Source organism: Lottia gigantea (genome assembly GCF_000327385.1).
Source record: "Lottia gigantea unplaced genomic scaffold LOTGIsca_175, whole genome shotgun sequence".
Classification (NCBI taxonomy): Eukaryota; Metazoa; Mollusca; class Gastropoda; family Lottiidae; genus Lottia; species Lottia gigantea.
Window position 1 is genome coordinate 175,896 of NW_008708227.1, and position 131,308 is coordinate 307,203.

Sequence of the window (131,308 nt, forward strand, 5' to 3'; positions counted from 1 at the left end):
ACCCCCCCCCCCCCCCCCCCCCCCCCCCCCCACCACTATGAATAATACTAAATAATCTAAATGAATAGGAAGCGTTTTCGTTTGGTGGCTCCAATCAATCAAAGGTACAGGTTCAGAGATGAATATCACAATCTAGTGAATTTCTATGAAATGCGAATCAAAATTCAATAGTAAAGAACAATTCGCACCTTCCTTACTAATATTCGTATTATTATATTATTATATTTCGAGCATCGTTAATTTCAATTAATTTCCATGATATCTATTAGTAGATTTTAAATGAACTTGCTACGAGTTAAAGTAGACCCTTTCTACATGATTATAGTGCGCAAAAAGGATCGGCAGAATTAAACCAATCGGAAACCAGAATAAGTTTAAAAAGAATACAATTCCATTATCAATCTAATTTATCAATAAATACAGATATTTCAGCAACTTATGAAAATTGTAAATTGTACCTAAAATACAATAATATAACGATATAGCACAGTACAATGACTGCTCCCTTTCTATACAGTGTTCTATTAGTTATAGTGTATATAATATATACTTACAGAATAGACCGGCTATAAACATTAAGAGAATTAACATTAAACATCGTCTGTTGATACCTCCAATCATGATTATACCACGTTGATATCACAAATAACATTGTCAAAGTTAGAAAATACAGTTCATAACCACCACAATTCGTGATTTACAGACCGACTTCCTTTCATTTCGTTGATAATCCACTTAAAACATACAAACACGTGTGTATTTTACTTTGTTACAGACGACATCTATTTTCGCGGTTTTTAGATGTCGTCTGCTACAAAATAATGTGAAAAAAGTTAGATATCTGCTTAATTTCTCAGCATATCTTCGAAAATTCCAATTACCCCCGGCTCAATGATGCCATGCCATTCAACGACCTTGCTCTTAATGTAGCCAATTCTTTCGCACCGACGTTCAGTCACGTACTGCAAGGGAGAAATCATTTGGTACGAAGTAACAACCAATGGGTATGAGTAAAAAACAGATGTTATATTTTCATTAGATATTTAGTGGCATAATATAGGACGTTGTTGCATTCAAAATTTCGTTAGTTTGCAATTTTGCATTATAATAGCTAGTACATATTTTTGTTATTCAACTCCTTATTCATATCGACAGCTGTAGTTTTCACAAGCTATGAGCCAAAATATGATTCAAAAAACAAAAACCTGAATCTAAATGATAAGATAAAATAAATGCATAAATGATTACGGCTTTTGGTATTTTTAGAGAATTACAAATCCCCTCGCTGAAGAGATAAAAGGAATGACTGAATGAATGAATAAATGGGAAAATGAATAATTTAAACATTAATTGTAAGAAAAATAGAAATGGAATGTTGAATTTATCAACAAATAATAGTAGGAATAACAGACGATAATTACCATCCGTGGTCGACCCCTAAAAGTTGCCAAAAGGTTTGATTAAAAGTCAGTCGCTTTTTAAACCTATTCCGGAGTTAAATGGAGTTAAAGAAGATTAAGGGTTTTCCTCTTAGCCGATATTTATTTCATATATACATCGGATAATTCTTAACCGAGTCGTTTCAAATACCTTAATCTACCTCCACACTATAAAAAGTTTTTCTTTTTTTAAATTTATGCTGTGTAATACTCTTTACTCTAGTGTATTCAAACCGGTTTTTCTCTTCACTTAACTCGGCTACGGTATAGGCCTTAGAGAATAGATTTCCATCAAATTTATGTAACAAAAAGACTGCGCCACTAACATTAGGAATTGTTTCAAATCGCTTATTGCATAGCAATGCAGTTATTATCATTGCAAGTGTGGTAATTAATGAGCTCAAGATCTTCCACTTTGATTGAAGAAGTGTTATCATATACAAGTCTAATTATTATTTTCATTTGGATGTAAAAAAAACCATTGATTAACTAAACCGCACATATTATGGTTGTATAATAATATGTTTCACAAAATAATAGCAATTTAAAGGTATTCTACACATTAAGATAACTACATTATTTAATGTCCATAATCTTTGTTCATCGGTGAACCTATCTGGTGACAATGTATATGACACAATAACTCTGTAATGGAAAAAATTCATAAAACTAAATAAAATTTATTTAGATTTATGAATTTTTTCGAAATTTACTTTACAAGAAAAAGGCAAAATCTCACACTAGAAAAGTCTTATCTACAATATAGGCCCTCTGTTGTCAATGAATAGATGAACATATAACATTTTATATTTGTTATATTTATAAATGTATTAAAGGTACAGAGTTCAAATTGACTGTACACATGCACACAATAGCTAACTCTATATTGAAAAAACGGTTTTTAGACATAACTAGGACTTATGACCTTATAGTTCATCCAATTATTCATTAAACTAAGTAATTTTGAAGCATGTTTCAATGATTATTTAATACAATGGATATATCGTTTTGTATAAAGCTTTTATTCTTTAGTCATTGCACCTTGCAAGTCTAATTGATGAATACACAGTCTTATTGACCAAATTTGAGACTTTAAATTCGTATTTCCATTCTAAGAGGTAGTATTCCTTTTATTGTGGATATTGGATAGTAAAATTAATTGAATTTCAAAAACAGGAGATCGCAATTATTCTTTCGGAAAGATAAAAATCTACGAAAGCATGAACTAATAGTTTGTCCACTCTGCAACATTTTACACGTCTGTAATCCCATAATTGCATAATGATAACCCTTATTCTCACAGAGATATCATTTCCGTTTAAAAACACAAGCTGATAATTATTAGGCTGGGTGAATTGATAAGAGGAAACAAACCTTAAAACACGTTTAAATCAAATAATTAAAATATAGGGAAATAAATTTTACATTTTATTGTGATAATTTTCTATCACGTTTAATATCTGTTAATAAATTAGCATGAAAAGTTTATATTTCTTATCTAGGTCTTGTGACACCATATCCTATCCATTCCAGAATAGCCTAGATAAGCGCTTGATTGAACTACGAATTAAGCCACCACATCAACTGCCAATTGAAAGGAAAACTGGTACAGTAATCCAGTGAAGGGACAATATATAGATTTGAAGAGTACGATACATACACAGGAATAGGAATTGAATACAATAAAAATGGAATAAAGTACAAACTATATCGATATTGATGCAATTCTGGATCATTTGATGTCATTCGAAGCCTTCTTAAAACAGTCGGCCCCGTATGTTTAAATTATTCATATAAGTTGACAATGTTTTGTTCTTGAATATTGAAACTGTCTCGACTCTAAACTCGAGATATCATAATATCCTGATTAGTTATCTGTCAAATTATAAATAAGATGAATTCAATTTCTTTACTGTTAATTATTCTTTTATTATTTAATTTTTTGGTATAATAATGGTTCAATTGAATGTTATGCACCAGCATGTTTTTCATATGAGCATGTTTCTCTTAGGAGCAAACTCCTGATTCCCAACATTCTTAAAGAATGTCAAGCTGGTGTCGATAAAATATAGTGGTCTACTTTCAGTTTGGCTTGCTCAAGGTTTTCATGGTCATGATATATTTAATTTTGTCCAGAAACTACGTATTGGCCAGGCTATCATGTGACATATTGGATAGATTTCTTGAAAAGTTATAGAAGGTTGAATTTCGTGAATTAACGTGTAAACAGGCGGCAAATGAATTATCTTAGATATTAGACCATAATTTTAACAGTTCAGGGGAGGGAACTCATACAAATATTTCAATAAAATTTTAACAGTTCAAGGGAGAGAACTGATCACAGTAATTTTTTAATAGGATTAGAAAAAATCTTACAAACATCAATGAGGAAGCATTTGGTAATGAAAATTTTCACCAAAATGATCAGGGATAAGAATACCCTGCATTGAACCACACCTGTCATTACCACACAATACTACTAATATATAGGGAGACAAAAATGAGAAAAACCCTAGTGATATGTAAAATTATAGGAACTTCCAGGATTTATTGGTCGAACCCAATCGTACCCATATTGTAGCTTGGCCGTGTGCTTGTGAATATAAACCTACTCAGCAAATTTAAAAAAAAATGATGAAACTGCGACTCTATTTAGTTCACAAGCTACTTCCACGTATTTCGGTATATCAAGGGCTGTAAGTAGAAAAATATTTGCCGAAACGTATCGAAATTGTAACTTGGTCGTTATCTTGTGGATATAAATAGACTTTCTCGCTAATTAGTTGCAATCTGACGAAACTGTAACTGTTATCGAATTCACTTGCCACTTCAACGTATTTTCGGTATATCAAGGGCTGTAACTCGGGAAATATTTTCTGAATTATACCTAAATTCGAATTTGTACAAAATTAGTCCGTGATATTGTGGATAAGAAATAACTTTTATAAAATTTTAAAGTTGCCTTTATTGCTTCCATAGGCCAGCACTTGCAACGACTGGTCAGTAATTTTTAGGGCTAAAACTCAAGTATTTGTGGAAAAGCGCTTGAATTCAAAATCTTCCACTAACTTGTGGATATTGAGATATACATTAAATATAATGTAAATCTGGCACCAACTTCAGCCTCTTTCGCGTTCACAAGCAAGCATCCAATAGCGCATTTTCAGTATATAAAGGGCTGTAACACAAGATTTTATAAAATTCGGACAATATTGTGACTTTTATCGCGTTCACAAGCCACTTTTACTATATGTTAGGGGAAATATAAGTCCCAAGTTATTGTGGATATAATCCTGCTTACAAAATGTTATATAATTTGTGGCCTCCATCGTGTTCACAATCCAATTGTGGGCGAACGGCAATATACAGAACAACTCTCTAATTTCCCCGATAAAAACATCACTTTTGGTCAATATATTTATAAATAGGCCACCAAAAACATGAATTGAACATTTTTATTGCATATATAATAATCGATTTAATAAAAAATTAGGACAATAAGATATAAGTATTGAAATTTATTGATAAACAATATGGTAATAATAAGAAGGCGATAACAACACCATGTGACAACAAAAGCTTAGTCAACCGTCAATTCAAAATAAAATGGTAGCCATATGAATAAATTACGGTAAGTGAACGCATTCTATTCTGTGCCAGACGTATTGTATATCAAATTTTTCTTGCAGATGTTGTATATGGATGTTCTACTTAAACAAAAATTGAACATTGAACCCTTTTCCTTTGACAAAGTTTCATTATCTCAAAACAAATATATATATATATATATCTTTGTTCACAGTCGTTCATGAGTCAAGTAACTGTTTTCTTTTTTGTACGTTTCTTATTTGTCATGTTTGTTAAGCAGCTATGATGGATGTGGCGCCAGGCAGGGTATGTGTACTCTTCTCATTATGAAATACTTACTCACTTATGATTGATATCACTTCTTCTTGTGAAAAGTTCATAAGCTGCTACTGATGTTTCGCAAAAATGTTATTTTGTATCTCGGGTTTCGTTTTGCGATTCGAATCGTTAGTACTTGGTTTGTTTATTGTTTATGGGAAATGATGGGATGCATTACTTTTGAAACAGAATTGTATCATTTGGCCATATTTAGAATTATGATAATCTACATTTACATTAAATCACATTGAAGATAATTTTAATTATGAATTATTGTATTAACATATTATGCTGGTGACTGAGTATAAATATGTTACCATATTAGATCATTCTCTGATAATATGTTTCCACTTACATCAACATATGTCTACGATCACATTATAATATCTGATACAATTGTATATTTATTCGTTTGCTGCTTTTTATTCATTTATATGTATTGTTCATTGATAACAAATGGGGATTTTCCGCACCTACCAGGTGTTTGTTTTTAACTTATTTATCTAAATCGGATCTGCTCAAAAATTTTACGAAAGTCATGCTTAACATTTATTTTCAAACATACAAAGTTTAAGCTATTGTTAATTTACTTTAGTTGGTGACTGAAGATAAACTTTACTGAATGTATACACGAATTGGAGAATTATTGAAATAAATTAAGCCGTTTAATAGATTTTCACCAACAAGCAGATAGAATTGTTAAAGATTTGAATTGGAGAAGTATTGAAATAAATTACGCCGTTTAATTGACTTTTACCAACACACAGTTATTCAAAGAACTGTTAAATATTGCTCTAATTCATTGGAAAGTTTATTGTGATACAAAATAAAGTATGGATAGGTATTGATTTAAAGGACAGGTGTAGTGATCATGATACACCAACACTGCGATAAAACTATTCATACTCCACTTTTTATAACGACGATGGTATGCATATTTCAGTCATTTCAGTTATTTCAGTTAAGGAAACTAATGAGCATTTAAATCCGTCTACTGTCAGCCTAATTGTGAAAAATATATCAATGGCAATAACTAACCTCAGATCCGATGTTACGACACAGAATTGAGTGACTGGCAATCATTTCGCTCAAATACGATCAAAATCTTACAGATGTGTGCCCCCTTAGCTTGAACACCAAAGTTGTCTAAAAGGTTAACGTAAACCATTTACATTCCCGCGTTTGGTTGGTGTTGGAAGTAAAATTCGCAGAGAAATATTTCGACTGCTTTTTTTTTTATACAACTAGTTTTCACTTGTAATTTACATCGTTTTAAAAATGAATATTTTAATATTTTACATTGTTTTTTTCTAAGACAATCCCAAATACTTTGTATACAGCAATGGCCGTGTTTGCTGCTATGTGATTCTCCGTTCTGAATTGCCCCCGGAATTCGAAAAGGGTGTTAAAGGATATGCCCGGCAAGGGTAACCGGCGTCTCCCAGTATATAGCCACCAGCTTGCCGTTCTTCAAATTTTTATGCAAATGGCACTGTTGTCAAATACTCGATATCACGAATTGTCAGATTGTGGTTACGTTACATAAATCGAATGCCATCCTTTGTGGTTTCTGAATAGGACATTGAATTGGGATGTGGGTACAATCTATGGTTCCTTTTACTCCTGGAGAATTAGACAAATAGTAGAATCCACACTGAATTACGTCATTTCATTCTAAGTTAGAAATGTTATAGCTCCGGACCTGTGGCTGGATATTGCAGATGATATATTTTTGACAGTATTGCTGACCCATTACACCCCCCTACATTAAATTTGAATGACCGAGGTGCATACCAGCGTAGAGTTATCAAAAGTTATCAAAAGGTGGAATATGAATAAGTTGATTGCCGCTTTGGTGATTATTAAACACTATGTCCATAATTTCCAAAACACATGCCTTTGAACATCTATACCTATCCATGAATTTGGTATCATCTAAATCTCGAAATGAATCAAAGCAATCTTCAGCAATTCAGTCAGTAACTCCATGGTAGTGAAAGTTTAGCTTAAGTCACCAACTGAGGTAACTTTACCGCAGGTTTCATTTTATATGTTTGAAAGTAAATATCAAGCATGACTTTCGTAAAGTTTCAGCGGTGCATACTTAAAGTTCAAACTTTAGTCAAAGTTTCAGTTAAATTTCATTTCCCTCGTTCGACATGGGAATTAAAGAGAAACTTATTTGTTATCGTTGCAGCTAAGAGTTTCCATACTTTTTATTGTTGATATTGACTACCGTGTCAATACGCCTGTGTTGAATATGTTTACGTGTCACTTCAGGCAATACTCCCAAGCTGTAGAGTAGCTCTTTATTTTTGCTAAAGTATTTTTCTGTATTTATGCAATTTTGTTTTTTATTTGTATGATAAAATATGGTCGACAGTGGGTCACTCTAATGCCAATAATGTGTTTTGATATGTTTTGTATTGGTTGGGTTGATTGTTTTGTGGGAAGCGCTTTTATGCAGAAGAAGTACGAGCGCTGCATATGACCCAAAGAGTTGATTGTCTAAAGAGTGAAGTTGCATGAATAGTTTAAAAAAAATAAAAAAATAAAAAAAAAATAAAATAAAAAAATATCCATCAATATTGATTTCTGTCAGTGCCTGCGATAACTTTCTGATTTACTTGTGTTTTACAACATGATATAAATCATTGAACAGGTGCAATGTTTCTTACATTCACAGGTATCCGATATATCAATAAATATCTAACTTATTATGTGTACTGTCAAAGAATTATCCTGGGCATTGAATTCTATCTTAAAGGAATTGTAAAGAGTTTTTTTTTTAATAAAAATGTGTATCGGGGACACAATAGTATCAATTTGTACATTTCCAATTTTCAATCAGACGTCTCTGGTTCCTGCAATGTCACTAAATCTAAGCGTTTATGACGTCATTAATCGCAAAATATGCTTTATCACATAAGGTCTACGTGGTAAGTCACGTCATGAAACACTTAGTTTAAACTACAGGAAACACAGACGTCTGATTGAAAATTGGAATGGCGCAAATAGATGCTATCAGTGTCTGCGATACACATACAAAGTTAAGAGAACCGTCTTAATCTCCCTTTAAAACTTAAAGCACTAACTTTTACATTATTTAAAACGATATCATATCAATCTGCTATGAGTAGGAATGATACTATATAATGTGAAAGTATAAAAAGCAGTGAATTTCTATATATTCAACATTTTAGTGTATCAGGTAAAGTTAAATATAAATACATCGGCCATTACGTATTCTACAAAAGTTCAATTTCGCATTTCCAAATTACAAATCAGTTTACTTCTAGTAAACATGTTGATCATTTCAAATTACATGAACTATTAAAACGAATAATTAAAATTATGATTTAACTCTTTGTTTTCATTTAAGCATGGTTCCTACTGTTCTGATGTTGTCAGAACAATCAAACTGACTATTCGTAGCTGGTTATGTACCTTTGTTCCGGTTATAACAGTTTTTATCTTATGAAACTACGTCTGGTTCTTATAACATACATGAACGTAGTTTACAACCATTTTAAATCACCTCTTCGACTAAATAAGTTTGATAAAGGTTATGATATTTCAAATCACATTTAAAGGTTTAGAAATAGCTTTTAAAGCCAATTAATTAAAGGTAAATGTTTTAAACACTTGCCAACTTGAATACACGTTCGAGTTAAGTGAACAGATAACAAGGTTGCTCAACGCTTTTACATGCCAGACCACCTCAATAAAAGCACGGATATTATACTGGCGATAGAGAACTTCTCACCCCCAAAATGAAATGTTATTAAAAGTACTCAAAATATATAAAGATAGTGAACGATGAGGTATAAACCGAAATATCTATTAAACGGCTAACATAGTATGTTTTGAAAGTAAGAAAAAAAATTAGGATAAAGAAAAATCTATGGTCTTGTGAAATGGTATAATCTGTATTTTTCAGACCAATAATGTATGTTTCATTTCCAGTTGTTTAATATTATATCCTTCATTTCCAGTTGTTAGATATTATATCTTTTACTTCCTGTTGTTAAATATTATATCTTACATTTCCAGTTGTTAAATATTATATCCTTCATTTCCATTGTTTAATATTATATCTTTCGTTTCCAGTTGTTAGATATTATATCTTTAATTTCATTTCCAGTTGTTTAATATTATATCTTTAACTTCATTTCCAGTTGTTTAATATTATATCTTTCATTTCCAGTTGTTTGATATTATATCTTTCATTTCCAGTTGTTAAATATTATATCCTTCATTTCCAGTTGTTTAATATTATATCTTTCGTTTCCAGTTGTTAGATATTATATCTTTTACTTCCTGTTGTTAAATATTATATCTTACATTTCCAGTTGTTAAATATTATATCCTTCATTTCCAGTTGTTTAATATTATATCTTTCTTTTCCAGTTGTTAGATATTATATCTTTAATTTCATTTCCAGTTGTTTAATATTATATCTTTAACTTCATTTCCAGTTGTTTAATATTATATCTTTCATTTCCAGTTGTTTGATATTATATCTTTCGTTTCCAGTTGTTTAATATTATATCTTTCGTTTCATTTCCAGTTGTTAGATATTATATTTTTAATTTCCCGTTGTTTAACATTATATCTTTACTTTCCAGTTGTTACATATTATATCTTTAATTTCATTTCCAGTTGTTAAATATTATATCTTTCGTTTCCAGTTGTTAGATATTATATCTTTAATTTCCAGTTGTTTTCCAGTTGTTTAATATTATATCTTTAATTTCCAGTTGTTTAATATTATATCTTTCATTTCCAGTTGTTTAATATTATATCTTTCATTTCCAGTTGTTTAATATTATATCTTTCGTTTCCAGTTGTTTAATATTATATCTTTCGTTTCCAGTTGTTTAATATTATATCTTTCGTTTCCAGTTGTGTCATATAATATTATATCAGGTTTGCCATTGGGGCTGGGTGTTGGGTTAGTCTTGATTATATGTAAATAGTCTTCAGAAGTACTAGAAATATACGAAATTTCATTTCCTATTTCTATAGATGTTTTTTTTCTATATAATTGGCAGTGCCCCAAAAAGATGACTCGTCTTTTAAACTTTCCGGCTCGAATAGTTCTGGACATACAAGGATTTGAAGGCTCAAATTTCGATTGTGAACTGTTAGTACTATTACTGATTGGCTTAGCTGAAAAAACAATTCCCGTTTCTGAGACTAAAGTATGATTGGTCAAAACAATGGCGCATCTTTCCTCAAAGAGTTTTATCTGTTATGTCTAGCTGTTAGTAATATATGTTTCATTTTCAGTTCTTTAGTATTATAGCTTATATTTTCTTTTATTTGCCAATATTCAGTATCATATTAATCGAATGTTCCAGATACTAAATATTATCAATTTATTTAATATTGTTTTATACAGCAATTTCGTTCTAAATTCCAAGTGGTTCTCGTCAGTTCCACAGGTATGTTTTTGTCTCATTGTAGACGAACATCGTGTGGTATCCATTACAATAGGGAAACTTTCCACATTTTTCATTATATTTTATAATGAACCTGAGCGGGAGTTGAATGGATGACAACAATAATAATCAATATATGCTGTCTGGGTAACAGATTTTATAAAGAAATTGTTTTGATTTCAGATCGATACTGTTTGTGAAGAAATGATGACTCCTAAGTTGGTAGAAATGTGGCAATAATGGATGTGAGCATTCCAAGTGAATTTGGATCTAAAGAAGGGAAGCCCTTACTGAAAGATGCGGGACCTTCGTATCAAAGTATTGATAATCCACCAACAGATGACGTTCACGGTGACCGGAGAGAATCCGATCAGTGTGAGTGCTTTGGTTTTTTGTTTATTTGGGTAAAGGCACTTTAAAAATCTGTTTTGCTGCGCTATAGAGCTGATATTTGGGCTCAACTATCAGTAGCTCTCAAAATGACAATTTGAGAACAGAAGGTTGGTTGTTAGATCACAAGTCAACGTTCGCAAACTAGGTAGAAGTTGGATTGATTCAATTAGGGGTTTTTAAACTTCTGGTCGGGTCGAATGACACAATGAAACTTGGCCCTGGATGGTGTGGGGTATTCATTCTGCGAAATTTGTTGGGATCGTGGTGATTCTTGATGATTGATAGTCGTTGGTTTGATTTGGTTAGATTATCCGTTAACTGTTGAAAAGCTGGAAGATCCGAAAGAAATAATGTAAAAAAAAAAGGAGGGAAAGCTTTCTACAAATTAAGGGAGGGAAGATTACTGCAGGAAAACTTAGTGAGATATAAATAAAGTAAAAAAGTTTAAAAACTTTAGAAATAGAAAATGAGAATAGGACAGCCCGAACCGCTTAAGTAGCACCTCCTTCTAAAGGGTCATTAAGCACTTCAAAAGGTATCAAATGAATACAAGTTTTAGTTTTTAATTTTGATATCCTGTGATTCTATTTTGTAGTTTCGATAGTTTCATCGTATGAATATACAGCAGAAGCCATTATTTATTGTTTGAAAAATGCTCATTTACGTGGAGAGTAAGTAACGTTTGATATATTCTCTATTATAAACGTCAATTCCATCAGAGAAGTAGTTCATTACATGGCACAATTTCGACATGATAATACTATGGGAATTACTCATTTTTCATTTCGATGGAAATGTTCTCTTTCGCTTTCTAACTAAGGGATCTTTTACTTGTAGTTGGCTTCCACATAACAGATACTGTAGGTGGGATGTGGCTTACAGTATATAGGATATAATACAAAATGTTTTTCTCATGATTTCAGTACTGACTGGATTGGGTGTATTGAAAATGTATCTGGTACAGAAGAGGATAAATGGGCTCTCCAAATTAAAATACGAGATACTCTTCCGGGATATCCACTTACAATGTGCGAGAAAAGACAATTAGCCCAGTAAGTCGATATATTAATTCACATAAAACTACATTATATCATTGTTTGTAATAATATGCTGTATATCTGATAGCTGTGAGTGTAATTTATTTCAAAATGGATTAGCATTACCAGGAAGGAATACTTGCAGCAAATAACTCTTTCCTTTGTAATCTGCAGTATCAGCAATAAGAGCAATAAGAGTGGTTTTGACTTTTATCAGTAATTTTAACCAAAGTTGATGTAATGTTTAAATTTGGACTGAATTATATCAAATTATCAACTATTGTTATCAATATAAAACATTAAATACAGATCTTATATTTCAACTTTTATATTAGATACTTTAAGTCTCACAAAATTCTGAAGAAGATAAAAAGAACGAAAGAGAAAATCAGACAACGTAAGAAGGTACATATACTCTGTTCATGCTATAAGTAATGTCTGTATTCTATTTTCATTTCTTCAGCATATCACAAATTAACAATTTGTAGTTACAATTTCCGTAGGTATGTTCGCATTCAACTTGTACGCACTGTACACATTCTTGTTTTGTTTTTGTGCGTTTGTACCAACAATGTATATATAAAGTCTTTTAATTCTGAATTTCCGTGTTTTTAACATATAAAACCATATATATTTGTCATCTGCAGAAGGTAGCATCATTTCTTCGAGGATTTGAGATTGAATTATGGGAGAGTAAAATTAAACGTGTTGCAGGTGAGATAACTTATCTGTTAAAATGTCATTTAGCTAACGATAATGGATGTCTCTTTGTATGACCTTTAAGATTTGAGATTTATTGTGCTACCTTGCCAAAGAACTGATACTTTTAGTTAAAATAATTCATTTATCTCCCATTTTCCTATTTTGCATCTGTGTTGCATGCAGTAAAAGATACACATACTTTATCAACCAAAAAAATCGACAATCTTTGGTAGTAATTTTTGACGCTTTTTAACTCTCATGTTACATGTTATATTAGTATGTCTATTTTGATTTTGCAGCTTACTTTGGAAGTAGTGTTGCATCGTATTTTGTGTTCCTACGTTTTTTGTTTTACTTGAATTGCTTTGTCTCTATATTGATGTTGGTTTTTGTCTCTTTGCCACAGGTAAGAATAAAAGGGGCAGTATGCAAAGTTTTCGTTATCAAAACAACTATATATTTAATGAACAACCCACCCTAAAGGTCATATAAATATGGATAAGTAGCACATATCTCTTGATTTTCGCCTGTAAGTTTCGTTTGAACACCCTAAAAGTTTCAACGAAAAATCAGACTGTCCTTTTAAGTTGTCAATTGTTTCTGACGAATTATGAAAATATTGCTTAGTCATCTTGCTTAGTCTGCTTACCAGCGATAACATGATACCAACAAGGATGATTTATTTGGTTTTTGTACGTAATACATTCATCACTTACATCTGTAGGATCCCCTTTTATTCCGATGATTTATATGTTTAGATGTTCAATTTGTTCATTTCGTGTACTAAATTTATAATTTGATGGAAATCTCCTGCCTGAGCAACCGAAATTATTGTAAGGATGCAAAACAGACATGTCTTTAATATTAAACTATATTTTACTGTAGATAATTCCAGGAGACTATTCTTTATCGTCTGAAATAACTGGTTATTTTGTAAGTATCTTTACTTGAGCGACTAAGGCGCACTTTATAGTTTTATACAATATATAGATTTGTTTTGAACTAAAAGGGAATTGTCTCTGATGACTTTCTCAAATATCAATTAACTGCTGAAATGTTTAGTGTTAAAATGAGTTACAGAATACATAATAAAGATATACATTTTGCATTGATATAAGAGAAAATATCACTTCAATCTGTCAATCTTGCAGGGTTCTCTATCAACCAGTGTATTGTTTTATGGTGCCTATAATGATAAGAATATTGGTTGGTATAACAGACCACTAGCCTATTTCTTAACATGGATCTTTGTCAATCTTGTTTCATTTATAGTTATTGTTATAAGGTAAGTTTTTGTTTTGATATATTCGGGTTGATGACCGATGCCAAGAGGCCAAAAACAATTTTCACAGACACCCCCCCCCCCCCTCCCTTTTCATGTGTTTTTTAAGGCCTTGTTAATTTATCTTTTGAGTTCAGAAGCTACAAATGTGGCAAATTGAGTGACGTTGTTTCATATACAGAGGATGGTTGCTGCTGACATGGTTTTGAAACTTCTTGCATTAATCAGTATGATCGACTACAGTATGAGCTCACTGGGGTTGACAGCTTATGGGTATTACGAACATACAATATGATCTGAAGGATTATACACCAACTTGCATCTAAATTACCATCAAATTATTGTTTCTCCATTAAGCGGCGTCCCTGGTAGCCTAATACATATGTATATCAATTATTAATAACGCATACTATATGTTTTTAGGATGTTTGTTGGTTATTATATCAGTAAAAGAGTAGATCAGGGTAATGAGGACATGTTTTCATACAGATTATTTACCTCCTGGGATCATTCTATTACCAGTCATGAAGGTGTGTATGATAGACAAACTGCTATTAAAACAGAGATCAAGGTATGTGGGATCGGTATATTATTTAACGTGATTGGGAATTCATTATAAATTGTTTATTTTAACGCTTAAATTGGTCGTATTGGATCCTGGAACGAGGGGTATGAATAGGCTTAGGGAGAATTAATTGGGGTCTGTCGGGGTAAAGATTCCAAAGAGAGTCTCCTCAATGAAAAATAGAATTGATTTGATGATTTTTCTAGGTACTGTAACTAGCGCCTTCATTGACTATTCTTCATCCAGACTTCCTCATTAATTCTTGATAATGAAGTTTTCGTTAATTAACAGGAATTGATGCGAGAAGTAAAGTCTAATGAAGAGAGATTTAGTATCCATCTGTATGTATCATTTTAGTAATATGTCACTTTTTTTACAATTACAAAGCGAATTCGATTAGAGTTGACAACGAAGTGCATAATAACATTTGATTTTGTACTGACCCAATACCTTGATTTAACTATTAGAAGAAGTAGACGGAAACAACTATATTTTACCAGGATAACAGCTTCACAAAAGATTCTTTCTACCAGTTTGTACTCGGCCAAACCTCTTGGCATTGATCTTTCACGGATTATCCCTACCCATGTATATCTGGGTCAACTGGAAATATGAGTGCAGATGCCTTGATGTAATGTAGGGAACCAATACCCTAACCGACAGTGCTATAGAATTCCTGAAAGATGAGAAGGAGTAATAATCACCAAAAGTCTGTTTTATACATGTAATTCTATTTCATCATTATTTTTCAGTATTTGGGTTTATATGATAAGATTTCTAGTCAATATTCTAGTTATTTGTATCCTGGCTGGTAGTGGCTATTTGATTTACCTTGTAGCTTATGAAACTGTTTTAACTACAGAAAGTGTCCCAAACTTCATTCTGGATCTAGTTGATAAATACGAGGTAAGGGTTAATAAAGCTTACGGGTAAGATTATTCTTTGGATTCGACGTAAGGTAGACATGCGATGTATATTCATCTTCTCATTTTAACTCAACGGAAAATATTTACATTTAGTTGAAATGGTTATAATGATTGAGATGTATTTAGGCGATCTGATGAATCTAGAAGTACCGTATTCAGATAGAAAGGAGTCTCTTGTGATAACAAAGGATCCTTCTAGTTCTTTGAACTTGATATTTGATAAGATTAAATACCGTTTCAGCTCCCAGTAGCCGTTTCTACTCTAAAAGTTTCCATCCCGCCCATATTAGCTTGGTTGGTAACACTAGAGAAATATCATCCTCGAACAGAAATCAAGCTTAATATAATCAGGTAAATACATAAAATTATATACACAATTATATTAAACGTTTTGTTTCACAAATTATTAAATTCAAATTCTTTATTGTCAAATTCTTGCAAGTTTTCTTTCTGTCTGGTTAATTAATTATCCATATGAGGAAAGGGTTATCTAATTATTTCAGTGTGATTACTCCATAATTGTATGCTCATTAACTTATGTTATGAACGTCAATTGGGCTAGAGACGATATCTTTTTTTTCAGGACGGCCCTGTTTTATATTGGTAGTTTAGTATCATTGGTATCTTCCCTGTACACTGTTAGTAATGAATGTATGGATTCGACCCAAAATAAAACCTTAATTGCGGTAATCAATATTCTATATTTACCATTCCTTTGAATCTCTTTAATATTTCTTGTGGATTCTCAAGAGCTTGTCTATAGTGTGAGACATAATCTTCTTAATAAATATTGGTAGGTTTTTCATTGTTAAACAAGCTGAGCGTCTGTTCGTCTGGAAGGGACTAGATGCAGAGACCACTTCTTCTACAAACTATGCACTTAAGACAGATGGAAATTGGAAAAAAGTAGGCTAATGCTGCTGTACTGTGGAAATTGTCTTTATTGCACTCTGGTTGGTCTTGCACATCTTCAAAAACATAACCAGCTACAGAAAAGTAGGACGTAAATTTTTTTCTTTTAATTTTCATAGAATGTTAGTAATTTTTGTTGTTGGGAGAATGCGGTTGGAGAAGAGATATTTAAAGTGGTATTATTAGATCTGTTGATATTCCTGGTTGGTGTCGCTATATTTGATGGTTTAAGAGCTATACTGGTCAAATGTCATGTTTGGAAAAAGGTAAGTGACATGCCAAGATACTCCTGTGTTATATACTGATGGAATATTCAGAACCCTTATTGTTTTATTAACTCCGATTAAGGCATAGCTTCTTGCTTGACTACCAGTTCCCAACTGCATTGTGAACTGCTCTGATTGGCTATATTAACCAACGTTCAATCAATCAAATCCCTACATTTACAAGTGCCTGATGATGTCAATGTATTAGAGTATTAATGTGATATAACTATTCCTAGATAAATAGTATAAATCATATAAACCAAGTTATGATTTGACAATGACAGTTGAAATCATGTCATTTGTCCTTGCTATATCATTCCAGTGCTATATCTCAATATACACTGATGTAACTTCTCGAAACGAGCTCTGTTGAATCAGTCAGGTAACATTTCTTATTTTATTTCAGTTGAATTTCCGTAATTTTGATGTAACCAGTTGTTTGTTGGATCTAATATATGGACAGGCTTTAATCTGGCTCGGCTTATACTTCTCTCCATTTCTCGCATTGGTGGCTGTGATAAAACTTTACATAACTTTCTACTGTCGTTACATAGCAGTGAAATTTTTTAACAATCCACCAAAGAAAGTCTTCCGTGTATCTCGATCTATAACATTTTATATCTTTGTACTTCTGATAAACCTGTTCATATCAATGTTTCCAATGATTTATGCTGTTATTACGTAAGTAGTCTGCTGATTTTATAGCTTTTTTCACGTTTTAAGCAAACATTATCACAAAGCAACACATGAATATGTCATCTGGTGCTTTATTTAGAAAACCGACAACGGAAAGTTTACAGAGAATGTACAGAGTGAAGATCAAAATATTATTCGTGGTTCTAAGGAGGAATGCATTTGATCAATACTTGTGGTCATTGCGAAACGCTTGAACATTTGTATTAAAGGAGAGTAAAGGTCGAGAACCACTTCTTCATGTGTGCATAATCACTGAACACTAAATCATGACCTTATCTTATGAGGTCGATTTGTCGTATAAAATAGTTGTATATTACAATGCTACTATTATCCACTTAACCAGCTTGGTGCCTTCATTCGACTGTGGTCCATACCGGATGGAACAACATGTGTATGAAATTCTAACATCGAAGATTGGTAATTTACCCAACTGGATAGAAGATATTATAACGTTTATGAGTACCAGTACAATTATCATTCCTTTGATTATATTTCTCGGGTATGTACTTGTGGCTACCCTAATCATTTTACCTCCATCTAATTCCTGGTGCCAATATGATTCATGTATATATAAAATGTGAACAGAACCATATAATGGTGTTTTAATCAGTGTTCATATCATGGTGCCATAACGTTATGATGTAAGACTGAAACCAGTATAATGGCTTCGCAGCGTCTTGATGTATTCAATTCATGACACCGTGTCGTATCCTAATGATGCACTACATTAATAAGTGATTTAGTGAATATCAATCCATATCAAACCTCAATATATGCTGAATTCGTGACAGGATGCCGTAACCCTCTTAAGTGCTGTATTCCTTGTAAAGTGTCGTTTCATCACATTTGCTGGTATAAAAGGAAGAAAGTATCAGATAAAGTATCGAATTTCTAGGTTTCAAATTAAAATATTCAATTTTTATACTTATTCAGGTTATTGGCACTGTTCTATAAAGCCAAAACAATGCTACATTCTAGTATTATCAAGGAACTTAGAAGTCAACTAAAACACGTAAGTAATATGAAATTTAACTTGACGGAGGTCAATATAATTATCAATGACTACAAGTTAACAAGTATCCATGACACATTTCCGGTAATATCTTTAGTTTTGATGTTGTCCCTGAATATTTGAATAATTGCAATATTTTTTTTCAGGAACGAGTTGTCCAAAAGAGGACACTTTTCAAGAATGTGAGAGTTTCTAAAGGTAATCCTGCAATTCTACCCTTATCATCAATTAAAGGCAGAACCCCTTTTCGCTGAAATGATGGAGCGACTGACATGATATGACAATTTAGTTAATCTATTAAATAAGCGTACTATACCTAAACATAATCTTGGTTATCTCTTCAAAGTGCATTATAATAATATGTTATTTACCAGAATTGGTAAATGGTAAGTAAAAAACTAAACTGGTCAAGAACCATTTCACTACAACACTCTTCTTTTCAGGTGTTTCAATGGCTTCAGCATCAGAAATCGGATGACCGGAGTCCAATTTTGGTGTAAAAATGATGTCTTTCAGAATCTTCCAAAGTGCTATATGTTTTCTCAGTTAAAAAAAATAAAATATTTTTCTCTATGACTATACTAAATATACTGGTCTTTTTGTTGAATAATTAACATGAGATGGGTAACTTGGGTTGGTGTCGAAAATAGTTATGAAGATAAAAAAAAAGTTATGTTAAAAGTAGGCATTGCACTTTTTGTTTGTCTGGGTCACCATTTACTGGAAGCGTTGAGATGCAAATCGAAACCAGTATCCGTAGCGAATTTACTTCGAGGGTCGAGGGGTATTACAGAGCATATAAAACGATATCTGTTTTGATTTCAAAACCGTGAGATATGTTTTTATATGGGACGGATATGAATAGCGAAGGGATAATTTTGTACCCAATTAGATACTTTTGTTTGCTACAATTTTCGAGCTGCGCGATCTTTTAAAACATGGGATTTATGGAGAAGTAAATATAAGCCTACATCTCTACTTTATTCTAGAAAATCTTTGTTGATTAGTTACAGCTTTTATTAAGATTATCATTCTGTCTCCTTGTATCTAATTGATAATGGTAATAACTACCAGTTGTATCAACATTATATCCCATTAATCAATCTTTTCCTTTCTTCTCTTCATTTTCCAAACTTTTAATTCATATTTATAGAACGTCTTCACCTGCTTATTTCTCATACACATATAATCTGAAGATATCACGCGAGTTAACATCGCTATCAGGATTTATCAGAGCCAGCGAGACATTGGTAGCAAGGATTACAAGATCTGAATGCTACACAAGTGATAAAAACAATTCACGGATTAACTCTTGCATTACGGATGTACTTCTTTAAGTACTCACTAACATTAGGGTATTGACCTATTGATTTGCCAAGAATATTTCTTGTGGCCCGATGGAAGAATGCAGTGATGGAAGTTGTTTTTCAAATGATGAGGATATCAGGTGTCCAGGACCTTTATTCAGGTAAGGTTACTGACATGATAGACTCAGTAACATATTAATAACTTGGACTGCGGCGGGCTTTACCGATGTCTACCCCTTTGAGAAACAAACATATACAAGCTTCTATGGTTATAGTTAGTTTGAGATCATCATCACACTGACTATGATAACATGGTAAGGAGAGCTGACATTGAGCTTAATCAGCCGGTAAAACAAATGTTTAGATATATGCCTTTAAGCGGCTCTGTTCTTTAACATTACGTAAATAAAATAAAGTATATTCAGACTCGATTGTGACCAACACATGAGTAAAATCCTACTGCAATGTGATCTAAATTAAATGTTAAAAAGAAGTAAACAGAAAGTTTTCTCATTACAGGACAAAGCTCTATGTATTTGGTGAAAAAGATGACGATAAAATCAAGTTGATTCACAGTTTAATTGGAACTAGAACCAATCTGGAGGAAGATGATGGTAAAGAAGATGTTCATATTGAACTGTGGTACCCCTTCAAAACATCTGATGCTGGTATTTAAAACGTTATTTCTTTGTTAGCACGGTACTAGACCGTTCACAAAACGATACTTTGGTAATAGCTGAAATGTTACTGTATGTTCAAATGTAAATGTGTGTTCAAATACCTGAAATAATCTGATATAAAATCAAAATTCTTTACAAATATAATCAGATATAAGCGTTCCGGGTGCGTTTCAATCACCTTATTTTTTTTAGCTAGCCTTCTAGATCGTCCAATTACTGGCGTTGAACATCATCTTACTTTTGAAATATGGCAGTTATCTGGCAGAAAGGTATTTATCATTATCATAAACAATATCCCATTACATGCAGGCTGCTTTTGTCTACTGTATTAAATGACAATATAAATCACAATCCTCTTTGGCATCTCACTACAACGGTTGCAGAAAGAAAGCTTCTCAGAAACGATACGCCAGGGTAATCAAACAAACAGACAGCGCGCATCGACCTGTCACCAGCGGACCATCCACTGAATACTGTTATTTTTATACATATTTTTTGGGGAAATCTTGAATTTTCCCTAATGTTAAGTAACGTTGTTTTATAAATATATATGTATATACTAAAAGGTTTTATGTGTCAGATATGTCAAACAGTTCTGGAGAATTTCTTAACACCAGAGGCAATGTATATTATTGTTTATGATACAAGTAAAGAGTCCTTTAAAGAATTCGTCACCTCCACCTATATGAAAATTATTCAACGAGTATGTATAATGGAATATTTGATTTTTGAAGTAAATCGTAGCTATCATACAGAGTTTTATCTAAATGAAACATTAAATAAGTATATTTTACACACGAGAGCCAAATTAAATTTAGAGGGGTATTAGTGGAGATTCTTCTGACAAATCCAATTAATATTATTAAAGTTTACATGTTTATCAGTTTCCAGATAGTCCTGTATATTTTGTATCTGTAAATGGAACTAACTGTGGAGTTCGTGATCAACTGCTATTAGACAGGTTACAATCTATACTTCAAGAATATAAACTATCGGTTCAACATCATATTTCTGATTTGAAGTAAGTTTTCGTCTTTGTTCGCATTAACATTTATAATCCATAATTCATTATACGTTCGTCTTTTTGCGATTGTTTGATACAGTAAAGTATTTTTTGACTTGCAGTACGCTTTCAAATATATATTTGAACTATTCCAGTACCCTTTCAAATAGTTTTGATAAAAACAAAAAGCATCATTCCTTTCAAAATGGTTTGAAGAATCATCCAGTTCCCTACTCCAGTGTTTTACAAGAAAAGTTGCGTATGGAAAATTTGTTAAATCGATTGCCGTATTACCCAGAAACTATTTATAATATTCAGCTAACTTGTAATTCCGTAAGTCTTTTATTACAAGTCCATATTGGTGTCAGCATACCAACAAAGTAATTTCAACATTTAATAGGCAAAATACACGAGAAAAAAGACCAAACAATCGGAATATACCCGTAAACATGAGAAAAAGGACCAAATTGATCAGCCCATAATCTAAATTCCATAAAAAATTACTACAGTTAACTCTCGTGGATATATCCCTTATGGGTGATGCTCTCAGTTAAGGAAAGAATTGGCTCCTTTAGGCTAGAAAGCATATTGATGGAGAATGCCCCCTCCCAAGCAGCCCTGAATCGTACGCCTATGTGTGATCACTGTGGTTTCTGTTCTAATCCATTCCTATACCATGCCTGCACCGAGTATACGATTAATCTTATCCTTTATTTCAATGTAGGGTGTTCGAGAATTAAAGACTGTCATATTGAAATCTGCACTTGATAGACGTCTATATCCTCATTTAGACTTAATTATCAAGTCTTGTACTATAAACCTCTATGATGAAATATTGAAACTACGAGAAGGAGACGTGGTCATCCAGACATGTAGTCAATTTAAAGAAACTGTGTCTCGATTCCCAGATTTTCACGTGGAAGATCACCTAGAATTTTTAGAGAAAGTGGTAAAGTTATCTTTCCTTAGTACATTGTCGTTTAAACCACGTACTCAAAAAAACTTTTTTCGACTTATAAAACTGTCGGCTCGCTTAGTACGATTAAGTGTATTACTTTTTGCCAAGATAATTGTTTGCTGAAAATTCCTTTAAAAACCAATGTTCTGTTCACATATGCTAAAAATATAAGTTTTTTAGCCTTTCTCGCAATCACGATTTGAAAATAACGGAATAAATCGAATATTCATTCGTTCCCTAATGCAAAGTGTGCCTGCTACATACAATGAAAGTCAAAGGTCGGTGAAATGCAATATATTGAAAGACGGAAACAAATCAGCGCGACATGCTGAAATATCAATAGATTGAATTTCCCATTACCAACAGTCACTAAGTAATCTTATTTTATTTTTATGATGCTTATGATTTATTTTTCCACAGGGAGGTGTTTTGAACCTTCAGCCGTATTTTCAAGGGAAGGCTGAAAATGAAAAGCTGATTTGTGTCTTCCCAAGTGCTCTTGTTAATATTATCTGTAGCCTGCTTGTGGGTGACGAAAAAAGAGATTTTAAATTGAAAAGCCAACAATTTTGGCCTCACGATTCCGGATTTAAACCACCTGAAGCGAAGATTTTATCTAAAGTTTTAGATTCTATTCCAAACGAAGGTTTAGTGAGAGAGGCAGTTCTACCTTTGCTATGGCAGGTAATTGTCTTGTTGGATAGGTGATTTTAACTTATCATATACTCAATGCATTACCTGCAAAATAAAGAAGAATTCCAGAGCATGATTAAAACGTCGTGCTTTGCTAAAAGTAATGTTTGTGAACTTAGTAAAGACTACAGCTGATAATATTTTGATACGCTAATGCTCAATAAGTAATATATATCCCTAAGATGGTGAAATTATTCATTCGCAATTGGCATTACACTTTCAAATCCTTGGTTATCCAATGCAGTTGCCGAGCAGGGGCCACAAAACTTCCTAAGGGGGCGGGGGGGGGGGGGGGGGCATAGACCATTCTTTCACTATGTAAAATGAAAAAAAAAATTGAAAGTGGAGAGGGGGCAAAGATGGACCAGTATCTCTTCTCGCCATTATCCCCCTCGTAGAAACGCCACTGATCCACTGTTTCTTCTGATTATTAGTTGTAGTTGATGATTGCTAATTACTTCTGAAATTCCAAATCTATCCTGTCTATTTTTGTAGAAATATCATCTACCGGAGGAACAGGTTGTGTTACTGATAAAAATGATCAATCTAATGGGAGTTGTTATACCATATAAATACTCTAAACAGAACTGTGAAGGTTTAGCTATGCCTGACTATCCTAAATTATCAGTACAGAAATCATACACGTTGACGTTCTTGAATAAGTTACCAAATACGATGCCGGTAGGTTTTGTTACATTCAACCACCAAACATTTCTATAGCAAAGATACACTAAAAGAGCTTCCCAAAAAGTTCCCTAAAATCATTGAGATATCTGCATGGAACATCATTTCTGTACTCTTTGCAATTCACCAATAGATCACACCATGTACCCTGTATATGTTTACTGCATAATGACTCCTAAATGCATCATCTACGTGTATATAGAGTTGTATATTTCCCGATAGAGCTGTATAGAGCTTTCTATGTCTACGTATAGAACATCATACACGTCATAGATAAGCTACAAACAAAAATACATTTCTTTTTATGGCAGAATTTGTAAACCTAGTATTTCCATTCTACGAGCCTCCCATTCTATAATAGTATTGAATCATTCAAATACCTTCACACAAATTTCAGCAATTAAACTGGACTACAAAACCACTAAAAGGTGATATACAGATGACGTGGAGGTATGAGTTGAACGTTGAATATTTACCAGGATTGAAACAACAGATAATAGGTATCTGCCAAACCACTAAACCACCTTGCTGCTCTTATCAATATCTGTGGAAAACGGGTATTCTGTTTAAAATTAAAGAGGTAGGCACAGTCTCCACGAACAAGTTTGCTTTGAAGGTGAGAGAATGACTATGCGGACGGGTAAATTTCGTCTTGAAACATGGCTGAAAGCAGCTGGGGAGCTCAATGTTGGCCAGCTAAATAAATAATACTTGCTAGTGTGGATAGTCAGCAGGTGTTTTGCTTTCTTTTTATTTGACCAATTACCACAAAGTGATCAATTTTGCTCAAAACGCAAGTATGTACTACGTGGAATTATTCTGGATATGAAAATGACCGCAAATTAAGCCAATTATTTTCTATTGATCATCATCACTGCCAAGACAACGGGTTCCACAGCGAGAAGACATCGGTGGTGCGTCCGCACCTTGCTTAGTCAGTAAAGTAAGTCCCAACTTCCTAGTTCAAGAAAAAAATCTAAAATATACGTGATGTTATCAATTGAAAAGGACCCAACTTTGGCCATTATCCCTCAGTAAATTTACACTTTGCTACAAAATTTATAAGCTTAAAATATTTTTTCTAGGTTTGTGTTTGTATAGAAGATGTGGAAACTGGTCTAGACATCAGTTGTAGAACCAATGCTGATGATATTGAAGAAGAGACCGGTTGTATTAAGATGGTTTGGTTTTGTTTGACGTGGTTCCTTGCCATCATTAATAATGTTTTATATGAACGGCCATACTTGTTCTATAAGGTATTCGGCTTTATGATCTTTTTTTAACCTGTTACATCTTGCTGTATTGTAATTTTTCAGTACAGAAAGGCATCGACAGCCAAATTTCATAGCTAGTTTGGTCACGGTCATGTTGCAAACTACCAAATCGTTTCAGTTTTACACTGAAACAATTTAACAAGTGTTATTGTTAGGGAAATAACAATGCTAGTAGTTCTTTTAACTTGTATTTTAGACCAAGATCAAGTGTGATGGGCAGCAATTTTACTCCGACATTAAAGTAAACACAGAATCTATGGTAGATGTATCATATTGTTTATCATGCTGGAGATCACAACAACCCCTTAAACTACAATCTGGTGACAGCCATGTTGAATTAGATTTAGAGGCTGTCTTCCCTTTCAAAGGTAACAATATTATTTCTTTAGCTGTCCGTAACTTTGTAAGAAATCCGAATTTTCAGTCCAATTAATTACCAGTTCATACCTGATTACATCTGGAATTCGATAAACTTCTGTTACATTACTCCATTTCAGACAATCTCTCTGATAGAGTTATCGGTCCCTGCAGTTCCTAGCAATGTATAAGAGATTTCCTATGATTTTTTGATTGAGTTTTTTTTATTTTGAAATTATTATCAATTGTTTGAAAGTTGCCTCCCTTGAAGATGATGTGAAATTCACAATTTGACAAATACCATACTTAAAGGTACATTACCTCTTAGGATGATCAAAAAATTAAATTTTAAATCTTGGCCAAAATACGACTTTGTTTATCAGTGGACTCACCGGGTGTCATAACGACACGACAGAATTCTTCTATAATCCCTCTTATATTTAGTCATTGCACCTGGTTAGTCCAACTGATGAATATTTACTATTATTGACTAAGCTTGAGACTTTAGATTTTTAATGTCCATTCTTAGAGGCAGTTTTCCTTTTCCTTTAAATCAAACAACCATGAACCACAAATATATCATAAGCACTCGAAAAAGAATAGATGAGTGAACAGTGATGACAAAATTGATCTGTAACGTGGCTTCTGCGTTAGTGCAGAAAACTTTTAATCATTGGGTCAAACATTTTTAATTTAAATCTTTGAAATATTAGGACTGAACACTGTATATAGGCCTATACTCATGAGTGCCAGTTCATTAGTAATTATATCTTTTATCATTATAGACATCAGAAGACATTGTTTATTACCAACAATTTCAATCAATACCAGTAATTATAATAATATACTTGATTGTAACATTGTATGAAGCTCTCCGGGTAGAATACTAATCATTTAATACGCTCATACACATTTTACTGTAATAGTCCGAGAAACAATGAACTTTGATACTCTCAAAGATGTTAATACAGCTATAAAATATCAATTCATAGACGGCATCATTGTAAATCAGCACAGTGTACACGAAAAATAAAGAAAAAAATTGTGATATGACCAAATGAAAGCTTTTAAAAATATGTGTTTTTAGATGTAAAATGTTTTGATTCCCGAATTTGTGCACGACCTTTGGCGCAATTTTAGTTTCGATTTTTTTGTCTTTTCTGATCCAATTTACACCCACCGATTTTAATGTAATGTAAGTGCAACCAGCATGTTACGCTAGAAAGTAGCTAATAGAGTTGACTTATCTTTATCAACATTGAAACGGGGATGTCCTTATTTACAGCGAAATTAACATTTGTCCGAATTTGCGAAACTGCTTTAAGCAATGTATTGATGTCAAAGCATTATTTATTTATTTCTCGGATTACAGTTTGAAATAGTCATATTTTATTTACCAGGTAATATCATCATTAATGATATTACTAGTTGGTTGGAGTATATACAGAGTCAATCCGGATATGGTGTATTGTGTGTTCCATTGGAAACAAACAAGAATAACAAGTTGTCAGTACGTCTGAGCAGAAAAAAGCGATCGTTTCAAGTTAGAAAGACGGTGAGTTAGATTTGAGTTTTCATTTTACCATGTTCTGCGTTGTAATATGGCTTATGGCTTTACACTTAAAATAGTGCTATTTTGATCTTTGTGTAAGGGGAGCTGACATGGAAAAATTGTCTAGTCGTTCGAATGAGACAATAAACCGAGGCCCCGAAAAAGAGCAGGCTAATATGCCACAGTCCTGGCAAAATGTCCCTCATTGCACTCTACATATGGCGTTTCCCGTCTTCATTAGCCAACATGGTGCAGAAAAGTAGGACGAAAATCTCCATTCATTTAATTTCAATTTAGTTTTGTGTGGTTTCTCTATTAGTTATGTATTTATTCGTTTCAAAATTTCTTTGTTCTTTGTAATTATTTTAATTTCATTGTTATTTTTTTCTATACTACTATTATCTAGCTCATTTACCGTAAAATTCAAACTTGTTCCAGTCATTTGTAAAAAGCAACGAGAATATAGCACGAAAAGCTATTGAATTTGATTTCATGGTAGATTTTTGTTAGTATGAATAGTGAATTGGATACTAAAGCAATCAATATAGTTATCACACATTAGTAATAATTAAAATATTCAAGCTGTTACAGTCAAATCAAACCATATTTGTTAGTCTCAAATTTGGCTGTCACATTTAGGTAGGTTTTTTTATGTTATATATACATAGTGATTTATTAAGAAATTTGTCGTGTTCAGACCTGGGTAGTAAATAATTAGTGTATCCTTCAAAGTGACCAGGGCAAAACTAGACGTTAAGTGACCTCAAGTGATCATAATCATAGTCTGTATACGGCAGTGGATAAATAGGGGATATCCTATGGCTACGAGTGGATATGGTTTTTATGCCATGAGTGCTTGTGATATTTTCCACGACTGAAAATATCACAAGCAGGAGTAGCATTAAGACCATATTCACAAGTTTGCCATTGGAAAACCTATTTATCCGGTCAACTAAGTTGAATAGTGAAACAATTAGGGAATGACCCGAACATTTTTTCAGCTTATCGATGTATAAACAGGAAAAAACCTGTGTACACTTGTAGGTTTTTCAAATTGCGTGATACCGTGTAAACGGAATCGTGATTTAATTATATAACTTTATTAACAACTACAAATATAAGTAAATAAAGAGTAACATTTTATTAACAAAAAATATATGTAAAATGAGTAACATTTTATAACAAATATAAGTAAATAATTATTAATTATTTCTTCAACGTCGATAGAGGCAAACCTCGCAGTTGCTATCTTCAGTGTTATTGACGTAAAATGCGCATGCGTTAAATGTCAGCTTTTGGCCTCGCACATCGAATACCGCCCTTTGAATACCATATTTATTCCACGGACTAATTTCCACTGGATACAAGAGTCTCATTTTTATCCGAACTAAACAAATGTAAAAAAAAAATTGTTGATCTAGAATTCATCACAGACGTAGTACATAAGAAAATAACTCGTTTAAAACAAATTTAAAAATTTGGTATAGGATAAATACTCTTATTGGCCAAGTTTAAAATTCTTAAATTTCATTAATTCTAAGACGTAATATTACTTTAACATATCGTTATGAAGCCCAGTAGTAACATTTTGCTTTCAGAATCACCCTTCATCCTAAATAAAGGAAGCAGATGGAACGGGTTCTTTATGTGCTCTGAGAAAATACCACAATATTTGGCTATTAATATACGAGTGGTATGTTTAAACGGTTTGACTGGTGTGTTTTACTTTTGTAACATCTAAACACAGCAAAACGGACATGGTTATTCAATTCTACATGGATATAGTCCTAAAATCTAAAACCAAAATGTATTTTTGAATTGTATACAGTGTTGGTCATGTTAAATACCGGTAGTCAACACAGGTACATTGACAAAGATTGATGTGTATATCTAATTTCTGTGTTTTTTAGTAAGTATAATATACCTTTAGGCCAAGTAGAAAAATGCTAATTATTCAGTTGGGAATAAGTTGTATTGTGTTTCATTATGTCGGATAAAAATGTTACTCTTATCAATTGGAAACAGGTAATGTTATCAATTTACTATATCTTATTAATGAGTGATGTGGAAATGCGTTATCTTAAAGATACCTTAAAATACCAATCGTTACGATTCAAAGTAGGGTTGAATGGTGCTCAATCTTTCTATTAGTGACCACTACGTAATTATGTTGCAGATTAATTTCAAGGCGATCTATAAAATTTTATTGTAGCCACTGTGGTTTAACGCTTTTTCTTTAGCCTGAGGGGTTAGGGCTCAATCCAGGCATAGGTCGCGATAATATCCTTGTCAGTGATGCAGGTGGTAGGGGCTGATAAGCGACAATAAACAGAGGCCCCATATGCATGTTGGAAATCCAAAAAATGTAGGCTAATGCCGCTTTCCCTCATTGCACATTGCAAGGAGTTGCCTTTCTTTATTAGCCCAGAAGACGTAGAAGAGAAGTATGTAAAACTCCGTTTCATTTCAATAATAAAATCTTATTGCTTATGGTCTAAATAAGTCTAATTTAGCGAATGGTCAATAAATTCATTAAAGTTATATGTATTGAAACATTACCATACGACAGGTGTCCTTAACGGCTTGATAATATTATATAAATTGATTAAATAGTATTTACTGTGTGGACTGCCAGTACCATTTCAAACATTCTGTTTCGGGCAAGCTGACCATCTTTTATCTATAATCCAGCAAAGTAAAAAAAGTTTGCATTTAATTTCATTTTTACATGTATTCCATATGACGTAATCAATACGGAAAATAGTCATCTAATTTTAGCCTTACCAGCTGATAAAAGTGAATTTCAGCTATTCATTTTTTTTTCAGAATTAAGATCTCAATCTCCCTTAATTATGCCAAAATTTTGCAACAGAAGTTATTTACATTCTCACAAATGTTATGACCAAGTATATGTAGGTCGTAATATTGATTGAAATGCACTAGAGAATAGTCAAAAGGTTCTGGGAGTTAAGCTTTGTTGAATTGCAACAGAACCAAACATAGGATTTTAATTCCGAAAAGAGATACAAATCGCTGAAATTGGGTTCAAAGTTATAGTTTGATTTGCTATTTTTCAGAAGGCTGAAATAAAATGGAGGTTAGATGAAGAGAGAAGGTCACTTTCGCATCCATCAAAATTAGAAAATATTATGAATGATCAAGACGATTCGGCAACTGGTAACACGAATGAACCGGAGATCGCCAAGGATTCTACATGCAATAGTATTACGCCAACTCCCGTTTCTGTATCATCTACTGAAAAAAGTACCGATAGTAGGCCTGGCTTCTTGAGTGACTCTGCTTCAGGTTTGGTGGTGTCTGAAGAGGAATATACAAGGGAGATAAACAGGATTACTTCCTGTTTTGTTGCATCGATATTGGCTAGTTCGTTTGCTCAAGTGATAGAAGAAGAATATTTAGATGGAAATCTTGCGTCTTTAACATCGTCCCAGGTATTTGTTATTTTCTTAAATGATATTATTATATACATCAGGGGTTTCAACCCATTTCTTTCTTTTATTCCTTTCAGGATCCTTGATCGTATGTATCACGCCCCTTCCCCTTTTGAATCGTCAGGCCTACCATTTCCGGAGTTTCTATTAGGTTTTCCTGCAATCATTTTCATGTCGGAAAATGAATTATAATTGTCCAAAAATTGTATACAAGGTCACAAATTCAGATCCAGTCCAGTTCAAGCAACAGATCAGCCCCAATTGTATTTCTACATAAAGGAGATGTAACATGCCATTATCGGGAAATAAGATTTTTTTCGAATCCAAATTTTGTTAAATTTTCTTAAATTGTTACGGGCTATACTTTTTAAACCTTTTCCCCTTTAACATTGCAATGTATAGTATCAAAAAGAACAAAATCCATTTCATTTGTTGCAGGTAAAAGCAGCCAAAATAACAGCTGATGCTACGCGAGCTACGCAGTCGGGTGATATTGAGGGCGCTACCAAAGCTGTGATGCAGGCAGTAAAATTAGGTCAACCACAAACAGACGAATTTGTTTTATCAACTTTGAATTACAAAAAGGCCTCTAAGAGTAAAACATGTTGTGTTTTATGATGTTGAAGTTGCGCTTGTTATTAGCAAATGTGAACAGATTTCACAATACACCAAATATGATATTTTACGTACCCTGAAGATGTCGGTAAAGTAGAAGATTCCACAGAGTACCAAATACTGGTCAGGACCAACAGCTGTTCGTGGAAAATTATACTTCCATCGTCTAGTAAGCGGTGACTTTCACTTGTTATTTAAGGGAAATAACTCCAGTGTGTCAACACGTATGGAATTAACTAACTTATTTTCTTTTTATTATGCATGCAATAAACGTTTTACAAAACATCGTCTAATATTCTTATGGAACGACAAATATCGCTGTTTGTTTGATCATAATCTGGTGAGTTTTTGCCGGAGTCACAAGATCGGCAGACAGACAATGAAATGTTGCAATGCTGTAGGTGTACATGTTTAAAGTCTAAACTCCTTATCAGGTAACTTGGAGTGATAAATGTAGACATTAATATGTGACTTCAAAGTATGAAAACTATAAGAGTTGCAAATAAAGATCTGAATACATCGATTAAAGGTTTTATTAATTAATATAGAATAATGGTAAATGTAAATATGCAGGGCTTTGAAGCTGTGCACTCTGTGGAGTCCCACTCGTCTGTTGGTGCGATGCCTATACTTGAGACTACTTAACCTGTTTTAGAACCAAGAATTGCCACGAATGTTTCATACACTATCGGATTTTTCTCTTTGGAGACACCATATCCTAATTCTTCACTTCGCTTCAATGCCCATTTCAAATCTTTACCATGCTGTTCTGCTGCAGCTAAAATCGTTAGAAAACCTACAAAGCAGAGAAAGATACCAATAACGATTCTATTTGAAATGAATGTTTTTATCGTTGCGTAGAGTAATCGAGATTAAATCCGATACAGACAAGTCTTTGAAGCTTGTCATTTTTAATCGGAGATGATCTGTCCGAAAATCTTTAAATAACTTAAACCAAATTAAAACAAAATCACCATAGTGTTTTTCGTAATACATTTATGAGATGGATAATATTTATATATAACTCACTCGCTCTTCTTGCCTTGGCACAATGTACCAACACTGGTCCCTTTTTACCAACTTCTAACAGCTTATCACGGTATTTATGATACACTTCTTTTGTAAATGGTGCAGCTGATACTAATAAAAAAGTTTTGGGTTTGATTAAAATAATTTTTATGGAACTTATTACTCTGGTATTCTGGGTCCCATCCAACAAACTACATCGAGATGTCAACTACAAAGAGTTTTGACCCTCAGTGTGTATCAAAAGATAAAGTGGCCTGTTTTCATTAATATTAAGCTCTCCGATCCACTTATGTAACGAATTTCCGAATAAATTAAATAATATGCTTACCTACAGGAAGTGTGACGTATTCTATATTAGGATAGTGTTTAAAATATTCAGTTTCTAGATCCCTGTTGTATCCTATATCATCACCAAAATCATCTTCATTTCGACCCTCATAATTCGTCATGGAATTATTACATATGTATTGGTTTGATTTATCTCGATCGATTCTTGTTGATTCCAGTCTTTCTGGACATTGACGTAGAAGAGTCACACCATCTTTGCCATATGTTCCTGTGTTTTCGTTTATGTTCAATAGCGTCACCTCTTCTTGATTTGGTTGGTCATTATATGTTAAACCAGATCGAATGTTTACAACTGAACGAAATCCAGCAGACTCGACAGCTGGGAACTGGGGTTTCGGTATTTGTCCAGCGGTAAACCAATTTCGATGAACAGGATGAGCCTGCCAGTAGCGCAACCATTCCACAGGTTCTGTGTTCGGAATTGGTGGAGATTCCACAACTGGTTCACCAGTTATTTTACCAACCAATTCTTTGTATATTCCCGAGGTAAAATCCAGGCCCATCGCAGCGGTTATCCCATAGAAACGTTTGCTATCAATTTTAGGTTCAAAGTTAGAATTGCTTCTTGATTCCTTGACAAGATACATTAACACAGCAAATGTAGCTTCTAATCCAGTATTCGAAAAGATCAACGTTGGCTTTTTAATGTTGGGAAGAATTTGGCCTAATTTATCAATTGTTTCTTCTCTGATCCAATTTTCTTCCGAATCCATTATAGCAACAAACTGTAAGTTTGATACGCATCCAATCAATTCATTGACGTCTGCTGTATTTGACAGTACATCCTCGCCATAACGCCCCTCCGTCTTGTACGTAAACAATGAAACGAGACTTCTAAATCCGCCGTCTTCAGCGTATTTCATCTGTCGATTCGTGAGTCGACCACTCACATGAATATCCGATGTGATCTCTTTGGCCCACCATAGTTTATTTGGTGATTTTAACCCTGGTCCTTTTTGTCTGCCTGGAAATAACGCTTGGTTTGTCATTGGGAACTCAGTATACAGTAAGTTGAATATTAATATTTACACTACAACACACATTAATGTCACAACAAAAACGGTTATATTTATGCAGACGGCTTGATTGTAGAGTACCCACCGTTATATTAGAAGTTATATATTATACTATGTAAACACTGGGTCACTTTGAACCGTTATATTTTAACCCTGGTCCTTTTTGTCTGCCTGGAAATAACGCTTGGTTTGTCATTGGGAACTCAGTATACAGTAAGTTGAATATTAATATTTACACTACAACACACATTAATGTCACAACAAAAACGGTTATATTTATGCAGACGGCTTGATTGTAGAGTACCCACCGTTATATTAGAAGTTATATATTATACTATGTAAACACTGGGTCACTTTGAACCGTTATATCAAAAACACTATCACTAAAAATACGATAGCTATTGCATAGATAACGACACAATCATACAGATATTCTGTTTGCGAGTTATTCGACATCCTGATGTTAAACATGGCTAGTGTTCGGTTCACTACCGATTGTCTTCGGCAAAGGGAAACTGGAATGGTAGAAAGGGGTCTTAAAACAATTCTTAGTCTTTTATCTACTCTTTAAAGCTTTCAATCCACACAATTTGTCCAACGCCTGTTGATGCGGTTGAAGGAATTACGAATTTCGTATGAAAAGACGATATCTATGTAATCCCGTTGACCAAATGATATATTTTTCCTTATTACAGAAAGTATCTACACATGCCATACAAATTAATCAATTTCATTTATAAAGAAGCCAGTATCGAACTGTACTTAATATTAATGATGGTTTCTAATTATATATTAAATTTAATGTATACGAAGAAATGTTCTTACCGTGTTATTCAAATTAATACTACTAATGTTCATATAGGTTTATTTCTCTATGTTAAAAGTATAAAAAATTCATATGAATATATATAAGATATAAAAATAGGTCATTCTAAACTAAAACTAGCGGAATTTCGCACAGCTGGCTTGACAATTCATGTGCAACTTACAGATGAATTGAAAGAGAACGAGGAAAGATATCGATTACAAAGACAATTAAAGGCAGAATTTGATTAAATGTATAAGTGTAAGTTTATTAAAAATAGGTTACAATGAGAAAGAAAATTTAGTTATTAAATTAACATAATGTTCAACTTCAGTAATATTGAACGTTTTCGAGTGTGAACAAAGATAAAATGCATAATATTGTATATTTTTCATTGTAAATAAATCTTATTGAAAGACTCCCACGATGATCAGAATAATTTGTTTGTTTGCAAATATATCATAAATAAATATTGCATATCTTATCACGATATCCACATAACCTAATTACCAACATAATGATTGCGTACGTGACATTTGATAGGTGTCCTTATAGGAAGGGACATAACTCTAATTATGGAATGGCATGTTTCAACTATCCGTATTTTCGTTTAACCCATGATTTTATCGGGAACGGGAATGTGCCATAATTTCGCGGTACTGTGTCCAGATTACCGAGTGATTACATGCTTCTGGTGTATAAGTTTGAGAATAGCTTATAAAATGCTATAAATAGCAATGTCAGTTGACCTGGTTCTCTGCACAAAGTGGGTGTCAAGAGAAGACAACTAATGCAAAATTTATGTGCTTCCTGTTAGATCAAGGAGTCACGTTTTCCTTTGAAATGATTTGAAATGAAGTTCTGCTTTAGGAAAAAATTCTTTCATGGTAAGCATTTTAATTTTGCTTAGAACTGAAATTACTTTTGAAATGATTTTAAATTATTATTCTTCTTTTTATTTTGTTCAAAAATATGATACATATTTTGATGAGATTTTTTCTTTTCTTTAGGAATGAGATATGGCAATCTTATTTTCTCACTGGTGATATTTGATATAGACTATAGGTAAACATGATTCAGTAGGGGAGGTAATAAAAAGGGCAACACTTTTTAATTTGATATATCTAAGGACTTGTAAGCTTGAATTTATATTCACAATTTTTTTTTTCTGCAGTAGAAATTTATCAACTGACATTGCTACTATAAAGCTCGAAATATTACTTTCACTCCTCAAATACTTGTAAAATACCGGATGTAAACAATCTCACCCTTGATGACACAATGAAATCTACCCTTCATTAAAGATACAGATTCAGCTTTACGGAAACTGCAGAGGATTACCGAAAGCTTCTCCCATTGACCACCCCATATTGAAGAAATAAATCAACATTCTGTGTAATTAACTATAAAAGCAATATTAATTGTTTTCAATACAAAGTAAACAATTCTATCAAAAAATAATTCAGTGGATGGATAATTTAAAAAAAAAATGTAAACCAACATAAAAATAAATGTTAAAATGATACAAAAGATAAGATCGATATGATATGCATGAGATTTTGAACAACAGGACAGGAACCACAGATCACATTCTGTTCCAAATAAAGATACCAGTGTTCCCCGATACACGTCATACAAAGTCTTAAAACTATTTTTGTGCCTTGTGAATCGACATTGCTTTTAGATATAATATCGACCAATCAGATGTATTTTATTACAGATCGTGAAAATGTGTCTCCTAGATATGTTCTAAAAGTATCAGTGTCCCCCAATTTACGTTAGTACCTCTGTTATCCTGTTAAAGAAGGTGATTAGCTTTTTTATAAACGCAATGAAGCAATTTTACTTGATATTTCTCAGTGCTTCGCAACAGTCTTTTTTAATAAAAATGATGATGATTTACTTAAAGCTTATCTAACTTATACATGTATATGCAATGAGTGTTTGTTTTAAACAATATTATTATAAAATGGCATAAGGTAAAACGGTTAAACAAAGAAATAACATAAATATGAAAATAAAAATGCTGAATTTGATATGCTTCAAAATCAGGAGTAATAGCTTGTCAGGCAATGTTTAACGTCCACGCAGCCGGGACGAGATACGTCCATCGTTTTATATCGGCGAATAAAAACTAGTAGGCTTACAACAAAATTTTTAACACTTTGAGCTTTGAAAAATAAGCATATAAAAATATAATAATCTATTGATAAAATTGTTAATTGAAAAATATTAACATTATACAATAGTGTAAGTAAAAAATAGAGCAATAAAAACTTTTAAAAACAATATTATTTTCACGCGTAATGAAAGACAAGCTATTCAAAATATCTATGTATATAAAAAAAAAGAAAAAATATATATATATCTATCTGAAAATGATAATAACTCAACTTTTGCCCAGTTTTCAAGGGACGGGTTCGCCATTGGTTTCACCAGGCCTACCTTTGTCTCATTTTTTTTTAGATAAGCTTATCAGTAATAATGTAGACCTACACAACTCACCGTTGAAATTTGAGCCTTCAAATCCATGTCCATAATTATCCGCGTTTGAAAGTTGATACTCTCCATATATAAAGTAGACATATGGAAATATAAACTATGAAGGAATTATGCGATATATATATTCAAGACCCACATCAAGCCCAGAAAATAAGAAATAACGAACCTGTCGAAGATACACTAACCTTTAAGTCGTAAACTATTTACCGATTTATGACAGCATTGGTCCAAAAAGTGTTAATATTTACCTGAATCCTAAAATATCTAATCACTTAAGGCAGGGTAGGCCTTCTACCTTTAACTGTTACAGAGACATGCGGATTGTATTCTAGATTGATTTTTTTTAACCATGTCGGATGTTTTTTGGCAGAGGCTCACCAAACATAACTGGTTGAACCAAGTCCACGGCTGCTAACCCAGAAAAGCGATACAAAATTTTAAAAAGACATTAACTAGCATTAAATTGTCTTACAAGGGGGTCTCAGAAGGCAGGAAAGTATGTGTTTTAAAACAAATTCGGGGGAGGTGCTCAAGGCCAGTTAAGTCTATGGGCTCCCACTCATTTAGTTGAGCCACTGTATTTTGTTTAAAGCATTTCGCTAACAGAAGCATGATTCCCAGCCCACACCGAACCGTTGGAAATTTCCAACTGTTGTATGGTTTCGTAAGTTGGTAACTCATCGTTGGAAGAAAGTATATCAGGAGATAGTCGTTGAAGCGGTAAATGAATTTCAGTGTCCATTGACCTTTTAGTAATTTCAAACTGCCGTGAGTTTTCGTAACTTGGTAATCCATCGTTAGAAGAGGTTATCTCGTGGGAAGTAGGACCACGAGAAGAATGCTCTACAGTTCTCGACCTTACTACTTCTGAATAAGATGGTGGTGGTGATAAGATATCTGAAATACATATTATATAATTTATATAATTACTAATGTTTTCCGATAAACATGGCTAAATCTTCCAGGGCTTCAATGATCTGGAGGTTGACTCTGTCAAAAGGTTTGCTTAAGTCACACATCACCGTCTTTGTATATTAGGAAAATAATTCAAAAACTGTGCCAAGAAGACACATAAGTAACGTACAGACGGGCGTAACGAAGGACATCATGACAATCATACATTGTGGCTTTAGTTTATATTGTCCTGTTGTCCTGTTGTCCTGACATCTTAACAAGACTCAGACTACCTTTTCTTTTTATTCAAATAAATTTGCAAAAGACAGGCACTCAACGCTAAATTTAAAATAATGATTAAGAAAGTGGTTATTAAAATTGCTCAAATTTAATTGGAGACAGTATTCAGAGGTTTTACCCGACGTACTTACCATTATTTCTTGTATTCAAGATAAAATTTGTGTTACGAGAGGAATTTGAATTGTTTTCTGGAGGTGTGCGTCTGTTCCTTCTGCTGTGATTATTGTTTTTTCTCCGTTTACAGACAATACAAATAACGACAATACATGCCACTAAAATAACTGCTACTGAAATCAAACTTCCTACTACTATAGGCCCTGTAGATTCTGCATCTAAAGATAAAATTTATCAATACTATTCATAATAATAACAATAATGACAATAAGAACAGTAATGACATTAATAATCATGACAATATTCATTGATCACGGTGAGAAATTAATTTTGTCCATCACATAGTGAATCAGCAAACAAAAATACAGTAATATATGAACGATCGGCTAATAAAAATGTACGCTAACACAATAGCAAATTTCAAGGCAGTATAGTCTATTTCGGAAAAGCATCGATTTACCTTTTAAACTCATTAATGTACAAAAGCATACAGATTTTCATACAATCACGTAAATGGAGCGATTTTAACATAGAAATATATATGGGCAATATAAAACAAACCATAACCATTAATCAAAAAATCATGAGAGCAAAAATAATCACAGAGCAACCAATGTAAGTACGGTTCAAAAGCAAATTTCAGATATGCCAAGGGCAATAATTGAAAACGTTTATCAAGAAATGGCGATCAACGTTTTACCAATATAGTATATCTATATATTTCTATTTCTTTTTTATTTCTATATTTCTATAATGTTTCTCTGAGGCTTGGTCCGAAGCTCTGAGGCTCTAATGGTCCGTACCCTAAATAGGAATATGCTCGTCTGCACCTGTATACTAAATCATCTCAACAAATATTTATTATGAAGACTGTAAGTATACAGACAATATACATACCTGTATTTATAGATGAAGGTTTCCTGGTATATTTAATCAAAGCACCACCAGATTCTGATAGGGGTGAATAAGATAGAAACTCAACGCTGAGAAAATTACTGGTACTGGTATGATCACGTACACCATATCCTTCTAGATTTATTGTAAAAATCATGTCATCTGAAAAGTGCCAATACTTAAAGCCTTTCTATGGAATGGTATCGAATATGAATGTATAGTTCATATTTTACAAAACAGACCATAAAAATAGATGTTATTATAATAAAATTCAACAATATATTGTCTGTTTACACATTTACACAAGAAATATAAATCTGAAATACATAATCCTATTTGTATATATCAATTAATATTCATTGATGCTATTGACCCCCTCCTCCTAATGCTTTATAGAAAAACCACTGACAAAGTACTCCATCTTTTTACAGTTAGATAGCCATCCAAATTGTAGTGTCCAACCCTTTTCACTCAATGAAAGTATATTAAATCTTATCGATCATATAATATTTGAGCTTTAGAGAAGCTTTGTTTCACCCGAGGACCATAATGATTTTTTCGTAGGTCTAAAAAATTCTCTGTTCTAATTTATGAAAACTATATACCGAAATCTAGAGAAACGTGTCCCTTAAACGTATATGAGCGTGTTAGCTAAAAAATCCTGCCGTTGATTTTTTTTAAAACCAAAACTATCTCAAAGGTGTACGTAAACTTTTTAATTTCTTTATTGTTTTTTGGTTAGTGTTAGCAAAATAAAAAGCCTAATTGTAGAGAAATATGTCCCTCTAAAGGTTTAAACTAACAGCATCCAGTCATTATGAGCCCCATCACCAAAACTAGTTTAAGCTGCTTACTAAACAGTTAGTACTGTCTTTTTTTTTTTGCCAATTCATGTGAAATACTTACCCTCGTATATATTGATATGATCGGCATCATCGCTTGTGCCTAAATCAGAATAAGTAATTTCTAAAGATACGTTATAACCACGACCAGCATAAATCTTCCATGCACAGTGTCTAAAAATAAAATTCAATTGAATCTTGAAATGGCTTCATATTTTTATATCATAGCTTGATAAAATTGAGAGAAAATCGAAAATATTACTATTCTGTTAGTAGCCGTATTTAATCGTTTTGTCTCAATGGTTCGCTTGCATTAATGTCAATAGATGCAATAATGCTTGTGATATGGGGAACGGTCTTGCAACCTGAGGTTGCTAATTTCTAACTTAGTTATGAGAGTTTTGCAAACTCTTCGAGAGAAACACTATTGTTATTGGCAGAGTATTTTCTTTCCAGAACACATGATACTACCCCCCTTAGGAGATCCACAAGTATTCGGTTTAATTTACGGGATGGGCTATCAATTTAAAAAAATACAGTTATAGTATAGGATATTCGGGCAAAGATATGATTTCATTTTTAAATTCCAAAAAAATAAAAAATAAAATCGGGCCGTTCAAAAAAAAATTTTTTTTAATGCCTTTCCCAAAAAACTTGCCTTCGGGGCTGCGAGGGTGGCGGCTGCCCCCCTGCCCCCCTGTGGCTCCGCCACTGGACTTACCTGCCATTATGCCCAGGCATATTTGGTGTTGCAACTTCTTGATAATGATCTGTAGAATAAAGTTCCCCACTTGATCCACATTCACCTATAAAAAAAGTACAGTACAAAAACAAAAACAGTACAAATGTAAAGACAAAGATGGCTTGTTAATTATTGACTTTTTAGATTTATTTTTTATTAATGCCGAAACATAATGTTTTATTTTTTTAAATAGTGTAAAAAGTTTTGATATAAGTACCATTTCAGATTATTATAGCACTCGTAACTAGCTATTTTCAACCATCATAGTCTCTATAAATCCGACGTATATATTACGTTGAATGACGTCACAGAGTTTTATCAATCTTATAAAACCTACCAATTTCTTCTAACATATATTCCACTTTAATCCTAGAAGCTTTAGTCCTATGTGTATCCATGGTAATATTATCGTAAGCACTATATAGGGCAATAGTTTTATACCTTACATAATATATCTGATAGTATTTACCATCCACTATTACTGAAATAAACAATAAAAAAATGATTCATATTTTGGTATTATCTTCCCTCATTTATCACTGAACAAAAAACCAATCAATTAATTAGTTCATATTATTTCTAATAGTTTCTTCCCCCCTTTAAAACTGAAATAAACCATAAATTAATTAGTTTATATTATTTCTAATAGTTTCTTCCCCCCCCCCTTTAAAACTGAAATAAACCATAAATTAATTAGTTCATATTATTTCTAATAGTTTCTACCCCCCTTTAACACTGAAATAAACCATAAATTAATTAGTTTATATTATTTCTAATAGTTTCTACCCCCCTTTAACACTGAAATAAACCATAAATTAATTAGTTTATATTATTTCTAATAGTTTCTACCCCCCTTTAACACTGAAATAAACCATAAATTAATTAGTTTATATTATTTCTAATAGTTTCTACCCCCCTTTAAAACTGAAATAAACCATAAATTAATTAGTTTATATTATTTCTAATAGTTTCTTCCCCCATTTAACACTGAAATAAACCATAAATTAATTAGTTCATATTATTTCTAATAGTTTCTTCCCCCCTTTAACACTGAAATAAACCATAAATTAATTAGTTTATATTATTTCTAATAGTTTCTTCCCCCCTTGAACACTGAAATAAACCATAAATTAATTAGTTTATATTATTTCTAATAGTTTCTACCCCCCTTTAACACTGAAATAAACCATAAATTAATTAGTTTATATTATTTCTAATAGTTTCTACCCCCCTTTAACACTGAAATAAACCATAAATTAATTAGTTTATATTATTTCTAATAGTTTCTACCCCCCTTTAAAACTGAAATAAACCATAAATTAATTAGTTTATATTATTTCTAATAGTTTCTACCCCCCTTTAACACTGAAATAAACCATAAATTAATTAGTTTATATTATTTCTAATAGTTTCTACCCCCCTTTAAAACTGAAATAAACCATAAATTAATTAGTTTATATCATTTCTAATAGTTTCTACCCCCCTTTAAAACTGAAATAAACCATAAATTAATTAGTTTATATTATTTCTAATAGTTTCTACCCCCCCCCCCCCCCCCTTTAACACTGAAATAAACCATAAATTAATTAGTTTATATTATTTCTAAAAGTTTCTACCCCCCTTTAAAACTGAAATAAACCATAAATTAATTAGTTTATATTATTTCTAATAGTTTCTACCCCCCTTTAAAACTGAAATAAACCATAAATTAATTAGTTTACATTATTTCTAATAGTTTCTACCCCCCTTTAACACTGAAATAAACCATAAATTAATTAGTTTATATTATTTCTAATAGTTTCTACCCTTCTTTAACACTGATATAAACAATCAATCAAATAGTTTAAATTTTAATATTATCTTTCATCAACTAACACTGAATAAACAATCAATCACATATTTTTTTATATGACTGTATCTTCCCTCATTTATCAATGAATTAAACAATCAGTCTAATGATATATGTTTCTGATAGTTACCATCTTTTTATCACTGAAATAAACAATCAATCAAAAAATTTATATTTCTGATAGTTTCTACCGTCCTTTCTCACTGAAATTAACAATCAATCAAAATATTTACATTTATGATAGTTTTTTCACTGAAATTTACAATCAAATGGTGTATAAATCTAATAATGTCTACAACCCACTATCACTGAAATAAACAATCAAAGAGTTCATCTCTCTGATAGTAACTTCCCTCCACTAACACCGAAATGAACAATTAGTTAATATTTCTGATAGTATTTACCCCTTTTTTTCTAAATAAACGGTTAATCAAACAGTTTCTATTTCTGATCCGGTAACTCTTTTCTATCAATCTAATTATAATTAGATTACAATTTCGTTTCTTTTTCCTTTTCTCAATGGTAATCTAACAAGTTTTCTACCAAAGGTAATATTTTCAACAAATCAAAGCCTGTCATTTAGATCAAGTTTTACATTACATGTTTTGATTGGTTAAAATCTTTTGGATGGGCTTTGGTGGAAAATGGGGTAAAGTCGGGCCAGTATCGTTTCTCAGTATCGTTTCTGTACGGGTCATGCCCCAGGCCCGCCACTCTATTGTAGAAACTCCACTCTATTGTGAACCCCTTTTTCATAAAACCAAACTTACCATTGGTAAATATTATAAAGCCAATGTCAGGGTCATACTGATCTTCTTCAGATTGGATCTTTACAACAATTCTATATTTCGAGTATATTTCTTCTTTGGTAAAATGGTATAACGATCTTTCCCAACTAAAAATAACAAACATACCCTAAAAACTAAAATATATAAACTATAAATAGGCTACATCTATATCTACATCTAATACTCGATCCATTTGATGAATCTCTTTACGGAATCGGAATTCAATTTGTAAACCTTTAACATTGAGGACTATATTTATCCCAGGTTTTTACCGTGTTACAGCGCCATGAATTCAACATAATGTTGAAAGACCAAAGCGATAACGCTCTTCACATGGTCACAAACTTTAAAAATGGCATCAAATACTGTCAGCGACAATGAAACGCATGAGGTTCACGCGTTTGACATATATTCAACTTTCAGTTATCCCCAAGGAAGGATTACAGGATTCCTATAGGGATCGAAAATTATTTTCAGGAAAAAAAGTACACTGACCTGGAAAAAGTTTTTGTTTGCTGGTTTTCCAAAACATTGAACGTTGAACTGTATTCTAGTAAATTATTAATAAATGAATAAGAATGGATTGAAATTGCTTTCAACATGCATCAACTCAAGGTTTTTCTTTCTATTACCCCTGTCACGATCCTTGATTATATTACATTAACCCTTTCACAATAAATCCTTACGATTTCGTTTCTCTTAGCTTCATCGCAATCTGGAATATAGCATGACTGGTAGCTTCCTTATAGGAATTAGGGGATGAAAGCCGACACCGGGCCGACTCTCATGACCAGAAAATTGAAAATTTTAAACTTGGCCAAAATTAGTCTTTGTTCATCTGTGGACTTACCTGGTGTCAAAACTAAGCGATAGAATCCGTGTATAATCCAATAAATCCATGAGAATTAGAAGCGTGTTTCAATAATTATATAGTTTAATGGAGACAAAAAATACAGATTTTATTATTTAGTCGTGACACCTGGTAAGTCTAACTGATGGATATATACTTATTTGAGACCAGTTTGAGACTTTAATGTTTATGTCCATTCTGAGAGATGGTATTTATTTAATAAGCATGGATAGAACTGAACGGAAGTGACAGATTCTTGGTATTTAGGTTATTAATAAAACCACATGGAAGCTCTCAACGGAGACGTCGTGAAATCGATTTCATTTGAATTAGAAGATTTTAATAATGGTTTGGAAACTTGAAATTCATAATTCACATCTGTTGATTCCTTTTACTTAAATAGGACCGAACATGATTTAAAATACTAGCGAGAGGTGAAACAACGCTCTGCCAGCTAACTAATCTGCAACATATTTATACAATCTCAATGAATCAACGACAACGCAATAAACTGCGAAAAACACACCTAAATAACCAAATAGTTGTGATTCAAGGGATAGATCTAATGTAAGAACTATAGGAGCCAGATAGACAATTGACAGTGTTCCAAACTTACTTGCTACGTATTTTATATAAACATCGACGATACGATTTATATCATATGATAAAACATGTAATAGGAGAACACCATCATTGCTTGTATATATTTTACCAAAATCTATCTTAGATTTGTCACTGTAGTACAACATTTCTTTTTCCATTTCATAATATTCACCTATAACATACAAAAGTATACATGTGTTTCAGTTGCTAGTGTGGTCAAAATTTAAAAAAAACAAGTGTCTTGCATTTATTATAAAATTGGAAGGAAACCACTTCAGAGAGACTACATTTCGATATCATTCAATGCAATCCGTAGCACTCTGATACCATTCTATATTGAAAAACAAAACGTTCCCTGTTGCATGATATTCACAGATTATAAAACGTCAAAAAGAGATCATCCACCCTTTTGATTGCTAATTTTCAGTCATGTTACTACTCTACCATGACTTACCGTTGTAAAGTTCCAATGAAGAAATACTCTTAAAAGAATCTATTTCAATATGTTGTAGTGTAAATTGTATCTCGTAATTTGTAGGGGCTATGAACAACCATGAACAGTCGAAATTCCTAGAAAACATAAACAGATCTAAAAGATACCCAAACATTTATCAATATTAACGGTACAGATTCGATATTTCGGTGGTTGATTTGAGTCTTGATAAAATAGTCTTCACAAGTAGTAGAAATGTTCGGAAATCTTTCAAAAATATCTCAAACTAGAAATTTCATTTTAAAGTGACGGATTCGCCATCCGTTTGACCTATTGTATTTTAATCTCAGAAACGGGAATCCTTTTTAGCAAAACTTATCAGCAATAGTGACCACATCTCACCGTCGAAGTTTTAGCCTTCAAGTACAGAATTATCCGCGTTTGAATTTTAAAATGCCGACTCGTCATTTCTTGAGATTGTCATATGAAGAAAATACTCATAATCTATAGAAATAGAAAGAAAAAAAAATCATAGTTTGAGGTATTTTTGAAGGGATTATGAATATTTGAAGACTTTTTACATATTTTCAAGACCCAATTCAACCCCCAAAATAGCGAATCTTTAACTGAGATAAATCTCTGACACATAATATATTGATACAACTATCAAAATAGATAGATCTTAAAAAAAAAACAGGGATGAATGCAATTTTTACCAAGAGACTTACGCTGAATAGTTTCTTATGTGGAGATAATTATTTTCTTCTATTGCAGGGTGGATTTTTTGAGTTTCATTACATTGATAACTTGACCGGCGGTTATATTCTAAAATAAGAAATTCTAAATCAAAATACTTCCAAACATGATATTATCTCATATTCTCGTAACCAATTGCGATTGTGCCAGACTAGGTCTACTAGGGAGAGGTAGAAAATTTTGTTCTAGTAACGGCTTTCATTTACTTCTGTTGAAAAGAGTGTAGCTATCTATACGGTTAAGTTAAGTTTTAGGGTTCGGAACAGTTCTTTACAAAACTCATAACCTGGTAGAATTGATTTGACTAAATAAATATAGATAGAGATCTGTAATCAAATGAAACACGTTTGCTAGTAAACTTAATTTCGTATCCTTTACCTTGAATTTCTATCACCGTCACTTCATAACTGACATTAGATTTCTCATCAAAATAGAAAGTAAATCCTATTTTATTGAATGATGTCCTCTTTGAAAAGTGCCCAAGTATACACCATGTATAAAATGTTTCATTGTCTGAAAAAAGTCAGAGAAACTAATGATTAACGACTAACATCATTGACCAAAATATACACGTTTGGAAATAGTTACGAGTGGTAGCAAGAGTAGTTTTGTATCATCGCCTATGTGGGCTACAAGGATCCATTTTATCAATTGCCCGAGAACGCGATAGACTTTAGTTGAGTTTTCAAGTATATTTATTATCTTGAACAATTTCTCTTTAGTGCTGAAATACCTACCATAAGGTTACCGCCGAAATTTTCGGCGCTTAGATTCCTGGTAGTTTGTTCACTGCTGCGACAAAAGAAGGTCTGGAACATTATCCCGGTTGATTTTTAATTGATCGTGTCAAACTACCGTGACACAAGAATAATTGCTATTGCAGTCAAGTTATTAGACGAAGTAATACTAGCTTGGCATTGTGAAGATGTGGTTTAGGATGATCGAGACTTTCGCGACTTTTCGAAAGCTTTGATAATTTGATAATTAGACTATTTTAGTTCAATGTTACGAGTACAATAGAGATAATCCAGCCTATTTCGTAATCTGGTAATCTTATGCATTTCAGAAAAAAATAAAAGATGCCATTTCTAAAGATTAAAGCTAGAATATTCTGTTGTTCTAGTTAATACCATTTTGAGCGGCCTCTTGCTAAATTAATTTTACTATTGGTTTTCGAAACAGTAACCTGTGATATGATTATTTTATAAAGTTTATTTTTACTTACAGTTATAAAACTCTACTTTACTTTTACAGAATCCATCACTAACACTAACAACACCTCGTATATAGAGAACAGAATCAGGTCGAGAAGCTGATACCTCATAATCATACACTGCATTTCTAGAAACAAACTTATTTATTCAGTACATAATTATAATAATAATAATAATATTCAGACTTCTTTTATTAGAAAGCAAAATTTTGGAAAGATTAACTTAAAATTTCTAAATTCAACTTTATACAATATGGTTTTTACATTTAGATGAACCTGACGTTGTTCTTGTAACTTTTAGTTTGGTCAGATGAATAGAAACACAGCTCGTCGTATACACTCCAAGTGCTACTTGATGCAAATTGATCTCGAGTCCAGTTCAATCCAAAATTGTCATTGTACATTCAGGTTCGTCTCGTGAGAAGGTATCTCTCCTAAGCTAGGCCAAAGCTCTTTAAGGCCAGGAGTCTGTGGGCTGCCAGAGGTCCTGGGAGCATTTTGAGGGCCTAATTTTCACATCAAAATAAGACTTTTCACAGGTTTTAGGTGGAAGCCATGGCCTTATGGCCCTCCCCTTAAATACGCTTCTATGTACATTTGGCCTTAAAATATTACAGTGAAATTGTTCCTCCCAAACCTACAATTATTGACACCGATACTGATTAAACTATGATAGCAGATCTTACCGTGAACTGATGTTTGGACTCTTGATAGTAATAAAAGATTGATTTTTTGGAACCTCTAACTTCTTAACAAAACTTTCACATTGATCTATATCAAAAGACATAAATTTATAATGCAGCATAATCACTTCAATGGGCTAAGTTTTAAGCACTTGAGAGTTTTATAGCATGAGTTCGCTCTCCGAGATTAACTCGGGAGTGGAAGGTATTTTGCGAGAAACTGTTGGACAGTCGCGATTTCTCTCATGTGGAAGGGGGTCTCCTATAAAATGTCAGGCATCCGAACCCAGCTGTCGATAGAACTGCAGCAAGTGATTTTCTGTCAAGTGGAAGGGGGTCTGCTACAAACTGTCGAATACAGATTTCTGTTTAAGAGTACTCTCAAAGAATTCTATTTCTGCGAGAACTGTCAGCTTTTTTATTAACAGGCCTATCATATTTTTCACAACATCTGGAGTCTGAAATATGTCGAAACGCGTGAAGAGATTGAGTGCCTCATCACATAATATGAAACTCGTCCTGTGCTTTGGGATGTTCAATCGACTGAGTTTCAAGACAAGCAGAAAAAAAACGATGCCGAATCGGTACAAAAAGACACTCTTTTTCTCTGTTTTGTCTTTCCATCGATTATAATCATAGCCGCAGCAATTCGTTTTTTCTTGAACAACAACATTTTCCAATCGGCAGTTGTAAATCAAACTGGCAAGATGTTGTGCAACTCGCACCCCCTACCACGAGCAGCTCGCGAATGTAATTTGTTTCTCTAGTGGAAGGACACTTGAAAGTTTCTCGCGTTAGTTGATAGCACAAACTCTCTGATAGTTACTCGCAATAAAATTTACTCTCAATTGCTCTCAAATGGAAGGAGCACGAACAGTTCTCTCGCGAGTGACTCGCGAAGACTCGCAGGTAATACTCTCTAGTGGACGCCAGACTTTCACCAAATTTTTAAAAATCAATATCAATAACCCAAATACATCAAATTATCGCATCAATATACATGACCACACCAAATTTCATTAAAATCAATTGAAAACTATAGTCTCCATTATGTTCTTAAACAAATTTTGACGCGTTTTTCCTAAGTCAAGAGCAATAACTCAAAGACCATGTGGGCGTATAGAAATTGGAAGAAATTTTCAATCAAATTTTGAACAAGTTGAACATCAAATTTATCAGCAGCACTGTTCAACATGAAAATGAAATCATCCCGATATCACGTTAAAAGTTCTGAAAGAAGCATAACTGAATAGAAAAACCTGGATCTAAATCTGTATAGTTGCGTAGGTTAGAAAATAAAATAGATATTTTGCGTATATTTTTTACAATTTTGTGACAACAGAGCTACAAATTGAACTAAATTATTGGAATAGGAATCGCGATAATATAATTCTCGAGGTGTTATTACCACCTTGTTATGCAGTCATTCAATCTTGTTATTTGACGCTTAAAGGGCATTATGTTTTTTTTGTAGGTCGAGTCTTTTTTGGCTCAAATTCATGAAACCTATATACACCAAAATCTAGAGAAATGTGTCCCTTAAAGTAACTGAAAGCTTTTACTTAAAGAATTCAGCCGTTGATTTTTTAACGCCTAAACTATTCATAAACCTTTTTTAAAATTAGTGTTTGTTTTTGGTAGTTGTAAGAAAATTAATGTACAAATTTAAGCAAAATAAACGCCTAATTGTAGAGATATATGTCTCCTTCTGAAGGTGTCAACTAATAATATTGAGCCACTATAAAGCCAAAGCTTAAATTTAGTTTGATCAAGTAGATCCATAGATATTAAAGTGATACTACGTCTTAGAATGAACATAAAATTTAAGATCTCGAAATGGTCAGTATGAGTATATATTCATCAGTTAGCTTACCTGGTGTCATAAAATTACAACAGAATCCCTATAAAATCTAGAAAATTGGAAAATTCATAAAACTAAGTAATTATTGAAAAACGTTTTTCAATAGTTAATTGCATATGGATAATTACTAAGTTTTTTGGATTTATCGGATTATATAAGGCTCCTGTTATGTTATTTATAACACCAAGTATATCTACTGGCTCTTATTCGCCAAGTTTAAAATTCTTGAATTTTATGTTAATTCTAAGACGTAGTATCACTTTAAGTATAATATTATTTTAGAAACATTTTCTAGGATAATTTACGACATTTTTTGTAATAGACATTTTGCTTACTGCCCCTTTAAGCATTGAATATTGGTGGTTTCAGCAATAATAATTGAATTGATCAATTACATAGAGAAATTCGTTGTCTTTATAAATACATTCTGTCAATTTCTTTTTTTAAGGGAAAGCTGCACGATTGGGGGAGGGGGTTTGATTTGAGCATTGAATATATGTAAAGTACTAGAAATGTACGAAAATCGCACATTCCTTTAAAAATACTTCAAACCAGGAATATTCAATATTTCAAGAAATGTATTTTCTATATGTCACGAGTCGTCATTCTAACCTTCAAACGCGGACAATTCTGGACACACATGGAGTTAAAGGCTCGGATTTCGACGGTGCACTGTGAACACTAATACTGGTTGGCCTATTATTATTTAAAATTCCCCTTTTCTGAGACTAAACTATGATAAGTCTTAATTATATTATAAAACAGTGTATTACCTGTAGCTGTCATTCTTAGTACAACAGTACCATGGCTTTTTGAAAACAAGACGAAGTGATTGTAGGTTGGTAGAATGAGTTTAATAAACATAAATTGTTTTGAACCAATAAGTCTCGGACCTCCATGAATTTCATCATTTGTCCAATCATTATCAATCTCCTTCGTCAAAGATCTAGCTCCACTGGATTCACCTTAAAAATAAATCCATACATCTATAAAATGCCCGTCTACGACCAATGCCTTGTTCATCCTCTATTTCCATCCAGGATCAACAAAAATACGTGTCAGTTTTCTGTGATTACCAATATATCCCGGACGGTAATTAACAATCTGTTAGTCTTTTAGGGAAATTATCCATGTATTGATGCACTGAGCACTATTTTAACGGTGAATTATTTTGTTATTGTATTATTGTAAAAATATGAATTTCTTTTACAACTTTTCGATAGGAATCATCTTGGCTGAAAATTGAGAATTTAATTATGTTTCTTCAAAATCAGATTTAGACTATCATATCATAATTATCAGCGACAGCAATACAGCTCCCTTTATAATGCGGACGTATAAAACAAACGACGATAAGTATAAAGGTATCAATAACATTCGTAATGCACAGTTAATTAAGACCTACGAAAAAATTAATATATTTTTGATATTAAATGATTATAATACCATCATAAACTTTGAAATATTTCCCTAATGCGTTTGAATAATCTGTTGACATCCAATCAATACCAATACAACCAGACTCAGCCTTTAACAGGATATCATCATAACTGAAATATAAACTAGCATCAGACGATGCACAATTGACTAGAAATGAGGGTAGCCCAGTTTTAAAATTATAAATATATTGATTATTGGATGTCTACAGTAAAAGTGGTGACTGTTTTCCTCATAAAAAGACGATAGTTACGGCCCTGACTGATTACATCGTTTGATTTGTGTAGGCTTTAGCTATGCTAGCAATTGGTCAGGACATGTTAAAAATATACATCATTAGACATTTAATATCATTTAACATCTGAGGTGTATATTATTAAGTATTAATATTATAATACCGAACCATACCTCATATCTAGTGGAGTGAAGGAGATGTAAGATGGTCTAAGTCCTATAGACAAGGCACCGTTTGTATTCAATTCACCTGTAACAATTCAAATGTCTTTCATTAATAAATCAAATCAATTAAACTGATTGATAATAATAATAATAAACTTATATAAACTTCTATGTTATACCGCAGGTAAAATGTTAACCATGATAGTGATCAAAATGCATTTATCTTGTTAACTTGAATGTCGTAACACGCCCAGCATCAGTACTGTTAAGGGAACAGTTCTTGTATCTTTTTGTAAATGAAATTTGCTCACCTAATGGAATACTATGGTAACTTAAGTTCATGTTTATTGTAACACCATGGACATCAAGTAAATAAACAGAAATTGCCGAATGTTTAGAATGGTAATACCGCAAAAATGTATCACTGCAATCGACAGCAAAATGCACGTTTGCTGAAAAAAGAAATTTCTATTTAATGACGCCATCTGCAGGTTTTCTCTTTTATAACAACTGTTTATCTGCACCAACCTGACTCCTGAACTATTTGCACAACAACCAAACGAATGCCCGATAAAACTTCAGGACGATAGTGCAGAAATTTAAATATGATGAAAACTTTGAAAACTTTGAAAATACATTGTATATGCTACCAAAAATACAACATGAAGAATTAATTCAATGAATCATCAATGAAAACAGTTTTTGAGAAATTCTAAGGGTGAAAATGTGTGAAATTTGATATTTTATTTAAGTATTAATGTACTATAAAACCTCCGTACTTTTATACCTTGATTGCATTAGCCTCTTTCTAAAATCACGGAATGCAACGATTTGATTGGATTGCACACCAACGAAAACATCTGTGATACAAGAAAGTTGACCATTGCAGTCAAGGTATAAGGCGATATTCGTCCGTGTACTTTCGGAAAGCTAGAAAGCAGACATTAGGCACAAATAACACTTACTTTGAAATGAAGTTTGTGTAACATTTGTATCAATTTCGGCTGTATCTTTTACAAATAATCCCACATCACAATTCTTTTCTTGGTAGGGTAATATAGAATACCATTTAACTTCAAATACTATCACATGTTTAGAAGTGGCTGCTTTTATTGTCCAAGTACAAAGTTTATCACTAAAATAGACATTATAAATATAATCAAAATACAAACATTAACACTAAAATAGACAATATTATGGAAGGCGGAATGGCTTTTTATTCGATGTTCTTAATTGCTATTTCTTAATGCTTAATTCTAAATTCTTACATTATCACTAGAATGAATATTATAAATATGTTTAAATCATCACTAAAATAGACATTATAAATACAATTCAAGTACAAACATTTGACAAATCAAATACAAACATTATAACTACATTATTTAAAATAGACAATATTAATATAACAGAGTAAGAATATGTCAAAAGAATTGTCAACGTAAAACTAACCACGACCACCGCAGCTTTGGGAATACAGTCCTAAATGTTTAAAAAATATTTCGATTAAAATTTTTCATATAATATATAATATTATTAATATCACATATTATGTAGAATTCATTGTGTAGATTTTTGTCGATTTAACTTCATGAATATTTTTGAATATCAAGAAGAAAATGAATCTATTTACTAATGATAGAATGTGGGACTTTGGACGTCAAGATCCTTCTGATATAAATTTTATCAATGTCAAGTGTAAGCTTACCTAGGTTTCTTCGTGACTACAAATTGTGTTGACGTGAAAGGCAGAGCTGTAAGTGTTAATCCTTCTCTATCACAACTTTTTCTATTTTCTTATATTCAAAATACATAATATATGTCATAAATAGGAACATTTGAATACGCTTTTATAATAACTCATTTGTCAAAACGTTTTAATTGTTCAGAACAATCGAAACCAGATGAAGTAAGAACACAATACAGATGGAGACTGAGAATTGTTTGGAAGGAAATAAACTGGAAACTCACCAGGATAAGGTTCTGTATAATATCTGAACACAAAACCATCATTTTCTTCAAAACTATTCGTTTTAAATGTTACATTAACTCTTGAATCATTTAATGCAACCACATGTTTTGATTTATGACCACATGTTAGGAGATTTGTATTAACTAAAATGGAATTTTTTATCCATAGTTTTATAATATCAGTCTAAGAATTTATTTCATCGTCGAAATCCGTGAAGAAAAGACCATTCGTATCTTAAAGTGGGTGCAAAAGAAATATTTAGAAGAGCTTACAGCTTACAAATGGCTGGTTGACGCAAACCTGCAAGAAAATACTGAACAGAGTGGTGGTTTTCCTAGTCCAGTATAACACATAGAAACATCATCGAAGTATCTGTCTGTTTCAGAAATAAGTTTTCACCGACTGGTCCCATTTCTCTGTAAGTCTGCTGTATTTGCTCAGATAGCAAAGGTTACTTACAGGATATAGAGCAAACGCTTTTTTGGTTTTTTTTCACCTTAAAAACTGATGCTGCATCCCTTGTCAATATCAACTTACCTCCTTTCACTTGTACAAAATCATTTTGACATTGCATATTATTTTCTATATCCAGGAATAGAAATTCTAACATAATCCTTTTTTTAAGGTCATTTGCAGTTAAAATCCATTCAATGGCTAAATTCCTATAATAGAAATAACATTTAGTTTTTTTTTAAATGACCCTTCGTACGACTGCCTGTCATTAAATAAAATGTTTCATAACAATTTCAAGATATTTATCTATGAAATAAAGCATGATCTAATCCAGCCTATCCTATGGCCATTATAAAAAACACCAACACTTGGTCGAATTGCGTGATTAACAATTAGTCCGTTTTTAATTAACCCTTATAAAACAAATCGAGTTTGATCAAGTAGAAACATAGTTGTAAACTGCATATCTTAGAAATATATTCAGATATAATTTACACGCTTTTGATAACGAAAATGTTGCATAATGCCCCATTCCTTTCAGACATGGACTTACTTGTAATATTTATCAGGATAACCGGGAGAATATACATACATTGGTGTTGCGCTTACATCTAGTTCACGTATTTTTGGAAAGTGTACGTCACCTATGGGTATGAAATAATTATACAGAGGTTACGATTTTCCATTACTGCTGAAATTATGATTTCAATTATTTACAGTTTAAATAGTATTACAAATAGCTATAACCGTATTGAAAGTTCTATTTACATAAATACTTTTATTGCAGACAAGTTACATTACATCATCCCAGATGACGTTACTGTTCTAAACATCTTTTACGAATATAGCTACCCGATACAATAGGTACCAAAACATCGAAAAGGATATGATCACAAACAATTACTTAAGTAAAAGATATTGTATTACAGTAAGCTACATTATAAACCTATGGCGGCAAATTTCCTTGTTGTTGCAGGTTGATTATAAGTCAGTAATAACCTCCCAACTCTTGGTAGTTTCTTTATTCCGAGGTACAAGTTTTACGCAGGTTCCTTATCGGATGGCTTTAAGAACGACTGTCTTGTAATATTTTTTAAGTGTTGTTACTGACAATTAGTTTGTAAGGTTCAAAGTCAAGATGCGCCAAACGTTTTCTAAACTTTGTAAAAACTCGCCCTCGGTTAGTATCCATACATAAGACGTGTTATCACGGTTATTACAGTAAAAATACTGACCGAGGGCGAGTTTTTACAGCTTCTTTTTTTTCAATATTATTTTATTTTACACATACATATTAAACATTTTACATTATCATACAGAACATATTAAAAGGTAGGGTTTCAATCCTACATCCAACAAATTTAACTATATCACAGTTAGTTACAGTAAGAGATATGTGATCACAGTAAGTTACAATAAGCTATATGTGATGACAGTTAGTTACAATAAGCTATATGTGATTACAGTTAGTTACAGTAAGAGATATGTGATGACAGTAAGTTACAGTAAGAGATATGTGATTACAGTTAGTTACAATAAGAGATATGTGATCACAGTTAGTTACAGTAAGAGATATGTGATGACAGTAAGTTACAATAAGCTATATGTGATTACAGTTAGTTACAGTAAGAGATATGTGATGACAGTAAGTTACAGTAAGAGATATGTGATTACAGTTAGTTACAATAAGAGATATGTGATCACAGTTAGTTACAGTAAGAGATATGTGATGACAGTAAGTTACAATAAGCTATATGTGATTACAGTTAGTTACAATAAGAGATATGTGATCACAGTTAGTTACAGTAAGAGATATGTGATGACAGTTAGTTACAGTAAGAGATATGTGATGACAGTTAGTTACAATAAGATATATTTCATCAAAGTCAGAAACAATTATCACAGTTAGTTACATTTCGGGGAAGGGAGGGTTTGATTCTCCCAAATGTACAGGCCTAGGGTGGAGCAGACACTTTATTTAGAATCTAGGATTAAGGGTCTTGATATTGGGTTTTTTCTGTTCTTATTCTGATCTGAAATTAGAAAAAATAACTTGCCCGATGGGCGAGAAGTATAGTATCTGTTATGTACTAATCGTTTTTAGTTTACTATGAACAATATTATCATTTAAGTTCTTATTTTTTGAATATGCAACTATCATTTTCTGCTTATAGACATGGGGGAATTTCTCTTGAAGGCTTTTATTGTGGGCATGAACTATCTTGCTTGCTCGATTGCTGGTTGTATTGAACGGGACAACAAAGGGTGCTATGCCTACATTATGATGAATATTTAGTCCGATAGGTCTTGCTGTATTCAATGTCTCAATCCAATGGGCTTCCCTAGATTGGCGGAATTTGGTAGTTTCATCTTCGGGCAAGTCAATATCTATACGCTCAATCGGGATTAGGGTGAGATCGTCTATTGAATGGTCGTCGAGGTTGAAATGATTAGAAACAGGCTTGTCTTTCTTTAATTTGATGTCCGACCTATGAGCATTAAAACGAGTTCGTAAATTATTCTTAGTTTCTCCTACATATTGTTTGGGATATTTCTTGCATGAAATTACATTCGAATGTTCACATGTTAGATGTTCCTGGATCGGGTACCTTTTATTCGTAGAGTTGCTTACAAAATAATGAGTTTATGATATAAAGGGACATGTTTTGCATCTACTGGACAAACATGGAGCACTTCTTAAACCTGGAGGTACTTCGGCATCAAGTCTGTTTTAAGCTGCTATCTATGCTAAGGTGGAATTTTTTATGTTTCGTAAAAATCGTTCAGAGTACGCACGCTCTTTCAGTTTTGAGAAAACAATCGTACAGGCTTGGTTGAAATCAGACGATCTTGTACAAATTCGATGAAATCGTAAAACTTGTGACTTAATTATACCAGAAAAGGTATGTTTTGGGTGAAAGGAGCTCTTGTGCAAGAGTTGATGAGTATCACTTTCTTTGAAATACACTTTAATATCCAGTTTATTTGTTTCTGCTATGGAATCTCCCTTAAAGACAGTGGTATCGAGAAAGTTTATGCTTTTGTCACTCACGTTTGCGGTTAGTTTGGTAGAAGGATGGTGGTTGTTGAGAATTTCAGAGAATTCCCAAAACTGTTCGATAGAATAAGTCCAAACCATAAAAATGTCATCCAAAAAGCGTCCGTAAAAAATTTGGTCAAATCGACAGAGGGGCAACACCTCACGTTCCCACTCTGCCATGAAAAGGTTTGCGTACGAAGGTGCGAATCGTTTGCCCATTGCTGTCCCTGAAGTTTGTAAATATGTTTTACCATTAAGTGAAATCGTTTTGACTAAGACAAATTTCTAAAAGCTGTAGAATTGCTTCGTCGGGTCTGTTTGGATCTGGGTTTCTATAAAAAGCTTTACGAACTGCCGTTAAACCAGTAGTGTTATCGATATTGGTATACATAGAAGAAACGTTGATAGAAATTAAAATAGCATTAGAGGGAACTCGAATATTTTATGTATTTTATTGACAAAATCGGTTGTGTCTTTATTTATGTTGACACGCTAGAGGTAGTTAGAAATGATCAATGTATTCTGACACTGCATATGACTCACTACAACAGTCAGATACATGTGAGATATGTAATGACAGTTAGTTACAGTAAGAGGTATATGATCACGGTTATTTACAGTAAGAGATATGTGATCAAAGTTAGTTACAGTACGACATAATGTATTATGACCGTTAGTTACAGTTAGATGTTTATGTTATCAAATTAAGAAACAATAAGAAATATTTAAACACAGTTAGTTATAGTGAAATATATTTTATCGTAGTAAGTTACAATAAGATATATTTTACCACAGTTATAACAGTAATAACAATTATGTTATCACATTTAGCTACAATGAGAAACATGTTATCACAATTAAGGTGCGGGCACACGAGCGGTCTTGGTTGGAGTTTGTCGCCAAATTAGATTCTGGAGTAAAATATCCCGTCTACCCATCCTTCCGCGACAAGATTATCGCGTCACCGACAGGATTTATAATATCAAGTTTGATAAATGTCTCCGGTAGTTTTATCGTCTGCAAGACAGACCGTCATCATCCAATAAAAATTATTTTCCTTGCAATTGCAGGCCACACACGTGATTATCGACATGGTAGAAAACGACCCACTGGAGATTTTTGTCTCCTCGTGTGCCCGTGCCAGTCGGTGAAACTCTTAACAAGCCTAGACAGCGACCAAGACCGCTCGTGTGCCCGCATCAACAAGAGATATGTTACCACAGTTAACACAGTAAGAGATAAAATATCGGTTAGTTACAGTATGATATATAAGAATGTAATTAGTTTGATATGCTTAGTAAAGTACAAGATCACAATTACAGTAACAGATATGTTATCATTGTAAGCTATATTAAATGATGTGATATGGCAGTTAGTTCTACATCATTAGTTGACCACAATTTGTTACAATATGGACTTACTTTTTCTAATGATAATTCTTACAGGTTTCTTGCTAGGTTTCAGCCAAGAGTACACAATATTGAAGTAATCTGTTTTAGTATAGTGCAATTGTAACTCTTTAGGATAAGACGTTCCACAGAACGTCATAGATTTATTTTGGTCATCCCCTGAAACACAGTTAATATAAAATTATCCATTGTGCAGATGCCGCTCATTCGGGCCTTGGACACAACTCATTTCATAAAGCATGTGGTATATTTTAACGATGGTTTTTCCACTTTTGCCAGTTAAATCTTAGTTTAATGATTTGTTTTTTGACTCGTGTATTGATTTTACCAACTATTCTTTAAAATGAAATGTTCAGATTTCATTTGCAATTTCCTCATTGTGGATGCGAGATATTGTGTTATGCATGGAGAATAAGGACTTTTTTAATAAACAAGTAAATAAAGTAAAGTTTTACCTGGAAACTCGATCTTTAAAGACTCTAAGTTACAATTTACAGAGTCAAAAAATTTAAAATCTTCAAAAATAATACGAAATGAACCATTACCAATTCGCCAATAACAATGACGCACCCTGAAAAGACAACAGTAAAAAGATACACATTCACAATTGTTCTGACTGAGCTGTATTTTGATTCATACAAAAGGGGTAAAGGGAAATTTTGAAATTGGAAAATAGATCTACCAAAAAAAACCCAGAAAGCTAGAACTGCGTAACTTAGATCCGAGCGTTGCATAAAACCTTACTTTTTGAACTTCAATCGAGCGAGGCTACCATTAAAACTAGTGTGTGTTGGACAGTGAATAATATGAGAAATATATACAGTACAACTCATCATGAATCCAGAAATTACAAAATATAATTACAATATATATAAATATATTGCTAAAAAGAGAATATAGAGTTCATTCTGATTACGAAAACCACATTGATTTGGAATAAATACATTATAAGTTAGAAATTAAAGATTTAAAATTCTAAAGATTATATTCATGCATTATTGCCATGCTTCATAGAAAAAGAACCACACGGTCATTAAAGATCTTAAAAAAAATTGTTTATATTAATTAGGTCCAGGGCATTCTAAATACAAAAATTTTCAAGAAAATTCAAAAACGAAAAATAATTAAATTCGGAATTCATAATTCTGTTCCCAACAAGTTTTAGATAAATTGCAGGTTTTTGATAAAAACCAAAATAATACATAAATTAGATATTTCATATAAACTGTATGTATTTTGTCGACATTTTATTTTCACCGAAGCGGGATCACCCAAACATATTCCATAGAACCGAAAGCTCTCGAGTCCAAACCGGAATTGATTTTCAGGTCAATCCGATAATTTGCCGTCGAGTTGAAAAATTCTAAATTTTGGGTTATTTCCTTAACAAAAAAAGAAAAAGGATTTTTCTTTTCTCCAATTTTACGGGAAAAAGTTTATTCCAAAATAATATTTTAGACAATACGAGGAAAATCGGTCCAACAATAAGCTCTAAAAGACCAGAATTATAAAGGAAAAAATTAATACAAAATCAAAGCGTGACAAGCGATAAATCGATTTGCCTCAGTCAAATTAACGGATTATTTTCTAATCGGTTTAATCAATATCGCGTTGGACAATAGATTTCACCTCTTAATCCAGCTGGTATACAACGATAGCTAACAACAACCAAATAACATGACAACAGGGCTCTTATTTTAGATATAAATAGAAATCTACACCGACCACAACACATTCAGTTGCAACATCTTGCCTTGGTTAGCTTTAAATTTTCCTAGAAGTTTCTCGTTTTCGCCCTCGTCGCTTTTAAACAATTCTTCAAAATGGTAAGTAGCGATTTTTATCTTTGGTAATTTAGATCTGCCATAGTCCCTATTAAAAGACTTGATTTATAACGAGTAGCAATATTGAATTATATTATCTAGGGTTTTTATTTTATAAGGTGGTCGAATGTTGTACAACTATTAGTGAGTTCGAGTTTAAAGGCAAACAAAAGTAAATTCAAATTCAAATTCAGCCATTAAACCTACTCCGAAACCTCAACCTTTCCCTTTTTTTATTCGGCTTCTAAATTAGAATTATACACATTCTTCTCCTAAATTACACGCTTCTTTTCATATTACCGGGTCGGTACCTTCTTACTTTGTCTAATTCCGTCTAGTTACCTATTAATTCCTGTCTTTTCAGCGTGAGTGTATCTCTATCCATGTTGGTCAAGCTGGTGTCCAGATGGGCAATGCCTGTTGGGAGTTATACTGTTTAGAACATGGTATCCAACCTGATGGTCAGATGCCTTCTGATAAAACTATTGGAGGTGGGGATGATTCCTTCAACACTTTCTTCAGCGAGACTGGAGCTGGTAAACATGTTCCAAGAGCTGTATTTGTTGATTTGGAACCAACGGTAGTAGATGAAGTCCGAACTGGTACATACCGTCAGCTCTTCCATCCTGAACAACTCATCACTGGTAAAGAAGATGCTGCCAATAACTATGCACGAGGTCACTACACTGTGGGTAAAGAGCTCATAGATCTAGTCCTCGACAGAACCAGGAAGTTGGCTGATCAATGTACTGGTCTTCAAGGATTCCTCATCTTCCACAGCTTTGGTGGAGGAACCGGATCTGGTTTCTCTTCCTTGTTGATGGAAAGATTGAGTGTCGATTATGGAAAGAAATCTAAATTGGAGTTTGCTGTTTATCCTGCTCCACAAGTATCTACTGCTGTTGTAGAACCTTACAACTCTATCCTTACAACCCATACCACATTGGAGCATTCCGACTGTGCTTTCATGGTGGATAACGAGGCTATCTATGATATTTGTAGACGAAATCTCGACATTGAGAGACCAACCTACACCAACTTGAATCGATTGATTGGTCAAATCGTAAGCTCAATCACTGCATCACTTCGATTTGATGGTGCCTTGAATGTGGACCTTACTGAGTTCCAGACTAATTTAGTACCCTACCCACGTATTCATTTTCCCCTGGCTACATATGCACCAGTCATTTCTGCTGAGAAAGCTTACCATGAACAACTGTCTGTGGCTGAAATCACCAACGCTTGTTTCGAACCAGCAAACCAGATGGTCAAATGTGATCCTCGCCATGGTAAATACATGGCTTGCTGCATGTTGTACCGAGGTGATGTTGTGCCCAAGGATGTGAATGCTGCTATTGCTACCATTAAAACCAAGAGAACCATCCAATTCGTTGACTGGTGTCCAACTGGTTTCAAAGTTGGTATCAACTACCAACCGCCAACTGTTGTGCCAGGAGGTGATTTAGCCAAGGTCCAGAGAGCTGTGTGTATGCTGAGTAACACAACTGCTATTGCTGAAGCCTGGGCCCGTCTTGATCATAAATTTGATCTGATGTACGCCAAAAGAGCTTTCGTTCACTGGTATGTTGGTGAAGGTATGGAAGAAGGTGAATTCTCTGAAGCTAGAGAAGATTTAGCTGCTCTAGAGAAAGATTATGAAGAAGTTGGAGTTGATTCTGTTGAAGGTGAAGGTGAAGAAGGAGAAGGAGAAGAATATTAAAATCAAATCGAACATTGGTTGAATAAATCTGCAGTGTATGATACATAATTTTGTTTTGTTAACTCGTGTCTATATATAAATGATCCAAAACCTTCTCATTTTCTTAACTGGAACTTAAGTTGGAACCCGAATTTCTTATATACTAACAGCAGAGACAAAAAGGCAAAGAGCCAAGGCCGACGTGTTTAAGCTCGTTGCTGAAAACGCAAGTTTGAGAATTTAGTAGCAGAGGTGAGGGGCTGCAGGATAGAGTGATATAACCCGAAGGTGATGGGCCCAGTCACTGTGTGGGATCAATTATTCGGCTATCGTTAATAATTGTCTATTCTGAAGTGATAATCAACCATATACCGTCTATAAGACATACAGAAAAAGGCATTAAGTGACTAGCATATCAATTATTCATATCTTGTACTTTCCTAATAATATTTATAAGGGACACGTACACCATCCCTTTCATCCTTAGTCTTGGAAACAGATATTATTTTTCTCAGCTATTCAGTTGACCGTCAAAATTTGAGCCTTCTTATCCATATTTAAAGTGTCTTTTTTTCATGTGACTCCGACACGTTGGCAATTAAGTTCATAAATGTATTTGTATAATAACTTTTGCTGTCATTTAGCTCGGGGTTATGGACACTGCGTTGATGTTGGAAAGCTATTTCCCCTAGGGTATGCGAAGCATCAGAACAGAGGATGAAACGATTATGATAAAAGCGTTAGAAATTCACATAAAATACATGGAGAACAATTTGACGACCGTTTCTTTACCTCTTATATCAGGACTTGTTTAGTCAGGTGATCAAGTATAGATTTAAGTGGTCTAAACATCAAGGAGAAAAATAATTGAAATTTTAAAAAAATGATGACGGTCTGAACCAAATAATAAAGTAAAATTACGTGCAAAAATTGCGTGGAAAGAATGAACCTAATTTAGAGGCAAGATTACTGGCTGTTGGTCCAAGAGTTAGAACATCTGTGACTTGTTAACACAATCTCTAACTAGCGAAAGAGATAAAAATGTTTATCACATTTTACGCATCACCACAGTTTGATATAAAATATAAAAACACTGGAGCATAGATCAGTTATAAACAACCCAGAAAGACGCAGCACAGCAAAATGGGGAAAAATTGTTTCATTTTTGGATGTCTTCTAATTTCTCTTGTTCATGGTTTGTATATTTTTCTTGAATATTTTGATCAAATAATAATAGTTGGTTGATGCCAATAAGTTTATAGTCACACTGATATTTTGAACTTGATGTCATATTGATGTGTTATACTTGACGTCATTCTCATTTTTATACTTGACGTCATTCTCATTTTTATACTTGACGTTTTTCTATGTTTTTCATGCTGACGTTTTGTACTTGACCTCATACTGATGTTCTATACTAGGCGGTTTTTTTTACTATGTTTTAAACTTGACGTCATGCCTACGCATTATACTTGACTTCATACCGGTGTTTTATACTTGACGTTTTTTCTATGATTTGTACGTGACATCATACCTACGATTTAAACTTGACGCCATTTGACGTTTTTTCTATGTTTTAAACTTGACGTCATCATGCTGATGTTTTATATTTGACGTCTTTCCTATTTTGTATACTTGACCGTGACATCTTACCTATATTTTAAACTTGACGCCATACTGATGTTTTATACTTGACGTTTTTTTCTATGTTTTATACTTGACATCTTACCTATATTTTAAACTTGGCGCCATGCTGATGTTTTATACTTGACGTCATTCTAATATTTCTATCTTGCAGGTATTCCAATCAAGGGTCCCATTTCTAACTTAATTCACATCTATCACCACTGTCTAACTTCTGATGTTGATGACGATGGATTTGTAGAATATGGTGATGCCAGGCATACAGCTTTAAGGGCTGACATTGATAGAGATGGTGGTATCTCAAAAGACGAAGTCGCAAGAGATCCTGTGTTGAAAGAAATTACTGAAGAAGATTTCCATGTCTATGACACAAACGGGGATGGTTTATTATCCTTATCAGAACTGACGGATATTTTCTTCCTTCAAACTGGAGAACTCGGAGACAACCGAGACATGCCTAAATGTTTGGAATTTTTGACCAAGGAAGAAAAAGATGTTGTAACTGGCTATGAAATCTCCATCAAAACATTCGTCATCACAGAGAGAAATTTTAATTTGATTGATATTGACGATGATGGCCTGGTTAGTGAAGACGAGTATCAAGCTGAATATCGAGTTGCTGATTATAACCAAGATAATACTCTAACTGATTTAGAGATCAAATTATTTAGACCAACTTTCCTCATATCTATTGATGGTTATTGCTCCGATACATCTGTTGGTTGTTTATTGGACGACTTTCTCCCGATTTTTAACGAAGCAGATGAAAATAACGATGGCCGTCTCGATCTGAAAGAGTATGTCACACGTTTTGGAAAAGACGTGGATACAGAATAAAGGTTACTCGTGTAATATTACAAAAATAAATTACTTGCATTATAAAATTAGTCTGTTTAAGTCGAAATGCCCAGAAAAGTAGAACATGATAACCACATTTTCATTTACTGCAGCTCTCTCATAGATTATTAAGTCGGCTAATTTTTACCCGTATGACATGCCCATTTCTAAACCAACCTTTGCCTCTACGTACGAGGACAGCCTGTCGGAATGGTATTGAGAAGCAGGGTGTATTTCCAGGTATCAGTCAATGCTGTTCTGTTTCATTGTTGTAATCTGGAAGTAAATTGGTGTCGTTAAAACTTTCTTAAATCTTTCGGTAACAGATTTAAAAAATCAGTTTACATTATTGGTACAAATCCATTCAAATACAAAAATGTAATGAAGAAAAAAAGATCAATTGATCACACAAAACTTATGGATTAAAAATTTCTCACATGACTAAATTTTGCATAACTGTAGGTAGCTATATAAAGCTGAACCATTAATAAGTTCATTAAGACATTACCGGAAATTCCACAACATCGTTGTGCCCCACAAGGTAAAACGAACACAAAAAACAAGGGCTAGGATATTTCTGTCTTCGTACAACTTCGTACTGTATTTAGAACCGTATGGTGACCAGGGGCACAGTAGATTTTTACGTAGTTTAACTAAGTGAAAGCATTTAAAACTTGAGGTATATGAATGATCTTATTCATGCTGGAAGAAAAAAACTCTTGCTGTTTTAAACCAAATCAAAAATGCTCAGTCATGAAATATCAAATAAATGATAGCCAAAAATACAGTCTATGCAAGGGTTTTATTTGCCAAAAAACATATTTCAATCAATCTCAAATTTTAATATTCTTCTCCCTCTCCTTCTTCGCCTTCACCTTCAACAGAATCAACCCCAACTTCTTCATAGTCTTTCTCTAAAGCAGCTAAATCTTCCCTAGCTTCAGAGAATTCACCTTCTTCCATACCTTCACCAACATACCAGTGGACGAAAGCTCTCTTGGCGTACATCAGATCAAATTTATGATCAAGACGGGCCCAGGCTTCTGCAATAGCAGTTGTGTTGCTCAACATACACACAGCTCTCTGGACCTTGGCTAAATCCCCGCCTGGTACAACAGTTGGTGGTTGGTAGTTGATACCCACTTTGAAACCAGTTGGACACCAGTCGACGAATTGGATGGTTCTCTTGGTTTTAATGGTAGCAATAGCAGCATTGACATCCTTGGGAACAACATCACCTCGGTACAGCATGCAGCAAGCCATGTATTTACCATGACGAGGATCACATTTGACCATCTGGTTTGCTGGCTCGAAGCAAGAGTTGGTGATTTCAGCCACAGAAAGTTGTTCATGGTAAGCTTTCTCAGCAGAAATGACTGGTGCATATGTAGCCAAAGGGAAATGGATACGTGGGTAAGGTACCAAGTTAGTTTGGAACTCAGTTAGATCGACGTTCAAAGCACCATCAAATCGGAGTGATGCAGTGATTGAGCTTACGATTTGACCAATCAATCGATTCAAGTTGGTGTAGGTTGGTCTTTCAATGTCGAGATTTCGTCTACAGATATCATAAATAGCCTCGTTATCCACCATGAAGGCACAGTCGGAATGCTCCAATGTGGTATGGGTTGTAAGGATAGAGTTGTAAGGCTCTACAACAGCAGTTGATACCTGTGGGGCAGGATAAACAGCAAACTCCAATTTGGATTTCTTTCCATAATCAACACTCAATCTTTCCATCAACAAGGAAGAGAAACCAGATCCGGTTCCCCCGCCAAAGCTGTGGAAGATGAGGAATCCTTGAAGACCAGTACATTGATCAGCCAACTTCCTGGTTCTGTCGAGGACTAGATCTATGAGTTCTTTTCCTACAGTATAGTGACCTCTGGCATAGTTATTAGCAGCATCTTCTTTACCAGTGATGAGTTGTTCAGGATGAAAAAGTTGACGGTAAGTACCAGTTCGGACTTCATCTACTACTGTTGGTTCCAAATCAACAAATACAGCTCTTGGAACATGTTTACCAGCTCCAGTCTCGCTAAAGAAAGTGTTGAAGGAATCATCTCCACCTCCGATAGTTTTATCAGAAGGCATTTGACCATCAGGTTGTATTCCATGTTCTAAACAGTACAACTCCCAACAGGCATTGCCCATCTGGACACCAGCTTGGCCAACATGAATAGAGATACACTCACGCTAAAAAAGATATGAATAATTAGATAAATAGACTCCTCAATTAACTAAAGAATGTGTAAGGAGCAAAGAGACTACTCTGACCTTGGAATCAAAAACTAAGAACCCCTTTTTAGAGTCAATGGAGAAAGCTGGTAGGGGAAGAGAGTGACTGAATATCAAAAGCGACATTTTCGTGCTTTGAAACTCAACACCACAGCGCTTAACACTTACGAATAATAAAATTCGGAGTATCGTTTTTAATAATAATTTCATTAAGTTCAAAAGTAAATATCAATTGTACTCACCATTTTGAAGAATTGTTAAAAAGCGACGAGAATCTGAAGATAAGAAACTTGCAAGAAGATGTAAAGCTAACCAAGGAAATGTTGCAACTGAATGTTTTGTGTTTGGTGTAGATTTCTATTTATATCTAAAATAAGAGCTCTGTTGTTATGTTGTTTGTTTCTTGTTAGCTATCGTTATATATATCAGCAGGATTAGGAGGTGAAATATACTGTCAAACTCGATATTTGTGAGTTTAAGCAGATTTATAATAATCCGGTAATCTCACTAAAGATTTGATTTGATTCAATTAATTGAATTTACTGAAATTGGATTATGAGTCCTCGATAATCCATCAGATTAGATTATTGAAACAAATCAGAAAGTATTACAGGATACGATCTTATTAAATCTATGTTGTGGGCGAAGATTTGTTTATAGCGACTGTTTTACTAGTATGACATAAAACGCTGTCAAATCTGGACTGAATTCAACTTTCAACAACCATTTACTTCAGTTCTTGACTCTAGTCAGTTTTTACAAACTTAAAAATGAGAGAAATCGTCCATATGCAAACTGGTCAATGTGGAAACCAAATTGGAGCCAAGGTAAGCATCTGACAAATCCCACCAGACTGTTATGAGAAGAACAGTTTGTCTAGTCGAGGAAATGCCGCATACAACATCACTGACTATCAGGTCGTAATGTTAAAGGCATAGTTACAGTCGACTTCCTGTTCCAGTTTTATCAATGTCAGGGACATTAAAACAATCTAATACACTCGCTCACTATGGTTATTGTGGCAGATATTGATAGTAAAAACAAAACATGCCGAATCTTTCTAAAAACTAGATGCAGCTTTACGACTAGGCTTGTTAACTCCAACATCTCTTTTCAGAGAGTTCACATTACTTGTTCTTATAATGCATATCTAATAGATTCACCGTATCTTCTATTTCAGTTCTGGGAAGTGATCTCAGATGAACATGGTATTGACCCAACTGGAACTTACCACGGTGATTCAGATCTTCAGTTGGAGAGAATCAACGTTTATTATAATGAAGCTACTGGTGGTAAATATGTACCCAGGGCTGTTCTCGTCGACTTGGAACCTGGTACAATGGATTCCGTACGATCAGGACCTTTTGGCCAGATCTTCCGCCCTGACAACTTTGTGTTTGGACAATCTGGTGCCGGTAATAATTGGGCTAAAGGTCATTATACAGAAGGTGCCGAATTGGTAGATTCTGTTCTGGATGTAGTCCGAAAAGAAGCTGAGAGTTGCGATTGTCTACAGGGGTTCCAGTTGACCCATTCTCTGGGTGGTGGAACTGGCTCTGGTATGGGAACTCTCCTCATCAGTAAAATCCGCGAAGAATATCCAGATAGAATCATGAACACCTTCTCCGTGTGTCCTTCACCAAAGGTAGGTTCAGTGCTTGTGTTCAATTTGGACAATACTTTACTCACATAGTTACAAACATGTTCTTCATTCCTGGATAATGAAAAAGCCAAGTCAAAGTCCGTTAACTAAATTGATCCTTATATTTCAAAAGTCAGCACTTTCTGTTCGAGCATTGTAATCATTATGACAGTCATAAGAATGTACCATATATACAAATTACCGATGTTTTTGGTTGACAAAGAATAAATATAAGAATTATCATAACAAATTTCCTCACAATCTGAATCCTTGTAATTTCAGGTATCTGATACAGTTGTGGAGCCTTACAACGCAACCCTCTCGGTTCATCAACTGGTAGAAAATACAGACGAGACTTACTGTATTGATAATGAAGCTCTATATGATATCTGTTTCCGTACCCTCAAACTGACCACACCCACTTACGGTGATCTCAACCACCTGGTATCAGCCACCATGTCTGGAGTGACCACATGTCTCCGATTTCCTGGTCAACTCAACGCTGACTTGAGAAAGCTCGCCGTCAACATGGTACCGTTCCCTCGTCTACATTTCTTTATGCCAGGATTTGCTCCTCTCACCTCTCGAGGTTCCCAACAGTACCGAGCTCTCACTGTACCAGAACTCACACAACAGATGTTTGATGCAAAAAACATGATGGCTGCCTGCGATCCACGTCATGGACGTTATCTTACAGTGGCTGCCATGTTCAGAGGTCGTATGTCCATGAAGGAGGTGGATGAACAGATGTTGAACGTTCAGAATAAGAACAGCAGCTATTTTGTTGAATGGATTCCTAACAATGTTAAAACTGCTGTCTGTGACATTCCACCAAGAGGTCTAAAAATGTCTGGTACCTTTATTGGTAATACGACAGCCATACAGGAACTCTTCAAGAGAATCTCAGAACAGTTTACCGCCATGTTCAGACGAAAGGCTTTCCTCCATTGGTATACTGGTGAAGGTATGGATGAGATGGAATTTACTGAAGCTGAATCTAACATGAATGATCTAGTATCTGAATATCAACAGTACCAGGATGCTACAGCTGAAGAGGAAGGAGAATTTGATGAAGAAGAAGGGGAACAAGAAGATGCTTAGATAATTGTGGCATTTCTATTGTGTTTAATTAATTTTAATTAATAAATCTGTTATATAGAAATTTAGTTGTAGTACTCTGTAAAAATTTCCTCTAAGGAGATGAAGTCATTTATTGTTTTCGGAAATCTAATAATTGAATTCAGTTAGTTGGTTTAGTTCTTGTACAATTCCTAAACCAGATAATGTACTAATCTAGAACAATCTAATTAAAATTATAATTAAACCTTCGCAAAAAGACTGATTTTATAATGCAAGTAATTTGTTTGTGTCATATTACACGAGTACAATTTTTGCCATTTCCATTTCTTTTTCAAAGCATGTGATATTCTCATTCAGGTCCAGACGACCGTCGTCATTTTGGTCTGCATGGCATCAAGTGTACAATTTATGAAACAATTTTGCCGTTTTTGGCACAAACAAATTCATATGATGTACATGTATGTGCCATCATTGAAGGAAAATGAAACTCACATAAGAGATAAACAGGAACAGAAATACAAAAGACATATTTAAAATATGGACTTAAATAAAGGATGTGGGTATGTAGGTGAAAAGAATATGACAGACTTAAAGGAACGAATCCAAACTGTGTTGCTTATCTTAGGTATACAACTCACATAGATAGCAACGCGTGAGATACTTATTAACCAATAGATGGGCAGTATTCGTGAACCGCAAATAAAAGCATCAACATGACATTACGTACAATTACTATAGTATCATTATGACGTGAACTACAAATACAAGCATCAACTTGATACAATTATCAGATTAGGACCAACAAACCAACTCGATAAAACTTCTTTTTGGATTTTATTGTTTGTTGCAGATTGAATATGAGTTATCTAACATATTTAATACGAAAGAACAAATGACATATATATTAACAAAGCTATAAATTATATAAATAATTTTAACGTATATTTACAATATGTAAGAAAAAAATTACAATTTATGAAACAGGAACACAAATACAAAAGACATATTTAAACCATGGACTTAAATAAAGGATGTAGGTGTGTAGGTGAAAAGAATATGACAGACTTAAGGGAACGAATCCAAACTGTGTTGCTTATCTTAGGTATACAACTCACATAGATATACGCGTGAGATACTTATTAGCCAATAGATGGGCAGTATTGGGGATATTGACCAATGAAATGATAGGTCAGCGAAGACCACTGTTTATGAAAGATGATCATTCTTTCAACCAGTCGGTGTACCGAATCAGACTTATTAACCAATCGAAAGATAGATCAGATTACTGATATCACTCAACGAAATAAAGTAACGTTCCCACATTAAATCAACCACGTCAATAGTAAATTAAGGTGATCCTGTCACTGGTAATTACTTTTTTTATTCATAAAATATCAAAATTGCGAGAACTACAAATACTAGTTTCAACATGACCACATGACGAAAAGTAAAATTACCAGTACCAATATACCAGTATCAACATGACAGTAGGTACAAATTCAAGTATCAACATGACATTTTGTACAATTACTATAGTTTCATCATGACCAGAACTACAAATACTATTATCAACATAACATTAGGTACAAAAACTAGTATATCAACCTGACGTCAAACACAAACGACAACAAGTACAAATACCAGTATGAACATGACAGCATGTACAAATTCTAGTATCAACACGACAACAAGTACAAATTCTAGTATCAATACGACAACATGTGCTACTAGAACTATGTACAGCTCAGAATATGGCACTAGACAAAGAAGCACAAGATATATGGATATACTATTTCTGACATTTATTAACTCAACGTTTCACATGCTCATACAGGCAGCGTTATCAAGAGAGATATCTTGTGCTTCTTTACCTACTCCTATTTCTCTATGTCTTATAAACAGTATACCACTAGACCTTTACCCTTTTTTGGACCGTTTACGTTCTGACCTTCTACCTTTTAGCCCCGGTGCTTTTTAGCATACCTTATATACGAAATCGAGTATGGCTCTTACAAGGAAATAACTGACACTGTCAAAAACTGTAATACTACAACTATGCCCCTGAATCATATTTTAAGCCATTTCTAAACCTTTGAATGTGATTGAAATCTTCTTTGAAGTATCATAGCCTTTTTGAAAACTCGACATATTAACTACGTTCGTTTTTGTTATTTCCACGTAAGAACCATGCGCAGTTTTTTTTATGTTAAAAGCAACGGAGGCTTGTTTGCATATACCATTTGAAGAAGAAGTTAAAACTCTTGCGTGTCTAGTGTATACATTGAGTACGTCATTATATCCCAGACATGTCTCATCACAATTCCTAATCTGTAAAGAAAAATAGTTCTTTTTCAAAGAATAGTCTGATTTTTCATATATTTTTTTTGCTTTTAGTATTAAATAGTTTAAACTACATGTTAACATGTAATAGGTGTAGATGTATGAGAAAAATTCTAAATGGTTGTACAATTTGCCAGGTAAGGTAATGTTCTCCTTTACAGCAGCTTTGTTTTAAGAACAATAAAATGTAGCATGAATTATAATATTTAATCAAAATGTTCATCGCAAAAGTGTTCAACTTCGAAATAGATTTCGCAATCTTAACTATCTCAAATGTGAGAACAATTAATTGAAAACTTTCTGTTGGTTTCACAAGATATTTTTGAAAGTATGATTTTTTTTTTAATTATTAATGCAAAGATTTATGTATGTCATTGATCAATACCAAGTATGGCCTCTATTGAGTATACAAACAGATTTGGGCGCACTTTGACTAAGTCAATGTATTTTGCTTCTCAGATTCTCTTTCTTTCGAGATAACTTCCATTCCTGTGAAAACACCAACTTTCAATAAAAATTGATTGGAAATTGTAAAAAGGATGGATACATGACTCGCATAGGTAAAGGGATATAACCCGTGCTTAAAAATGAAATGAAATGAATGGAGTTTTACGTCCTACTCTTCTGCACCTTGTGGGCTAATGAAGACGGGCAACGCACTGCAGGGTGCCATGAGGGAAATTTTGCCAGGACAGCGGCATTAGCCTGCTCTTTTTCGATTTCCAACTGTCGAGGGATCTTTAACGTGCACAGCCTGTAGCACACGGGGCCTCGGTTTATTGTCCCATCCGAACGACTAGACGCTTTTTCCATGTCAGCCCCTCTTACCTGCATCACTGACAGGGGGAAACCGGGTTGAAAAACTCGTGCTTAAGGTAAATAACTCTTGCTGAAGAAATGATGTATCACATATTGATGTTAAATTATCAATCTTAAGGCAATAAATATAAAAAAGAAAATAGTCAGAAATACAGTCTATTCAAGTGTTTTATTAAAAAACAAAAAATAGATTTAACATGTAGATTTATTTAACCAATTTTGAATGTTAATATTCTTCTCCCTCCCCTTCTTCTCCTTCACCTTCAACAGAATCAACTCCAACTTCTTCATAATCTTTCTCTAGAGCAGCTAAATCTTCTCTAGCTTCAGAGAATTCGCCTTCTTCCATACCTTCACCAACATACCAGTGGACGAAAGCTCTCTTGGCGTACATCAGATCAAATTTATGATCAAGACGGGCCCAGGCTTCAGCAATAGCAGTTGTGTTACTCAACATACAAACAGCTCTCTGGACCTTGGCTAAATCACCTCCTGGTACAACAGTTGGTGGTTGGTAGTTGATACCAACTTTGAAACCAGTTGGACACCAGTCAACGAATTGGATGGTTCTCTTGGTTTTGATGGTAGCAATAGCAGCATTGACATCCTTGGGAACAACGTCACCTCGGTACAACATGCAGCAAGCCATGTATTTACCATGACGAGGATCGCATTTGACCATCTGGTTTGCTGGCTCGAAACAAGCGTTGGTGATTTCAGCCACAGACAGTTGTTCATGGTAAGCTTTCTCAGCAGAAATGACTGGTGCATATGTAGCCAGAGGGAAATGGATACGTGGATAAGGCACCAAGTTAGTCTGGAACTCAGTAAGATCGACGTTCAGAGCACCATCAAATCTGAGTGATGCAGTGATTGAGCTTACGATTTGACCAATCAATCGATTCAAGTTGGTGTAGGTTGGTCTTTCAATGTCGAGATTTCGTCTACAGATATCATAAATAGCCTCGTTATCCACCATGAAAGCACAGTCGGAATGCTCCAATGTGGTATGGGTTGTAAGGATAGAGTTGTAAGGCTCTACAACAGCAGTTGAAACTTGTGGAGCAGGATAAACAGCAAACTCCAATTTGGATTTCTTTCCATAATCGACACTCAATCTTTCCATCAACAAGGAAGAGAAACCAGATCCGGTTCCTCCGCCAAAACTGTGGAAGATGAGGAATCCTTGAAGACCAGTACATTGATCAGCCAGCTTCCTGGTTCTGTCCAGGACAAGATCAATGAGTTCTTTCCCCACAGTGTAGTGACCTCGGGCATAGTTATTAGCAGCATCCTCTTTACCAGTGATGAGTTGTTCAGGATGGAAGAGTTGGCGGTAAGTACCAGTTCGGACTTCATCTACTACTGTTGGTTCAAGGTCAACAAATACAGCTCTTGGAACATGTTTGCCAGCTCCAGTCTCGCTGAAGAAAGTGTTGAAGGAATCATCTCCACCTCCAATAGATTTATCAGACGGCATCTGGCCATCAGGTTGGATTCCATGTTCTAAACAGTACAACTCCCAACAGGCATTGCCCATCTGGACACCAGCTTGGCCAACATGAATAGAGATACACTCACGCTGAAAAAATAAGAATCATTAGATAAATAGACTCCACAATTGACGGTCTAAAGAATCCAAAACCAAGACGTGTCTATAACCCAATTTTAAAACCAAGGGAGAAAGCTTGTGACTGAATAATTAATATAGTATTTTACATTTTTTTATTTCGTGCATTCAAACTTGAACCCACAGGATCTAACCTCACTTATAGTAGAAAACATATAACCACCCTAATGAAAAATAAAATTGGAGTAGAACCATCTTTTTCTTTATCAAATAATCATTGCATACAGTCAAAAGTAAATATCAACTGTACTCACCATTTTGAAGAATTGTTTACAAACGACGAGAATCTGAAGACGAGATATGCAGTTAACCAAGGTAAGAAGTTCAACTGAATGTCTTCAGGTTGGTGTAGATTTCTATTTATATCTACAGTAAGAGCTATGTTGCCATGTTGGTTGTTTGTTTTTGGCTATCGTTGTATATCAGTTAGATTAAGAGGTGAAATCTACTGTCATACCCGATATTTGTGACTTTAAGCAGATTCATATTAATCCGCTAATCTCATTGTAGATTTGATTTGATTCGATTAATAGAATTTACAGTAATTAGATTATGAATCATCGATAATCCATAAGATTAGATTATTGAAATAAATCAGAAAGGATTAACGTTAAATCAAGCTTTTGGGCGAAGATTTTTTTACAGCGACTGTCTAACTGTCTATGCTATAAAACGCTGGTAATTCTTGATCATTCAACTTTCAACAACCATTCACTTCAGTTCTTAACTCCAGTCAGGTTTTACTCACTTCAAAATGAGAGAAATCGTCCATATGCAAACTGGTCAATGTGGAAACCAGATTGGAGCCAAGGTAAGCAACTATTTTATTGACATTTTATTGTGGCAGCTGTTAAAGGTAAAACAAGGCATGCTTACTCTTTCTAAATACTTGATTCAGCTTTACGGCTTGGTTTATTTGAACTAGCACCCCTTTCAGAGAGTTCACATTACTTGTTCTTATAATGCTTGTCTGATCTATTCACCGTATCTTCCATTTCAGTTCTGGGAAGTGATCTCTGATGAACATGGTATTGACCCAACTGGAACTTACCACGGTGATTCAGATCTTCAGTTGGAGAGAATCAACGTATATTATAATGAAGCTACTGGTGGTAAATATGTACCCAGGGCTGTTCTCGTCGACTTGGAACCTGGTACAATGGATTCCGTACGATCAGGACCTTTTGGCCAGATCTTCCGCCCTGACAACTTTGTGTTCGGACAATCTGGTGCCGGTAATAACTGGGCTAAAGGTCATTATACAGAAGGTGCCGAATTGGTAGATTCCGTCCTGGACGTGGTCCGAAAAGAAGCTGAAAGTTGCGATTGTCTACAGGGGTTCCAGTTGACCCATTCTCTGGGTGGTGGAACTGGCTCTGGTATGGGAACTCTCCTCATCAGTAAAATTCGTGAAGAATATCCCGATAGAATCATGAACTCCTTTTCTGTATGTCCTTCACCAAAGGTAGGTTCAGTGCTTATGTTCAATTCATCTGCCATTAATCACATGGTTACAGACCATCACGATGAAAATTGTTTGTTCTCATTCAAACCACAATCCATGGTCCTTAATAAAATGATATATAAATAACGCGGATCATGTGACTTCAAGTTTAAGTCCGAAAGTTCAATTGATCTAAATATTCACATGTATCTTGTTGAAGAATAGTATTTGAGGAGCCAACATTTTCTGATCGAGTAACAAAAATTTTAGATCAGCAATAATTAAATATCGGCTGCAGTAGCCACAATGATGTATCATAATAAAAATAACCGATGTTTTGTTTGACCCAGAATAAAGATAAGAATTGTTTTAACCCTTGTTCACAATCTGAATCCTTGTAATTTCAGGTATCTGATACAGTTGTGGAGCCTTACAACGCAACCCTCTCAGTTCATCAACTGGTAGAAAATACGGACGAGACTTACTGTATTGATAATGAGGCTCTATATGATATCTGTTTCCGTACCCTCAAACTGACCACACCCACTTACGGGGATCTCAACCACCTGGTATCAGCCACCATGTCTGGAGTGACCACCTGTCTCCGATTTCCTGGTCAACTCAATGCTGACTTGAGAAAGCTCGCCGTCAACATGGTACCGTTCCCACGTCTACATTTCTTTATGCCAGGATTTGCTCCTCTCACCTCTCGAGGTTCCCAACAGTACCGAGCTCTGACTGTACCAGAACTCACACAACAGTTGTTTGATGCCAAAAACATGATGGCTGCCTGCGATCCACGTCATGGTCGTTATCTGACAGTGGCTACAATGTTCAGAGGTCGTATGTCCATGAAGGAGGTGGATGAACAGATGTTGAACGTTCAGAATAAGAACAGCAGCTATTTTGTTGAATGGATCCCTAACAATGTTAAAACTGCTGTCTGTGACATTCCACCAAGAGGTCTGAAAATGTCTGGTACCTTTATTGGTAATACGACAGCCATTCAGGAACTATTCAAGAGAATCTCAGAACAGTTTACCGCCATGTTCAGACGAAAGGCTTTCCTCCATTGGTATACTGGGGAAGGTATGGATGAGATGGAATTTACTGAAGCTGAATCGAACATGAATGATCTGGTATCTGAATATCAACAGTACCAGGATGCTACAGCTGAAGAGGATGGTGAATTTGATGAAGAAGAAGGGGACCAAGAAGATGCTTAGATAATTGTGACATTTATATTTCGTTTAATTCATTAGATCTTTTATTTTGAAATTTGATTCTAGTACTCTGTAAAGGTCTCCTTAAAGTGGATGAAGTCATTTATTGTTTTCGGACCCCTGGTTTGATTCTTTTTTCAATATTGCCTCTCAGATTTGCCATATTATATATACCAATCTAGAACAATCTAATTAAAATCACTTCGTTTCTTTATCTGATATTTTTGTCTTCATTTTAATCGAACAAGTTTTTTACCACAATCTCGTTCTTGTTCATTCTTAGCCAATCTAAGCATTTCAGGTAGGTTTCTTGATAACACTGACGAATCATGGGATAGCGAAACCCATAGACGTTGTAATCTTGCTCGATCGTGGGTTTTGCTATTCCACAATTCACCATTGTTGTAGGTGTTGTCCTACTTTTCTGTGGGCGGTGTTGACTAAAACAGGTCAATTTAATCAATGCAAATAATTTATTCGTGTAATACTACACCCAGTGGCTTTTTTACCATAGGCAAGGATTTATTGAATTCAGGTCAAAGTTCACTTGAATGTTTTCATGTGGTGTCTGGATAATCTGAACTTCAATATCTGACTAATTGTATAGGAGAATAATGTGCATTTTTATACCGTCTATTTCCGATATATCAATTTAGTTATATAGTTTGGGGCATTCATCTACCCGACACAAGTTCACTTAAGCAGGCCTAATTACCAAATTTATGACTATTCTCTACCAAATGTGTCTGTAGTTTTGTAAATTCGTAGCTCTTCAGGAAAGGTTATTTTAATATTATAAGGTAAGATTCTGCTCAAAAATCGGGAAAGAGATATAGAGTTAAAGTATTACATAATAAGATTACTTTGTTTTTTGACTAGCTGATTTCACCACCCGAGGTGAAATAATCAAATCAACAGTTGCATAACTCTATCAATCAACTTAACTCAATAAAATACATATCATAAAAGAGGATAAAGAGTAAAGTCTGATTATGAAAATCGCATCATGTAAATACAATAAAAGTTTATTCATTATTCAAATTAATATGCCACCTCGCGGACTCGTTAACTTGTTATCTACCAACCAATCAACCAATCATTCATTATTAATAGGAATTCATGTCCTGTTTTGCATTTTATTTAATATTCACTTTCTAAATCAGTTCGAGTTAATTTGGTCAACCCAGACTTAAATAAAAAAATAAAATCAGTACGAAATTCGATTATGATGTGCCACACAAAAAGAAAAAAATACACAAACATCAAGGTGAATTCGGTTTCTCTTAATATATGAATATGCCATGATTTGATTCAATCAAGAAAATAAAAGTTTTAAATTACCAGGTTTCTTTTGTTCTGAGTCTAGGAAGAGTAAGGATAGCTGATTCATAGTCATTGATTCGTTCTATATCAGCTTCGTATTTTCTCTTCTTACAACTTAGATATCTTTCACCATACCCTATAACCAAGAAAACAATGAATTGGAACTTTGATTAAGGTGGTTTCGCAGAGAAATTTGAAAATAAAAACACCCGTTTTGAGGGACAATTTTTCCTATCATTTTTAAAAATTAACGATATCATTATTTTATTATTATAATTATCATCTGGAACATTTTCAATTGCTACCAATTTTTTGTGATATGTGCAACACTTTTTAAACTAAGCTTTATCGGACTAAACTGACAAAATGTTTCTCGTAGTGTGTAAAGTGAAATTACGCGATGCGAAGTCACAATTTACAGGCACCCCTGTATAAAGCTAACTCAACACGTCTTTGCACTTTGACGCCTATTTCGAACTTATACAGAAATCTTTCTACAGAGAATCATTAAGACATAGAAATTTGTTTAGTGACGAACATACTCACCAAACCTAAATAACACACAGAAAAATATATAATTCAAAACGTTCATTTCAATACTGATCAATTGATGTTATTTTTTTCTGTACTGAAACAAAATATATAAATCAATATTATTCGGTGGTTTGTTTAAGACGTTTAATTTTTTTCATTTATGATTAAATTCTACTTATTTTTTATTTTTGTCTAATGAATTATGATTTAATTCTACTTATTTTTTATTTTTGTCTAATGAATTATGTTTTAATTCTACTTATTTTTTATTTTTGTCTAATGAATTATGATTTAATTCTACTTATTTTTTATTTTTTGTTAAAAAAATGGTAGCAATTGAAATTGTTCCAGATGTTAATTGTTGAATTATCATTTTTGTTTACTATTTTTAATATTCAGTAAAAAAAAAAGCAAACAAAAGTATAAAAAAGTAAAGGAAAATGTTAATTCATAAGTAGAATTAATCATAATAAAAGTTAATCAAACTTGTCCTAAACAAACCACCGTATTATTATCCTAAATATACAATATTCATTGGGACGACATGTAGAAATATTGACGTGTATCATAAAAATATTATTCATCACGTATACAACTTCAAATGTATATGGTCTATTTTACTGACACATTGAAGACGGTCACATCATTCAGTGTGCAATAAGGAAAGTTTTGCTATTCGATATGCAAAAATTGAACACATTTCGAAGAACAGGGGCAATAACCCATATGAAATATAGGCGGTGACGTGCCACGTTTTGTACATTTAAAAACAAAATCAGTAGACGCATTTTTTCAAATATGATTGCCATATGTAAATTCCTTCAGTCCTAAAAATTTCAATATGTAAATTAAATATGAAATTTACGTTTTTCACCAGCAGAATTACTGAATCCAGCATGTCTACGAATAATTTCTGCATAAATTAATAAATGTTCTATTTATGAATAATGTTTATTCCCCAATCTACTCTTACCCATTCCCTATTCTTCAAAATTTCTCATTTCGCTCTTTTCGATAACGTCCCTTTTCAAATCGTCACTTATCCATTCTATCCCTTTCCAACATCGCCCCTTTTAACTTCACCATTATCATATTCCACTTTTTCGCCCTTATTCCAAATTTACTCTTTCAAATTCGCCCCTTAACAATCCGTACCTTTTTCTTTTACATCGGTACTACCAATTCCGTCTCTTTTCGAATCGTCCTTTTTCTATTTTTCAACTTTCCAATATCGTCCTTTTTCTACTTCGCCAGTGTCACATCCCAACCCTACTTATTTTGCCCTTATTCCAAAACCACCAAGTTATTGTTTTTCTGGTTTGGAGAGCAAGGTGGGAAATTGGGCCTTTGTTCCACCTGCCACAAGGGCCCTGGCTGTTGATCTCCCCTCCCCAACAAAATGGGTAAGGAGCGAATGGAGATTGTGTGAAATGGGAGTAATTTAGAAGAAAATAGGCGATTTGAGAAGAGGAAATGAGAGAATCGGGAAGAGCCTATGTTCTGGAGAATAGAAGAGCTGAAAATTGCCCACCGTACGGAAATTTTGACAAAGTATATGAACCTGAGGCCATATTCTGAAAAACTTACATAAGATGATGTAAGTCTGCAAGTCATCTGATTGGTCAATCACTAACATTGATTTTAATTTCAATTTTCGTTATATCGTTATATATTATTAATTTAAGTTATATGAAATAAGGTAGTTTAACGTCACCTCATCATTCCAGCTCACTGGTCGCCGACTGAAGTTTGTAGTTACGAGTTGTATCCCTTGGAAGAGAAAAACCTTTTTTATGTGGACTTTAAAAACTAAGAGAAGGTTTTGATTTATCAACTATAATATTCAAAATATTTGTCCTTTTTACATGAAATTTCGTAGTGTTAATTAGGTGTACTTATATTAATTAATAAATAATAATGATTTTACTTTGAAAACCTTGTGTAAGTAGGCCTTCCATTATAGAATGGGTGAATTAAGACTTGAAATGTATGTCACTCGAAGGTGACATGTAGGTCTATCCGGAAGTATGGCCCTTGAAGTTAAATTCGATATTAGACTATTCCGAATGATCGACCTTTTACGAATTGAAAACCTTAATTATCAGTAGTAAAACCTTAATGATCACGTAGTAAAACCTTAATGATCTTGTAGTAAAACCTTAAAGATCACGTAGTAAAACCTCGATGATCACAAAGTAAACCCTTGGCCAACATGTAATAAACAACTTACCTATTATGTAGATAATATGCCTAGTCTAATTATTCTATATCTTTCCTCACATATCCTTGTATATCTATACCTGTATTGACAATAACGTATATTACACATCTGGGTTTGTCCATTTTCAATATTTGTAATATTATTTTCTTTAAAAACTTTGAAATATCGTAGACTCGATCAACGAGTTGACATCACCATTTAAATAACATTATATTACATATGAATGAATGAATGAATAGAAGTATATTTTACCTTATTATACAAGTATAAATAGCTACGGTTCGCTAGGCCTTATAGGTCGATAAAGGCCTTTCTTGCGCAATTTGAAATTCCTTAATTATAATGGAAATTTTAGTAGAACCTTGCTATTAACAGATTTTTAGTTTATCAAAGAATGTGAATATGAATACAGTTTTACCATTTCCTGTTACTGTAAAATAAAGCACCCAAGACATGGTTATCAAATTCAAGATTTAGTAAATTACATATAATTCTTCTTCACGATGTCACACAGTGCATAACCCCACGAGACAGGAAGAAAACAACAACGAGAACATACGTTTCAATCGGGATAATGCCTACCAACGAAATAGAATACACTCTATTGCACGTACCGCATGTGCGTTCCACGGTAGAATGCTAGTGTATCACCCCTATTGCAAATCAGGGAAAGTCCATGTACATTTACGCCTAGCGTCCCATATTTGGGACGCAAGGTATTTTTAGTTTGATAATACCCCTATTTCATATAGGTCATTTTTAGCTAAAGCTGCCTTTAGTTTAGGGGAATCGGGCTTCCGTTCATAATCTTTGCTACCAGTATCATGTTGTTGAAGACGGCTTTTTACAAACTAAACGTCTCTTTAAACTTCACGAAATCACTCTATAACAATTTTGTTAAATTAGTTATACAATGTTTATATGTATATGATTTATTCTTGTTCCGTTCCGCAAAATACAAATCGCCTACATTTAGTACGTTGTGATCATATCTAGAATTTAAATAGCTGGTGATTTGAACATAATTTGGTCTGAAAGTAATAATTTTACTTTTTTATTACCTCCCTTGATCTAATACCCCTTTCTCGGCAACTAGAGATAACGCCCCATTTTTAAAACGCTCAAGAGAACATGTAACTTTATTGCCTCTAGTCTAGCCCGTCTGTTAGACCACGTTTAAGTATAAATGAAGCTGCATTTTTCTGATCTTGATGAAACAATGAATTGTTTACAAGAAACAATCGCTTTTCATTTCAGATTCGTGAGGTGCACTGTTAGAGTCTCGAAGGGCGTAACAAAAAGACTACCGTACCATCAAACTATGACAGTCTTAAAATTCCTAATGTGTTTTGGGAACCCGAGTCTGTATAGTGGCAGTGCCAGCTTGTGGAGGTTCGTAGGGGAGGGGGTCTAAAAATGGTTTGTATCCCAAAGTATATTGTACTCCCACTAGTCCCACTTCATTTTACACAAATTTAAAGATTTTTATACGTTTTTCCACCCAAAATATGTCAGAATGCATCAAATCAACTCCATTTTTCAAAAATTGTCTATGGGGAAGACCCTCTCAATGCTTCATGGAAGGTTTGCGCTTATGGATAGAGCTGCCATATTTTGAATTTTTGTACGCTCAGACCAGCATGTAGGTGTACCATCTTCTCTGACATTAAAAAAAACCTGTCAAATCCAGGTGCATTGTTTGGGAATGGTCTAATAGTTCTTATTAGGTTGATTAATATAGTACATCAAGTTCTAACATCTACAACAAAATATGATTTATAACATGACATATCTCATATATCTTCTCTTTTTTTAATTATTACTAATAACCTTCATTAGATATAACTTAATTAATCAAATACCTAGCTGTCCTAATTAACAATATTAGACAGTATCCACAACTTTGTTTGAGCCATCTCTCGTCTAAATTACTCCGTCTGCATACCCTATCCGCAATAATTTTGGAAATGAAATAAACTTTACCAATGCAGGATCACAACAATTTTGAAAATGAAATAAACTTTACCGATGAAGGGCCACAATAAGTCTGGAAATGAAATAAACTTTGCCAATGCAGTAGGTCTAGTGCTGGGTATCGTCAATCATGCCATATATACGATACGTATTGCGATACAGGGGTCACGATACGATACGTATTGCGATGTGGGGTAATGGAATAAAAAATTAACATTTTATCTTCAGTTTCAATATATATATTAATTCATAACTTTATAACTGCGATATTTAGTAATATAGTTGATAGAAGTGGTTAGCGTCCACTGTCTTATAAAAGGTTTTTAAACAATTTCAGTGAAAAAATTGTTTTATCATAAGCCAAGTTATAGAAATCTCCACTTTTTTATGGAAAGAAAGGTATCATGAAGTATCGATAGGCCTACACGACGTCGCGATACGATACGCGTATGTGGCATGTCGTATCGCGATACATCGATTCACCGATATTTTCTGCCAGCACTACAATGCTGGCCTGCAATAATTTTGGAAATGAAATACACTTTTTATTGACTGTATTAATGTATGCCTCTTGTGTTGTTTGTCACAATTTATATTTCTAAAGATTTTTTGGGCCCTCAAAAAATAAATAAGAATTAACAGGCCAATGTCTACACACGGCTAATTATATTATATAGCCTATATAGTAGGCTTAGTTATTCCTGATACATATAGATTCCACCAATGCAATCTTGCCTGAAACCAGCAGTAGGAAAGTTCCATAAATTATGAATGAAATAGGGCAAAATAACTTATACGAAAGTGTATGTTTGAATCATCCATAGAAGCCTACGCTAGCTTGTATGTTGATAAACTTATTTTGTATTCTTTTCTTTTGTCTTTCCTAATTTTCATTTTCTCTCAAAGCAATGACATGTCTGAATAGATAAAATATTTGTGTAAACAAAAAAAGCTTGATCACCATCAAAAACTGCCATATTGAAAATTTCATAAAATTAACTTCATTGTCCAATGAAATTGCAATATCAGTGTCTGTAGAAGCCAGTGAAACAAACTCTACGTTTTGTGTAGCCAGATATCTTTGTACATTCAACGGAAATATTAATGGGGTTGCGATTATGCTCTCGTACAGATCGAGAATTAACGAGATGATCGTGTGTCTTTTTACAACCGAAGACCATAGAACACTACCGAATTCACCTGTTCGGGTTTTACAATGGAAATGTTACTATCACTATTAAACTACTTTAACAATCTCAACTCACTATCAACCACTACTAGGGAAAGTAGATTAGGGCGATAAGGGGATTATCTAGGGCTATGAGCAAACTCATTTTGAGTCTTTATATTCCACATTTTAGCCTTTTTGAAATTTTTGGGTCACTTTGAAATAGACTAAATCCCCATTAATTTTGAAAACAAACCATACCAAGGCACTCACAGGCCTCTAGATACTATAATATATGAAATAAGAAATGGGTGTATTTATGAAGGACCAATAATGCAATCAAATCATTGTAAGTGGAGCACTGCCAAAGACTTCATCCATCACTGCAGAGGAAAATGATTGTTGTATATATTTTTGATATAGTAAGAAGAAATATATATATATAAAAATACACCAGTATAATCACATTAATGCCAGTTGTAAATTGATTAATTATTTTGACCAAAATGAACTAACATCCCTGGCTGTCTTCGGTGGTCTTTACTTCTCTTCGGCTGTGAAAAGACAGTCAGGTGCCCGTTACATCCGGGCGACTTACTTTAAAGAGTGAAATTGTGACCAAGTCGAATGACAGCCGGAAAATATCTTATTCACCACGTTCTGGATTTACCCTCGACATCTGTTAAGGATTGATGAGTGAAATTATTTTTCTTTGACGTTCGGTTTCAATTCTTTTCTGTGTTGTTTATTAAAAACTAACTCGTCAAAATGGGGTGCGTTACGAGTTCGGAAGACAAAGTAGCCATGGAAAGATCCAAACAAATTGATAAAGGATTAAAGGCAGATGGTGAAAAATCGTCAAGAGAAGTGAAATTATTATTACTTGGTAATATGTTGTTCTTACTTTTGTAGTCGAATTGTGTGATAGAAATGTCGAAGATTTAAATTGACGATTTTACACCTTATGCTGCTAGTGCTATACATGCATGCCGGTATTGTGATATTTGTCTAGCCTAGCCAGGTGTCACTTGCTTGGCTTCTATTCTATCTAGCTAGGGCACCAGGTCTAACAGAATTTTTCGTTTTCAGAATAATTTTAGAAGAATATTGAGTGCTAAAAATGCATTTAAAAATAGTATTTAAGTCTTAGATAAACTTAGATCTACTAGTATGAAATGAGTCATTTCTCAATTTTAATTAACAGAACAACCACGCCTGACTTCTAACATTAAATTTTAATTAAAGTACTTATATAGAGATATGATGACAAGCCTGCAAGGCAATATTTTATCATTATTAATAATTTAATTATTACCCAAATTTGACCAGTGGTATTTTTTGTTCATATTATTCATTATAAGCTTAAAACCTCATATCGGTATTCAAAATCTTAGAATGACATGTCGTTTACTGCCATTGTCATCAGCAAGATGTAGGTTACAACAGTACAAAAGTATTTCATAAAGACATAAGGCATAAGGAATTGGGGAATCCCGATGTCCATGAAACAAAGAGTTTCTTATTATTCATCCTGTGATAGTACTGTAGAGCCAGAGGAGAGTTGTTTTTCAAACTAATAGTACAGTATCTTATTGATTTAATATTATTTGTAAAGTAAAGTGAACCTGTAAGCTTACGTAAATTCAAAAAATGAAGTTTGCCTAGTTATGGAGTACCAGTAGGTTATATTAAAGCTTTTCTGTGGGATGAAGTTTGAAAAATCCGGGGTTACAATAGGGCTAGCACTGATTGGCTGAATTCAAGTTTAGTTTACTTATCTACTGTATTGTTTACCTACATCTTTCAAACTTGTCACGCTTTATAACATCTGTGGGAATATCTATAGTAGTCTAATGGTATAAGTAGGGGGCTATACCTGTATTTGTACTATGCCTTACTATGGTATAGTTTTCATACAATCTCTATTACTAGTTAAGTGTCATAAATTGTCTGTGTCACAGTAATTAAGTACATGACATTGATGTAAAAAGCAGGGTTTTTGTCACTTATTTACACTTACAGGTCATTATTACTGTGATTAACAAATTACTGATAAATGGAGTACTGGTGCATTTGTACACAATATTATTTTGCTTGCATTAGTAGAATGAATGGAAGTAACTTTAGCAGTCATAGATTTATTTTTATTCTCAATTATTTTCTTTCTCAATCCTAATATTTCCTTTTTATCCAATTTGCAGGTGCTGGTGAGTCAGGAAAAAGTACCATTGTTAAACAAATGAAGTAAGTATTTATATCAAAGATCATGGCTACATTAAAGGGATTGTAAAGAGGTTTTCTAAAATTGTATATGTATACTGGATACTGATAGTATCAATTTGCACCATTACAATTATCAATCAAACGTCTGTCTGTGGTTCATGCAATTCTACTAGAACCAAGTGTCACTAATCGTGGATCTGCCTTGTGTGATACAAGCATATTTTGCGATTAATGATATCATTTTTTAGTGTTAGTGGAATTGCAGGAACCACAGATGTCTTATTGAAAATTGGAATGGTGCAAATTGATGCTAAAAAAAATGAAAGCTCCTTTGCAATCTCTTTATTTGAAGACTTCTAAAATAATATTGTGTTTGAATTTTTTATCCATATAATTTAAGATGTAAATTTTTTTTTTATTGGGGTTAAATTCGAGATTTTGTATTAAGTGGGGACACATAATCCAAAGACAAATATAAAATGAAGTAAATAGCTGATGCCATTTTGTTTTCTCTTAAGAGACAGAAGAGCTGTTGTGCCTCCAAGAATTAGAATTATTCTGAAAACTGGTATATTATGATTTTTTTCAGAATTATTGTAAATACCTTACCTGTGTTAATGATATGATTTTTTCAGAATTATCCTATATATTATATGATTATTTCAGAATTATTCATGAAAAGGGTTATTCTCAAGAGGAATGTTTACAATATAAACCAGTTGTATACAGTAATACCATACAATCTATGATAGCTATTATTCGAGCTATGGGATTATTGAAAATTGATTTTGGACATCCAGATAGAGCTGTAAGTACTTTTAATCTGCTTATTTACTAGTTACTATATTGGATACTTATCCTGGATGTAGTGGGTTGTGCAAGAGATATAAAAATATCATGGAATCCAAATAGTTTAACTAAGCTTACTGTCCTGGGATTTATTTGTTGGTAAAAAATACTAACAATTTTGTAAGAATTGTTTAAATCTATGAAGGAGGATATTTAATGTGAACTTCCCAAATTTTATATTTTTATCAATACAAAGTCTTTCTTAATTGTTAGTCTATCATTTCTGTTTTGAAGTGAATATTCAGATACAATAATAAAATATTTTTACTTTTAAAATAGCGCTCAATACAATTGTACAGAGGTATATAGAAATATTAAAACAGAACTTGAATCATGTTGATACTAAGAGTTTCACCCTATGCTAATGAAGTTAAGATATTCAAATACATGTCAAGTCAAAATATAACAAAAGATGTGATTTTGCTATGAGTAAGATATGTTACAATAATAGTTGTCAAGGAAGGATCACATGAAGAGAAAATATATTGGGTAGTTTTCAGGATCAGATCTCTTTACTTCCTTAATATTCATACATGACAGAATATTTTGATCATGTTTATCATAGTTTATGTTATTAAATTTCATTCACCACAATTCTAAACACCATATCACTGACTCATATTTGATGAATTAAAGGAAATAATTTTATAGAATAACTATAGGCTTAAAAAAAAAAAAAGATTTTGACGTCTCAAATGATTAGAAGGTGCAAAAAGTACAATAAAATAAATGTTGTATGGTGTTGCGATCAGCACTCATTTCAATACGTGTGTACATGTTTTTCCATGCTTCTATTATGGGTCTGAGAATTATGTTTGAGATAAAAAAAATTGAAAAATGATCATAATGAAGGTGATAAAATGGCTTTCTAGGTTTGAATGGTGCAAATTGATGCCCCTGATATGCATAAAAAGTTTAAGAAACCTCTTTACAATCACTTTAAGAAGTAAACATGTCATTCAAAACCATAATTCAGAAGACCACTTGAGTTTTATAGCTGATAATTTAGAACAATAGACCAGCCTGTAGTAAACTAGGCAGAGTGAAGTATATATTATTAGGTTACCTACTTGAGATATGAGGAAAGGTTTGATTGACCTGTATAAATATGTAATAATCTTATCAATCATAATAATAAAGTTAAATGTACAACTTATTACTATAGAGGTGTTTATATTTAAGAATATCATATTGATACACATCAAAATGCTTACAATGATTTGCTTACATTTCACATATATATTTGCGATTTGCCAAAGTGTTTATATCCAAATCGGCCAAATCGTGGCTCACAGCATTTTGGTACCGATACGATTTGTTTGAGATGGCGGGCAACATTGATAGCAAGTAAAATATTTCCAGAACTTGTTCTAATATTACAGGAATAACGACAAAAAAAAATTTCCCAGTGTCTGACATTTTCTAACAACAAAAAGATTCATTGGCAGATTTAATTGTTTGAAAGATGAAAAATTTTTTTAAGCTTATACAATATGAAATATTTTCAATATGCTCAATACATGAATTGTAGAGCATCATAGTTAGATAAAAATTGTACATGTGATATATAGTATGTTTATTACTTATGATGTGGCATGCATATATTGATTTAAATGCTGTCAGTTCGTTCTTTGTTAGTCACTATTGACACTTTAAAAAATATTATCTTAGATTTTCTACTTAGACAACAGTCTGACAAGTTATTTTTTATTGTTCCAATTATTGGTTTTAGTCTAGATGTATGTAACAGTTCTCATACTACCGGTATATATTGTTTATAATGAAACGGCCATCTTGTAACATGTGTTAAGATTTTATTGTAAACTTTTTAAATTGGTTTAATTTCTCGCTGATTCCTAACAATTTTTTCTCTTCACAAATCAATGTGCTATAACAGTAGGTTCTGAGAGTGCACGTGATAAATGGCAGATAAAAATTTTTTCGAATTTATTTGATACAATAAATGTGGCCTATAATACACTTCTAAAGATCTTCTTTAGTCAGCTTCCTGGAATCACATTGGATTTGATTAATTTTATATCATTTGAGATACATCAAAATCAGCCTTTGAAAGTAGACTTCTAAGTTGTGGAATGATGTACCTGTACTGTAGAAAAAGAGATAAAGTTTAAACCAAAAAACACTAAGTTACCGGTATTCATTATTTAGGAACACCTTCAATAATTTAAATCTATCTAGCTTGTTCTGATATCTAACTGTCAGTTGAGTTTTTAAATGACATCGGAAAAACTGTGTAGCAGTAGTGTTATTCTAAAAGCTACTTTATTGATGATTAAAAATGTGTGATAGAAAACTTATTGTATTTGCCTTTAGATATTAAATGTACTTCAGTGTGGTAATAAAATATCTGACTTAAATTGATTACTTTGCTCTAAGATAAAACAACTAATTTGTAACTGATCAGGGCTGTTGTGTTAGTATTATTTGCCAGCAATTGTTGTGATAGGAAATTCCTGTTCGTGAAAGTGGAGTTTTTTTTAGACTCAAACGGATGATAATGACGGAAATACCTCAATTTGTTGAGAAAAGCCTTAAAGATGCATTTTAAAAGTCTTTCTCATGAACTCAGAATACTTGTACAATAATGTTATATTGATCGTTTGTATAAGATTAAGCTTATGTTCGAAAGAGTACATATTACCTTCTCTGTATATTGACAACCTGTCTGTTGTATATTTGCAGGAAGATGCCAGAAAGTTCTTCTCACTAGCTGGTAATGCTGATGAAGGTGAATTGTCACCAGAAGTAGCAACTATTATGAAGAAATTATGGAAAGATTCTGGTGTTCAGGAATGTTTCAGTAGATCAAGAGAATATCAATTAAATGATTCCGCAGAATAGTAAGTCAAAAATATTATCTTCTTTAGTTCACAAACTTGTGGCTTGCAAAAACCCTCAAATAACCCTATTTTATGTCTAGCAGATCTCTTTATTTGTGACCTTGGCAGTGCTTTACATTATAGGAGTTTTTAGGAATTTCTTCACTTTTAATACTATTCCATTTGAAAGATCGGAATTGTTGAAATAAATCCAGTTATCAGAGATCTTAAATTAAATTAGTAAATTGGTTTAAATGCTTTAAAACCCAACTAATTCAGTCCATATTATGATGGCATATTGGTTCCATGATTTGAATTGTATCTAAAAAATTATATTTTATTCCAGTTATTTGAATGCTATGGACAGAATATCACATACTGGATATATCCCCACAGAACAAGATGTATTACGTACTCGAGTCAAAACCACTGGTATTGTTGAAACACATTTCACATTTAAAGACCTTCATTTCAAGTAAGTTATATTTTGTTGTGTGAAAAATATACCTTTATATAGAGATAGTCGTTACTATTACTTCGATTCACAATTCAACTACAGTATTCTCAATGAATATCAGATTTCTGGTTGGTCAACAATGCAGGAAGTATACTGGCAAAATTGCTGAACAGTGATTACATTGTAAATGAACTATATGTCCTAACTATCATTCTGAAAAGTGAGTTGATGATATAAGCCTTCTATTGTGAGAGTTACTGTATTCTATACATGTATCCTTTATATTTTTCCCATCAAATTTGAATTCCATCAAAACCTGGTCAATTATGTTAGTATATAAGGAAAAATTAACAAAACATTATGATAAGATAATGATTAGATACAGTCTTGTTAGTTAAGTAAACTGATATGAAGGAAAATATAGTCAGTGTTCACTTCCTGTCAAATGAATTGTGATTAATCTACATCCTGTAGAGTAATAGTAGAATATTTAGTCTAACCCTGTGGTCTATAGTACTATTATAGTATAATGATTTCTATTGTTTTAAACCCTTAATATTATATTTTAAAATCTATTTAAAACTCATTGCCTGATGCAAGTCACTTACAAAAATAATGTTCTGTTGAACCTTTCAGAACCTAGTTGAAGGTAACAGGACTGCTCTTAAACTTTTCCACAAGCTTACTTCACATGTCAAATATAACGCAGGTGTAAAAAGAAAGTTATAAACACTAGAAAATCAATTTCTTTTCATTAGAGTAAAAATTATTGAGCATTGTTTAATAACCTAAACCATTTTTTCATCCAATCAGCATTGTCTAAATTTTTCATAAAATTGATCACTTAATTGTAAAAATTTCTCAATCATGTGACATTTTGACTGACAGCTAGTGCATAGGTTCTATGTAAATAGTAATATCACACTAAGTGAAATTTAAGCGCTGAAGAATTTATACGAAAGAAGCAATTCACAAATTTATGTTTTGATGACTGATATTGTTATGTTGAAGTTTACAACCCTGTTTATATGTAACATAGGTCATACAGTCGAGGTTGGTTTCTAAAATTTTTCAGAATTCTGAATACATATTTGCAATTTTCTCATTAGTAGTCTTATAGAAAGTTACTTTTACTTTAGATAGATATAAGATATGTAGTAATTAATAATTATTGATAGGGTGGTAAGGGGTATTTGACAACTTTGTGTTTTATTTACTTCCTTCTACTTGTTTATAATAAATCAAAATAACTTACACTTTTATCTAGGTCAGAATATATGACCTCTCTCTATTTTACCCAATAATATTCTAAGAATTTATAAGGAAATTGAAGTTATCCATGTTGTTTATTTATTCATGTCAAATTATCTCAATTTTATCTTATGAAAGACCATATTTCATGGCAGCTATTTTGTATTCAAAACCCCCAAAAAATAATTTAGAAACTAATACCGGTAATTATTGCAATCTAATTGGAGAGAACTATCATTAGAAAAATGGGTTTTGTACTGGAACGATTTGAGGAAAACCTGATCCCGAGAGTAAATATTTTGGTTCTAACTTTTGAATAAGGAATCATCTGCAGTATTTTTTACTTGAATACCATGGCAATGTGAAGGTGTAGACAAATTTGACACAGAGTAAACTTTAACTATTGTCACTTTCTTATATAAGCTTATTTCAAATTTTCATTCTGGAAAGTGAAACAAGTTGCTGAAATTCTGTTATCTGTTTGATTATGATGTATATGTTATGATCTGTTTGTCTTGTAGAATGTTTGATGTAGGAGGACAGAGATCAGAAAGAAAGAAATGGATCCATTGTTTTGAAGGTGTCACAGCTATCATCTTCATTGTAGCTATGAGTGAATATGATTTAACTTTAGCTGAAGACCAAGAAATGGTAGACTAATTTTTTTACATGATAATTCAATTATTGAGAATATTGAGAATTTCCTTTGATTTTGTCATTATAAAATGAGTGGGGAGGTACTTAGATGTGCTATAACTAGTTTTAAATCATAATTTTAGTACAATTACTCTGTACATGTATGGAGAGATAATTACGGACATATTTGAATGAGATAGCTAATTCTTTTTGTGAATATTATTTTGTCCATTTTATTCAAGGAAACATTTTGTGTTATGTTATATATTTTTAGTGATTATTATGTTTTGTTGAATGTTTATCAATGTTTTTGTTGTTTAATTGTAGAACCGTATGATGGAGAGTATGAAATTATTTGATTCAATCTGTAATAATAAATGGTTTACAGACACCTCTATTATTCTCTTCTTGAATAAGAAAGATCTGTTTGAAGAGAAAATTAAGAAATCACCTTTGACCGTCTGCTTCCCAGAATTCTCAGGTAAGAATAATTGTATGAATTGATCATACAGTGCAATCAAATGCATAATAAAGAATATGTTTGGGATTAAGATGAGATTATCAGATTTTGATTTATTTAAAAATGAACCTCCACTATATTTTTGGTCAGGATATAAGTTAAATGCATAAGTTTTATAATTATGATTTAAGCAAAGCTCAGAACTTAATGATAGCTGGTAGTCAAAATGTCATGTTATTTTGAAATTCTTAACAATTAATTGAGTCACTTAATAAGATGAAAAATTGGGTTAGGTTCTGAATTTGCTAAGATTTAAGAGAGTTATAGAATATAGAGTTGAATTTTGACAATAATCTTTCAATAATCCAATTTCAATTGACTTTGTCAAAGTCATTATCCTTCACAAGAGATAAGCTTATTGATAAAATTCTCAAAACAGTGTTATAATTGAATATTCAACGGTAAACTTATTTTGACTGACATTGACTGATTTTTACATGTTCAGAATTAAAAAAATGTTATATATGATGAAATGGCCTATAAAAGTCAGTGAAGAATTTAAAATAAAGTGACATTTATAGTTATAAGCATATAAAATATAAGAATATAAAAATAGATCAATGATAAGAATATTTGTTGAACTATTTCATTAAATCATTGCATTGTCCCCAAGGAAATAGAATATCTGCACCTTGTTTCTGGGAAAATCTTAGATCAGGATTTTGTAAAATTTTACATTTTTTTTTGAGAATATGGAAGCAAAATTGTCAAATAATTTGGTATTAATAAAGAATAAGTTGTATTTTACCATATTAAAGATTAGACTAACATTCTATGGTTTTTTTTGAGAAAAAGACTGCTAATGTATTGGTAATGTAACTTTATCAGGATGTTCTTGTAACAAATTTCAGAGGTTGTGAAAATAACAAGCATTACTAGCTTTATTATTAAAAAGTTAAATAAATAATTCTGGGATATATTGTGATGATAATTAATTTTTGAAGAAAAAAAATGTTAATTTAATGAAACCTTTAACTCAAAATTGATTAACAATATCTATTTTTAGAATTAATTATATGAAATTACTAAGATTTTCAGTAAGATCAAGTTATTGATTTTATCTTGTTTTCAACCATATGATTAAAGGCATGCATCAATCTGATTTTTTACTGCAATGAAATTATCTTGAGTTGACCATTTTGGTATAGCTTAAGTTTTATTAACTTTTCATTAGAGTACAATTTAGTCTGCATCTGCTGTCATACATTTCTACAGATTTAAATATTCAATGACTACTATATTTAAGTGAAATTCTTTTATTTGATATAATTAACCTAATGACAGAATTTTTCTCTATAAACAATTGGGCTTATAGTGTTCTTTTACAGCTTTTTCTGCCTAAAATTTCTAGGTGTTGAAGCCTAAGCTTAATGAATTTTTAACTGGGTAACTCTAAAACTGATCCGAATATTTATTGTAGGATCCAACACATATGAAGAAGCTGCAGCCTACATTCAAATGCAGTTTGAGAATCTCAACAAGAGAAAAGACACAAAAGAAATTTACACCCATTTTACCTGTGCTACTGATACCAATAATGTACAGTTTGTATTTGATGCTGTTACTGATGTCATTATTAAAAATAACCTGAAAGACTGTGGTCTATTTTAAAACAGGTAATTAATCTTTGATGTAAATAGATTTTGAGTGATGTAAATAATCTTTGAGTGATGTTAAAAAGATTTGAGTGGTGGGAATAAATTTTGAGTGATGCTTCACAAATACATTTAATGTCTTAATACAATGTTATTGGATTGTTGATGTGTTGATACAATAAAATGTTGGAGAAAGATACCATAACATGTCATGTGTGCAGTTTTGACATATTTAGAACATGAAGTTTGTAATAAATCTCTTATCTTTTGATTTTAATAGTGAAATTTGTTTTGTTTTTAAATACAAGGTTCAGTTTACAAATATATATAAATTGTGATTTCACATTGTTTTTTACCTAAAATATACTTTTCAAGATATGATTTAGCTTCAAATTTATGAAATTCATTTTATGTGATTTTCATTTCAGATATTTTGAATTAGAAGATATGGTTTTAACTGAAGAAATCCTCAAATGTATTATCATATTTTTATTGTGAGATATTTATCAACATTGCTTTAACTTTCCAGACTCATAATATATTGTACTGTATGTCTGAATAACTTGATGTCTTATTCGTGTTAACAACTAGTCTGAATAACCAGACATATATTTATGTAGGAGAAATCTGGAATAGACAATCATGTTAAAAGAAGTTTGAATGTTTTTTATTCATCGTATTCATGTTCAACAACTCGTCTGAATAACTAGACATTTATTCATTTTGAAGAAACATAACATCTTATTCAAGTCTAGAATGATAACAACTAATTCTGAATAACTATTCATCTAACAAGACATTGAAGTATTAAATAATGAGAAATATGAATAATTCAATATGTAAGTTTACAACATTTCTAATAACAATATTTGTTGTAAACAAGATTTGTTATCTTGAAATCATGTTAAACTTTGACTGAAATGGGGAAAATTTAAGCTTTAGATCCAACATTTTGGTCTTTTTCAACCCGCAAAATAGTTGTATAAATAAGGACTTCATAGAAGTTGAGAATCAAGGAATAAATATTTTTAATGAACTGCATGATATGAATATTAATTGATATATACAAATAGGATTATGTATTTCAGATTTATATTTCTTGTGTAAATGTGTAAACAGACAATATATTGTTGAATTTTATTATAACATCTATTTTTATTGTCTGTTTTGTAAAATATGAACTATACATTCATTCTCATATCTAGAATGTTACATGTAATTGTTACAAAACCCTCTGGTTCCATTTTCCAATCAGTCATTAAGACCAATTTGATTGGTTGTAGTTAAAAAGAATTTGATTGGCTATTACAATATGCATCTGTCACTTTAAAATTTTCTGTGCCTGATATTATTACGCACAATTGTTGAGGTGGCAACTGAGTAGAACATCAAAAATTGTGATGAGAGTTAGGACACAGAAGATTTTGTGGCATTCATGTTCCATTCTAGGATGAAATTGACAAAGGTGAGAACCAAAGATTGGTGTAGTAGTCTTGTGTTAGTTGTAGTCTAAACCCTGAAGCCTTTTCACATCTTGCAAGATTTTATACCCCTTTAAATATTTTCCATGAATGATCACAAAAACACGCATAATTTATAGAACAGACTACACTGAAAAGCGTTTATTTATTTTTTGATATAATGCTCTTTACTTTGATAATAATTATTACGCAGTGATTTCAAATTAGTTACTTTTCAATTTCATCTAGTGAGTCAGAAACAATCTTGATCTCTGCCCCTAGTTTTACAATAGAATTTCAATAATGACAATTTTTACTTGAATTGCTCAGAACATTAAGTCCCACAAATTGTTTTAGAGAGTGGACATAGTTTGAATAGTATAGTTTAATTCTAGTCTTAAACTGGTTTTACAAGATCAAATATGGCTCAATTCAATATGAAAAGGTTGATTATTTTTTCAAAATTAACTATGATTTTGTGAATTGAGTATATCTTGATCTATAATATAGGCGTATTTATATCACATCACTTATTATTTGTCTCTAATCTTACTGAAATGATACTCAGTAAATTTAATTTTAGCTGGATTAGATGCAATTTTGAGTGAATTGAATCTTTGATAAAAAACGCCTTGATATTTAATTGTGTGTATATAACCTAGCATGTAATATATTAGCTTCTATATGTAACTCTGTAAAAAGATGTAGTCTTGACAAAATGCTTGCTTTGCAGATTTTCCCACATCATGACTTTCTTCATAATTTGTTTGTTTAATTATTTTCTAAATACAAAAAAGATAAAACCATATTGTGACAATTTATCAAATTTTGTTTCCATTTGTAAAACTTCTACTCAAAGTTCGTTTAAATTATTATAATTAAGTTTATCTGAAATAATATTATGAAATTTGAAATTTTTGGTCTTTTTCACGCAATTTATTAAATGCATTTAACTGTATTGTATCACATAATTTCTAGTCACAAATTCTGTTGCAAATTTAGCAAATATTCTTACATTAATGGTTACATTTCAATCAAAATATCATCTATTTTTCAAAAAAACGTATTCAACAAAAATTATTAATTGCAAAATAAATCAAATGCAAATCATACTCAAAGTTATTTCCCTTTGTTCCATCCAGTTATAATTGTTTGCTTGTATCATTTAAAACCATTTTTTTTGTTTATTTAAGTAAGTAGATTTTGTAATTATTATTTCGATGATATACGAGAAATGCCTTGATCTAATACCGGTTGATATAGGGCAATAGAGTCCTGTTATTTAGATTCCCCATAGACAACTGTACCATTTCAGAAATACCATTCATTATAATTATGGTAATTTTGTGCTCCCTATTCCAAAATCTGAAAATTTAGAAATTTCTGAATTACCATTCTTAAGATGTAAAAAATGTATTCACTCAAAATTCATTATTTAGAAGTATTCTAGACCATTGATCAGTGCTATTGAAAAGCTGGAGATGTATAAAGCCAGTTATTCTGTCCCTCGATTAGACATGACTAAGATATTTTCAAATAAATTGCACTTTCTCTAATGGGATTTTGAAAAATGTGCAATATTTAAATTGTATGTTGTAAAAGAAAGCATGTAAAAAAAATGCTTTCCGACTGAGTTTCTAAATTGCTCTTTCATTCTTGTCCCTACAGCACCACAAACATTTAATGTCTTTTGTAAAGCCGTTGAATTAAAAGGCATATTCAATGACCATCAAATTACTTATGCAACTTTTCCCAACAGTGAAAAACCAAAACCAAAATGTTGAAATTGTCATCAAAACCTGAAGTAATTTGAAAGCCATTTTATACGCCTATAGTCTTGCCATCAATGTACAATCAGTTCTATAAACATACCAGTATTGTCTCATGAAAATATTTTAAATTTGCATCTGTAAATAGATATCTTGGCACATTGTATTTATATTGTCCTTGTGTTTTACGTCTAAACCTTTTACCCTACCTGCTATGTTCTATTATGTTTGTCAAGCGTTGTCATGTGGAAATAAATTTTAGATACAAACTCAAGACTTGATATTTTATTTATTTTTGGAATGGATAGATATTCCTTAACGCCAATTCCTAATCCTGCATGCCTGTGCTTTCATAACATTACTTAACCGCAATGTTATGTGTTAACCTAAACTTCCCACTAAAGATAAAATGGGTCTTAGGGTAAACCATGGTTCTAGGTTTAGATTTTGTCAAAGGATGAACCCAGTCTTGGCAGCTGATCGCTTGGAATATGATGAACCTAGTTGTATCATCTGTGGTCTTTGTCGTTGAATGAACCTTGTTTTATTATCTGAGATCATAGTCAAATGATTAACCTAGACTCACCAGCTAAGATCACTGTCATAGGATAAACTTAATCTTATCCGCTAAGATCATTGTTATAAGATGAACCTTGTCTAATCAGCTCTAGAATGCAGTCTATGAAAAGATTTCCCTCATTTTTGGCCACCTATTTATTTTGTTAGCCATTTGTTTTAAAGATTCTAATAAGCTCTCTTTAACATACATACCTAGTATAAGGTAAAGCAGGTATAATAAACATTCATTATTAACACTTAATACACCACTTTACACGTTCCGTCATTCAAACCAGCTAATATATAACTATAGAATGGGACTTGAAATGGGGAGTGTGAATATGAAAATAAAGTTCGCTCTGACTTTCATGGGCTAAAGATTTAAGGAAGAGATAAACTAATCTATGATCAAAGGATTAGTGGATTATCCAATTACAGGAGGCATTAAATGAATTTCAATTTCAAGATTGACATTTTGTGATATCATTATTATTAGTATTTATATATCGATTTTCACGCTTCATTGAATGTATAGACGGTCTTTTGACTTGACGTGGTGGTCGGTGTTCCGACTCTATCGTAAAGCCACCAGCTGTGTAGACTGACAACTTTTGTGAGTATCAATAGTTCCGATAAAAGGATTAGATTTTAGAAGAATTGAAAGATATTTTTACATTTCTGTCAAAGTTTTATATCGACATTTTTAATAAGTTTATGCGGTTATCAGAAATTGGTTGAGTGGCACAGCGTTCCAACCGAAGTATATATGCAAACACTAATATATTATACATCAAAGTATAGTCAATAAGTTGTTCTATATTAGTATTTGAAGTGTAAGGTATTATGGTACAAAATGATTTGATTGTAAAGATATTTATACAAGCTTTATGAATTCTGTCTAGTAATATTAATATTTGATTTTCTGTGTATTGAAGAATGGGAAATCAAAGGTAAGTACAAACTTTTTTTTATTGTATTTTTCCGATGTATTGATCACCAGTTTGCAAGCTTCCGTCATCCCAGAGACCAAAACTTCTGATTTCATCATTACCATCTTCAGCGTCTTGAAGTGCAGATGGTGGTAATAATGAATCACAGAACGGTGAATCTAATTCAATCTTGCTAGATGCTCTGGTGATAGTTGTTATTTTTGGCTGAGATGTTCGTAGCTCTAAACTGGTTCCTTTATTTTGGTTAATTTTGGGCTCTTTCAATTTATGTAAAGCAATTTGTAAACTTGCAATAAGTTTGTGTTCATTCAAGGCGACAAATTTGTATGGCTTTCTAAACATGTTGCAGATTTTCAGCCAGTATAAATCGATATAATTGGTGAGAGTGTTACATGGGAATGATAATAGAATTTCACTTGAATGCATTAAAATAGCTCATATCGATCACATAATCACAGGAAGCGATTCCTAAAGCCAATTATCACAAATTCAATTTCTTAGTTTTCAATGGTTGAAATATTTTGATTTTTAGAGAACCAAAATATAGCCATAACTCGATTTCTCTAAATATCAACAGACGTGTTCACTGGAATTTTCATGAATGTTCAGTTTGAGAATTTCAGTTTGAGAAAGCAATGATAAACCCCAAGTTAAAAGTTTATGTAAACGAAACTAAATGTTTTATATGCTGTGATAGATAAAAGAATAATGTATTGTGCCTCAGAATAGACAAACATCAAAGAGTATCTAATCAATATCAACTGATTTCAAAGGGAATTGAATTACATCACGCAAGGATGGTGTAAATAAAACAAAAACAGCTCGAGGGTCTGTTTACAGAATATTTCTTTTACAACTGAGCCAGTTACCAGTGGATTCGAATTGAGTTTTAAACCACTTTTAACTAATGTTGTTTCAAATTTGAGAAACAGGATAAAATGCTGAATACGTTTTTAACGGAACACAATTAGCCATATTTATTGCGACTGCAACTACTATTATGCATGACATTTTGTAAATTTTGGTCATCAACCATTATTGCTTATATATCTTCTAAATTCCTCGCTTTTTTCTATTTTCAGGTACATCTACTAAAGAAAAAAGCAATATCGAGAATTCAGCAATATGGTATATTCGAACAGTCTGTTAACAGTGTATTGCATAGCACATAAAGAGATTTGTTGCCAATGAATGGATTGTGATAATTGATATCTATGTGATATTGTGTTAGTTACAGAATAACACTTGAAACACCCCGTGTATCGGAGTGCAATTGTTTATGAGTGCAGTGTCTTTGATATATTTTATATGATATTAAACAGGTGTTTACCTTTGCTTTCAAGGATATCTAAAACATAAAGGTTCAACAGCCGTCAGTGCTAGTCGCTTTGTGGGTAGTCAATGTCAGATAGTTGACTTTCGAAACACCGAAATTTACATATTGTGGATTATCTAACCTATTGTAGTATTTATTTTGAACCTTCTTTGAGTTTGAGGGAAAACGTAAGAACAAAGTGACAAAGTGAAATCTTTACAATGAGTTCGGATATCAGTACTACGATGAGAGCAAGGAGAGTTGTGTTTGATGATTTTAATAAAGCTTTTTCTGTTGAAAGTCGAGTAGAAGCTCTACAGAGACAGGTTGAAACAAGGTCTAAATTAACCAATGTTCTTAACCGATCTCAGGAATGTAAACTGGATTATTCAAAAGGGAAGGTGGAAGCTGCTAGAGGTATTTTTACGCGTAAATCAGACAGTGAAATGGATTTACACCGACATTCCTTAAAAGATTACGTCGCACATCGTGAACTTTTGGACAAATTTGCCCGAATGAATAGGAGGAAAGGCTTGAGCAGTGCTTTAGGAAAATATGGTATTGGTACCGCCAAGGTTGAAATTCAGCCCATGATTAATAAACGTGTTAAAGATGCCACACCATCTGCTATTCGAAGACGAGAAGCAAAAAAACTTGTGCGACGACGCAAAAAGGTACATGTATGGGACCGGACTCTAGACACGCCCGATCTTTTAAACGCAGGAAAAGACAATGTTAAGAACTCGAGACAGAACACTCAGATAAGGGGTAACCGACATTCAGTAACCCTTCCCTCTGTTAAAAAGTTGTCATCGTCCACAGCTGACAGTCCACCTAATAAAGGCACGTTACCGTCGATCAATCCTCAAGTTGACCCTATAGCATCAGATCTCACCTTACCCTCAGTGTTTCTCACCCAATCTCCATCTAAACCGGATTATTCTACAGATTACTATAAGTAATATCTGTTTCCAGTCTCTGCTTTTGTGTTTTTGTTTTTAATTTTTCTTAGCATTGGTTACAGGCCAAATTATTTTAATTGTTCCCAAGAAGGTCGCCTATTAAAGTGCGAATATGCACTGATTTCCGTTATAAATTGTGAAATATCTATAACATCTTTTTACATAAGCCTTGTAAGGCATTTAGACTATCACAGCACATTAAGGAACAACAGTTTTTATGGATATAGACTTCTATTTATTATTGAACCAATTTATTCAATCACTTGACAACGTTACCTGTATGTGTAATAAAACGCTGTGTTCAATAATAAATTGTCAATATCCATAAAAACTGTTGTTTCTTAATCTTTTTACATTTTTACATGATTTCACTATGTAAAATGTAATTTATGCATCTGTATACATTAGTGGACATTAATTTCTTTTAAACATTTCTTTTTATTGTAAATTGTCAACTTGTCAATATGATCAAAAGAAAAACTTCTTGAATTTGAAACGTTCTACGACATGTACTTAGAAAAATATTGTAACTTCAATTCACAGTTCCCTGGCAACACATTAAGAATAATGTATACTACTAATATTGCATGGTCCATATTTAACATCAGTATGTTTGAAACAGCAAGACAGCCCTTTCACCATATGTGGCATGAAAAAACGTCAGTCTACAGAATGTTACGTGGCTGCCAAAATCTTTACCAACTATACAATTCCAGTTCGAACCATAAACTTTGTCAAACCTATTTTTAATATACATTGCCATAGCTTTAGATGTTTTAAATTTTCTACAAGCGAACCGTACACATTGTAAAGCTTCCTGTTTCATCAGTCTTTTCATATCACATCTTAAGATATGTGGACCCTCGAGAGACATTGTTCCTGAAAAAAATATACAGATGGAGTTCGCAACCACGAAAAAGACAAGAAACACATATCCTCTTTCATCTAGTCCCAAATTTCTCGAAATCTGTGTGTCAGAGACCAGTATTGGTTCAGGCTATTACTTGCGATTGTTGTATCCTTGATATGTCCTTTCCCCAACTGTTTTCTTGCTTCTAACCACTGTAGCATTATTTCCATAATTTGGATAGGTTTGAGAGATCTGAATATCGAGTGAAAAAATATAAGATAAGATAGACACATGCACTCACCTTTTCTGGCTTGTTCCCTTACACCACCCTTTTTGTTGGCTATCCCGTTAGTAAGCTAGTTATTAATGGTTTTTATGTCTGTTTTCAATTTGCGATAATCATTTCAAACACTATACTAAGTGAAATGGGTCTTAATTATACGGTTAGACCACCTATATCTACATATAATTTCTTATAATGCTCGCTATTTTTTATTTAATGTGAACAATGTTTGATTTTCATGCCGTCGCAATGTTATCTGAAATCATAACATACAAAGTACATTGTCTATACATGTATACAAAACTAGCTAACCGTCAACCCAATCTGTGCTATGTGGACAACAACGAAAAAAAACAGGTAGATGGTCGTTTTTAAGATAAAATGTAATATTTAAAAAATTAATCCACTGATTAATGCGCACGATATCAAAAATACACATGGTGGGTTCTGTGAGTGAGTTGCTCTCAAATATATACCCGACTGTTCTTATGATAAATGGGCTTTATGAAATACACACCCGGTTTGTCTTATGATAAATGGGCTTATGAAATATACACCGGTTGTTTTTGTGATAAATGGGCTTTATCAGAAACATATCCGGTTAATTCTGTCATATGGGCTCTATCAGAAATACATCCGGTACAAATGGGTTCTATCAGAAATACATCCGGTACAAATGGGCTCTATCAGAAATGCATCCTGTTATTCCTGTGATTAATGGGCATTATCAGAAATACACCCGAATTTTCTTGTGATTATGAGCCCTATAAAAAATACACCTTGATATTACTGTGGCCTCTATCAGAAATACAACCGTTTTTTCTGTCATAATATGGGCTCTATCAGAAATACACCCCATTATTTCTGTTATTGATGGACTCTATCAGAAATACATCCGATTATTCCTGTTATTAATGGACTCTAAATCAGAAATACGCCCGCTTCTTCCTGTGATTAATACGCCCTATCAGAAATACTTCTGGTTACTCCTTTTACTGATTCGATTATTCCAGTTATTAATGGGCTCCATCAGAATTAAATAATATGATTACTTCTGTGAATTATACGCTCCATCAGAAATTCATCCGATTATTCCTGTTATTAATGGACTCTAACTCTAAATCAGAAATACGCCCGCTTCTTCCTGTGAATTATACGCTCTATCAGAAATACATCTGGTTATTAATGGGCTCTATCAGAAATACATCTGGTTATTAATGGGCTCTATCAGAAATACATCGGGTTATTAATGGGCTCTGTCAGAAATACATCTGGTTATTAATGGGCTCTATCAGAAATACATCCGAATATTTCTGTTATTAATACGCTCTATCAGAAATACATCTGGTTACTCCTTTTATTAATGGGCTTTATCAGAAATACATTCGGAATATTTCTGTTATTAATGGGCTCTATCAGAAATACATCTGATTATTTCTGTTATTAATGGGCTCTATCAGAAATACATTCGGTTATTCCTATTAGGTTCTATCAGAAATACATTTGGTTATACCTCTTATAATTGGCATCTGTCAGAAATACATCGGATTATGCCTGTTATTAATAGACTCTATAAGACTATTCCTGTTATTAATGGGCTCTATCAGAAATACATCCGGTTATTAATGGGCTCTATCAGAAATACATTCAGTTATTCTTATTAGGTTCTATCAGAAATACCTTTGGTTATACCTCTTATAAATGGCCTCTTACAGAAATACATCGGAATATTCCTGTTATTAACAGACAACTAATACATGTGATTATTAATGGGCTCTATCAGAAGTACATCCAGTTATTACTGCTATTAATGGGCTCTATCAGAAATACATTTTGTCATACCTCTTATAAATGGCCTCTGTCAGAAATACATCCGGTTATTCCTGTTATTAATGGGCTCTATTATATCTACACCAGGATATATCCAATAAAACTAAAATGAAAACAAAAGTGCACTCTGTTCTCTGTTCATACTAATTGCCAATTTATCTTATCCTTAACACATGCTATAGAGGTTGAATCGGGAATATAAACCAATACATATATTATCATTTTATTTAGATAATAATAAAAACATACAAGCATTATTATAAATAGCTTATTAAATACACTTAAGTCAGTTAACTGCTGATATAGGTCACAAACTGAGGGATACTTCATTGGAAAAAATCTGTAAAATATCCATCAGATCTGTTTTCTTGGGCTAATTGACATATATAATTATAATAAATATCTAAAAATAACAATTATCTTTAATAATATTCAGCCCTAATTAAATCTTAGACAACTTATTACATATATTCATGCTCTACAGCAAGTCTAGTGCTGAACTACATTTGGATTATTTTCAGCCACACTGCTACATGTAGGGTATAGAAAATTCACTTGTGGATTTCTAAATTGTAACATCTTTAGATCAATGAAATATTATATATGTAAACATCAATAAAAGTTTGCTACATTAGACAATAGAAACACTGATGCAAAACTCACCCAAAACTGAAAGAAAGACATAAAACACTTATTGTATAGATGGGTTTTACTGCAAATAGAACATTTTGTAAAGATGACTTTTTTTGACTTTTTGTTTTGAGATTCTCATGTTTATCTCTCTATCTTATCAGAAATATGAGATTTCTATCATTTTTTAAATTTTGGAAATAACATTGTCTGAGCAAAGTAAAAAGTATATTTTTAAATATTTTTTATGAGAATTAGAATAGCGTCAACATATAAGTACTTCATTTTGTGTGAAATTTCTAGGACAGAAATGTGTTTCTTTCAATGTAAACTTACAAACAATTGATATCTTTATCAATGCAAATATCTAGTCAAGTATTCCAAATGAATACAAAATATAAAAAAAATTCAAAAATATTTTTGCTTTGCTCAGAGAATAAGTCTTATAAACCATTTGATATATTTCTTTATTTTTGAATATTTTATTAATTTGGACAAAGGAAATATTAATACTATTGTCTTTCTTTAAGTACTTAATATTATGCATTATTAAATGAATATGACTATGGGTACTACATCAGTACCATATTATATGAATGGAGATACACCAGCAGTCAGTGTGAAGGTAATTAAAGTATAGGCTAACAATGGCAAGATGATTTGTTGAATATAATTAATAAATTATATACATGATACATGCCAACATATACACAGTGATACATAGATACATACACAATTTCTACATTCATTTCATGCATATACTAAGATACATAACACATATAGCATGCACAGAGCCTTCTTCATAATGTCAAGGTATTATGCACTCCTTCTTATACCTTGACATCATTTAGCACTTTTCTTGTATCTCGTCAGTTTGTGAAAGAATCAACTCTATTGGATTGTATGCTAGTGAATATAGCCAATCTAAACCCTTGATTACATGTGCAGCCATATTTTTCACAGTTGGCATACTATCTAATCAAATTACTACTTTAAAAAACTTGTGTGATACAAGAAAAGTGCCTAATGATGTCAAGGTATTAGATTGTGAAGTAACAGGATGCAATAAAGGTTACAGAGATAGGTTAGACTATTTAAAGGGCAGCACATGTATTATACACATAAAAATAACATATAATATGAAGCCTACAGTCTGCTGAAGAAATAATGATTCACATAAAATGACACAATTCCTAAACTGACAGTGACTCTAAACTAAGTATTGAAGTAAATGTATCATGAAGTCATAATGAATTAGTAAAATTGTATGCATGTGAGACTTATGCACCAATGTACAGGACGCTGGGTTACAATGATAACAGCTGTGGAAAGTTCATAGGTCAAATGTATACATTTGGAAATTGTAAGTATTTGGAGATTATGCATGGAAGTTTTCAAAAAATCACTTAAAGCTTTATAAAGAAATGGTTATTATGAGGTAATGGTATTATTTCAAAAAGAAAATGCCCTTAAAAAATATCTGACATAAAGTATAGGCTGACGATATAAAATCAAGGAATTGATTTTGTGACACACTTCTAGAGACCTATGTCAGACATGAGAATAAAATAGAAGTGTAGATTTCATTTCTTTCTAGCTAAATATCTATTGTAGCTTACTGTTATGTATGGATCATATAAATCAAAAAAGGTTATAATTACTACAAACAGAAGATATTTTAACAGTAACTTATATAAGTTTATGTTATATATTTATATCTAGGTTATAGGGAATATAAAACATATAAAAAACTAAGGGCAGTGTTTATATAAATAAATATAAATACTAATTAACTAGAAAATGACATTGTTTTTATCAGATTGTAATATACAGTAAATATTCAACAAAAGCTGAATAAATTAGACTTATTCCATTTTCTTTTGTATCAAATCAAAACTATGCAAGTTAAAGATGGGTTTCCTTATTTTTTAATGTTAATTCAAGCAAACAATTTGATTAATTGGTGCTTTCTAATGAATTATCATGTATTCTTAATCATATCATTTTGTTCTTAATGCATATAATAAAAAGTTTTAACCAATCATAAATGTCTATGTATGTACAGTCTGGATAAGCAAAAAAATACTTTTTGACCTTTCTTGATCGGTCACTCATTGGAATTCTGCTGGTAATTCTCTTCTAAGTTAGCAAACTAGTTTTTTTCCAAGCCATTATAACACCTCTACTTTCTATTCATATAAGTATTAGTATTTTCATTTTCATAAAATAAGGGAACCCATCTTTAAAAGTACAAATCATTCTAGAAGTATATATTCAAGATTGTGTTATCTATCTATAGAAACACGTACAATATTTTTACTGTTAATATAGAAATATAGTTTATCTTTCTATTTCTATAAACAAAGATGTGATTCTGACTGCTTTCATTTAGAAAGTTGACAATAAGCATAGAAAAAATTATTTAAGATTAATGAAGGTTAACCTTTTTAAACGAAAATTAAGTTAATCTTTAGACATGATTACATGTGATATATATTGCACAAATATTAGCACTGAATTATAAAATGTAAGAAATAAGAACACCAGTATAAATACTCAACTCTCTATTCTTATATCCAATAATTTCATCTAGTAGAATACTGCTTCTAACTTACCTACTATTGATAGCTAGTTCAAATCATACTGAAAGATGATTCAATGTGAAATGGGCTTTCCTCAGTATTCCATGTAGCACAGCTATAGCTGTAAATGGGTCTGGATATGGGGAAAGATCAAAACCAAGAACCAGCTGATGGACAAGATCTTCAAGAATGTAATTTGGGTAATGAAGACAGACAATACCATTCAGAGTTTGCAATTAGAGAAATTTTGCCAGGACAGCAGCATTAGCCTACTCTTATTTTGATTTCTAACAGCTTGAAGCATACTGGACTATGGTATATTGTGCCATCTGCTCGACTAGCTTTTTACATCACTAACAGGATGAAACTGGGTTGAAACTTCCAAAGGTATTAAATGTCTATTTCACTGAGCCACCGTGGCTAACTGCCTCAGATCAAGATACATTCCTATATATGAAATCATTGGATATAAGAATTTTCTTTCCTAGAGGCCCAAGGACACTACATTACATTACTGTCACTTGTTTTAGAATAACAGTTGAATAAATAAGTTACTATTCTTCAATTCATTTTTCATCACTGAGAATTCTCATTTCACTGTGTGAATCATCCAACAGGAAGTGTTATGAAATGTAATGTTGAGTCACCAGGCTAGAGAATAATTACATACAGAAATAAGGTTAATACTAGGAATCAGTAGAGGGTGGAGCTGTTGTATCACTAGGAGATACTTGACCAATAGGATTCACTTCAACTTTATCTGGAGTTCGTAACTTCTGGGGTAATAATTTCTTTCTTTCTTTACCTTTATCATCTTTACTAGCTAGTTTAATACGATTCTGAGTCTACAAATATAACAGAAAAAGTGAATTAGTGGCAAAACAACTATAGAAGGGATGAGTTTCCTAGACTATTCTGGGAGACCCATAAACAACATTTTATGCTGCAAACACAGGTTTTAGATATAAATTCTTCATCAGGACATCTGGTTAGGAAATGACCATTCTGGCAAATACATCCAAACTGACAACCCTGATAACTACTGTAGATGATAGGGAATGAAAGCTGACACCAGGATGACTGTTGAATATTTCTTAGTTTTAGGAGGATTCAAACCCACAGCATGTTCTTCCCGAGCAGACGACAATTCAACAAGCTACCAGCTGGTGATCATTATGAAGAAATAACTATAACTATTCAACTCACCACATCTCTTAACTGTTCTTGTAATTTTTCTTTTTCTTTATTTAACTTAATAATTTCTTCTGTATTACGTTTAGCTTTAGTACTTGTCATTTCTAAAAGTGCTATATTAGCATCTTTTTCACTCATAGCAGCTTGGATAGCCTCTTGTCTACAATTAATATTGTTTATTTCAACATTCAAAGGCTAACAAATTAAGTTTTTGAAAAAAATGCTTGTACTGTATTACATTTAACATCAAATTTATGAGGCAGATTTCAGATATCCCTACTAAATATTCTGTACCAATCAATACTTTTTTTTTAAATATAGACTAAACATGTTATAAAGATCTTGTCAGATCAGTGTAATAACTGTGAATAAAACATGAAACAGTAGATCTGAATCTGTATTAACAATGTACATATAAAAATAACATAACTTACTTCATTTCAAAAACTTCTTCTAAATGTTTAAATCTTTCAGCTTGTAATTTACGTAATTTGACATCTTTTTCTTCTAGTATTTTATTAAGACTAGATATTTTACTATTCTGATCACTGGTACCATTTCTAATAGATTCTATTTCATTCTTTAATTCTGTCAACTATAATTATACAACAATACATGGTATAGATTTTCAGATAATTCACCTGTATTATAATGCCATGTCTTGTCAAACTTTAAAATGTTCAAATTTCCTTGTAGTTTTTAGTCTATATTTCATCAAAATTATACAAGTTTCTGGTGTCAGAGTACTTATGACCAAAAAGTAGAATAATGCTGCGTCATCAATAATGTCTAGATTGAAATCTGCTCTGGTTGGCTCATAATTAAAAGGCATATGTCTATTGTCCATTGTATACAGTGTATGTTGCATCTTGAAGCACATTAGTCTATGTTTATAATAACAAAATGTTTTCATTGTTACAATAGTGCTGAATATATCAATTATACAGTGATACATCACATATGACTAACATTTTTTATCAGTTTATATATCTCATAGCAATCAGATAGTGTTTACTAATTAGACTGAATTCTACTTCTATTTCTTACCTTGGATTTCGTTTCTTCTAATTCTTGTTGTTGTTCAGCCATATCCATTTCTCTTTCTGCAGTAATCTTAACACTTTCTCTTAAAGCTTCTTCTAACTCTTCAATACGATTAGATTTTACATCTACTTCACTCTAATTAGTTAAATATAATCAAATTACATAGGTTAGTATATGATAGTACTATAACTTTACATACAAAATAAAGTAAGCTACTATATCATATAGACTGAGAACTGTTGTGTTTTTCCATTCTGAGACACCAGGCAACATTTACCTCTTCCTATTTCAAAAATATTTTGGAAAATGGGTCAAGATTATGATTTCTGAATGTTGTGAAGTGCAAATGTTTGAAGTGCAAATTTAAACGAAAGCATGGGTTGGTTTCCAGCTAATGATTATGGATTTTATTTTTTATCAAAAGGAGTTGTTTTGTCAAGGTAATGTTTGATAATATCAACTCTGTTATAAGAAAAGCAAAGTTTCCATGAGATATACAGATTCAATAAACCCAATCTTAGAGTGGTATCAAGTGTGTCATCCTTACAAATTAAGGGAAATGAAAACTTACAAGTAATTGAGATGAATCTTCATTTAAATTCACTTCACGTTTCCATGCTTCCTCTAATAATTGAGCATTCTTCTTCTTCTCTGACTGTTGATTCCTTTTTAATGTCCCCATTTTAGTTTTATATTCTTTAATAGTTCTGAAAATGTTATTGATTTTATCAGTTTGACCAATGATATCAAATAAACAAGGATTTCTAACAAGGAATAAATTATCTGAAAGTTTTAAATTTGAAAAATTAAAGTTTACTTTGAAACTTTACAGCATTTTAGGAAGGAATGGTTCTAACTAGTTTCAGTTAAGTAGCAAGTCACAAGAAAGTATATTGTTGGTAACCACTGTAATTTGCTCTTAACTATGGTTAACTAGGTTACTATCTACTCACTCTGCCATTTCTTTCATTTTCTCTTCTTTTTCATTGGCTTCTGTTTCCTGTTTCTTTAATTCTTCTTTCAAAAGTTCAACCTCTTTCTGGGCTTTTAATGTCTCATTCTGAGATTGGGTTACAGACCCTTGTAACTGCATCAAATCTTTCTCTGATGTTTCTGTTTGTTCTTTACTATGTACTTCATGATTTCCCTGGTAATAAAAACAGAATAAGCCTTACATTGAAGAATGTACCCACAAAGCATGCAATGTATCATGACATTTTGCATCTTTTACACATGTCTGTAGTGAAAACAGGTAAAATCAACGTCATACAGTGTGCAATGAGTGAAATACTACTCTTTAGCAATATCAAACAGTCAGGGGATTTTGAACGAGCAAAGAATGTGAAACTCTGAGCAAAAATGTTTCGTACCATTAGATTAGAAGGGTGACTGGATTGAAAATTCTGATGGTATTGTTTTGATTTTACCAGGGTTCCATTAGCCACAACATGAAAGACTGTAACAAAATGTCTAATACAACAGATCTAATTGGTAATATTTCCATATCAAACTAAATATATACTGACCTCTTCCGATTGTTTTTCTATCAATTTCTCTATTTCATCTTTTTTATCCACCAATTCAGCTTCTAACTGTCTTATTTTAGATTCAAATTTAAATTTCTCAGATTTTAATTCTGTTACTTCTTCTCTTAATTCACAGAGTTCAGTCTAGAATTTAAATAGAAATAATTAAAAAGCAGAAAATTAAAACATACGCTCATCATACCTGTACTTATGACCAACATGTCCACCATCAATAAAATACAATGACAGTGACTACATTCTTGGATATCCTAGAATTGGAGAATTCTGAAAAGGTTCTGTCTGTTTCATATGGTATGAAACTGGATATGTCATGTTCAAATTTTCCAATCTATTTCCTTCCCTGCCATTTTAAATTCTATCTGCACCACTTTTTCGACACATGTTGGACGCATACTGAACTCTGTTCCAACTTTTTTTATTGAACGTTCTGTGATTGTCACCAATCAAGTGGTTATTTAATAGATTTTGATACAATTATTAAAGGGTAGAAAAGAATTCAGGATATATATGAGCATTATATTTGCAATTATACATTATAGAATATATATAGATATACCTGTTTACTGTTTAATTCTTGATGTAATTTTTCTATCTGAGATTTAGTTTCCTGTAATTTATTAGTACATTGTTCTGTTTCTTCACCATGTTCTTGATGAGCTTTATCTCTTTGTTCTTTTAATCTGAAATATACATTATATTAATATACCATTATCTTAATAAGAAAATCATTTTAACTATACTACAGCAAATCAGCAACTTTGAGAGCTAAATTGATTGGTTACCTGCTGAAAGAAGCATTGGCAGAGGACTCATTAATATTCTTCATTTAGACATCTACTTATTGCCCCAAATTAGAATAAAAGAAAAATCATAGATATTTCCTCCAAAGAACCAAACAATAGCATGTAAAATTACTGATAGCCCTTTTCCATGGTGCCGGTTGTTCAAACATTCTTAGTTTGCTGTGTTAGACTATACAATGATTACGAACAAAGCCATGAAAGAAATTGTAAGATACTAATTCAATACAATAATAAAATTTTTATAAGAAATGCCAGAATTATCTGCCAATGGTTTTTATGAGATAAACATTAAAGTAAAGAGTCACACCTCAAAAGATGCAAGGATTTATTTGGTTCATGATCAAGGTACATTCAGTTTTACATTAACTGATGAAAGTTGCAAAATGTTGAATGATATTTTAGTTGCGAGTACAAAAAAAATTATGATACAGATCAGTCAAATTATGCATTACAATGTATTCATTAGTTTAAGAACAGTACAGGAAACAGGAAAAGATGTACTACATGAATATATGTCATATCTTTAACCCTGGCTTAATCTAGCCTCGTTTAGTTTTATCATGGAAGAGGAGAATACATTTTACACAAACTTATTGAGAATCCTTCAATTTTCATAAGTCCAATTTTTGCTATTGTAAAAAGATAATTTTGTGACACCTATGTATTGGATATTGTCAAATCTTGATTTTCTTCCAAGAAAAGTTGAAATATTGTTAATGTAAATTTAAAATTCTTGATATATCAGTAATAGAGAGAATATCCTGTTTACAATAATATTAGACTGTTTATTATAATTGATAGTATAAACATCATGCTGTTTAACTAAGTTTCTATTAACCAAATATTTCAACTATTTCTACTAAATATTTCAATCAACACTATATTCTTAATATTGGTAACATGACACTCACAATCTCACATACTTTAATATTACATTACAATTATATAGAAAAAAAAAACAAGTTCCATAATAACTTCTCAGAGATCTTATTAGAGCCAGGGGTGTGGTACTGGCACAATATATCCTTGAATCGATATATCGCAATTTGACATATTGAATCGTATCATATAATGTGGTTGTCTATTGTTACTTGATGATATTTGGCATACTATGTTTACACATATAACTAGAAGCCATGGATATAAAATGGTGATAAAATTGTTTGGTTTTTGTTAAGTATCGTACCCTGGCATTATCAATACCCAGCACTACTGCGGAGATTCATTGAATAAGATGGTTGCTCACTGATCTAAGGCTTCATGGTTCAATTTCTGGTATACTGGTAAGTCTAGAGAATACTTCTGGTTTAGATTAAATCATACTAAGGAGTAAACCAAAGACAAATACTTAATTACACATACACATTCAAGGATATTTCATCTCTATATAAATGAAATGTATGTGTCAAAATTTCAACCAATTGGTACTAGCTGGTAACATAATATCAAGAAACTTAGACTGGTATACAATTTCAAAGACAAATTTATAAATAATTTAATTGCCAATTCATTTAACTTTTTTATTTGAACTTTTTCTTTGAAACTTTAATTGCTGACATGGGTCCTACTTCAATCAAATATCAGTACATTTTTTTTTTCTTCAGTAAGAGAAACTGATGGTATAATATCTAGAGAAACGAACCACTGGAAAATGCTTGTTGTAAACTCTGCCAATTTTCGCACTTTTTCATTTGTTATGTGTATCTGTGACAATGATAACATCAATTTGCACAATTCCAATTTTGAAGTCAGATATTTGTTCTTACAATTATACTAAAACTAAGTGTTTGATAACATCACTGTAGATATTATGAGCAGCTTTTGCAAAAGTGACATAATAAACAGCTAAGTTTATACTTGATACTCATAGAGAGTTTAGACTTCCTTTAAACAATCCCTTTACATATGTAATTCATTAGTTTTTTCTTTTCAAGTCTCAAATCCTCACAACTGAATTTTCAACTTTTAATAGAAGCACAATGATGTACTGAAATGCTCTTATTCTATCTCATTGACACATGACTATTAAATCTATGCTGAACTTGTGCATGAATTCAGTCAAAACAGTTATTTCTGTGATTGTCATAAGTGTTCCAAATACAAAAAGTCTGTTAAAATCAAGAAACTTACTTTAAAAGATATTTTAAAAAGTCTGTATCCATTTTGCGTTGGCATGTATCAAAGATTGACTAGGAATCTAACATGTTAGAATGGAACTTGAGACCTGACCTCCTGTCTTGATGATAGAGAAATGAAAACAGTGTGAAATATCAATGGCAGTGAGCCCAGACCACATGTTCTTAACCCATATCCTAGTCACGAGTCACACTCTACTATCAATATATACTAATAATAACAATACTAGTTTCAATTTTCAGCCCAGTCTGGTCCAAGTCAAATCAAGATGTCCAAAATTTTTCCTTATGTATCATAGGATTGTCTGATAGACCACATCTCAATGAAATGACTGGTTGGATACGGGAAATTTTTACAACCAAAAGTATAAACACAATCTTATATATATCTTTGATCAAATAATGTTTTTACTTTTAGTTTTTTTTTTCAATCTGGTTCAGTTTAAGTCCAGATGTCCACAATTTTTTCTTTGTATAAGCTTACATATGGGTAACAACTGATCAAACTGAAAAAAGACACAAGAAATTTCTTTAGGCAATATCTCATGTCTAAATGAGAATAAATATTATAAACAAAATGTCCAAAATAGGCGGGATAAATCTACTAAATGCCCACTTTTACAGGGATTGTAAAGAAGTTAAATTTCTGCAATTTCACTCAAATTTAGCATTTTATGATGTTAATATCAGTTCTTTTATGATATAATTAGATTTTGTAACAGTGATGTCATAAAACACTTAGTTTTAATGGAATTGCAAAAACCATAGACATTTGATTGAAAGTTGGAATGGTGAATATTGATGCTATCAGAAAACCTCTTTACAATCTTTAATGATTCAGATAGATTTGTAACAAGCTTTTCTGGTTGTTTACTGAAAATTTCAATCAAAAAAATTCTAAAATAATTTTAAATCATATCTTTTTTTGGTTCATATTTAATTTGGATTATTTCCACGTTTATCATAATTTTTATGCCAAAAAATAACTATGTATTTAGATGACTGGAATCCAACCAAACAAGCTAGAAAAACCATAGCATAAAGCTTGGCATTTTCACAAAACGTTGCTGAAGTTGCAGTTATTATTATTCTGGAGGGACTACTAAAGATCTACACCACCCAGTAGTCTATTGAAGAGGTCTAATGTTCCTCCAAGAAACTTGAAGAAAAGGGAGAATGATAAGATCAATTATTATTATAATAAATATCATTGTTTATTTTAGATTGAGGTCAAAGTTCAGAGTATACAGATGAAATAACAAGATAGACTGTAGAAATGATAACAGATAACAGAGAACTTCCTGGTTTTATTTAGTATTTAGTACAGAAATCTTTCTGGTTTTATTCAGTAATTAAGTTACTAAAATTAAGTGGTAATTTTAATTTTCTCTTTTCAAATACCCAAAAATATCCCTTTGACTTAAAATTGTGTTTGACTCTTGAATTTCAGTAATTATTACACTTCATTAGGTCTTGAAAATATCTGAAAATTTATTTTAAGTCCATTGTGACTAAGGAATCAGGAATAAGATAAAATCAAACAGATCTTACTTTGAAATTTTATGAAAAATGTACATATTTCCAAAATTGAGGCAAAGTTCTGTTTTTTTCTGACATGTAGACATCTGGATATTTCTAGTGTTTCACCTTTCTACCTTACATAGAATTACTTTGATGGTTATAGAATTTATTTTTTTCTATTTGGCTTAGTTCCCCTGGCTGATCATATTGGCATTGAGAACGAATTTTTCTACCATTTTGTCCCAATTATAGGAATTAAGAAAAATTGGGTAAATCTGATTATGCAGTGCTAGCCAATAAATAGGTGCATCATTCAATGATGTCTTTGTTGCCAATGTCCATGAAAGCATTTTCAGCATTATTTTCATTAAGAGCATTTCCAGAGTATTATAAAAGCAAGAAAGTAAGATGTAAAAATGTCAATATCTTTAAAATCATGATCAGCTTTGTCAAATGTATGTATTTTAGTAATCATGATATACTGATTAACAAAATATTAAAGAGATTGTAAAAGGTTTTTAAATTTTTATGTGTATTGGGGACATTGATAACATCAATATTTACCTATTTATCAATCAAACTTCTGTAGTTCTTGCCAAAACCAAGTGTTTAATGATGTCACTAACCATGAAGGGCCTCATGTGATAAAGGCATATATTGTGATTAGTGACGCCATCAAACTCTTATTTTAGTAGAATTACAGGAAACACAGACCCTCTGACAGAAAGACATCTGATTGAAATGGTGCAAATTTACAGAACCAGTTAAAAAATCTTTAAAACACCTCATTTCAATATATGTAAATATTAGTCTAGATTGATTCATTGTGTTCTTTGATAGTGTACACTTATATTTGACAAAAAACACTTGAAGAAAACACACTCAATAACTTGTAAACAACCCTTCCATGAAATCTAATTTGAGCAAAACTTGTACTTGACCATGAACTCTATGACTATCATAAGTAAATCAGAACCAGGAATCAATGTGTTTGGTCTAATACAGAAGACAAAATAACATATGTTTAATAGAGATTAATATATTAACAGCTGGAAAAGGGAGGCAAGTACAAGTTCTAACAGAAAATGAATGTATCTATGATGGTGGGTGAAGGTATGTTTGGTCTCTAATGAATGAAACAGCTGTCAATTATTAATAAGAACTAAATTCATTGTAATATATACCAATTGTCTACAGATTTCAGTTGCACACAGTGTTCTGATGGTATAATATACATACACAGCTTCAGATGTACACAGTGTTCTGTTGGTATAATATACATACACAGCTTCAGATGTACACAGTGTTCTGTTGGTATAATATACATACAAAGTTTCAGATGTACAAAGTGTTCTGTTGGTATAATATACATACACAGTTTCAGATGTACAAAGTGTTCTGTTGGTATAATATACATACACAGTTTCAGATGTACAAAGTGTTCTGTTGGTATAATATACATACACAGTTTCAGATGTACAAAGTGTTCTGTTGGTATAATATACATACACAGTTTCAGATGTACAAAGTGTTCTGTTGGTATAATATACATACAAAGTTTCAGATGTACAAAGTGTTCTGTTGGTATAATATACATACACAGTTTCAGATGTACAAAGTGTTCTGTTGGTATAATATACATACACAGTTTCAGATGTACACAGTGTTCTGTTGGTATAATATACATACAAAGTTTCAGATGTACAAAGTGTTCTGTTGGTATAATATACATACACAGTTTCAGATGTACAAAGTGTTCTGTTGGTATAATATACATACACAGTTTCAGATGTACACAGTGTTCTGTTGGTATAATATACATACACAGCTTCAGATGTACACAGTGTTCTGTTGGTATAATATACATACAAAGTTTCAGATGTACAAAGTGTTCTGTTGGTATAATATACATACACAGTTTCAGATGTACAAAGTGTTCTGTTGGTATAATATACATACACAGTTTCAGATGTACAAAGTGTTCTGTTGGTATAATATACATACACAGTTTCAGATGTACAAAGTGTTCTGTTGGTATAATATACATACACAGTTTCAGATGTACAAAGTGTTCTGTTGGTATAATATACATACACAGTTTCAGATGTACACAGTGTTCTGTTGGTATAATATACATACAAAGTTTCAGATGTACAAAGTGTTCTGTTGGTATAATATACATACACAGTTTCAGATGTACAAAGTGTTCTGTTGGTATAATATACATACACAGTTTCAGATGTACACAGTGTTCTGTTGGTATAATATACATACACAGCTTCAGATGTACACAGTGTTCTGTTGGTATAATATACATACAAAGTTTCAGATATACAAAGTGTTCTGTTGGTATAATATACATACACAGTTTCAGATGTACAAAGTGTTCTGTTGGTATAATATACATACACAGTTTCAGATGTACAAAGTGTTCTGTTGGTATAATATACATACACAGTTTCAGATGTACAAAGTGTTCTGATGGTATAATATACATACACAGTTTCAGATGTACACAGTGTTCTGTTGGTATAATATACATACACAGTTTTAGATGTACAAAGTGTTCTGTTGGTATAATATACATACACAGTTTCAGATGTAAAGATATTGATATAATTAATATACACACTTGTTATAATGAAGGTACACAGTTTGAAATGTGCAGTTTTCTGTTTTTTATAATCAATATACACAATTTAATTGACATAGGTGCATCCACAGCGTTTTCATATTTGGAACCTTAAACCCACAGTTGTCCCTCTAATTGTGCAGTCTGCCCCTAATTTGTACCTATCTTCCAATAGGCTACCGCCATCACTTTTCCTGTTTTTGCTAACCACACTTCATTGAATTTAACCAATAAAACATGTATTTGAAAATTTTCAATAAACTCTGAGAGGTGAAAAGGCTATAGTGTGAGTTAATGGTTATTTAGGAACACTGAGAGTGTAAACTCTCTAAACATATATCTCTGGATAAATAACAAATAGTAATTACAGTATAATAAGCAACAAATCCTACCTTTCTATTTGTCTGTCTTTTTCTGCCAATGATTCCTCTAGACCATTATTAGAATTAGTAAATATTGCTAGGTTTCTAGATTTAGCTTGATCTAATAATTCATCTTTCTGTTTAATACTTTCTTCATATCCCTCAACCTAAATAATATATAACAGTCTATTATTGTTTCAAATTGTTGAGGAGTTTTCTCCCTTGAGAGTTGAACAAATCAGCATTTTTTTCATAAAATTCCTTAAGATTTGAAAAGATGAAAAAAAAAAACATGTATGGCATTTAGAATGAAATTTTCGAGGTTTCTACTTTTCAATGACACATGTTACTTTAAACGGAAATATACCAATTTAATTTTCTTAAATGAAGACAAACATAGACTCATTTATTTTATATTTAAAAGAGTCAAAATTTATTTAGAACTATTGGATGTTAAATTCAAAATTACACAACTGTAATCCTATAAATTCAACTGATGCATAAAACAGTTCAATTCTTACCTTTCGTTGTAAAACATTAATTTTTCTTTCTTTAACGTCCATTAAATCTTTTAATTCCATCATTTCAGTTTCCATTCTTCTCTTATCTTTATTAATAGACTGAGATTGTTTACTCTTTCTCTCTATAGTACCTTCTTTATCTTTAACTCTATCTTTTAAATCTTCAATCTAAATATAACAATATAGATAATATACATCACCCAGATTCTTTATAAAACAACACAAATACTTTTCATTATCCAGTGGATATATCAATATCTAGATAGCATTATTTTATCACAATATGTTTAGTTGATTATATTTCGACAAAAACGTGATGGTATATCATAATAGTTACGATATATCATGATATGGCGACATTTCAGTATATTTAAATCAGGCAATATTACTAACGAAATAAATTCCTATATCAGTTTTTATCATGATACTGTTATATTGCCTAGTCCTAGTCCAAAGTTTGAATGTTTATATCCGTTAACATTATTAACATTATTTAATATTGGCGTTTGCTTATCCCTAGTTATGGAATGGTGAAAATAGAAGCTTTAAGTGTCCTTTATACACATATAAAAGCTACAAAGTCCTTTTTAATTCTGCCCGGTGTAAATATCACAGGCAGATATAACAGCATTAAGAGGACATCACTGGTAAATACACCATAGATTTGACAGAAATTTTAAAGTTTACAAAAAATTATCTTACATCAGCTTGTAACATGGAAGAATGGAGTTCTTTAGCTGATATCTGTTCTTTTAATACAGTGACATATTGTTCTTTCTCTGCTTGTTGTCTCTGTGAGGTCTCTACTTTTAATCTTAAACCTTCTAACTCTGTTTCTTTTACACTTAATTTATTCCTCACCTTCTCTAGCTAAAATTACAAACAAAAATTCTTAATGAGTAGTGTAATCCAACAACAAATGGGCTAGTAAAAATATATCCCAAACTTGTATTATCTAAGGTCACCTATATCTTTAAAGCAGTTGCCCTACTAGTGACCAAAAAACAAACTTATAATGGAACACCCAATGCAATATGCAACATTACCACAGTAAAACACAAGAATTTCACTAGGATGCCACTCTGCTACTAGGCTTGTCAACATGGAATACATACTGAAGAGTCAATAATACTAGTTTAGTATCTTTCTGTATAATAAATATGTCAGGATGTATAGCTATAGCACATGATCGGTATTTTGAAAAATGACGAATTAATATGAAATTAATTCATGTAAAAAGTAAATTTCCATACCTCAGCTCTTAAATCTTTTTCTTTGGCACTTTGGTTATCTTTGGTGAGAGTTCCTTCCCTACTACTGCTTCCACGAATTTCTAAAGTAAAATTCTCTTCTTGTTGTTTTAATAATCTATCCTCTAACGCTTGTACTTCATTTTCTAATGAACCAATTCTAGAATCCTAAAAGATCATCAATGGACAAATTAGCATAAAATCATACTTTAAATTGCCTTCAGACTAACCAATGAACAATCTATCTATTGCAAAAAGATCAAGAGATTTTCCTCATTTTGAAGTTAAAAGATTTTTGTATGAAAAAGATTGACATTGAGTAAGAGCTTTTTAGCTGTTTTGGTCCACATTCTGACACTATCTCTGTAAAGCTATGCAAAATTTAAAAAAAAAACCAGCGAGGATTGTCACTTAGATTATCTGCAACATCTGTTGAATTACTACCTTAGCAGCGATGAACTACATTGAATCTTATCATTGTTTTACAACTCGCCTACATTCTATGAAGGATTCAATAACAGTCAAATACTGCATTCTTGTCACTAACTTAGCATTCGCCTTGTAAACCTTTGGCTAGCACTGTAGATTGTAATAATGCGATATATGCAATGCTTCAAAATGCTCATATAGTATTAGGTGGGAGAGTATGGAACAAGAGATCTATGAGAAAAATATATTAAATATTTAAAAGAGTTCCTTCTTTACCTTAGCTTCTATAATAGCTTGCATAGTATGAGTATTATCATTAGAGGCTAGACTGACACCACTATCACTGGCATTCTGAGGGCTCTACAATAAATAAAAATAATACCATAATTATAATGTCATAATGTCAAATTTACAAGTCTATAACTATAGATATATGTATGTGGCTGGGGAAACGTATCTAGTGATTACCAAATTAATTTAAATTGATATAGAATTTGTATGGTGTATGAACTTAAGCTTATTATTAGATCTGTTCCAATCAAGTTCAAAACCCCCTGATCTAACCCCCTGCCACAGCACAATCCAAGGTCTGGCTATGGGTGAACTTGCTTCATTTGACTTTGTTACGATCAGGCCTTGACTGAAGATGCTAGGTAAAACAGTTCTGGAAAATGGTAATATTATTTCAGTTAGGTTTTCGAAAAAAGAGACGTTTCGAAGGATGTTACCGTACAGCAATCAATATCTCTTTTCAGTCTTAAGAGATTTTCATTTTAAAAAGAGTTTCATTTGGTTTGTCTACAATCAAATCAAATGTACCAGCACAATATTAAATTGTAATAAAATACCCTGGTCAGAAAAACAAATCTTCTTTTATGAAATACACGAAACTTGACTTATTATTTACCTAAAAAAAAAATTCTTCTGTAATATTTACTTTGAATTAAATTTTTCCTTTTGATGGAATGACATTTTTTTTGAAGTTTTTAATAAATGAAATTCTCCAGCTAATATTGATGCCTTCTTTTTTTAGTGTCAAATTATGCAAACTATTTGATTCATTGGTGTTTCTAATGAATTATCATGTATTCTTAATCATATCATTTTATGTTCTTATTGCATACCAGTACAATAAGAGTTTTAACCAATCATAAATGTCCATGAATGCCTTTACTTTCTATTCATATATGTATTAGCATTTTCATTTTCATGAATGGAAATAAGGGAACCCATCTGGATCTGAAAATTGCAATGGAAAGTTGAGATAAACTCAATAAGCTGGTGAAGGAAAACCAGAAAAAAAAACCTAGAATAATGAGATTGACCTGAACTGTCTCTGACATAGAGCCAACTTAATGTAATCAGGATTTCTTATCAATAAGTAAATTGTTTGAAGTTTTATATTACTACTGGAATGAACTTTGAAATTATTGAGACTTGCTCTACAGCTTTTAACCCTCTTTCAATTACCAACAGATTTGACATAAAAATTACCAGACATTTCAAAGCTTATTCAATGGATTTCATATGTTATTAATAAAATGAGACTCCAAATGAAATTGACTGACTAAAAATAGCTTAAAATAGCACAGTGTATTCTCTAAAATGTTGAAGAAAAACATTTGCTTTAATTTATTTTCCATCAAATTTTTTTGACAGTTTGTTTAATGGCATTATTTATATGTGGGACATAATTAAAAAAAACTTAAAAAATACAAAAATTATAGCTGAATTGAATATTATATTGAATAATATTTTCCTTGTACTGTTTGTATTCATGTTGTGTATTAATTATTTGTGTTTTCCTGTTAGTATTGGTATCTGAGATCTCTCCCGATGTAAAATGATTTTCCCTTATTGGGCTTATATAGATATATTATTATCAAAAAACCAAACAATTTTATTTTCCATACATTATTATCATTTAGTATAAATACGGTAAACTGTATTGTCGGTAAATCTGAATAAAGACTCAAATTTTTATGGTGAGCTGTGAACACTGATACTGATTAATAGCTTAGCTTAAAAAAATCACATTTGTGCAGACCTGACCTATCTGGATTATCAAAATTGGTTGATTGATTAATTGATAGAAATGCAATATCAATAAGCATTCATATAATTTACGATTATATCTCAGAAAGAAGTGTGTTTCAAAAGTAAACCTCAATTCTATCAGTTTTTGAGTTAAAAAATGTGGGTTGTTACCATGTTTTCACACACACACACACACACCACTACATTACAAATATACATCAAACAAGAAATTCTGAAGCAACAATTCTTAAAAAAGAATTTAAATTCATCTTAAATTACTTTACCTCTTTTAATTTAAGGATTTCTTTATCTTTTTCTTGTAATAAATTCTCAAGTTGTTTCACCCGTAAACTTTCTTCCACCATTTTGGATCTTAAACTCTCCACTTCTTGTCTGTCTTCATCAAAGTTTTTCACAGACAATCCCTTACTTTGTAACATTTCTAATAATTTCTTAATACTCTCATCACGAGCAGCTAAAGTTTGTTTCTGAGTTTCTATCCTTAATTCCATTTCATCAACAGTCTTACGAAGGATTAAAATTTCTTTTGATTCTTGATCAGATTTGTCTTGACCTATTGTATCTAGATCCTGACTAGAAATATGAAGAGCAGGTAACGCATCTACATCGTTACTTTTACTAGACTCAACTTTTTTAAGTAGTTCACTTTTTTTCTGAAAACAGAATTTAGAAAGTTTTACATTATAGCCTTAAGTCTGAAAAATAATGATATACTAGTGGATAAATCTACATGATAAAAATAATAAAATGACCCACCTGAAGTTCAGCTTGTGCAACACGATATTGTTCATTTAATAAAACATATCTGGCTGTTTCATCTTTCCTGATAGTTCTTTCTTTCTTTAATTCTGGACTCCAAAATGTTTTAATACTATTCATACTAGAACATAGTTTGGCATTCGTATTATCCAACTCTTTCTGAAGTTTAGCACATTCCTTATGTAATTCAGTAATTTGAACTTGAAGATCAAACATAAAAGAGTTTCTATATTCAGGTGGGGACATGCTACCTCCCATAAGCGAAGTAGACATCGGTTCATATTCACGATCTGATGATCGAGAACGACTAGTAATATGGTGATCTCTCTCTAATGAACGTGCTCCCATGTGAGGATATTCTCTGTCTAAAGATCTGTCTCTCATTTGACCATGACCTCCAGTTGTATTGTAACCTCTTCTTGTATCGATCAGACTGCTAGTACTACCTTCGCGAGCTATCATCTGCATTCTTTCTAAAGCATGTCTGTCAAGAGATCGTTCCCCCATCATGAGATATTCCCTTTCCAATCTTTCCAATGATCTTTCACGTGCTGAGACATTCTGTAAACTAGAAGTACGTCCACCATGGTTTGATGGTGAACTGTTTGTGGACGAGGATTTGGCATGGTGAATATTTTGGCGTGTTGGCAGGGTGATGTTTTCAGCAGAATAAGGTGAATTTCCACTCAAGGCGATACTTAAAGCAGTTAAATTATCAAGCGGGTAATTCATGGGATTAACAGTTCTTGAAAGACTAGCTGATTGATAAGGCGAGCGATAATTACTTCCATGGCTACCAGAACTACTTGAATTATGAGATGAACCACCTTCTGAAGATGTCCTACTTCTTGATGATTTACTTGATTGTTGAGATTGAGGGCCAGACTGCAGAGCTTGTTGTGCTGGCTTCATTTTTCCAATAGGAATGTCATATCCTGCAGCACTCTCAGAATGATCTGATCGGCTGGTACTAGATGATCGGCTATGACTCTTTTTAAACATTGTTTTATGCCTTGTTTAGTTCTCACTTATTATCTACACATATAAAAAGCTTAAAATATTGTATAATTAATCGGCCATTTGGCACCACTCTGGAACTGTCATGCATCAAATCTCGATACCATTTTTGGTGTCAATCATGGCAATGTTCCAATTTGAATTTATTATAAAGCTTTACATCGAGTGAAGCGAATACTTATCTAGATGGAAGAACAAATTATTCTTGCACCCGTATGTTGTCGAAAAAAGTCGAAATATTTAAATCATATGCAGAATCTGCAGAATTTTCGCTGGAACCAATATTCCTGACATGTTTCAGAGGACATTAACTGCCAGAGCGCCACCTACATTCACTACTTCCACTTACGCTTGAGACGTTTCGCACATACTAGAAAATGAATGAAAAGGAATGAATGGAGTTTAAGGTTCTACTTCATCGGCTAATTTAACACCTTGTTTAAATAGCAATTGAAATAAACCAACATTTAATTGCATTTGTACAGACGACAAAAAAATAGCAAATTACGAAACTTCTCAATTTATGGAACGAAATATCTCAAGTTCAAGGTCAACCAGTATGGCTACTCCGGCAAGATGTTTGTTGAATTCTGCAAAGAAACTAGCTATTTCTAAGGTATAAACTATCACAAATGCAATAATTGATAGTTGTTATTTTGAGATCATTTATTACGCATAATGATAAGATCTGGATTCCTTGAACTTCAGTAACTGTTTATGTTTACAACTCTTTAAAAATTTCTTTTGACAGCCCACTTGATTTTTGAATGAAAGATGAAACTTCTTAAGTTCTTTTTGGGTGCTGAAAAGTCCGAACTTTGCTGATTAGTCTCGGATAGATATTTTTGATGGTTATTGACTGATAGATTCAGCATTTGATCAGAGAGGTAAAAAAAATCCTGTGTAGGACTTTCGCACAGGCCATAGGCATAACTGTCAAAATACCGGCTGCCTTGTGGGTCAACAAGTTTTTAGATTAGATCTCGTATTATTAAAGTGTTCTAATTTTCTGATTTCCTATCTATAGGCTACCAGTCATCATTTGAATGTTATTCCAATTTGTCAAAAGCGAAACTTCCATCTGTCAACTCGTGACCAGGTAAATAATCCTTTTAAAAATATTTGAAGTAGTAGTAGTAGAAGTTGCCTAGTGACATGTTGAATTTGATAATATAGATTCAAGGTGATTCTTTGGAAAAAACATGCCTGCAGCTAGGTGGGTTTTTTTTGTCAAGTCGGTGTTTGCATTCTTAACTTTTGTCTTTCAAGTCTTGGTAGACAATGCTAGTTTCAATTTCTTATCTATTCAAGCAAGCACAATATGGAGGACGACATACAGTAACTTTAATGACAGGAGATGGTGTTGGGCCAGAATTACTTGGTCATGTACAAGAAGTCTTCAGGTAGATCCATTTCATACTTAAATATTTCTCATCTAGATATTTCACTTTCAGTTTTTGTTGCTGTTTTCTTGACTCATTCACAATGTGAACTATACTATTCAGTAATAAATAATGAATTCAGTAAATTTCCAGTACTGGCTAAGACCTTTCCCAAGCATCAAAGAGTACAATTTAATCCCAGAATTCCTCTTGTAGTAGTCAAAGTTTATTTTGAAAAGAGCATTAGATTGATTGAAATATTCTTAACAGTAAAGTTCAGAATTCAATTGGCAACTGTTTTTTGGACATCTAGTTGCCATTTATTTGTATTTTAAATATTATTATTAGGTATGCTGGTGCTCCAATAGATTTTGAGAAGATTGAGATTAATTCGTCAACTAATAGTCCAGAAGTGATGCACAATGCTATGTTATCTGTGAGAAGAAATGGAGTAGCAATAAAAGGTGTGTTGATGTTACATTGGAAGAAGTTTATTGTGCGCATATTGAAAACAAGCACTTACTACGTATTTGGTTAAATTTGCTATTCTTCATTAAGAAGAGCAATTAGCGATTCCATATAGAAAACTAAAATAACGTGGCATCAATTATTTTTGACGTTTTATGCAGTGAAGTTCAAGTTGAAATCTAATTGTGGTTACTATTTTATCAGAAATATGAAACTCGGCTTAAGCAAATTTATTTTATATTTTCTAGGTAACATTGAAACAAAGTTTGATGATCCAACTTTTAAGTCCATGAATGTTGCTCTCAGGTTAGTTTTCATGTTAGTTTTTCATATCAAAACAGGGGGCCATATCAGGGCTTTAGAATTAGAATATTATGTGATCATTTAGGATAGGTATATATTCAGTACATTTCTATCCATTCAACCTTCAACAAGATTGAGATGAGATGTGAATGAGTAAAACATCAATATACTTAAAAATATACAAATATAGAATCATGCAACAATTTTAGAGAGATAAAGAAATATTAAAACAGAACTTGAATCATACTGTTCCTCAGAGTTTCACGCTATGCGATCTTCAGATAACTGACCCATTTCAGCCTACTAACTTGGACAAATAGAATTTATTCTCATGTTCACATTTTGAGACAAGTTTGGAATGTTTTTTTATGATATGTGCTTTTAGGGGCATTAATGATCCCAATCTTCACTAACGCTAACTTCAAATTTTGTTACAGAACTGGATTGAACCTATATGCCAGTATAGTATGTTGTAAATCTATACCTAATGTATCATCTAGACAGAATAAAATAGATATGATATTAATAAGAGAAAATACAGAGGGTGAATATAGACAATTAGAACATGAGGTAATATCATAGATTATATAGTGGTCATTCAGCGGAATTACATTTTTGTTAACTTCATATTTTTTAAATTTATATGAATCTATATCTAATGTACTGACAAAAAAATTATTAACCTGCTATCAAAGCAAAGGATAGAGATTAAAGCAAAGATATTTTTGCACTTCTTGCAGTAGCCTATATTTTGTTTTTAGGTAGGGTAATAGTAGAAATAGGCAGAATAATTCTAGCTTGCTTAAATGTGAATTTTTACTCATTTGACCAAAAATTTTGAATCAACCTGGATGTGCAAAGATATCTTTGCTAGACAATTTGAGAAATAAATATTTGTTTTATGAAAAGTATTAAAATGGTTTTGTTATTTAATTTATAGAATGTGAAAGGGGTTGTAGAAAGTTTAAAGATTATTACCAGAGAAAGATCAACTAGAATTGCTGAATTTGCTTTTGATTATGCTGTACATCATGGTCGAAAGAAAGTCACTGCTATCCATAAAGCTAATATCATGTAAGATTAGCAATTATACTTTCAGAAATCAGTCGTAGATAAAACTAAGGATTATGGGAATCCCTTTAGTTTGATTTCTAGATGGTGATTAGAAAATAGTCTCATAAAAACACTGGCCTAGGTCACAAAGTAAAGAGTTATTAGATTGATGCTTTCTGGATAAAAACATACCAAACTGATTTTTTTGTTAGGTTTTTGTCATTGGGTGGTACCAGTCAAATTGAAATTAGACCAAACTTTCGTTCCATGTTTTATTAGCTTTTATTTTTAATATAGCCACTTAAGTTAGGGTCTAACGACAGCCCTCTTGAAGGTTCGTTCAATTAAACCTTAAGACCTAACCTGATATACTGTCACAAAATGCCAGTGCTGGAAAAGGTAGAAATTTGATTGGTTAAAGCAGACGTCAACGGTAAAAAGGCTAATTTGACGAACATCAAGAGAGCTGTCGTAAGAGACTAACTGAAGTGGCTTTATTAAAAATGAAAGTTTATAAAAAAAACAGAATGAAAGTTTGGTCTAATCTTAATTAGAGTATAAGTGGTACTAATGTAGTGAACAACAATACTACCTTTTATGTCCCAATTGAGTTTTTTATCCCACTGTTTTATTATTTGTTACAGGAAGTTGGGAGATGGGTTATTTTTAGAATGTTGTAGAAGTGTATCTAAGAAATATCCTGATATTGAATTTAATGATCTCATTATTGATAATGCTAGTATGCAGGTATATTATTATCTTGCTAAATGCTGAAAAACCTATATTGAACTTAATTTGGTGACAGGGGTTGAAAACTGACACCAAGCTCTCTGGCTTCTACATGAGGAGAATTTGAACTCACAGCACCTTATTGTCTAGCAGACGGCAACCCAACTGGATACCAACTGAGCTATTCCATTGTCACTGGTTTGAAATGACCAAATAATGATTTGATCTTAAATTTTCTTTGAGTGGACATTTTCTGAGTGATATTAATGAATTTAACATTTCAACAAAATCTGTGTAGTTTTTGCAATGATTGTGCACTATTGCTTTCATTTTGTAGATGGTGTCACGTCCAGAACAATTTGATGTGTTAGTCTCACCCAATTTATATGGTAATGTATTAAGTAATATAGCAGTAGGACTGGTAGGTGGAGCAGGTCTAGTACCTGGTATGAACATTGGATCTGGTTATGCTGTTTTTGAAACTGTAAGTTTTTAATTTGTTTTTCAAATGTATTGTAAGTTTGCTAAAGTTGACAAATGGCCTGAAGAGACTTTTGAAAACAGTTAGCTTATAAAGGTTACAACAGCTTAAATTAATAGTTCTGTTTTCATGAAATATTTTGGAAACCCTTGGTCACACAATTCTGAGATTTACTACAGATTTTCTTTTCATTATATGCCAAGTTTTCAGAGCACTGTCAGTTCAATGTTATATACTAATGACGTGTGTACAATTTATTTTCAGGGAACTAGAAACTCAGGAAGATCACTTACTGGCAAGAATATAGCTAATCCTGTAGGAATGTTACTAGCTGGCTGTGATATGTTAGATTATTTAAGGTAAATTGTCAAATATGATCGAGTCACAACGCGACCCTGTCCCCAATGAAAAAACAAACAAAAATGTACCAAACAGACTCACAGTTATGGCATTAGTTAAAACCTACAATATCTAGACTAAATTGAAGATAACACTTTGTAACTTGGCTATGCATGTAAACTGGCAAGACAAGAGCTAACAGTTGTGTTCTAATTGATTATTTCTGTTGTAGTCATCATCGTCATGCCACATTGATTCGTGAATCAGTTCAGAATGTTCTTAGTGATAAAGGGGTAAGTTACTCTAAATTTGTTGCTGTTTATTATTATAAGGAGATATGGCATTCAATTTTAGTCTAAATTAAGATAAGAACAGCATTCCTTGATACTTTTGTGAAAAAAATTTTACTTAGAGCAACTTATCTATTAAGTTCAAATGTATGATGGTCATGGGAGTGACTAGATTGATCTTATTGTATCAGTTTTTAGCAGTCACAAGTTGTCAAGAACACAGTTACAAATACCACAGTGAAGATACTATGTGGTTAATACTAAAAATGACAAGTTTTGTTTTTTCTATTCTAATTAGGTACAGACACCTGATATTGGTGGTCAAGCAACAACAGTAGAAGTCGTACAAGCTGTTATTGATGAGATCAAACCCAAAACTAAAAGCTGGTAGGTATTTGATATCCAACACTGTTGACTACTGATTATTTAGTTCAAAACAATTGTTTTCCTTAATCTATGTTTTTATTTTAAAAATGATGTACATTCGTTATTTTGTAATTTTTTTCAATAACCCTCTTGAAGGTATATTATGATAACTTGTGTGTCGGTCCTCTCAGACTTTTTTCAACACTCAAGAATCTTCAGTTTTAACAGATTAGGTATGGTAAAAAAATTAAAAAACTTTTGCACTTTCTGACAATGTCTATACATGTATTCAAAAACGAATTGACTCCTGTGACCTTCCACAATGTAAATGTTGTAGCTCCTTTTGTTTTCTAGCAATTTTATTTCTTATGAAATTGCTGAAAGTTTCTTGTTGTACAAAGTGCCAATTGGGACATGATCCACTATCTTTTTAGTATGCAAGATTGAAACTATTAAGATTATTGTTTTAATCCTTAAGGGATATGTTACATAGACCAGTAAATACTATGTTCAAATAAATCTTCCTTACTGGAGTACAGTAGTAAGTAGAGGTGTGTTGAGTTGCTTCTAATGGGCATGGCTGTACCATTATAAAACATCAAATCATTGATCATTTAGATTTAACTTCTGTTAAGGTGATAATGTTTTCAACTTGCATAAACTAAACGTAATGTGCTATCAATGAAAAGAATAACAGTTTAATGTGGAAGAAAGTGAATGTGACTAAGAACTCGGTTGTTAAATAAGATTATAACTACCTTACTGTTTTGATAAAGTAAAGTTTAAGTGCATTTTATTTTCATCATAAACATATTGTCACTGATTTGTGTTTTGGAATGTCTAATTTGCATGGGTATTGAGTGAGAAATCTTGGATTGATAATTAACATCACCAATCATCACAACATTTCAAACTGCTGATACTTCACCAGGGCAGCTTGTTTTTGAAGCATATATATATGATAGGATTTCATATAGCAAGAGAACTCACCGAACAGGAGTGAGAAACCAACAGGAATTTCAAATTTAATCTCATATAA

The 131,308-nt window shown here is 32.5% G+C and overlaps 12 protein-coding genes across 12 annotated transcripts in view; 4 read left to right on the forward strand and 8 right to left on the reverse strand.

The window, feature by feature from the left end:
• Positions 1 to 621, reverse strand: part of LOTGIDRAFT_173865 (hypothetical protein) — a gene marked incomplete at both ends in the record, with an annotated part of 2,995 nt that extends 2,374 nt beyond the window's left edge. Inside the window, one exon of the mRNA XM_009051942.1 lies at positions 555 to 621. Coding sequence (XP_009050190.1) covers positions 555 to 621 — 67 coding nt within the window. The remainder of the gene's footprint in view (positions 1 to 554) is intronic.
• Positions 622 to 15,772: 15,151 nt separating this feature from the next.
• LOTGIDRAFT_238850 (hypothetical protein) lies at positions 15,773 to 74,467 on the reverse strand. Its single transcript, XM_009051943.1, has 5 exons — positions 74,394 to 74,467; positions 72,756 to 74,091; positions 65,230 to 65,247; positions 65,161 to 65,164; positions 15,773 to 15,789 (listed from the first exon to the last, which is right to left on the reverse strand). The coding sequence occupies exons 1-3, from the start codon at positions 74,394 to 74,396 to the stop codon at positions 65,231 to 65,233; spliced, it is 1,356 nt and encodes a 451-aa protein (XP_009050191.1). The 5' UTR covers positions 74,397 to 74,467; the 3' UTR covers positions 15,773 to 15,789; positions 65,161 to 65,164; position 65,230.
• Positions 74,468 to 74,838: 371 nt separating this feature from the next.
• Positions 74,839 to 77,065, forward strand: LOTGIDRAFT_201398 (hypothetical protein). Its single transcript, XM_009051944.1, has 3 exons — positions 74,839 to 74,950; positions 75,140 to 75,604; positions 75,991 to 77,065. The coding sequence occupies exons 1-3, from the start codon at positions 74,894 to 74,896 to the stop codon at positions 76,807 to 76,809; spliced, it is 1,341 nt and encodes a 446-aa protein (XP_009050192.1). The 5' UTR covers positions 74,839 to 74,893; the 3' UTR covers positions 76,810 to 77,065.
• Positions 77,066 to 84,794: 7,729 nt separating this feature from the next.
• On the forward strand, positions 84,795 to 97,898 carry LOTGIDRAFT_226384 (hypothetical protein; the record flags this gene model as incomplete). Its single annotated transcript, XM_009051945.1, has 9 exons — positions 84,795 to 84,912; positions 86,228 to 86,270; positions 86,916 to 87,057; positions 89,802 to 89,959; positions 90,285 to 90,413; positions 92,168 to 92,297; positions 92,610 to 92,763; positions 94,223 to 94,418; positions 94,826 to 97,898. 8 exons carry the CDS (start codon positions 84,795 to 84,797, stop codon positions 94,411 to 94,413), a joined length of 1,065 nt encoding a protein of 354 aa, XP_009050193.1. The 3' UTR covers positions 94,414 to 94,418; positions 94,826 to 97,898.
• Positions 97,899 to 100,670: 2,772 nt separating this feature from the next.
• On the forward strand, positions 100,671 to 101,411 carry LOTGIDRAFT_173922 (hypothetical protein; the record flags this gene model as incomplete). The annotated part of the gene is made up of 1 exon (XM_009051946.1): positions 100,671 to 101,411. One exon carries the CDS (start codon positions 100,671 to 100,673, stop codon positions 101,409 to 101,411), a length of 741 nt encoding a protein of 246 aa, XP_009050194.1.
• A 604-nt stretch (positions 101,412 to 102,015) lies between these two features.
• LOTGIDRAFT_142181 (hypothetical protein) lies at positions 102,016 to 102,291 on the reverse strand (the record flags this gene model as incomplete). Its single annotated transcript, XM_009051947.1, has 1 exon — positions 102,016 to 102,291. A coding segment is annotated over one exon (276 nt), but the record flags the coding sequence as incomplete, so codon positions are not given.
• Positions 102,292 to 108,783: 6,492 nt separating this feature from the next.
• On the reverse strand, positions 108,784 to 110,920 carry LOTGIDRAFT_142108 (hypothetical protein; the record flags this gene model as incomplete). The annotated part of the gene is made up of 5 exons (XM_009051948.1): positions 108,784 to 108,940; positions 109,215 to 109,375; positions 109,828 to 109,959; positions 110,396 to 110,531; positions 110,778 to 110,920. Coding segments are annotated over 5 exons (729 nt in total), but the record flags the coding sequence as incomplete, so codon positions are not given.
• Positions 110,921 to 117,539: 6,619 nt separating this feature from the next.
• Positions 117,540 to 118,169, reverse strand: LOTGIDRAFT_142127 (hypothetical protein; the record flags this gene model as incomplete). The annotated part of the gene is made up of 1 exon (XM_009051949.1): positions 117,540 to 118,169. A coding segment is annotated over one exon (630 nt), but the record flags the coding sequence as incomplete, so codon positions are not given.
• A 595-nt stretch (positions 118,170 to 118,764) lies between these two features.
• On the reverse strand, positions 118,765 to 119,513 carry LOTGIDRAFT_173924 (hypothetical protein; the record flags this gene model as incomplete). Its single annotated transcript, XM_009051950.1, has 3 exons — positions 118,765 to 118,804; positions 118,855 to 118,991; positions 119,346 to 119,513. Coding segments are annotated over 3 exons (345 nt in total), but the record flags the coding sequence as incomplete, so codon positions are not given.
• Positions 119,514 to 120,038: 525 nt separating this feature from the next.
• Positions 120,039 to 124,057, reverse strand: LOTGIDRAFT_180494 (hypothetical protein; the record flags this gene model as incomplete). The annotated part of the gene is made up of 5 exons (XM_009051951.1): positions 120,039 to 120,215; positions 121,301 to 121,384; positions 123,346 to 123,727; positions 123,763 to 123,777; positions 123,813 to 124,057. 5 exons carry the CDS (start codon positions 124,055 to 124,057, stop codon positions 120,039 to 120,041), a joined length of 903 nt encoding a protein of 300 aa, XP_009050199.1.
• Positions 124,058 to 124,287: 230 nt separating this feature from the next.
• On the reverse strand, positions 124,288 to 124,843 carry LOTGIDRAFT_173926 (hypothetical protein; the record flags this gene model as incomplete). Its single annotated transcript, XM_009051952.1, has 1 exon — positions 124,288 to 124,843. A coding segment is annotated over one exon (556 nt), but the record flags the coding sequence as incomplete, so codon positions are not given.
• Positions 124,844 to 126,139: 1,296 nt separating this feature from the next.
• Positions 126,140 to 130,294, forward strand: LOTGIDRAFT_142111 (hypothetical protein; the record flags this gene model as incomplete). Its single annotated transcript, XM_009051953.1, has 10 exons — positions 126,140 to 126,261; positions 126,589 to 126,704; positions 126,957 to 127,014; positions 127,449 to 127,581; positions 127,952 to 128,085; positions 128,709 to 128,811; positions 129,131 to 129,277; positions 129,539 to 129,633; positions 129,846 to 129,906; positions 130,202 to 130,294. The coding sequence occupies 10 exons, from the start codon at positions 126,140 to 126,142 to the stop codon at positions 130,292 to 130,294; spliced, it is 1,062 nt and encodes a 353-aa protein (XP_009050201.1).
• Between the last annotated feature and the right edge of the window lie 1,014 nt (positions 130,295 to 131,308).

Bases quoted from the DNA above. Each gene is read 5' to 3' on its own strand.
- LOTGIDRAFT_201398 (XM_009051944.1), top strand. From the start codon at position 74,894: ATGAGAGAAATCGTCCATATGCAAACTGGTCAATGTGGAAACCAGATT. The intron at 74,951-75,139 runs GTAAGCAACTAT...CTTCCATTTCAG, and splicing joins GAAACCAGATTGGAGCCAAG to TTCTGGGAAGTGATCTCTGA. The intron at 75,605-75,990 runs GTAGGTTCAGTG...TTGTAATTTCAG, and splicing joins CTGTATGTCCTTCACCAAAG to GTATCTGATACAGTTGTGGA.